Below are 144,179 nucleotides of genomic sequence, written 5' to 3' on the forward strand. Positions count from 1 at the left end.
TTTGGAAGATCCCCTGGAGAAGGAAATGGAAACCCACTCCAGTATTCTTGCCTGGAGAATTCCATGGACGGAGGAACCTGACAGGCTACAGTCCATACAGTCCATGGGGTCACAAAGAGTCAGACATGACTGAGCAACCAACACTAGCTCTAGCAATGAGAGTTGGACCAGAAAGAAAGCTGAGCACCGAAGAACCGATGCTTTGGAATTGTGCTGCTGGAGAAGACTCTTGAGAGTCCCTTGGACAGCAAAGAGATCAAACCAGTCAATCCTAAATGAGATCAACCTTGGATATTCATTGGAAAGGCTGATGCTGTAGCTGAAGCTCCAATACTTTGGCCACCTGATGCTAAAAGCCAAGTAATTGGAAAAGACCCTAATGCTGGGAAAGACTGAAGGCAGGAGGAGAAGGGGACACAGAGGATGAGATGGTTGAATGGCATCACCAACTCAACAGACATGAGTTTGAGCAAACTCCAGGAGATAATGAAGGACAGGGAAGCGTGGCATGCTGCAGTCCATGGGGTAGCAAAGAGTTGGACATGACTGAGTGACTGAAAAAATGACATTCAATAAAAAGTTACCAAAGACTTACTAGGTAACACACACTATCATAGACCCTGAAGGTACAAACACAAGACATTTGATTTGTTTCTATTTTCTTGAAGATTTTATGTTGATATTTGGGATTGTAGTTTGTTTGTTTGTTTTTCTTGCAACGTCTTTTGTTTCAGTATTGGGGCATTTATAGCCTCATAAAAATGAGTCAGCAAATGTTGCTTCCTCTTTTTAATTTTGGAAGAGATTGTGCAGAATTGGTATTATATCTATCTTTAAGTTGGCAGAATTCATCAGTGGAAACATCTGGGCCTAGAGTTTTCTTTGGGGGACATTTTTAATGAAAAATTCCATTTCTTTAATAGATACAGAACTGGTCAGGTTAACTATTTCTTTTTGACTAAGTAATTTGTGTCTTTCAAGGAACTGGTCAAATTTATGTAAGCTGTTCAGTTCAGTTCAGTCATTCAGTTGTGTCTGACTCTTTGCAACCCCAAGGACTGCAGCATGCCAGGCCTCCCTGTCCATCACCAACTCTTGGAGTTTACTCAAACTCATGTCCATTGAGTCGGTGATGCCATCCAACCATCTTATCTTCTGTCATCCCCTTCTCCTCTTGCCTTCAATCTTTCCCAGCATCAGGGTCTTTTCCAGTGAATCAGTTATTCCCATCAGGTGGCTAAAGTATTAGAGTTTTAGCTTCAGCATCAGTCCTTCCAATGAATATTCAGGACTGATTTCCTTCAGGATGAACTGGTTGGGTCTCCTTGCTGTCCAAGGGACTCTCAAGAGTTTCCTCCAATACCACAGTTCAAAAGCATCAATTCTTTGGTGCTCAGCTTTCTTTATGGTCCAACTCTCACATCCATACATGACTACTGGAAAAATCATAGCTTTGACTAGACAGACCTTCATTGGCAAAGTAATGTCTCTGCTTTTTAATATGCTATCTAGGTTGGTCATAACTTTTCTTCCAAGGAGCAAGCGTCTTTTAATTTCATGGCTGCAGTCACCATCTGCAGTGATTTTGGAGCCCCCCAAAATAAGGTCTGTCACTGTTTCCACTGTTTCCCCGTCTATTTCCCATGAAGTTATGGGACCAGATGCTATGATCCTAGTTTTCATAATGTTGAGTTTTAAGCCAGCTTTTTCACTTTCATCAAGAGGCTCTTCAGTTCTTCTTCGCTTTCTGCCATAAGGGTGGTGTCATCTGCATATCTTAGGTTATTGATATTTCTCCTGGCAAGCTTGATTCCAGCTTGTGCTTCATCCAGTCCAGCATTTCTCATGATATACTCTGCATATAAGTTAAATAAGCAGGGTGACAATATACAGCCTTGACGTACTCCTTTCCCAATTTGGAAACAGTCTATTGTTCCATGTCTGGTTCTGACTGTTTCTTCTTGACCTGCATACAGATTTCTCAGGACGCAGGTCAGGTGGTGTGGTATTCCCATCTCTTGAAGAATTTTCCATAGTTTGTTGTGATCCACACAGTCCAAGGCTTCGGCGTAGTCAATAAAGCATAAGTAAATGTTTTTCTGGAACTCTCTGACTTTTTCGATGATCCAACAGATGTTGGCAATTTGATCTCTGGTTCCTCTGCCTTTTCTAAATTCAGCTTGAACATTTGAAAGTTCGTGGTTCATGTATCACTGAGCCTGACTTGGAGAATTTTGAGCATTACTTTGCTAGAGGGTGAGATGATTGCAATTGTGCAGTAGTTTGAGCATTCTTTGGCATTGCCTTTCTTTGGGATTGGAACAAAAACTGACTTTTTCCAGTCCTGTGGCCACTGCTGAGTTTTCCAAATTTGCTGGTATATTGAGTGCAGCACTTTCACAGCATCATCTTTTAGAATTTGAAATAGCTCAACTGGAATTCCATCACCTCTACTAGCTTTATTTGTAGTTACTCTCTAAATTTTGTTTGAGTTGTGCCACTTTGAGCTATTAAGCAGAGACCATGATGGGTAGAAAATAACACCAAGAAAAAGACTGACTTTGAAAAGTGCCTGTCTTGATATGTGATGAGGATTCCAATGATGCTAAAATAATGGTTAGGCTTCTAGCAGTTCAATATGTATGTACTGAGGGGAAAAAAGGATGGGTGTACATTGTTTCATGCACTGTTTTAGGCATTAAGGATATAGATTTTTTTTTAAAAATTCTATACCTGTATAAGCTTGTATTTTAATGAAATATCCAGGCTATAACAAATAAGCAATGGCACCCCACTCCAGTACTCTTGCCTGGAAAATCCCATGGACAGAGGAGCCTGGTAGGCTGCAGTCCATGGGGTCGCTAGGAGTCGGGCACGACTGAGAAACTTCATTTTCACTTTTCACTTTCATGCATTGGAGAAAGAACTGGCAACCCACTCCAGTGTTCTTGCCTGGAGAATCCCAGGGACGGGGGAGCCTGGTGGGCTGCTGTCTATGGGGTCACACAGAGTCGGACACGACTGAAGTGACTTAGCAGCAGCAGCAGCAACAACAAGTAAGCAAAATAAATATTACCAAAATTTAAAGGATGATTTTTAAAAAGAAAAATGACTTGAAAAGGCATAGCTTAGATGGTTTGGTTTTGGATGGTCTCTCTGAGGAGAGGAGATCAATCTGAGCAGAGACATTCCTGAAGTGAGGCAGTGACCCCTGAACAGGGTAGAGCATTTCAGGTTGACAGGTCCTAAGTGAGAACCAGATTGTCGATGTTCTGACAGTGTGCCTCTAATGTGTTCTTACCCAGGTTAATTTATCTGACCTCTCAATCTTGATGTATCTTCCTGTGTTCTTCTTTAACTTTCTTTAGGAAGACCAAAAAATACTAGTACAGCTTGCTTTAACATTTCTACATTATTGCTATGCTGGAAGAAATGTGACCTTTTTCTTCAACAAAGACACTAACTACAAAGATACTTCTTTTCTGAAGAGAGGATATAAACATCTCTCTGCCTTTCCTCATCCATGCTCCCCTCTTATCCACACTTCTCTTTGCTCCAGAAGGCTGAGATCTATGACTGCATCAACAGGGCTCCAAGCTCTCTTTCTCAGGTTGGGTTTGGCTGGTTGAAACTCTTGGAGGAAAGTGGAGGGAGGTGAGGAGAGCAATATTGAGGTGGCTATTCCCCAGCTCCCTCCCTGATGGAGGCTGCAAGGCTTCAGCTTTCTGTGTCCCTCAGTGACCCCACTGTTCCTCTCAAAGCAGCTAATTCCCTCTCTCAGTCTGTCTGTCTCTCTCACACACACATGGTCTCTGGGGAGAACTCCAACCCCTCAGCTCTTGGGACTCAGGATGGTAACAGTTTGGCTGTTACTTTCTTGACATGCTTTTGAAAAAGGAGACCAACATCTCAGAGGAATGGATGGGTTGGAATGGATCTATGATGGGTGACCTGTTCAGCCATCTCTTGTCACACCCTCCTCAGAGGACGTGAGGGTCCTCAGTGCAGTAACTGAGTCCTCCTGAGGCGCACCTGCACCCTTGAAGCACTCGGTGGTGACTGTACTCTGGGAAGGAAAATGACCATGCAGTACGATGCCATGGAATTGCTTTCCTGGCTTCAAAATAGAAATGGCTGTGGAAGAGACCAGGAGACAGCACTTAATAAAAGCCGTGTGCGAGCATGTGTGCTAAGTGCTTTCAGTCATGTTGACTCTTTGAGACCCTATGGACCGTGGCCTGCCAGGCTCCTCTGTCCATGGAGATTTTCTAGGCAAGAATCCTGGAGTAGCTTGCCATTTCCTCCTCCAGGGGATCTTCATGACCCAGGGTTTCCTGGAGATTCTTGGGAATCTAAGAACGGTCCAATTTTGATGTTTGTCTTCTCTCTCCTATTCTTGGAAGGCTGTTTTCTTCCATGTTTCATAATGTTGGACTGTGAATTCACGTTTGGCTGATTTAAATGTATGTAATCCCGTGGAGTCTGTGTTGAAGATGGTATCTCTTAAGCGGTTTAGAATTTGATTTTGGTGAGAATATTACATAGGACCACATGTATATTAGGGGCTTCCCAGGTGGTGCTAGTGGTAAAGAACTTGCCTGCCAATACAGGAGATATAAGAGACATAATTCGATCCATGGTTCAGGAAGATCCCCTGGAGGAGGGCATGGTAACCCACTTCAGTGCTCTTGCCTGGAGAATCCCATAGACAGGGAAGCCTGACAGGTTACAGTCCATAGGGTTGCAAAGAGTCAGACATGATTGAGGCAACTTAGCATGCACGCACATGTATATTAACATCTTGACTTGTTGGATCCAGACCTTGCAAAGGGTGGAAATTTATTTCCCAAACTTGTGCGATGACAGAAGTCTGGTTGTAAATTGTCAGGGAAGATATCTTTTCCACTCAGATCTCAGGACAAATAGATAATTTGCCTGATAATTTACTGTTATTCTCCCATTGGTGATAGCAAGATTTTATCTAATAATTTGACTAGGGGTGGAGTCCTTCAAGGAATCTGAACTTAATTCTAAATATATATCTCCCAAAGGCCTGATTTGGAGCAAATTTGAAAAACTCAGCAGTGGCCACAGGACTGGAAAAGGTCAGTTTTTATTCCAATCCCAAAGAAAGGCAATGCCAAAGAATGCTCAAACTACCACACAATTGCACTCATCTCACATGCTAGTAAAGTAATGCTCAAAATTCTCCAAGCCAGGCTTCAGCAATATGTGAGTCGTGAACTTCTTGATGTTCAAGCTGGTTTTAGAAAAGGCAGAGGAACCAGAGATCAAATTGCCAATATCCGCTGGATCATGGAAAAAGCAAGAGAGTTCCAGAAAAACATCTATTTTTGCTTTATTGACTATATCAAAGCCTTTGACTGTGTGGATCACAATAAACTGTGGAAAATTCTTCAAGAGATGGGAATACCAGACCACCTGACCTGCCTCTTGAGAAATCAGGTCAGGAAGCAACAGTTAGAACTGGACATGGAACAACAGACTGGTTCCAAATAGGAAAAGAGTACGTCAAGGCTGTATATTGTCACCCTGTTATTTAACTTACATGCAGAGTACATCATGAGAAACACTGGACTGGAAGAAACACAAGCTGGAATCAAGATTGCCGGGAGAAATATCAATAACCTCAGATATGCAGATGACACTACCCTTATGGCAGAAAGTGAAGAGGAACTAAAAAGCCTCTTGATGAAAGTGAAAGAGGAGAGTGAAAAAGTTGGCTTAAAGCTCAACTTTCGAAAACAAAGATCATGGCATCCAGCCCCATCACTTCATGGGAAATAGATGGGGAAACAGTGTCAGACTTTATTTTTTTGGGCTCCAAAGTCACTGCAGATGGTGACTGCAGCCATGAAATTAAAAGATGCTTACTCCTTGGAAGGAAAGTTATGTCCAACCTAGATAGCATATTCAAGAGCAGAGACATTACTTTGCCAACAAAGGTCCGTCTAGTCAAGGCTATGGTTTTTCCTGTGGTCATGTATGGATGTAAGAGTTGGACTGTGAGGAAGACTGAGTGCTGAAGAATTGATGCTTTTGAACTATGGTGTTGGAGAAGACTCTTGAGAGTCCCTTGGACTGCAACGAGATCCAACCAGTTCATCCTATAGGAGATCAGCCCTGGGATTTCTTTGGAAGGAATGATACTGAAGCTGAAACTCCAGTACTTTGGCCACCTCATGTGAAGAGTTGACTCATTGGAAAAGACCCTGATGCTGGGAAAGATTGGGGGCAGGAGGAGAAGGGGACGACAGAGGATGAGATGGCTGGATGGCATCACTGACTCGATGGACTTGAGTCTAAGTGAACTCCGGGAGTTGGTGAATGACAGGGAGACCTGGCATGCTGAGATTCATGGTGTCGCAAAGAGTCAGATACGACTGAGTGACTGAACTGAACTGAACTGAACTGAAAGGCCTGATTGCTGGGAAAGATTGAAGGCGGGAAGAAAAGGGAACGACAGGATGAGATGGTTGGATGCCATCACCGACTCAATGGACATGAGTTTGGGCAAGCTCTGGGAGTTGGTGATGGAGAGGGAAGCCTGGCGTGCTGTAGTCCATGGGGTTGCTAAGAGTCAGACATGACTGACGACTGAACTGAACTGAATAGAAAGAAAGTGAAGTCGCTCAGTCGTGTCTGACTCTTTGTGATCCCATGGACTGTAGCCTACCAGGTTCCTCCATCCATGGGATTTTCCAGGCAAGAATACTGGAGTGGGTTGCCATTTCCTTCTCCAGGAGATCTTCCCGATGCAGGGGTTGAACCTAGGTCTCGTGCATTGTAGGCAGACACTTTACTGTCTGAACCACCAACTGAATAAAGGCCAGGTATCTCATTTGCCCCTAAGAAGGTACTGAAGCCCAAGCTCCTGTGTTACTTCGACCAGCAAATAGTACAGAGAATCAGCAACAGAAGTTTAGGGGCTTATGGCTCTGGTTTTCAGTTCCTATTTGTTTTAAGACTATGAAAATATGCTTTCATTTTTGTGGGATTAGTCATACACTTTAAAAGATATTTATCGTAGTTAATGAGCATTTCTAGTTTTCTTTTTTAATAAGAGAAACTTCCAACTTATTTCACCCACCCTAAAGATGAGGCAAGACCTCTTTCTGTATGATTTAGAAAATAATCTCTAATATTAACCCTCTAAGCTATGACTCTTTGAACATAGCACTTTATCCCAGCAACAGAGCATGACTCTTTTGGATGAAGTTTGGGCTTCCCAGACTCTGGTTTTGGCCAGTCTTTAAAAAAATGTTTTTTATTTAGAAAGTCAAAGCTGAAATATAACCTCTTTATCTGAGCAATATATATCTTTCTGATTCCCTGGACTAATGAACTTTAGACATAACTTAGTTTTAATAAGTAAATGGCTGTGGAATAAGGAATTCAGGAAATTACTGGGAAGAAAAGGTATGTTAGGTTCACAATATGCTGGCTAATAAAGTTATTAGCCAGCATCTTCTGGATTTAAAAAGCATCTTCTTTTTAAACTATGTTTCTCTTTCAACATTTTATTATAAAAGTTTCAAATAGAAAGTTAAAAGAATGATAAAATGCACACAAATCCACCACGGCTTCCCTGGTGGCTCAGCAGTAAAAATCTGCCTGCAGTGCAGTAAAAGCAGGTCTTTGGGTTCGATCCCTGGGTTGGGAAGATCCCCTGAAGAAGGAAATGGCAACCCATTAGAGTATTCTTGCCTGGGAAATTCCATGGACAAAGCCTGGCAGGCTACAATCCATGGGGTCACAAGAGTAGGACATGACTGAGCAACTAAACCACCACCACCACCACAAATCCACCACCTAGATTCAACAATTGTTTACATTTTTCTACATTTTAAATGATATTTATGCCTAAGGAGATTATATACATGTATTCATGGTTTTAGAAAAGGCAGAGGAACCAGAGATCAAATTGCCAACATCCGCTGAATCATGGAAAAAGCAAGAGAGTTCCAGAAAAACATCTATTTCTGCTTTACTGACTATGCCAAAGCCTTTGCCTGTGTGGATCACAAAAAACTGTGGAAAATTCTGAAAGAGATGGGGATACCAGACCACCTGACCTGCCTCTTGAGAAACCTGTATGCAGGTCAGGAAGCAACAGTTAGAACTGGACATGGCGGAGAAGGCAATGGCACCCCACTCCAGTACTCTTGCCTGGAAAATCCCATGGATGCAGGAGCCTGGTAGGCTGTAGTCCATGGGGTCTCACAGAGTCGGACTAGACTGAAGCAACTTAGCAGCAGCAACAGCAGATAGCATATTAAGAAGCAGAGACATTACTTTGCCAAAAAAGGTCCATCTAGTCAAGGCTATGGTTTTTCCAGTAGGCATTATGGATGTAAGAGTTGGACTATAAAGAAAGCTGAGCACAGAAGAATTGATGCTTTTGAACTGTGGTGTTGGAGAACTCTTGAGAGTCCCTTGGACTGCAAGGAGATCCAACCAGTCCATCCTAAAGGAGATCAGTCCTGAGTGTTCATTGGAAGACTGATGTTGAAGCTGAAACTCCAATGCTTTGGCCACCTGATTCGAAGAGTTCACTCATTTCAAAAGACCCTGATGCTGGGAAAGGTTGCGGACAGGAGGAGAAGGGGACAATAGAGGATGAGATGGTTGGATGTCATCACTGACTCAATGGACATGAGTTTGCATAAACTCTGGGAGTTGGTGATGGACAAGGAGGCCTGGCGTGTGGTGGTTCATGGGATCGCAAAGAGTCAGACACGACTGAGCGACTGAACTGAGCTGATCCCTTCTCCAGGGGATCTTCCTGACCCAGGAATTGAACAGGGATCTCCTGCATTGCAGGTGGACTCTTTACCAGCTGAGCTACCAGAGAAGCCTGGGACTTCCCTGGCAGTCCAGTGGTTAAGAATCTGCCTTCCATTAAAAATAAAATAAAATTAAAAAAAAAAAAAAAAGAATCTGCCTTCCAATGCAGAGGACATGGTTTAGATCCCTGGTTGAGGAACTAAGATTCTGCGAGCCAGGAGGCAACTGAGCCCACACATCACAACTGCTGAGCCCTCACACATTCTAGAGCTCATGCTCCACAACAAGAGAAGCCCACACTGCAACTAGGGAGAAGCCCTTTCATGACACAACTAGAAAAGGCCCAGGTACCACAATGAAAAGCCTGCATACCACAACAAAGACTCAGCACAACCAAAATAAAAATAAAATTTAAAGGAACAATATTAAGTACTGTTAAGTGCTGGAGATACAATGTACAACATGGTGGCTATAGTTAACACTTCTGCATGGTATTTTTAAAAGTTGCTGGAAGAATAGATCCTAAATGTTCTATATGAGATTATGAATGTTAACACATATGGTAATCAATTTGGAATGTATAAATCAAGTCCTTATATTGCACACAAACTTATATAGTGCTATATGTCAATTATATCTCAATAAAACTGAAACACAATTTTAAATAAAAGGTAAAAACATGTTAAAAAAAACAAAAGAACTGGACATGGAACAACAGACTGGTTCCAAATAGGAAAAGGAGTACGTCAAGGCTGTATATTGTCACCCTGCTTATTCAATTTATACGCAGAGTACATCATGAGAAACTCTGGGCTGAAAGAAGCACAAGCTGGAATCAAGATTGGCGGGAGAAATATCAATAACCTCAGATAGGCAGATGACACCACCCTTATGGCAGAGAGTGAAGAGGAACTAAAAAGCCTCTTGATGAAAGTGAAAAAGGAGAGTGAAAAAGTTGGCTTAAAACTCAACATTCAGAAAACTAAGATCATGGCATCCAGTGCCATCACTTCATGGCAAATAGATGGGGAAACAGTGGAAACAGTGGCTGACTTTATTTTTCTGTGTTCCAAAATCACAAAATCAGATGGTGACTGCAGCCATGAAATTAAAAGACGCTTACTCCTTGGATGCAAAGTTATGACCAACCTAGATAGCATATTGAAAAGCAGAGACATTACTTTGCCAACAAAGGTCCGTCTAGTCAAGGCTATGGTTTTTCCTGTGGTCATGTATAGATGTGAGAGTTGGACTGTGAAGAAAGCTGAGCACCGAAGAATTGATGCTTTTGAACAGTGGTGTTGGAGAAGACTCTTGAGAGTCTCTTGGACTGCAAGGAGATCCAACCAGTCCATCCTAAAGGAGATCAGTCCTGGGTGTCAGGACTGATGCTAAAGCTGAAACTCCAGTACTTTGGCCACCTCATGTGAAGAGTTGACTCATTGGAAAAGACCCTGATGCTGGGAGGGATTGGGGGCAGGAGGAAAAGGGGACGACAGAGGATGAGATGGCTGTATGGCATCACCAACTCGATGGACATGAGTTTGAGTGAACTTCAGGAGTTGGTGATGGGCAGGGAGGCCTGGTGTGCTGTGATTCACGGGGTCGCAAAGAGTTGGACATGACTGAGCAACTGAACTGAACTTAACTGATACATATATATACAATCATTTGAAAGTAAGTTGTAGTCATTTTGACATTTCATCCTTAAACTGTCAATATACCTCTTCTGAGAGTGAAGACATTTTCCTACATAACCTAAGAACACTGAACAATAATTCCCAGATATCATCTAATTTCCAGTCCATTTGTAAATGTCCAGGTTTGTATTATAACTTTATCTCCACCTTTAACAGTTCTAAGTAGAGAGAACACCCTTGGTTGATATTGGATGTTTTTAGTATAGCAAAGCTTTGGAAGAAAGGAATGGCTACATCATTATTTGACTACAAAAAACCCTTGGAAAAAAGGATTTCATCTAAGTATTTTGCATTTTTCAATATTCTGAGAATATTAAAGCTGCAAGAGTCACTTTATCAACCTCAGTTTTTCAAATCTAATACAAAGCTCCCAAGCTCGACAAATTTGTATAAGCTATAATCTTTCCTACTTAGAATTTTAACTCGTCCCAACTGTATGTAGATTTTTTAATCTTTGCAGAATTGGTGTTATTATACAAAATGAATAGTTATACTTTCCATTTAGGATTTAAAAACTACCTGCACTAGTCACTTTAGACAGAGGGCATGGACACTGAATCGGCCTCTCTGTTTCCCAGCCATGAGTCATAATACTCACCTAGTTAGCCAGCTCCTAAGGTAGACACAAGAGGTACAAGTGAGTTGTCTAGAAAGCTGATGCATACCCCAGCTGGAATAAAGCAGACAACACGAACCTACAAAAACACCATCTCAGCCTTATTCACATGAAGTCATTCAGAGCTACATTGTAGCTCCAGCTAACATTTTGCCATTACTATAAAGCTAAAGGCTCCATTTTTCAATGTGCAAATTCCTTGGCATATGCCTCCTGGTGGTTAAGAAGAAAGCCTTTTGCTGGGTAAGATTTCAAAAGTAATGATCATAATACATAATTCAATGATATATAATACATTAGCTATTTGAAATAAGATTAACATTACATGTCTGTAGGGAATTTTTATTTTTAGAAAACTAATTTTCTCCTATGGAATTTTTTGGAATCATATATTTTTCCAGGTTTAAGTGTGCATATTTCTGATGAAGTTAAGGGTAAAATGGCTGACCTGCATTTCTATACTTTCAGGTACAACACAGCATCAATGTCTTCCTTCCAGGCCTGATTATCCTCTCTAAATATTCTCTCCCTTCTGCTATTCTATACTCCCTATAACACCTCTGCTAATGCCCTTATTCTCCAGCAGGCCTGGCCTACACACCTGATGGAGCTGTTCAATCCAGCTGTACATCTCAGCTGGGAGCAGTCTCTCTGCTCAGTTTTCATGACCAGAGCATGCAGGGCAGAAAGCCTTGTACCAGACAGTGCTGAGCACATGTTGTTGAAGTTACTGAAAGGAGACTATTTAGGGAATTTGAGGCAGTCAATTTGCTGCAAGTACTCTAAGGGGCCAGTTGCCCTGGAGAAATTAATGGACAGTTGCCCTGGAGAAACTAACGAACATTTCTCACTTCAAGTGCCCTAGACTGCAGACCCACACCTCCCAACTTAGAAAGAATAACTGCCTGCTGTGCACCTCTCTTCCACTTCACCAAGCTTTCATTTCCTTTCAGCACTTTCTTATTTAAATAACCTCATTTGTTAGATACAGTCATCCTTTCACTTGACGTTTCAATGATATTAGGAAGTGTAAAAGGTGTAATAATGTTATGCATAAGTGGGTAGAGAGCTTTAGTGTGCACAGCATTCAAAGTGACCTTCTACTTTTAAGCCTTGTCCCATCCCTGCCCCAGGGAAGAAACAACAGGTAATTCTTTTCACACTGATACCCAATGATTGTATCAGTGGTGGGCACATAACTAAATGCAACACGCATACAAGCACAAAGGACTGCCTAATAGGACTGCTGGAAACTAGTAAACCAGTCAAACTGTCACTCTGTTATTCAGACAGTGGAATACAGAGAAGAGCGTATTCATAAAAAGAGGCATCTGAAAGACAACCTGCTCCATTGTTGGGACAAAGATCATGAAATAAGCATCCCCTGGAGCTGCCTTGTCTCTGACAGGCTTCCAGCTCCAGTGCCAGCACCAATCTCAAGCAGAAGTAATTGACTAGATAGGTGGTTGCTCATGGATCATCAGTGGGAAATAAAAAGAGGCAGGCTTAGAGGCCAGGGACTCAGTCCTCAGGTTACTAAGAGTGTAATTTTTCAAAATTAAATCTAACGTATCTCCATTCATTCAAACAACACCAATTTTGCAAAGATGAAAGATTTTACATTCAGTTGGAGCAAACTAAAGAAGTAAGTAGGAAAGATTCTTTCTTTTTTAAATTGGAGAATAATTGCTCTATGATGTTGTGTTAGTTTCTGCTGTACAACAACATGAATCTGCTATATGTGTGAATTTATCTCCTCCCTCATGAGCCTCCGTCCCACCGCCCCCATCCTGCCTTTCTAGGTCATCACATAACTCCAAGCTGAGCTCCCTGTGCTATACAGCAACTTCCCATTACCTATCTATTTTATATACGCTAGTGTATATGTCAGTGCTACTCTGTGAATTCATCCCACCTTCTCCTTCCCCTCACCCCATGTCCACAACTCTTCTATGTCTGCATCTCTATTTCTGCCCTGAAAATAGGTTCATCAGTACCATTTTTCTAGATTCCATATATATGCACTAACATAAAATATTTGTTTTTCTCTTTCTGACTTACTTCACTCTGTATGATGGACTCTAGGTTCATCCACCTCACTACAAATGACTCAGAAAGATTCTTACATATAAAAACTTCTTGAGTATGGGAGATTTACATTAGGTCTGAAATAGTAAGGTTTATAAAGTGATTCTTTTGCAGTTCCATTATCCCAGAATAATTGGAAAACATGCCATAGAAGATCTATCTGGCTAAGGTTATTTCCTTTTAAAATGAATACTTGTCTCCTTAAATTCACATAACTATTCTTTGAAATCAAAAAGCTTTTCCCACTCAGATATAAAACACTTTAAAGTAATCAGATGGAGTCCAAAACCACATCAAGTATTATATAAAGTGGAAGTGGGGATTCTGTTTTGAACAGGAGGGTAGACTAGAGAGTCTCGAACAAATAGACACTCCCCCACACACAAGACATCTAATGCTGGACAAAAATTAATGAATCTTCAAGGTATGAAAGGGTTTCCCAGGTGGCACTAGTGGTTAAAAAAACCTGCCTGCCACTGCAGGAGACATATGTACATACATGGGCTTCCCTGGTGGCTCAACTAGTAATAAACACACTTGCCAATGCAGGAGACACAAGAGACACAAGTTTGATCCCTGGATCAGGAAGATCCACTGGAGAAGGAAATGGCAATCCACTCCAGTATTCTTGCCTGGAAAATTCCATGGACATAGGAGCCTAGTGGACTTCAGTCCATGGGGTCACAAAGAGTCAGACACAATTGAGCACACACGTGCGCATCATGCACACACATACACACACATCCCAACTCTTACATTGAAAAAGCTCAATGAATACCAACCTGGACAAGTAAAAAAGAAAGCACATCTAAACCTATAATAGTCAAACTTCTAAAAACAAAAGATAAAGAGAACAATCTTAAAAGCAAGCAAGCAAACAAAAAGACATATTTATGAGAAATAACAATTTAAATGATGGCTAACTTCTCAGCAACACCCATGCATACCAGAAGACAGCAAAATGACAACTTACACAGATGGAAAATACTGCCAACTTGGAATTCAATAGTCAGAAAAAATATCTATTAGAATTGAAGATAAAATATAGACCTTCCCAAACAATGCCTTGTCACAATTGATCCACAGTACAATAAAGTTCTTTAGGATGAAGGAAAATTATGCCAGATGGAAACAGAAAGAAGAAAGAAGTCATAAACAAACACTGCTGCTGTTGCTGCTGCTGCTGCTGCTAAGTCGCTTCAGTCGTGCCCGATTCTGTGCGACCCCATAGATGGCAGCCCACCAGGCTCCCCCGTCCCTGGGATTTTCCAGGCAAGAACACTGGAGTGAGTTGCCATTTCCTTCTCCAATGCATGAAAGTGAAAAGTGAAAGTGAAGTCGTTCAGTCATGTCCGACCCTCAGCAACCCCATGGGCTGCAGCCCACCAGGCTCCTCCGTCCATGGGAGTTTCCAGGCAGGAGCACTGGAGTGGGTGCCAGTTGGTGTATGAAGCACCAGAAGAGCAACGTAAATTTTTCCAACCATTATTCGGCAGCGTGTTATCTATTTGACTCAGGCATTTACTCAGGGGAAAATGTGTGAAAATTCATTCAGCTCACAGTGAAGATGTGTATTTTACAGTACATAAATCATATTTCAATCATGAAAATTTAGATCACACGTATGAAAAAATGATTAGAAAGCAATAAAATTACAACAATAGAAAATTAGGCAATGAACAGGAAGGTAGAGAAAAACAAATGGCTTATAAACATGAAAATATGCTCAATTTCATTCATCAAGTTAAAATTAAAATAGCAAAAAGGTACTTCAGACATTTACAGCTGGTTTCTTACACTTGTAACCAAGAGTCTTAACAGTATATTTGAAAAAGTATGCCAAGATATAGTTATGTATAAGAATGCTCACTTCAGGGACTTCGCTGGTGGTCCAGTGATTGAGAGTCTGCCTTGTAATGCAGGGATGCAGGTTCAAGCCTTGGTTGGGGAACTAAGATCTCACATGCCATGGAGCAACTAACACCCCACACAGACAAATGAATAAATCTTTTTTTTTTTTTAAAGAATGTTCACTTCAATGTTGCCCCCAAAAGTAAAAGAAACAACCTAAATGTTCACCAGTTTTGAACTGTTTACTTAAATAACTATATTTTGATATAATGGAATACTACACAAACATTAAAATAATGAAGTATGTTTGAGCTTATATGGAAATATCACCAAGAAATAGTAAGGAAAAGGGTAATTTTATAACAGCAAGCAGAATATGATCCCAATTATATAAAATTTTAGAAGGATGTGGTATAATAATAACAGGTTACTTTGAGGAATAGAAAATAAAGATTGAGAGTGGAAGGAGACAACACTTTTTATTTTATATTTCTCAGTACTGTTTGAAATTTTTTGTATGTGTTTGTTTTATTTACATTTTAAAATTAAGCAAGAAAGAGAACATATATGAATAGTAGCCCAAATACTAGCCCCAAAACTCAAATTGCAAGAAAGCTAAGTGATGAAACTAATGTTACAGATCACTGTACATTAAGATTTCTTAAGGAAATAAAGAGTCAAAGTAAAGAGCTCTTGCTGTTTAAAATGAGTAATTTTTCATGTAAGTGGCTATAACGCCAGCAAGAATTTGGTGTCGGGGATATATCGAGAATACAGAGAGAATAACCATAAAGAGAGATGCTTGGATCTGAAATGTTTTCAAATCCCTAAAGGCAAAGCATGTTTGTAAGAATTTTAAAAACACAAATGCTAACAATGAATAAAAATAATATATTACCTATTCACATAAACTACAAGGATTATTTCTTCATGTTTTCCAAATTTTGCTGAAAGTAGTAATCATGTAATAGACAAAATAATCCTAAAATAACTTAAATCATAAGAATTCTATTTTCACTTTCCATTTTTCGTATTTGATCTCACATCAATGTCAACACTATGATTCACAGTGATGAAAAATTCACAGTCATAATTTACACATCTTTTTTTATGAATTTAGGGACGAAAAGGTGAAATAGGACAATTAAATTGTATAGAACAACTGGTGATGCATATCTCAGCACTTATGTTTATAACATTTATTAACATACCAACTGTGAATAAAGAGAAAGTGTTAACTGCATGCCAAATACACAATGACAAATTTTACAAGTACAATATCTACAATATAAGTATTGCACTATAAAATTAAATATCTCCCAAATTATTTCTCAGTTCAGACATTTTGAATGGACATGTTATTTAAAATATCTTATCAAAGATCCTGAAAAAATTGAATTTAATGCCATACATCTTAAGTATATTTAATTTTGAAAAACAGACATCAGCATCTTTCCATAATAAATATTGATTAACTTTGTATAAAAATAATTCCTTCAATATAAAAACCCATGGAAACCATTTCTTGATGTTCATACAAATGTATGCAACAATATTTCAGTTTTAATTCTGTCTTTTGTGTTCTAAGCTGCTTGCCCAACATCATAATGAGGTGTAGGAACACTTATTTGTTCTAAACAATTGTTCAAGGAGGTGTAAAACTACTGACTTACCTAGTTTCCTTTTACAAACAGTTCTTCATATTTTTGGTGACTATGTTTAATTTTTTTTCTCCAATGTGCTTCTTTTCATCATAATAGAGTGGACAATTTTAATCTTGTGTTTTAAAATTTGAGAATGTTTTTTCTCAATAGTAAATACTTTAAGAGTCTGTAACTATCAAGATGACCCTTGAAAGATGACAAGTAGAGCATGTATCTTTTAAAAACTACAGGAGATGATCTGGAGAGGTCTTTTTTTTCAGCCATGTCTACGTGACATATGGTTGCAATATGTCTCAATTCATTTAGCGTGTTGCCAAATCCCACATGAGCCCTGTGGACACAACTCTTACTGCCTCATCTCTATACTGTGCAACCAAAGTAACTTTGGATCTGGTATCAATTTATGGAGGAAATTTACCTTCCCATTCAACTTTTGAAAAGTTAAAATGAATATTCCTAAGAGAATATGACCGTATGTTTGATATTTGGAAAGAGGGAGTTGATTTTATTGGAAATGAATAATAGGAGGTATAAGAATGTCATGCTTACTGCCATAAAAACATTATTCTCAGTCCAGGATCACTCACTGGTTTAGGAATTTCATCAAGTCTTTTTACTACTGGAGACTAGGTTTAAAAATAAAAGACCTCTGTTCCTATTCCTCTTGCCACCATGTAACCTCTAAATGGGAACAGAGGGCTCCAATAGGAGGCCTGGATGTGAGAGTTGGACTGTGAAGAAAGCTGAGTGCTGAAGAATTGATGCTTTTGAACTGTGGTGTTGGAGAAGACTCTTGAGAGTCCCTTGGACTGCAAGGAGATCCAACCAGTCCATTCTGAAGGAGATCAACCTTGGGATTTCTTTGGAAGGACTGATGCTAAAGCTGAAACTCCAGTTCTTTGGCCACCTCATGCGAAGAGTTGACTCACTGGAAAAGACTGATGCTGGGAGGGATTGGGGGCAGGAGGAGAAGGGGACGACAGAGGATGAGATGGCTGGATGGCATCACCAACTCGATGGACATAAATCTGAGTGAACTCTGGGAGTTGGTGATGGACAGGGAGGCCTGGCGTGCTGCGATTCATGGTGTTGCAAAGAGTCAGACACGACTGAGCAGCTGAACTGAACTGAACTCATACCAGTTGGGGCTTCCCAGGTGGTGACAGTGGTAAAGAACCCGCCTGCCAGTGCAGGAGACATAAGAGACACAGGGTTGGGAAGATCCCCTGGAGAAGGAAATGGCAACCTACTCCAGTATTCTTGCCTGGATAATCGCATGGAGAGAGGAACCTGGCAGGCTACAGTCCATGGGGTCACACAGAGTCGGAGACGACTGAAGTGACTTAGCACTCACTCATAGTCATTGGGCTTCCCAGGTGGCGCTAGTGATAAAGAACCTGCCTGTCAATGCTGGAGACTCAGGTTTGATCCCCGGGTCAGAAAGAGCTGCTGGAGAAAGAAATGGCAACCTGCTCCAGGATTCTTGCCTAGAGAATTCCATGGATAGAGGAGCTTGGTGGACTACAGTCCATGGGGTCGCAGAGAGTCAGACATGACAGCAACGGAGCACAAGCACGATTCACACTTGTAAATATACCTCATCTTTCTTCTCTTCTTTGTTTTCAGGGGTTTTAATCTAGGAGATCTATAATCTCATTAACCCTGACAAATGATTTACCTTCAAACAAAACTACTTAATCTCTTAGCTCGAATTATTAATTTCTGAGTTTATTTTCCTGAAGTTCAGATTTAGAGACGGATTCACAGCTTGTGTTGAAATTTTAGGCCTTTAAATGAAATACTCAAAATTCGAGATCTATCCTAAGTTTAAAAGTCCAAACCTGTACTTCAGCTTTTCTCTCCCTTAAAAATTCTTTTTACAGAATGTTTGCAAAGAAACAGAGAATATCTAATCAAACAAATACAAAACATTAAAAATTTTCATCTGAGTGGTAATTTTCATAAAGACCCAATAATATACAGTAATATGTAGATTGAAATGAACTTTTGAAAATGAAAATTGAGCCTTGACAATAAATATGATCTAATGTATAATTTGGGCTTCCCACGTGGTGGTAAAGCGACTAAAGTGGTACAGCACAACCTACGCTCTACATATATATAACATGTTATATATAGCATATATAACATGCTGAGCTTGAGTCATGTCTGACTTTTTGCAACCCCATGGACTGTAACCTGCCAGGCTCCTCTGTGCATGGAGTTCTCCAGGCAAGAATACTGGAGTGGGTTGCCAGTTCCTTCTCCAGGGAATCTACCTGACCTGGACCGTATCCTCATTACTTGCAACTCCTGCGTTGGTAGGCAGATTCTTTCCCATATGTAAATATGATCTAATCTAAATCTATATATAACAATAGGCCAAACTGCACCCGTTTGACACTCTCTATTAAGGAGGCTCCCTGGGAATTTCAGTTTCTAAAGTGTTTTTGTTTGGGGCACTGAAGCTGCATCAGAATGGAATCAGTGATTTCAGGTTAATGTGCTGTTACCAAGTTCCTTTAACTCAGACCTACAGCACTACGGTGGTCCTGGGACTTTTGAATTCACTACAGCGTACATACACAAGTGGCAAAACCTCAGGCTGAGAACATTTATCAGTTTCTCTTTCTTGTTGTTCTGGAGAGAATGAGAGGACGTCATGTCTCAGTAGACTTGATTGGTATTTAATCTCTACTTACATGTAGAATGGGGCAAAATGTAATTTTTTATACATGTATATTCTATGAGAATTATTAAAAATAATGGTTAATTTTACCAAAATTTCCATACATGTAATAATTCTGTTTCTGAAACCGTAAACCAATTAAAAATCATTGAAAAAATTTTTCTCTTTATCTTTGTACCAAATTACTCATTCAGTGAGTTGATACAGACCCTCTACCTTTCTTTCATAAGAGTCATTGGTTGAATATGTGAGATCCTGAGATATCTCAACAGTACTTATGACATGAAACAGTTTGATTGATTACAGGTTGGCAAATGATCATAAAATGTGTGAAAAAAATATCAACTGAGGACTGAGATCTTTGTCACTCTTTAGAACCACTCATTTCATATGGCCACACCCGGAATAGAGAAGGGGGTAGAATTTTATTTTCAGTAATAGTAAATCAGCAGAATCCTCTCTCAGTTTAAGTATGAACTAGTGATGTTTGAAAGTGAAAGTTGCTCAGTTGTGTCTGACTCTTTGTGACCCCATGGACTATACATGGACTACCAGTGCTTCCCTGGTAGCTCAGCTGGTAAAGAATCCACCTGCAATGCAGGAGACCCCAGTTCAATTCCTGGGTTGGGAAGATCCACTGGAAAAGGGATAGACTACCCACTCCAGTATTCTGGACTGGAGAATTCCATGGACTGTATAGTTTACAGGATTGCAGAGTCAGACATGACTGAGTGACTTTCACTTATAGTGATGTTTAACAGCCCATGGGGATATTTTTGAGGACTGAAGTATTTATTTTGATGATACTGATAATCTGGAAATTCTTACTGCCATTGAACAACTGTCTCTGCAGGTTTCTTAGTTTATTGCTCGATATGTTTTCTTTGAGATTTTCTTTTTTTGCTATACCAAGAACTGGAATAAAAAATAAATATTAAAGTCTTTAAAGGCAAAGACAACATCTGTGTAATTCTCACTTAATTTTTATCCAGTATTAACAGTTCAGTTCAGTTCAGTAGCTCAGCCATGTCTGACTCTGCAATCCCATGGACAGCACCACGCCAGGCTTCCCTGTCCATCACCAACTCCTGGAGCTTGCTCAGACACATATCCATCAAGTCAGTGAAGCCATCCAACCATCTCATCCTCTGTCGTCCCCTTCTCCTCCTGCCTTCAATCTTCCCCAGTATCAGGGTCTTTTCCAGTGAGTCAGTTCTTTGCATCAGGTGGCCAAATAATTGGAGTTTCAGCTTCAACATCAGTCCTTCCAATGAATATTCAGGACTCATTTCCTTTAGGATTGACTGGTTGGATTTCCTTGCAGTCCAAGGGACTCTCAAGAGTCTTCTCCAACACCACAGTTCAAAAGCAGCAATTCTTTGGCACTCAGCTTTCTTTACAGTCCAACTCTCACATCCATACACGACTACTGGAAAAACCATAGCTTTGACTAGATGGAACTTTAATGGCAAAGTAATGTCTCTGCTTTTTAATATATTGTCTAGGTTAGTCATAGTTTTTTTTCCAAGAAGCAAGCATCTTTTAATTTCATGGCTGCAGTCACCATCTGCAGTGATTTTGGAGCCCAAGAAAATAAAGTTTGTCACTGTTTCCATTGTTTCCCCATCTATTTGCCATGGAGTGATGGGACCAGATGCCATGATCTTAGTTTTTTGAATATTGAGTTTTAAGCCAGCTTTTTTACTCTCTTTTTTCACTTTCATCAAGAGGCTCTTTAGTTCCTCTTCACTTTCTGCCTCACCCTTTCTGATAAGGGTGGTATCATCTGCATATCTGAGGTTATAGATATTTTTTTGGGCAATCTTGATCCCAGATTGTGATTCATTCAGCCTGGCATTTCACATGATGTACTCTGCATATAAGTTAAATTAACAGGGTGACAATATACAGCCTTAACATATTCCTTTCCCAATTTGGAACCAGTCTTTTGTCCCATGTCCAGTTCTAACTGTTGCTTCTTGACCTGCATACAGATTTCTCAGGAGGCAGGTCAGGTAGTCTGGTATTCTCATCTTTTGAAGAATTTTCCACAGTTTGTTGTGATCTACACAGTTAAAGGCTTTGGTGTAATCAATAAAACAGAAGTAGATGTTTTTCTGGAACTCTCTTGCTTTTTCAATGATCCAGCGGATGGTGGCAATTTGATCTCTGGTTCCTCTGCCTTTTCTAAATTCAGCTTGAACATCTGGAAGTTCACAGTTCACATACTGGTGAAGCCTGGCTTGGAGAATTTTGAGCATTACTTTGCTAGCATGGAAGATAAGTGCAATTGTGGGATAGTTTAAACATTCTTTGGCATTGCCCTTCTTTGGGATTGGTTGAAAACTGACCTTTTCCAGTCCTGCAGCCACTGCTGAGTTTTTCAAATTTGCTGGCATATTAAATGCAGCACTTTCACAGCATCATCTTTCAGGATTTAAAATAGCTCAACTGGAATTCCATCACCTCCACTAGCTTTGTCTGATGCTTCCAAAGGCCCACCTGATTTCGCATTCAAGGATGTCTGGCTCTAGGTGAGTGATCACACCATTGTGGTTATCTGGGTCATGATGATCTCTTTTGTATAGTTCTGTGTATTCTTGCCACCTCTTTTTAATATCTTCTGCTTCTGTTAGGTCCACACCATTTCTGTCCTTTATTGTGCCCATCTTTGCATGAAATTTTCCCTTGGTATTTCTAATTTTCTTGACGAGATCGCTAGTCCATTCTATTGTTTCCCTCTACTTCTTTGCATTGATCACTGAGGAAGGCTTTCTTATCTCTCCTGTTCATTGAAATGGGTATATCTTTCCTTTTCTCCTTTGCCTTTTGCATCTCTTCTTTTCACAGCTATTTGTAAGGTCTTCTCAGAAACCATTTTGCCTTTTTGCATTTGTTTTTCCTTGGATGGTCTTGATCACTGCCTCTTGTACAATGTCGTGAACCTCCATCCATAGTTCTTCAGGCACTCTATCATATCTAATCCCTTGAATCTATTTGTCACTTCCATTGTATAATCAACCTCAAGGGATTTGATTTAGGTCATACCTGAATGGTCTAGAGGTCTTCCCTACTTTCTTCAATTTAAGTCTGAATTCTACTTAAATTTTATTAGATTACAGGTCAGATCTTTTTTTTTAATGGATGACAATGTAAGGTATGGGTTAAAAGCATAATCACTAGCTTAAAAAGTTCTGGGTTTATAACTGAATTCCACTACCTATGATCTTGGGGAAAATTATTTAATCTTCTAATTTTTAAAAGGAATGTAATAGTAGAACATGTTTCATACAATTATTTCAATAATTAATTTACCTAAAGTAAGGAAAGTATTGGGGCTACCCTGTTAGCTCAGCTGGTAAAGAATCCGCAGGCAATGTGGGAGACCTGGGTTTGACCCCTGGGTTGCGAAGATCCCCTGGTGGAAGGTATGGTAACCTACTCCAGTATTCTTGCCTGGAGAATCCCCATGGACAGAAGAGCCTGGTAGGATGCATTCCATGGGATCGCAAAGAGTCGGACACGACTGAGTGACTAAGCACAGCACAGCAGCAAGGAAAGTATTAGCATAGTGGTTCATTTATATATAGGGAGAATGCTCAGTAAATGAGAAAAAAACTAGTGTATATGCAAGAGAGAATGAGGAAGACAAGGACTCCAGAGTCACATACAGTAATATTTAACTATCTAATTGTATCAGAAAGTGAGCATGTCACCATCTTTATAAAGAAGAGTTAGTGAAGTGAAAGTCACTCAGTCGTGTCCAACTCTTTGCAACCCCATGGACTATACAGTCCATGAATTCTCCAGGCCAGAACACTGGAGTGGGTAGCCTTTCCCTTCTCCAGGGGATCTTCCCAACCCAGGGATCGAACCCAGGTCTCCCACATTGCAGGTGGATTCTTTACCAGCTGAGCCACAAGGGAAGCCCAAAAATACTGGAGTGGGTATCCTATCCCTTCTCAGAGGATCTTTCCAACCCAGGAATTGAACTGGGGTCTCCTGCACTGCAGGCAGATTCTTTACCAACCAACCTATCAGGGAAGCCAAAGAAAAGTTAAGGCAGACAGTATATTTTCATAAATATGTGTTGCTACCAAAATACTTGTGGGTATCATCACTCTAATAGGTAGTTTCATTCTATGGTACAGATCTTAGATTTAATACATAAAGACTGATTTCTTATGTATCTTCACAAGTATATCCCCTTGCTGTTGCTAAGTCACTTCAATCGTGTCCGACTCTGTGCGACCCCATAGATGGCAGCCCACCAGGCTCCCCGATCCCTGGGATTCTCCAGGCAAGAACACTGGAGTGGGTTGCCATTTCCTTCTCCAATGCATGAAAGTGAAAAGTGAAAGGGAAGTCGCTCAGTCATGTCCAACTCTTCGCCACCCCATGGACTGCAGCCTACCAGGCTCCTCCATCCGTGGGATTTTCCAGGCAAGAGTACTGGAGTGGAGTGCCATCGCCTTTTCCGAGTATATCCCCTAGCCCAGGGCAATATCCTCTATTTATCTACACATTTAACTGAGTGTGGATCACAGAGTAAGCGCTCAAGGTAAGTCTGTTAAATAAAAACACTTTCAAATCACACAGTCTAACATCACAAAATACAAATACATCATGTACATTTAAAATGCACAAGGATGCCTATTGGGTATGATTGTGTGTGTGTGTGTGTGTGTGTGTGTGTGTGTGTAAATGAGCGCACAGTAAAGACAACTCAAGGTAAAATAACCACACCCTTGAAAATAGTTACATTTTCACAAGTGTTAGTGTGAAGTCTTTCAGATGTGAATGTAATTCAGATGATTAGCTCCTTCTATATAGGTTCGATGTCCCCAAATATACTACTGTTGAGTTTATGGCTAGCTAGACAAAAGTCTCTGGAGACTGTCCCACTGTGACTGATTAGCAAAATCATTAGAAGAGTCAGTCTACATTGTTAGGCTCTTGAAGGCTTTCTCACACCCTTTGTCTGTATTACTTGACTGAGTATGGCTACCATTAGTTCTGGAACAATCATTTTCAAATTTGACTCTGTTTTCTTTTCTACTCTCCTAACCAATGATGAAATATATTAACCTTCATATGACTCATTTACATCATAAATCTTAGATATTTCCAGAATGAAATTAAACAGTTAGGTCACACATCTTGTTTTCCATTATTTTCTGAGTCTGCGTGGAACAAGTCTGAAATTGAGGCATGTAAGATACAAAAGTCTTCTGACCAGAAGTTCCTAAGTTGAAGTTATTTTCTACAAGGTGTGAGCAACTGTCCTGGAGGATTCTGATGTCAGTGAATAAACAGTGGGCTGGGAATGGGGACAACACTCTTGACTCATTGGTCAAAAACACATCACTCTCTCTCTTTTTGATTGAAGTGACTCCTAAATAATAGACAGGCCTTTCATTATTATTTTCCTCAGGGAAATTTCCCTCAAGTTTCAAAAGTTCATCCAGGCCTTCTGAGAACGGAAGGTGTGGTGAAATTATATTGGGATGCTGATCTGACAATATAAAAAATGCCTGGGTTTCTATTTCCCATGATCTCTTAGAGGAAGAATCCTTTGGTGGAGAATTGTTGCTCAAGAAGCATTTGCTGACTGAGCTATTTATAAGCCCTTGCTCCTCCTCAGTTTCACCTGATTTAGAGTTGCTGAGCAGGGTGGCATATTTAACAGAGGGCTGTCTCCTGCTCTCATCCTCACAGGTTATGTCTGTGCTTTCAACCTCAGAGAATTGAGCACTGCTGCATTGGTCACTAATACCAATAGAACCCTTTTCAAGATCTGGAGTCGTCAAAAGTAGAGCATCTGTAGTTGCTGGCACCATCTCATCTTTATTTTTCCATGATGTATCAACACTGATATCTTCTGAAATAGTTTCAGGCTCCAAAAGAAGAGGACCAAAGGTCGCTGATTCTGTATGCTTGATAAAAAGATGCTCAAATGTTTCTGGCTAAAAGAAAAGACACATTTTAATCCTCAATTGTATTGATTTCTGTTTTGTTTTGTTTTGCTTCACTATGATATCATGGAAGAAATGGAAGTGTGAAAGTTAATATGAAAGGACACAAATCAACCATAAACTAATTGATTTTGGACTGAAATAAATAGATCAAAAATCATAAGGGACAGGTAGTATAAGATACTGTTTAAAAGAGGGATGAGAAAGACTTAAATTTGAGTTCTTCCGTTTCTATGATCATGGACAAGTACATTAACCTCTCTGCCTTTCAGTTTCCTCATCTGTAAAATTGTGTTCAATATGTACCTCGTAGCTTTGTACAAGGAATACATTAGATAGTATCTGAAAGTGCATAGCTCTCAATGGCTTCCCAGGTGGTGCTTGTGGTAAAGAATATGCCTGCCAATGCAGGAGACACAATAGACGTGGGTTCGAATCCTGGGTCAGGAAGATCCCCTGGAGAAGGGGATCCAGTGTTCTTGCCTGGAAAATCCCATGGACATAGGAGCCTGACAGGCTATAGTCCATGAGATTTCAAAGAGTCAGATGTGACTGAGAACACTGAAATTAGAAAGTATTATCTCTAGAAGAATTTCTAATATTGTATAGCAAATTACACTTCCACAAACTAAAATCTCTTACATCAAGTTTAAAAGGTACATTGATACAAAATCGAATGAGCAGGGCTTCCTTGGTGGTGCAGTGGTAAAGAATCCACGTGCCAATTCAGGAGACACAGGTTCCATCCCTGATCCTGACAGATCCCACGTGCCATGGAGCAGCTAAGCCCTTGGGCCACAACTATTGAGCCTGCACTCTAGAGCCCAGGAGCTACAACACCTGCAGCTACTGAAGCCCGCTCACCCTAGAGCCCGTGCTCTGCAATAAGAGAAGCCACCGCAACGAGAAACCCTGGCACCACAACTAGAGAGTAGCCGCTGCTCACCACAACTAGAGAAAAGCCCGCACGACAGTGAAGACACAGCATAGACAGAAATGAATAAATAAATTTTTTCAAAAATCAAAGGAGCAATACAACTTGGCTACAGATAGCTAAAATAACTACTCCATGACCTAATATATGATATGAAGGTAAACTATATGTGATCTAATCTACCTAACATCATACTAAAAATCTATTTATAACTATCAGAAAATAAGAACTAAGAATATCTATTTGTTGAAAACAATTAAGGTGAAAGAGATGATCACAGCCTTTTAAATAACCATTCCTTATAAATAACTTCACATAAAAATATAAACTATAGGACATGTGGAATGAAGACAAAGATGCAAAACAAATGTACATCATAGTTTTATAAGAACAGTGGTTACATTACAACAAACCCTGCTAAGCAGCTACAAGCAAGCATCTATGTGCAAAAAAGCTCAACTCATACAATGTAAACATATTGTAAAAATAAATGCAAAATAAACAAAACTGTAGACACAGCAGATTGAAAAATTAACACAACTAAATGAAGTACTATAGAAAATGTATTCAATTTTATGCTATACATATAATTAAAATTTTGAATTTTATAATTCTTAAACTAATAGAATGAATTCAGATATATTGCTTGAAATAATGATATAATCAACATTCATAATGGCAAATATATTCCATACAAAAAGACAATTCATTTAACATAATGTTGAACTCAATGAAATATATGGGTGATAATAACCATAAAGGAATAAATATACCAAATATAATGAAATAGATTTATACAGAGATTAAAATACTATATAATAGCAAATACTGTATTAACACAAAGTTTTCTATTATTCTATGAACATAATGTGTAAAGAGAAAACTATTCCTCTTCCTGTTTTCTTTCTGAGAGAAATATATAATTAAATTTATATAATTTCCTTCAAAAATTTTTTGCTCATTTTATTTTTTCTTAAGGTTACTAATATATATGTATTGATTTTCTTAAAATTTAAATGAACCAAGAAATTAAGATCTACAAATAAAGGAACTACGTACTATTAACATTGAAAACAAAAATAAGAATAGCACATAATATGCAAACTCACAGATGTTCTTCAAATGACATGTTTGACATATTTCATGCCCTCTAAAACTTCATAATCGGTAATTAATCTGTTATACCAAATAATTTACTTCTTCAAATGCATTTGATGAAAGAGTTCACTAATAATGGAAGACAACAACAACAAACACATATTCATATATTATTAAAGTATATTTTATCAATGGGTCACAAACATTTATTAAGAGTATGTTTAAAAAATCATTTCAATTACCATATGCATCTAATATTTCAAGATTTTAGAACAGTCTGAGAGCATATTAAATATGTACTCAGGTAGAAGGAATTAATATCCTTTCATATTTTCACACTTCAATTACATTCCAGTGACATCTCTTAAAAGTCAATGAAGTGGGGAAAGGACTCTTTCTTTCTGATTTTTAGGGTTTTGTTTTTTTTTAACATTCAAATCAAACTGTAAATGAAATCTAAAAGTAAGTGATGCATATGTATCCTAAATTTAAATATTATTTGGGTTAATCAAGCAGAGGCTTTGGTTTATTTTGAATGTGAGCAGCATAGCACACAAGGTAATTCATAGCATTAGTGGTGGTCTTTTTTTCAGGGAAGAAAGTCCTGGGTTTGCTTTGAGCTATTACTAAAAGCTCTAGAGTCTCCCTTTTTGCATCACCACCCACTTCCTTGCCTGCTAGAAGCTTTGGGTGGTTCAGTGTAAATAAATTAAATTTATTCAAGAATTTCACAAAGATGCCGAATTGGAAGCTGATGTGTTTTCTTATCTGGTCAGTCTGACCTGGATATGTCAGGTCATCCCAAAATGAACTGTAACTTCTACTAACCTTTGACCAGAACAAACTGTCTTTGAACTGAAATGGAAGTTAGCATTTAGGCCATTTTCAAGGCTAAAATGAAAATTCCCATATGGATCAGAGTTAGATATATATAAGATCTCCAAGACATTATAAAGAATACCGAAATGGTTCAATTTATAGGCTGAAGTGTCTATAAAAGGATATAAAATGGAAATTTTTGGACATAAAATGTAAACTAAAAACTTTTGCTACATTTTATATTTAGAGTCATTGTATTTGCAGTTACAGCATTATCTACTATAAATATGATGATATCTAATAGATATGTGTTGAGAGCAAGAGTCATATTTTTTAATGTTTTATGACCAGACAAAGGACAAATCAAAAGCCAGATATCATAAATACTACTTTTGAGATGACCTGAGAAGTAATCATACATCCAAACTGAACTGGACTGAGATCAATGTCTTGAATTCCAAATTTACCCATCTATTTTAAGTTCTAAATCAACATAATTCACCATATTTTAGTTCTCAATAGTTTCACCAATTTTTTTTTAGATTGTCCCCCCTTCTTCAAAATGTAAAAATCTTCTAATACTCTATAGAATGTTGGGAAGCTGGCAGATTGGGTTCATCGGTAGTGATCGTGATTAGACTTCAAAGAATGTCCGTTCTCTGTTCAGATAAAATAAAACAAAATAAGGAAGCAAAATAAAAAACCACTCAGAAAGCAAAAGATAAAAGAAATCAAAAAGATGTTCTGTCAGGGATGGGTAGTGGATCATAAATTCTTGTGTTAAACTACAGTAATGCATGTTTTTAAGAAAAGACAACATTTTGAACTAAGGTGGTCTCTATCATTTTCTTAATGCAGACCTTAATATCACACTCTAAGGATAGCCTTAGTGATACCAGAAAAGAAAATCTATAGAGGAATAATAGAATAAGTAAAAGCAAAGAAGAACAAAGAGCTGAGAAAATTAAAAGCAAGTGGAGGAAAAACAGCAAATATTAGAGAATTTGAAACAAGAAAGAGTAAAGTAGTAGATCTCTGAAAATAATTTTTTTCAATTAAAATAGAGAAGACTTGAAATAGTAAAGAAGAATAAAATTATCATGGTTTTTTTAATCTAGAAAAAAGTTCAAAGAAATCATCTGGTCCACATTTCTCCCTTTATTATAGACAAAGCAATCAAGGCTTAAAGTTGTACAGCTAACCAAAGTAGAGTGAGGACTCTGAATGTTTTTCTAACCAAACAATGTCTATAATACAGTGGAAGATGAAAGATATTTTAAACACAAATAGGGAGGAGAACATGTTCTTTCTTTTGCTTTTTCTATTTGCTGTGATAGATTTGAGCTGATTAATTTACCGTCTCTTCTGGTTCATTATGACCCAAGGGCACATATATAGATATTAAGAAGGACAAGAAAATAGAGAAAATGGAAATCATATTTTGGGGGACTACATTAGCTCTTTCACACTTCTGCAAGGCTGTTCTAGTAATTTCAGGGACAATCTGCCTCAGGTCCATGAGAATGGTATTAGGAGTTTATGGGTTGCTGCTACTGCTGCTGCTGCTGCTAAGTCACTTCAGTCATGTCCGACTCTGTGTGACCCCATAGACGGCAGCCCACCAGGCTCCCCCATCCTTGGGATTCTCCAGGCAAGAATACTGGAGAGGGTTGCCATTTCCTTCTCCAATGCATGAAAGTGAAAAGTGAGAGTTGAAGTCATTCAGTCATGTCCGACTCTTAGCGACCCCATGGACTGCAGCCTACCAGGCTCCTCCGTCCACGGGATTTTCCAGGCAAGAGTACTGGAGTGGGGTGCCATTGCCTTCTCCATTATGGGTTGCTAAGCTTTTTCTTTTGAGAACTAGAACAGGTGGTGTAATCTCGGATAGTCTTTGACTCAAAAGAAAAAAAATCCATTTGGTTTTAAACACTCCAAAGTATTTAGGTTGTTAAGTGGGAGTACACTTCGTGGAAATAGACATAAATGTAGACAACAAAGGAGCAGGGTTAGATCACACGCAGACACCTCAAATGTAGATGGTTTGGATTTAGAGGAAGAAACTAACAGATTAGACAAAATGCTAAACAAAGAGGTTTAAAAAAGTTTTGAATTAGAAGCAAAACAAGGCTATTGACTTACTGCAATACGTTTTCCTACAACAAGAATTTTAAAATTTGTTTAAAATGTAAACAAATTTGTTTAAAATTTTTATTTTTAACCTATTTCAGAACTTAAAAAAAGATTTAGATTTGTTTCACTTATTTTATTGAAGTATAATTGATTGCAATGCTGTTTAAAGATTCTGGTTTTTAAAGTATTGTGAGAAATGGTGTAGGAAAGTATTGTGGTTCAAGATGGCAGTTTGAGCCTGCATGTTTCTTTCTTATCTCTGTAGAGGCTCTGTTAGAATGAAAGTGCATGAATAAATCAAATGAGATTATCTGAGAAGGTTAAGAGGGAACGAGATTTCAAATTCCTAATAGATGGAAAACAAGTGGAGGAGTGTAGTAGACCAAAGGAGATGAGCTGCAGACTGGAATACCTCCAGGGTGGGCTATAGCTGAAGAGAAAGACAGTTTGCCCTGTTGCATATACTGGAGATGGGGGGAAAGTGAAAAGTGAAAGTGAAAGTCATTCAGTCGTGTCCGACTCTTTGCGACCTCGGGGACTATACAGTCCATGGAATTCTCCAGGCCAGGATACTGTAGTGGCTAGCCTTTCCCTTCTCCAGGAGATCTTCCCAACCCAGGGATTGAACCCAGGTCTCCCACATTGCAAGCGGATTTTTTACCAGCTGAGCCACCAAGGAAGCCCTAGATGAAGAGAAAGACAGTTTGCCCTGTTGCATATAGTGGAGATCATATAGCAATAACCTCAGATATGCAGATGACACCACTATTATGGCAGAAAGCAAAGAAGAACTAACAAGCCTCTTGATGAAAGTGAAAGAGGAGAGTGAAAAAGCTGGCTTAAAACACAACATTCAAAAAACCGAAGATCATGGCATCCGGTTCCATTACTTCATGGCAAATAGATGGGGAAACCATGGAAACAGTGACAGACTTCATTTTCTTGGGCTCCAAAATCACTGCAGATAGTGACTGCAGCCATGAAATTAAGACACTTGCTCCTTGGAAGAAAAGTTATGCCCAACCTAGATAGCATATTAAAAAGCAAAGACGTTACTTTGCCAACAAAGGTCCGTCTAGTCAAAGCTATGGTTTTTCCAGTAGTCACGTACAGATGTGAGAGTTGGACCATAAAGAAAGCTGAGTGCTGAAGAATTGATGCTTTTGAATTGTGGTGTTGGAGAAGACTCTTGAGAGTCCTTTGGACTGCAAGGAGATCCAACCAGTCAATCCTAAAGGAAATGAGTCCTGAATATTCATTGGAAGAACTGATGTTGAAGCTGAAGCTCCAATACTTTGGCCACCTGATGCAAAGAACTGACTCATTGGAAAAGATCCTGATGTTGGGAAGGATTGAAGGCAGGAGGAGAAGGGGGTGACAGAGGATGAGATGGCTGGATGGCATCACTGACTCGATGGACATGAGTTTGTGCAAGCTCTGGGAGTTGGTGACGGACAGGGAAGCCTGGAGTGCTGCAGTCCATGGGGTCGCAAAGAGTTGGACACGACTGAGCAACAGAACCGACTGAACTGATATAGTGGAGATGGGGGGAGGGGTGAAGAAAAGGCAGGTAAAAAGACAGGAAGAAATGAGGCCTTTATCTGAAAACAAGAAATTGTTTATATGGAATGGGGCTCTTCTACTCCCTCTACTACACATGGAAAAGGCTTCATACTCCCCACACTCAAATTGAAGATTTGTTCTTAAAAGTAATTGGAAAATTATCTGGGGAGGAATCTAGCAGCTGAGGAGTATTGGTGTCTATGAGCATGTCTTTCCTTTTCTAGCAGAGCTCTTTCTAACCCATTCAGGGAAGCAATCCCTTTCTTAAATATGAAAGAAAAACAAAGGATTACCACATATGTGTGTAAAGTGTGAGATTTTTAAAAAAAGCCAAGATAAACAGGAGGAGAATATGATCCTAGCAGAAACAGAGTTCAAGGAATAAAAGAAAACAGAATTTTTAAAACAAAGAATGATCCTCTGAATTGGCATTTTTAGTAGGAAAATATTGCATGCATAAAGTCAGAACAGGATACACTGAAAATGAATAGTTTGAAATTTACAACCATAAAGAGCAAATGTTCAATAGAAGCACTGAAGGAACAGGGTATGGCAAGGTCTCAAACATAAATTTAAAAAAAGACAAAGAAACAGAACATATTAGAGAAGAGATAAGAAGTATATATCTATGCAGAGGGTCCAACATCCACCTAATATATATTCTAGAATGAGATCCAAAGAAATAAGAGGAGAGGAAGTTATTGAAGAAATAATATAATTTCTTAGAATTGACAGGGGATTGGAATCAAAAGTGTTTTCAAACAAGAACAAAGTTAAATGAAAAAGAATCTTCCTAAATAGGTTTAGACCTATCACTAAAATTTTAGAACATCAATAACAGGGATAGTATATTAAAAGCAAGAAAACTGCATGATACCAGTGAGGAGTAAAAATCAGTGTGGCACTAGACTTCTCAGAAGTGATACCAGATGCTAGAAGATAAGGCAGGAATTGTCTCAAAGTTTTATTGGAAAGGCTTGTCAACCTAGAACTTGCTATTCCAGCAAAATATCAACAAAGGAAGGCACAATAAAAAGAATTTCAGGCTTGGAGAGACTTCAACTTACACAATATTTCCTGGTAGGTTATGTAAGGAAGTAGTTAATCAAAAAAGAGGAAGAAAAAAAGTCTAGAGAACAGTTTTCCACTAGAAACCAGCTTTCCCTTCTCCAGGGGATCTTCCTGACACCAGAATCAAACCAGGGTCTCCTGCATTGCATCCCCCCATTAGAAACCAGTTAAGGGAAAATTCAGAGGGATGGCTTGTAGTGTTAGAAAAGGCCTAATCCAGATCACAGTAGGAGGATAGAGGATTTCCTGGACAGAGTGCCTAGGGAGCAGGTCTCCAGTGAAGATGCATATACAATAACAGCACACAGAAGGTTTAAAAAAAAAAATTAAGAAGCGATTAAAAGCTCTAGAAAAAGCAAAACAAACACAAAACAAAGCATAAAAATTAAAAATGAGGCCAACTAAAATTTGACAAAATTCAGATCAACAGGGTGGAGTGTTTCTAAAATATTTTTTTTTAACTATTTTGTGTCATTGGAACCACAAAGTGTGGTAATATAATCACATTATATTACTTGGTTCTGCAAGGAACAATATTTATAAACTCATAACAATGAAAATACAGTTTATTGGGTTTTCATTTTTTTAAATTAACTCCAGACAAATTATGGCATAGAACATGCTATCGACCCTGACTTAAGTGAAAATGTAAAGTTACAGTTGACAAAGATTGGGAAGTGGGGAGAGACATGGAGGGGAAGGTAAGAGTACTCATGTCTTTATTTTATTTTAATAAAGGGGGGGGGGATTCTAAGAAACAGTCTCTATTTCATGGAACAACAAATGGAGTTTTAGAAGACTATTCTGAGATTATAGACTGATTACTGAAGGAACTGAAAAAAAAAGTGACTAACAATATGATATGGAAATAGCATGGGGAAAGAAGGGGCAAAAAAGTATGTGCAGAAGTAAGTCCTCATTACAGCCAGAAATCGCTAAATATTTACATCTCATAATGGCATAAGTATCTTATTTTTAGAAATACACAGGTGACCTGCCAGAAAAATTCAGAGCAAATGGCTGCACCATTTTAACGTTCATGTTGGCAGTACAGGAAAGTTCCAATTTCTCCACATTCTCACCAACACTTATTACCTGTTGTTTTCATTATACCATCCTAGCTAGCATAGAGTGCTATCTTGTCCTTTTGGTTTACATTTCCCTAATCTTTTCCTAATCACATTGAACATATATTCATTTTTCCTTACTGGCTATTTGTACATCTTCTTTGCAGAAATGTCTATTCGGATTCTTTGCCAATTTTTTTGTGTTAAGATATACATAAAATTTATTATTTCAACTATTTTTAAGTGCACAATTTAGTGGCATTAAGTATATTTAGCAACCCATTGTTAACATGGACTTGATGGGAAGGGTATCAATGTGAGTACAATGAACCTGAGTTTAACCAAGGTTTTCACACCTACAGGCTATCTGATCAAGACAAGCTGCTGAACCAATCTGTGCCTCAGTTTATATCATCGTAATCATTTTATGATGTATGTAAGTTAAATCATTAGGCTGTACACCTTAAATTTACACACTGTTGTATGTCAATTATATCTCAAAACTGGAGGGAAAAGATCTAAAAAAGATCTATTTCTCCATTTTCTTTTAAACCTTAATAAAATTTAAAACTATTTAGAAAATAAAAAAAAAGAAAATATAAAGCTATTAGATCTATGACCAAATTAAATAAAATAATATGAATATGAAAGTTTGGAGCAGATATTAAATTATCTTGTCCTCTTTAGAAATATAATGTGAATTATACTGTATTATTTGTCCCCAAAAAAGTACTTTTAGTTAGGAGATTAAAGTAGAAGGTGAGATTTTAAGAAGTTATTGAGTTTTAGAAGATTCGATTTTTATCATCAGTAAAACCTTTGAAATTACATTCTTCCTTACTCTTCAAATATTCCTGATACATTCCAATAACTGATTTATTCCTAACTGAGTACCTGTGAAGCCAAGTAATAAACTGAGTACCTCAAGGGCTAGTTATGCTTAAAGAATATCTTATAAGATTTTAAAGTCTAATATTTGCAAAAGTAAAAAAAAAAAATCAGTCTTACAAATAATGTCATTCACCTACCCTACTTAGAAATTCTTTACTCTTTCTCAGTTTACCAGAACCTGGGGACATGGGGTGATATTTCTGTCTATTGCACATGTCTGCAAGGCGATCTGCTCTGGCATGATGCTCCTCCTCAGGGTGCTACATGACACAGCGGGGTAGCCTGTAGGCTAGAGTCACTGACTCAGTCTACATTCTTTTGTATCCAGCATTTTCTGGAAAATGGAAAAACTTGATGCAGGGTCAAACTACATTTTGCTGAGGTGAGCCTGACCATTTCCCTGCCCTGGCAAATACTTAGAAGCCATTATTCCTGGTGGTTCATAGAGATTTCAGAGCTTACCATTTTGAAAACTGAGTGTTTAAGCTTCTCTGAGACAGTAGGATTGTTATTTCCAGAATGTATATATACTGACATGGTGAAGTATTTACATTTTTAGTTAGATAAGTACTTTGATTTCTTTTTACAAAATTCCTCTCATATTCAAAGAAGAAAAAAACCTCAATATTTAAGAAAATAGTCTCCTTTTTACTCTTTTGTCTTTTAACCTCCCTATTTTCAGTTTGTGAATGTGTTAAGGTCCTTCCTACCACAGGGCTTTGTTTTCACAGGTGGACTTGCCTGGGCTCTCACCCTCCACCACAAATCCTGCTTGATCACCATTCATCTCCCAGATCTTAGCTCAACTGTCACTTTCTTACCTTCACTCACTCACCACCCCCGATCCCACACAATACACTCAGCACACTGGGTCCCTTTATTTCACAACACGTTTATCATTATTAGTGTTTGTAATAGTATCATAATATATATTATATATAACACATATAGTTATTTCAGCTATAAATTGATTAATCTTATCTTTCCCATAGACCGTACACTCCAAGAGTTTTTATTTTCCCACCATTTTAACCCCAAGGCCTAGATGAGTGACTGGCATTAGGATAACTATTCAATATATATCCCTTGAATAAATGCATGGGATGAATTAATGATTGAACTATAAATGAATAAACAATTTTAGAGAGAGAAAAGAAGACAAGCTCATTCTATAGTGCTTTTAACCAGTCATTCCTCTGTGACCTCCCTGTCACTGCCTAGATGGTAAGAACGATATCTTAAAAATTGTTATCCCAGAGCCTAGCAACATCCTAGACTTACACGTAAATACTCATTCTCATTATGTGCTTGTTGAACAAAGGAATGAATGAAAGACAAATAAATATACATGGCTGAAATGTCACTATCACTTCAATAACTGTCACTGCAAGAATTCATAATGGAAGAGAAAGAAGAGGAATAAATATTTTACTAATTGAAAAAATCATCAGGTCTGTTTTCATGATGGCTTATAGTAAGGGCATAGCTGAGAAGTGTACGGGTGTGGGGCTGGTTAGATTCAGGCAAAGTGAAGTTTCTGTAAAGATAATGTATGCATGTAAGTATGTGAAACTATAGTGCTACCGTGTCTGAAGATAAAACACTGTCTCTTCTGCTGAAAGATTATAATTTAGTTGCTTGCATTGTTTTGCCCACAATATTACTTGTTTTGTTCACTCACTTGTTCATTGGTAAACTGTAGAGCAGTGATTTTGTTATTGCAAATCATATTCATTAGTATGTGAACGAAGTTAGAGGGTTGTAACCAGTATTTTTTAAATGAAATAAAATTTTGAAGAGAGAGGACACTGCAAATGCATATTATTTATATCTATACATTTACTAGGTTGCAAGGTAAAGCATATTTCTCACCAAGGGTCATGGTCAAAAAAAAGGAAAGCCAGAGAGAACAATTACTAATAGAATAGGCTTAAAAATTAGACAAATTAGTAAACTAAGTCAGACTCTAAAACAAGTTACCTAACCAGTATAAGATGGGTTTTTCCTTCTATAAATGGAGATGCTAATACTTATTCCATGGGGTAACTGAAAGAATAACAATGCAAAACATGTAAATATGCAATATAATGATAATTTATTGAGAAACTACTATTTGGAAGTACCATCTTCTTTACTCCCTGAAACAACTCAATGAGCTAAGTTCTATTAGACCTCATTTTACAGGAAAGGAAACTAAGCTACCAAGAACTGAAATAAAAATCCTAATGAATGTAAGGATATGTATCTCAATGATCTGCACATAAATAAATGGACATATTATATCAGCATTTTGTTAATTCTTTTGTGAATCTTGACTTTAGTATTTTGCATTTAGCAGGAGGAGCTCAATAATATATGTGGTCTTAAAATACAGCCGTAGAACTCAGAACACTCTTCACAACAAATAATGAAATGCTCTGGAAACTTAAAGGGGGCAGAATTTCTTCTGAACTACATTGTTCACAGAAGGTTTGGGGAAAGAAGAGCTTAGAACAAACTCTTCACTGACATAGAGGGGTCTGTAGAGGCGAGAGAAATAGTGTCAGCATGACTAAGGCCCATGGACAGGAAAAATGGAATATATAAGTTGATAACAGATTGTAGACAGAAGTCACTGAGAACCAACTTAAAAGGATTATACTTGATCTTGTAACTAAACAGAAACCACTGAAGATGTGAAACCATGACTACGATGACACAATTATTGAGACTGAATAACCCCATATGATTATTGTTCAAAACATTGTTTAGATATTTTGCCATGAAAGCTGAATTCTATTTTCCCAGTTTTATAGGTAGAAAGCCAACCCTGCTTCAAGGAAAACTTGGGAAATTAATGATATATTTGTTAAATTCTCGAGTTTTCTGAGAAAATCTATTATAGACATAAGTGCAAATTATTAAAGTTGACTAATTGTCTCATAAGTAGCTTGAAAGGAACTATCTTCATAAATGTAAGCTTTACTATGATAATTGCATTTTCAGATTGCAGTGTTTTAGGAAAGGATTATGTAGTGTTTAATTGATCTAAGTAATTACGAAGATAATTACAAGGGTTAAAAATATTGATTCCAGCCTTTTCCAAAGGACAATCAATTTATACCCAAAAAGTATATATAAATATTTGTGCTCCATCAGATTTGACCCTAACATTCTAATATTTGTTTTATGATATACTATGACACAGAAGAAAGGTATGTATATTGTTAATTCAGATGATAAACTTTCTATTGAATTTTGTTTTGTCTGGTTTCAAATCCCTACATCTTCCTATCCATGAAAATAAATAACAAATTAGACAGATTCATATTAAGATGAATAAAATAAAATTTAAACCTTATCCTTAAAAAAAAAGTTTTGAACCTCAAAAATGTTTGAAGTTCTAAAAGGTATACAGCATCTAAAATGAAATATTATATACTTGGGGTTTAAAAAAATTGAAAAAAGGACCTTCTGAAAATTAAGTCCTTGTGCCCAGGAACAGTTCTTGGGGTTTGGAACATCTTCCCAAAACAACTTTTTCATTCTACAAAGGATAAACAAGGCATTAGAATTAGAGAACATTCACATTGAAAATGTTAACAGTTAATAAGCGACCAACTAGAAACTAAGTCTACCAGACTGGTTATGCCACACTAAGATCAAATTTCCTTTCATACGCTATCACAGAAGATTTCTACCAACTTTATGTCTAGACCAAAGTTAATGATCACTATAATAATAATTTAAAAATAGCTAACATTTATTGAAAACTGTATGCCTAGCCCTGTGCTAAATACTTTGCACAGGCCCCATCAGCTCACTTGATTGGAAGATGAATTCAGATTCTAAAATCACTTTTCCCTCTTCACTGCTAGAAGACAAAACTTTCTGTAGAGATTTGCCACATGTGAAATAACCTCAGTGGTCTGGACGTCTCAGCACAGAGTGATGGGGCACATAAAGAACCATTCAAGCAGGTCAAATGAGACAGAAAGGAGCCACACAGTGCTAAAATTTAAAAAGCAGAATGCCTACTAACCATAAGTGAATTGACTGTTCCAAATAAATTTTCGCAACTAAAAGTCCTCAACCTAAATTTACAATTCTGAAAGCCATTCCTGTCACCTCTATGAATATACTGCCTAGGCTTTTCTGTTATAAGCTTGTTATTTCATGAATGTATATACATTTGTTGAAAATCTAATTTCTTCCCTGAGGCTTATGTGTGCTAGCAAAATGCAGTGTGGATTCCTGAAATAAGGAATCCTTTTTCTTCTTATGCCATCTTATTGTATACTGAATACATATAAAATATTTAGCATATTTTAGTGTTTCTGATTTAAAATGGTTTAAATATGCTTGAGATTTTTAACACCACATACAATACCTTTGATGTGATACTGACAATGTTCCAAGCAATAAGATTGAGGAGGAAATTATTATTGGCACAATTACATATAGATCTGCATCATGCTGGTGTTTTTCATCATCTGAAAAAGAAAAAATTCACACAACTCAGAATCTTGAGGAAGTAATATCTTTCTGTATCAAAAATCATAACAGACCTTTTTCTGATTTTACCATAAATCTGAATGACCTTTAAAGATACCAAAATCAGAAAGACATAAGCATAGCTTTGATCATAAAATAATTACTATTTTGTTCAGAATTATGCTTCTCGTAATGTAGCAAAACATCTCAAAAGTATTTATTTGCCAGCTCTCTCCATCTGATCATTTTTCAATTATATGAGTCAAAGTGTCAGTTAAAGTTGTTATGATGACTCTCTGAGTCAGTCATCTGTTTCTGGAGAAGGCATTCTACAAGACCCATCAACTTCTATCTTGTTCACTTCAGACACATTGACTTCTTTGTTGCTTCTTGGACCACCAAGCATGCTCACTCTTCAGGGTCTTTGCACTTGCCATCCCCTTGCTCAAATGCCCCCTTTGTCCTTGCAGGACTTGTCACCTTCTTAGAGAAAAAGACCATCATTTTTGGCTACCATTACTGCTCAGACAGTAAAGAATATGCCTGCAGTGTGGATAGACCTGGATTCAATTCCTGAATTGGGAAGATCCCTTGAAGAAGGAAACAAACGACAACCCACTCCAGTATTCTTGCCTGGAAAATTCCATGGGGGGTCACAAAGAGTAGGACATGATTGAACGACTAACACACACACTAAAGCACCACATTTTAACTCTATCCCTTCATTTTACTTTTATTTTAATTTCATATACTTATTTCTATATGACACTATATTATTTGTTTATTGTCTGTCATTTGAGTACTGGAGTTTAAGCTCCATTTAGGGCACAGACTGATGTTCAATATTCAATCCCCAATGCTTAGAACAGTGTTCAATATATATTTGCTGAACAGTACATGAATGAAGTTATATATAATTATTTTACTTCTAAAACCAAGTAAAATATTTCTCTCTTAAAACTTCATTATTGGGTCACTTAGATTTTAAAACAACTTGAAAAATAATAGTAAAATCAAAATCTTCACGCTCCAAGTACAGTAAGATGAGTCAGAAATATGATACCCAGTGAAATTTTTTCTATACCTGTATCTCCAGTTTTATTTTCAGAAAAATTTTCCTTTAGAAGATGATGAAAATTTAAAGACTCCATAAGTATGTCAAAGCTTACTGTTTGGGGTAGGTGTGTTTATATTAATTGTGCAGCAAATTAATATTTTTTCAATTAACCTTTATGATGATATATTTTGTGGCATAGCTGGGTATTTCCATTTTTGTTTCCATCAACTTTCTGATGTGAAGAGCAGACTCATTAGAAAAGACTCTGACGCTGGGAAAGATTGACAGCAAGAGGAGAAGGGGGTAACAGGATGAGATGGTTGGATGGCATCACTGACTCAATGGACATGAATTTGAGCAAACTTTGGGAGATAGTGAAGGACAGGGAAGTCTGGCGTGATGCAGTCCATCGGGTTGCAAAGAGCTGGAGACAACTTAGCGACCAAACAGCAATCAACTTTCTACCCAATTTGAGACTGAAAGTGTTACTTACCAATACAGGAACACAATATCATGCCTGATTATTCTTAATGACACCATGGAACCATATTCCCTTAACACAGTCACCCATGACACATCTACAGAAGACTCTGGGCTCCTCCATGATTCCATCAGAAACAGAATAATCAGATGGCAGCATTATTGCTAACTAAGGAAGAAACCACATATCTGTGTAAAAGGAAACTAAAAGTAAAAATTTTTACCTTGAGCAAAACTATTAATTATCTTCGGTTTCCCTACTCCTTCCATAAATATTGGGTAAAGACTGAACTGATACTTCTCAATGGGGATAAAATGATCTGAGGAGAAAAAATATTTTAAAGAGTCATCCCTACTGAATTAATATTAATGAGTGAAATCTATATAAAAGTTTTAAGTGGCTTATATTTTCATGCATATAAAACTGATGATTTATGGATTGAAACTGGATTGAAAACTGATGACTGTTATCTATGGACTGAAATATAATTGGGGAGTTTCAAAGACAATCTGAGCACTCTAAATTCTCCTAGTAACACCAATAATTTTCCAAATAATGTTTTAAAAATCTTACCCAGAGATGGAAAATCACAATTTTTCAAAGGCATGTTCCAGCGACAGTCAGTTTGTTCAAGTTCGGGCTGTATGAGCTGTTCCATTTCCCTTTCCTGGACAATCTGCTCTACCTCTTTTTCCACCAGATCAAAGCCAGCAATATTCCCTTTCCATAGGAATTCAGTTTACTCAGCTTCCCTATTCAAGGGAGTTGGGAGATTAAAGTCTTAGGAGATCCTATGTAAAGAGCTTGGGAATGGGACCAGGAATCTTTGTACATATCCAGGTGTCTAGATCTATGGAAGATGACCATCGCCATAGCAAAGCTCAAAATGGATCTATCGGTGATCTATCATTTTCACAAATGCTAATGACACGCAAATATTACTCCACGAGAGATAAATCCCTTTGAAGCACAGAGTAACCACCTGGACAACAGTAATAATGAACTTAATTTAGTTCTCCATCAGTCATTTGTTTCTCTTTACTCTGAAGCTAAATTCTAGGGTTTTTGGAATGAAAAGTATGAGCCATGACATTGTAAATAGTACTACGGCAATCCTTAGCTTCCCTGATTAACGCTTACTCAGGCTTGGAGATTCTGTACTGCGCACTTACATTTTTGTACTTTATTCACCTTACAGGGTAACTGGTCTACTTTTGGGAAATTATGAATCAGACCTTCAGCCTGGCCCTCCAACTCATTGCTAGTGGCAACATAAGTTGGTATACAATTTGGGAAAACAATTTGGCAGTAGATATCAAAAGCTGTTAAAACTCATTTTTTTTAAAAAAAAGGTTAAACTGGAAGCAACATAAATGTTCTCAAATAAATAAATGGTTTAAGTATATTTTGTAGTAAAATGCTATATAATCATTAATGATGGTTAAAGGATTGGGGATAAAATAGAAACGTGTTTGTGATATATCAAAGGAACCAACCAGAAGAAAAGTTATAAATGATACAATATGATTATAACTATAAATATTTAAGTGAAAAACAAATGAAATAGAATTAATTGCTGGTGACAAGGTGACAGAATTAAAGGTAATAAGATGGATTATCTATATTTTTGAAGTTTCCATTAACTGTGTTATTTGAATTAATAATCTGTAGGGTCATATTAACCCATAGGAAAAACTTATCAAAATACAGTAAGCTTACCATGGACATAATACTTCTTAACAGAGGAAGGGATTCTAAGCCATTTAATTTCACTGTCTTCATTAAGAATTTTCCACTCAAGAATAAAATACATCAGATTGTAATCGCTGGGTGACAGCATCCAGGAAAGAATTACACAACTGCTGTTTAAAGGGTAAGCACTGAGTGACTGCACGATATTCACTGAGGGGAAAAGAAGGAAATTTATTTTTAACTTCAAAATGAATGAAAATCTCCAAATTGTCCTTAGGAACATAAAACTTAGTGAAAAAGGAAGAAGGAAGAGAAAGCAGATATTTACACAAATAAATATAAAACATGGCAACTATTTTTGTATCACAGAAGTCATATAAGCAGAGAGATGTGAAAATATATGCTATTGATAAATAAGATTCTACCTAAAATCCAAATTGGATATGGTCAAAAGATGTTCTCTTCTGTAGTAATATACAAGCCTACTAATCATCCTAATTCCCCCCAACTCTTCTCTCCCACTGATGGAATCATGCTTTCAAAGCATAAAACTAATCATTTTAACACCCTCTGCACAGAGTTCCACTTCAAAACCTCCAGACTTCCACAAGTGAGGACAAAATTCTCATCACGCCTACAATGCCCTAAGGGCCGTGTCTCAGCACATCTGTCGGCTTTGCTGCACACACACACACACACACACACACACACACACACGCATGCCCCTGGTGATCCTCCTTCATGTCCTCTCCTGGACCGCAGGATTTTTGGTCAGACTGTTCCTCTCTCAGGGGAGCTCTTCTTCCCACCTTTCATGGAAGTTCAATTCCTATACCGCATCCTCAAGAAAACTTCTCTGACCCTCAATACTGGTTTAGGCTCCTATATTTTTTCTTTTATAAAATTATATTCCTTTCCTAGGAACATGCATCTCAGTTTGTAAATAGGCATTAACTTATATGATTATTTGATTAAAGTCTGTCTCATCTATTGAACTCAGTGAGACCATTATAATTTTACCCACATTGGAATTTCTACCGCCTAGCATAGTGCAGCATTAAACAAATATTTCTATTAATAGAATATATTGATTGAGAATATTTTTAGTGTAAAATACAGTGCAAATGCTTTGAAACTTACATAAAGTTTATACTATATGTACACAAGTAATCACAATACAAGGCAGGATATAAAATACCATAGAAAAGTTAGAAAGTATTCTGAGAACTAAAAAAAAGGATAGGACACATCTAAGTAAAGCAATAAGCAAATATTTCAGGAAGGTACATGATTAGTAGAGGGAAGTGAAATTTGAATTTTTCATTAAAAATTGTACTTTGAATATACTATACAAGCTACAAGTTCCTATATAAAGTGGTTCTTAATTTCCTTGATTAATCAAATATATCAAAATTAATACTAGGGTTCATCACATATTAAATGAAATACAAGTTATTTTCAAATCTAAGCAATTACTTGTACCTATCTAATGTTATACTATCACATATATACATGTAGTATATATGACACACATGTGTGTATTTTACCTATTAATATATGTGTGTGTATATATATGGACTCATTATATACATATGTATATACGTATATAAAGAGAGAGAGAGATTCATTCACCTACAACCCGCACTGGCCCAGAAGTTTAAAGTTTTAGATTTATCAGAACATTCACATTTATTACAGTACTATTTCAACAATGTTCTACCATGTGAAAACCCATGGACAACATCACATAATCAGGATATACACTTACATTATTTTTTAGACAAAACAGAGATAAAAGGTTAAAAAGAGACTGATTCAGGGAATTGTAAGCTTCTTGGAAGATCATTTAGAATGGGAGGGGTTTGAAAAGATTAAATATTAAAAGGAGCACAGGTTTAATACCCTATACCTTTTCTTACCTTTGCTGATAGACCGCGAGAATGTTAAATTAAAATTTGCAGAAGAAGCACCAATTGAATTGATGGCCAGCACCGTAACAGAATGTGCTTGTTCTGTCCAAAGGAAAGTGAGTTTAGTGTGGTTTCCCACATCTTCCAACCACGTTCCATTGTGGGAAGTATGATGTTTTACCACGTATCTTCTTACACTGCACAATGAGTCATTTTTCATCAGGGGCTACGGTAAACACAAAAGTTGATTAGCCGAAGGGCTACAGTGCTTTTTATACAAGCCGAGCTCCTGGAACTCTTCTTAAACATTTCCCATGGGTAGGCAGGGGCCAGACCAGAGCAAGCCCTGATGAATTCAAGGCTGAAGTGTGGGCTGCCCTGACAGCCTCCCTGAAGCTGTCTGGGTGACTATGGAACATGGGAAGCTTGTTTTCTCCTTACGGATTTTTTTTTTTTTCTTTAAGACTCAGAGAATAAATCACTTGAAGATAATGAAGTATGGATATAAATGGGATACTTTTCTACCAGGAAGTTTCACTCTAATTTTAGAGAAAAGAAAGACTAATAGGGAGTTGAGAGTTTCTTCATCTAAAAAGCAAAAAAAAAGGAGTAGCCCTTTGTTTCTGTAAAGCAGAAATGAGAAAGAGCTGAAAAGAAATTAATCACCACTTCTATTAATCTTAGTAAGACTGGTCATTTTTTTTCTTCCCATGACATGCTGACACTACAAATCACAGAGAGCATCAGGACAGTGTACAAGGCACCCCAGAACATCTGTCCTGTAGTTAAAAAAATCATACCAGGGCACCGAGATGCCAGTGTAAAATACATTCTTAGTACAATTCTATCCTTCCATCCTACAGAGCATCAACAATACATCCCACTTTTGCTGTCTCCTTCACCTGTTTCAGGTAAGAATTAAGTGCTACTAATACCTTGTCAGCCTTTAGAAAGCTTGGCACTATACAACAGACTAAAGCAGTGCTTCTCATTTTTTTGTCATTGAGATTCTTCTTCGAAGTCAGAAATTGGGAAACATAAATACAAACACACATAACTACATCCCTGCAGGTCTTGGAAGAACCTGGGTAGGTGGTGAGAAGATATTAGCAGCCACTGCAAGAAATAAGGGCTTCCTTGGTGGCTCAGACGGTAAAGTATCCGCCTACAACATGGGAGACCTGGGTTCAATCTCTGGGTTGGGAAAGTCCCCTGGAGGAAGGCATGGCAACCCACTCCTTGCCTGGAGAATCCCCATGGATAGAGGCCCCTGGCAGGCTACAGTCCATGGGGTCACAAAGAGTTGGACACCACTGAGCAACTAAGCACAGCACAGCAAGAAATAAATGAAAAATCATACATATGTTGCATTTTGTTTTTAAACAATCTGTCAGTTTTCATATACAAAGGTTCACTTTTGTAACCCTCAAGTAAAATTGATGGTAAACTTCCTTACTTTCTAGTCCTGCAAGTTACTCTAGGCTCATCTTGTGTATTTCCTGCCCCAGACCTATTACCAAGCATTTTTTCACAGAGCCTTAGTTTCTTTATTGGAGAATAGTACTAGAAACAAATCTGAGAATGTTGCTTACTACCAGAATATGGCTTTCTCGGTTGACAGATTAAGGAAATGCATGTGTGTGTATTATATCTATATACACACATATCTATGAAAATTTCTCAATCAATAGCCAGACAAAAGATAAAAGAGAACTATAATTACAAGCTATAATGGAAACATAATTAACCTAACAATATAAAATAATTACATACAATTTAGGGGGCTAAGTAGAGTGATATGGTAAGTGGAAGTGCATGCATGCACATATTTTCATCCGCCCAGCCAGTTTGTCTTTTGGTTGGTGCATTTAACCCATTTACATTAAGGTAATTATTGATATGTATTATCTATTACCATTTTCTTAATTGTTTAGGGTTTATTTTGTGTAGGTCTTTTCCTTCACTTGTGATTCCTGCCTAGAGAACCTCTTTTATCATTTGTTATAAAGCTGACTTGATATTGCTGAATTCTCTTAACTTTTGCTTGCCTGGAAAGCTTTTGATTTCTCCATCAAATCTGAATAAGAGTCTTGCTGGGTAGAGTATTCTTGGTTGGAGGTTCTTCCCACTGAAAATTTCTATGTGAATCTATCTGTATCCACATTAAGCTAAACATGAGTTCATACCCTAGCCCATTACCACATGGATCATTCTTTGCTTATCTATAATCAGTTAAACGGTAACAAACTTGAGTCCTTCTTACCACCCATCATCCAATACTTAATTGTTCAATTCCAATTTATATATCTAAGGAATGATGCTAAAGCTGAAACTCCAGTACTTTGGCCACCTCATGCGAAGAGTTGACTCATTGGAAAAGACCCTGATGCTGGGAGGGATTGGGGGCAGGAGGAGAAGGGGGCGACAGAGGATGAGATGGCTGGATGGCATCACTAACTCGATGGACGTGAGTCTGAGTGAACTCCGGGAGTTGGTGATGGACAGGGAGGCCTGGCGTGCTGCGATTCATGGGGTCACAAAGAGTCGGACACGACTGAGCGACTGATCTGAACTGAACTGAATGATACCAAAACTGTTAACCCATACCTTGTGAGAAAAATGACTTTACCAACTAGAATACAGTGGTTATGTACAGTTCCTTTTGACTTTATTCTTAAAAATCTACTCATTAAAAAGGTTGCCTAGGCCTAGACCTTTTTTGCCCAGCTCTTTCAGCGAGGTTATTTCATATACTTGTAGTACAGTTAGATTCTCTTGTTGCAGCCTAAACTCCATTCTAGGATTCTCCAACCTCCTAATGATTTCTCTTTAATTTGTATACATTAAGGTTTTCTCTTTATGCTATAAGGTTTTATGAATTTTTAGAAATACATAAGGCTATGCAGCATGTAGTAGTGTTGGCATTATACTGTACATAGCCATTTCATATTGTCTTTTTGAATTTAGTCATACTAAATTTGAGGTTCCTTCATGCCTTTTTATGACTTTGATAGCGCATTTCTTTTTAGTGCTGAATAATCTTCCATTTGGAGAAGGCAATGGCACCCCACTCCAGTACTCTTGCCTGGAAAATCCCATGGATGGAGGAGCTTGGTAGGCTGCAGTCCATGGGGTCGCGAAGAGTCGGACACGACTGAGCGACTTCACTTTCACTTTTCACTTTCATGCATTGGAGAAGGAAATGGCAACCCACTCCAGTGTTCTTGCCTGGAGAATCCCAGGGATGGGGGAGCCTGGTAGGCTGCCGTCCATGGGGTCACACAGAGTCGGACATGACTGAAGTGACTTAGCAGCAGCAGCATGTACTCACTAGGACAATATTATACCAAATAGTTTCACCATCATAAAAAATCCCCTGTTCTTCATCCATTCAAACCTTTCCCCATCAACCAAACACCTGGAAACCATTGATCTTTTTGCTGTCTCTATAGTTGCATCACTTCATGGGAAATAGATGGGGAAACAGTGGAAACAGTGTCAGACTTTATTTTTCTGGGCTCCAAAATCACTGCAGATGGTGACTGCAGCCATGAAATTAAAAGACGCTTACTCCTTGGAAGGAAAGTTATGACCAACCTAGACAGCATATTCAAAAGCAGAGAAATTACCTTGCCAACAAAGGTTCGTCTAGTCAAGGCTATGGTTTTTCCTGTGGTCATGTATGGATGTGAGAGTTGGACTGTGAAGAAGGCTGAGCATCGAAGAATTGATGCTTTTGAACTGTGGTGTTGGAGAAGACTCTTGAGGGTCCCTTGGACTGCAAGGAGATCCAACCAGTCCATTCTAAAGTAGATCAGCCCTGGGATTTCTTTGGAAGGAATGATGCTAAAGCTGAAACTCCAGTACTTTGGCTACCTCATGTGAAGAGTTGACTCATTGGAAAAGACTCTGATGCTGGGAAAGATTGGGGGCAGGAGGAGAAGGGGACGACAGAGGATGAGATGGCTGGATGGCATCACTGACTCGATGGACATGAGTCTGAGTGAACTCCAGGAGTTTGTGATGGACAGGGAGGCCTGGCGTGCTGTGATTCATGGGGTCGCAAAGAGTCGGACACGACTGAGCAACTGATCTGATAGTTACATCTGTCTTTTCTTGAATGTCATCTAAGTGGAATCATAATGTATCCCTTTACACAGGCTTCTAGCACTTAGCAACATTCATTTAAGACTCATCCATATCTTTTGTGGCTTTATATTCTTTTTATCACTGAAAATCATTCCCAGGCAGCACTAGTGGTAAAGATCCCACCTGCCAATGCTAAGAAATGCAGGTTTGATCCCTGGGTCAGGAAGATCCCCTGGAGGAGGGCATGGCAACCCACTCAACTCATTCTTTTCCAGAGAATCCCATGAACAGAGGCGCCTGGTGGGCTACAGTCCATAGCGTTACAAAGAGTCAGACAGGACTGTAGAGACTTAGCACACACACACATTATTCCATTATATGAAAGTACCAAAGTTTTTTTATAAGAATCTATCAAACTATATTCCAAAGTGGTTGTGCAATTTTGCATTACCACCGGCAAAGAATAAAAGTTCCTGTTGCTTCACATTCTAGTCAGCAATTTATTGTGAGTTTTTTGGATTTTAACCACCCTAAAAAGTATGTATTGTATCTCATTGTTGTTCTAGTATGGATTTCCCTAATGACAAATGATGTTTGTAAGGACTGAATGTTTGTATCCCTTGAAGATTCTAACAAAAAAAATACATTCACTTGGGACAGAAATCAATTCATTTAGGAGAAAGAATGCTTTCAAAATTGTTAAGTTCTATACTCATTGTTTTTAGAAATATCTGTTGTATATTTGCCATCATACAGAAAGAACAATCTCAATGTCCTTGAGGTATGTAGGGAAGGCCATGTTTACTCTGGTTAGGATTAAACACTAATGGAATTTTTTGGACTTGAAGGAACACTAGATATTACCCAGTCCAATCTTATGTTGATAGAGATGAGGGAACTGCGGGTGAAAGGTCTAAGTGACTGTCAACATAACACTGATTAACTACACCATGTCAAGCCAAAAACAGAATTAAAGTCTCCAAACTCCAGACCAGTGCTTCCTCCACTCTACATCTCGGCTCTCTGTAATCAACATCTTCAAACGGAAGTAAATTTGGGATTGCAGAGTTTACAAAAGATGGTATTATTGAGTAAATCTTTTTACAATGAAACAAATCTTTCAGGATACAGAAGTAAAATTTTAAAAACATAAAAATCAGGAATACCTTCCAAAGCAAAGTGACATTTCTCTCTTTTTTAGTGGTGTCTTCACTAATTATTCTCCAAAATTCAGGTCCTCTGATAGGAACTGCAAAATGACAAGGAGCCCAAGTTGTACATATGATCTTAGAAGGATTATCTTTCAGTCATATTTGAAGCACATACTTAGGCATTTTTAAGACACATTCACAAAATCTCTACAGACCTTTCACATCCATGACAACTGTGTGGGCTGGAGTACTCCAATTACTCCAATATCCCAGTCCATCTAGCCTCTTACAGCGCACCTGGACAGTATAGACTGCACAGAGGTCTGGCACTGGGAGACTGGCAGATTTTAATTTTGCATCATATACCTCAAACATCTGTAAAATAAGTCAAATCATTAGACACATATGTAGCTAAAAGACCCTGAGGTGCATTTTATTTTAAACTCTTAACACTATTCCAAAACTAAGAGAGAACTGACTTTGTGTTTTCTGACTTTAGAAATTTACTAGGCTTGCAATGTGAGTCCCTCCAAGTTAAGGATTGCCTTGGCATCTTGTTGTTTCCATCTCATGACAAGACTCGGACAAGAGTTCTTTTGCAACCTCACTTCCCAATCACCCTCTTACCCTAGTGCTAACCTCTGTCCACAGACTTTTAATAATTTTAACCTAGTGGTTAGATACGGCCTACTCTACAGGGCCTGTCTGATATTCAGTCTCTTCAATAAGTAGGTAAACTGTCACATTCAGCTGAAATCACTGTGATCTAGACATAATGGGAGCTCCTGCTATTTCTAGGTTTTGCAGGCTGCTGTCAGAAAGCCGAAACACAAAAGGTATCATATATTCACTTGCCACTGTGGGTGTCATTCTGGTTGTTTGATAAAAGCAGCTTCCAAACTGTGTCCTATTGAATATGTGTGTTAGAGGAAAAGAGATTCCTTGGTAAAATGAGTTTGAGAAACAGGAGGAAATGAAGTCGCAAATGTTTCTTAAATTCAGGACTTCGCCAAACCTTTAACATGCAAAGTATCGTGATGCTACACTAGTGATGCAAGGCTTCCTAGACTTTATTTAATGTGATCTTTGCTCGAGAAACATTTTATGGGATCAGTGTTCTATAAAACACACCTTGGGAAATGATCAGTCACAGGACATTGCATTCCTTGAAAGGGTTAGCAGCTCAATGGATAGAACTTAGGCAAACTCCGGGAGATAGTGGAAGACAGGGAAGCCTGTTGTGCTGCAGTCAGTGGGACTGCAAAGAGTTGGACATGACTGAGCGACTGAACAACAACAAAAATTTAACAAAAAGAACTACAGAATACAGGAGGATGTATTTTTATGCCAGTAAAATAAATCTTATGCAATAAAATTCTTAAACAGTTATAAGAAATAATATTTAGTGAGGCAAGCTGAAGAAATTTCCAGGTAAAAAATACCTTCCATTGTACTTGTTTTCCACTTAAACCATAGCGAATTTGGAACTGAAGATTATTCTCTGGAAAGACCGGCTTTTCCCAAGATATTTTCAATAATCCAATTTTTACAGTAATTTCTGCTTTCACACTGGATGGAGGCAGTGGTTTCACTAGAAAAAAATTTAAAGTATTATGTAACAGTAATTTAAACAGTAACAATGTTTTTAAATGTTATTATGGTTTTATAATCTTCCATTGTGCTTCCCAGGAGGCTCAGTGGTAAAGAATCCACCTGCCAAGCAGGAGATGCAAGTTCAATCCCTGGGTCAGGAAGATACTCTGGAGAAGGAAATGGCAACCCATTTCAGTATTCTTGCCTGGGAAATGCCATGGACAGAGAAGCCTGGCAGGTTATAGTCCATATGGTTATAACGAGTCAGATACAACTTAACAACAATAACCTTCCATACCTTCTATTTATAAAGCAACATCTCTTTCTTAGAATTTTCTCATTCATTGTCTCATTTTATTCCCTACAACTGTATGTGATACATAAGAAAAAGATTGTCTATTTTGCAAATAGAGCTATTGATTGAAAAAAGGTCAATTCATTGTCCATGTCACTCTCCAAATTAATAGTAAGACCTGATTAGAAATGGAGCTATTGTCTCCGCATGCAAAAGATACCATACTGAACACATAAGAAATTTAATAGCAAATTCTGTTCTATATAGAACTTTAATTAAAAGCAAAAAACTATACAGTGCATCCATTTCCACACATGTGGTTTCAAACTTTTCTGCTGTTTGTTAAAAGGTATTTTTAGGTTAAGGTCAGAGGTAGTCTTGCAGAGTAAAGCCTTGGTTCTCTACAGTCTGAGGAAAATAAGTTTTTTAAAGGTAGAAACAAAGGCAAAGAGAACCAGATGGCAAGAGCTTTTTTAAAAAATAGTAAAAGACATTACTCAAACTCAATGTATTTGGGAACTAATATCTCAAAGCAGAATCACTATAGTGTGAACATTTGAAGCTCCAGATTTCATCCACAATACTTCTTCAGACTGTGGATAACCAAAACTCCTAAACTTGTCTTATTATTACTCAGTATCTCATGCTTATTCAGTTCCTCATATGCCAAGAAGACATTCTTCACCAACCAGTATGATGACATATTTTTCCCCTTTTGAAAAGGTATTAATAATTCCTCCTCAAGAAAAGAAGTATGAGCTTCCAAAAGATCCTAAGGCATTAAATCTGTGATTGCACTTGACTGAATCATGTGGACATCACATCTATAAATTCCATGAATGCCTAGTTTGTACAAGGAATGATTTGAAGTACAATAGTTCATGTGATTCCCAGAATACTGACCTTAGGGAAGAAGAAGGAGTTTTCTACATTTTATACACGATTAAATAGTCTCGGAGCATTTAAGCAACTAGCCCAAGTTAACAAAGCTAGTAAAATGAGGAGCTGTCATTCCCAAAGTTGAATTTTCACAGTGTCTTCTAGTATATAGTAGGCAATGTAAGTCCAACTTAAATGCCTTATATTAGTACTAAAAAGAGTAACATCAAAAATTGTTTGGATATCAAACTGAATCCATGCTGCCGTTGCCACATAATAGATGCGCGGGTGTATCTGTGCATGTTTGTGGGGAGGGGTGTAGAAGAACTCTTTGCTACCCTAGGATATTTAGTATCAGAGAAGTACTCCTTACAATTAAATCACTTAAAATGGAACAAAACTAGTGAGGGTAGATCAATTAATTGGGACTTCATATTGAAAGAAAACTTTTTTGATTATGACAATTTCATCCTATATCTAATAAAATTTAGATTTGAAGTCAGATATGTATTAATTATCTGAAAATACAATGGACCAATATTAATTTTTGGTATAATTTCCCAACAAAATAGTATACAGCATCAAAAGATACTCTTCTGTCTTTGCCAGACAATCATAAATGGGCCATTTTTCAAAGATTTCACAGTGATACTTGGAGCAATATACCAAAATTTCCAAGGGTTCTCTTTGTCCTTTGAAATCAAAATATCTTTTTAAAATACTATGATGGATGTCGTCGTCTTGATTATTTTCTCTTTATTTCACTTGAGTTATTTTGAATCCTTCTGCTTCCTACCCAGCTTTACAAATTTAAGCTTTGAGTTATGACTACTCAGATTTCAAAAATCATCAGAATATCCAAATTAAACTTTTAAATTAAAAACATCAGATGTTGCCATATGTATATTGAGAAAAAACATAAAGTAGTGTATTATTTAGAATAATATTAGTACCAAATTTCAAACCCAGTAACCAATATAACTCAGCAAATTATGTGCTAAACATATTCCTATTGTTAAAAAATTGTGCTATAAGTAAAATAAAAATTGTAAAATTGTCTAAGGCTGATTGTCTTTTCAATCTCACTGCAAATAGGAAAATAATTTTTTAATCTAGTGTGATCAGAAAATAGCAAAATTCAACTGTTACCCTGAATCAGTCTGAATCCAAATCTGCTAATAAAAATGAAGACATACATATAGTTTTTGACGTACCCACAGAATCAGGAATGACACAAGCTGGTGGAGAGTCCAGTGAGCCCAACGTGTGATTAATTCTAATCCACATTGTATAGCCAGATAATAGAAAGATTGGCTGAAATATGCATTCATAAAAACCATCTCTCTGCAAGTGGCAATCTTTGGGTTCAGATACAGAATGAATAGACGGAACATCAGAACAGTACAGGCTGCTCCTTAAAAGATACAAAAACAATCAATAAGTATACAACAATGATGAAAGCAATAAGATATCTGAGACTTCTTTGTTGTTTAAAATACACAGTTTTTGCTCCATCTAAAGGTAGTTGTTCTTATTGAAAAGGCATTTTTGAATTCCCAGCTATATTACAATCTTTCCATAAAAATAGAAAACATTTATTAAATATTTCACTTGACAGTAAGTGGGTATGCAATTGAAGTAAAGGACAATTTTCTAATAAGGACAGAAGGATCCAATTAGAGACAGGACTTACACCACTTTGGAAGCTATGCTAATATAGCTCAGTGATTGAATTTTTAAAACAAAGATCGTAAGTGGTAATGGGACATTCCTGAGATGGAAAAAAGATAAATTCCTTGCACTTTAAATTCTACCACAAATTGAAAACATAATTGATAGTAAATTATATCTTAATTGACATTTCCCTAATATATTCTAGTTCAAAGCAATATAATTAAAATAATACCAATTCTTGACTTTTATATATGGATCATATAGTCAGGTGAGCTTCCCAAGTGACCCAGTGGTAAAGAATTCACCTGCCAGTGCAGAGGAGACATGGGTTCAACCTCTGAGTTGGGAAGATACTCTGGAGAAGGAAATGGCACCCACTCCAGTATTCTTGCCTGAAGAATCCCATGGGTAGAGGAGCCTGATGGGCTACAGTCCATGAGGTTGCAAAGAGTTGGACACGACTGGGCATGCAGGCATATAGTCAGACATATCACTTATTTTCTCAGAGAAGAAAACTAAGAAAATATTTTTATAACCACATCCCAATCAACACTATACCTTAGAGAATATAAAGCATTTCACCTCTTCTTTGAAATAACTCTTCTGCCATTATTTGCTTTAAATATAGTAGTTAAGTGCTAAAAGTAGCAGTTACTATTTCCTTAGGAATGGGAGTAAGGAGGTTACATGAAAATGGAAAATCTATATTCTTCTGTCCCTTATTTTCCATTTTTTGTGACACCTTTTTCTTCCTATTTCCTCAAAATTACAACCATGTGTGAGTTTGTGTATGTGTGTGTGAAAGCCTGTGATGGGTGAGGTTAGACGAGAGAGTGGGATGAGGAGTCATCATCTTGTACAAAAGCACATTAGCAGTCCACTTGGAATTCAAAGATTAGCATCATTATCATTATGATAGATACAAACATTTATTGAATGTTTACCAGAAGAAATCATATCACTTAATTATAATTAAATAAGATATTATTAATTCTCACAGAAACCCTTCAAGTCCTATTATTTGTTCCATTGTACAGATAAGGAAAATGAAGCTTAGAGAGGTTAAAAATCTCGACCAAGCATATGCAGCTAGTTTCATGGTTCTTCTGAAAATACTAGGAAGATAAATGACTCAAACGCTTAGAGAACAGTCATCCACAAACACCACTGAAAATGTCATGGAAAGAAAGTAAAGAGATTACAAAAGTAATGTGGTATACAGTGAACATTCTATTGATTTTAAAGTACTCATATCAGGCAAGATGAAGACAGCTATTGTTCCCACATGAGAGATGAAGAAATTGCCCCGTTTTTTCTAATACTACGTAAGAATAGATTGGTAGCAGTAGGAATAGATCAGAACACATTATTTGAGAAAATGGATTTGTTTTTCAAGTAGAAACTTTAGATTTTAAGAATAAATGAGCACAGGATATAAAACTAAAAGTCCTGATACAAATGGAGACAGGGTGTTTAAGAGTATACATGTTCTTGAAAATTACTAAAGAGTATAATAAAAATTAAAATATGTCTATCTTGTCCTAATCAACACATTTTAGATAAAAGCATTTATACAGAGAAGGAGAATACTATAGGAAGACAATAAACTTAAATTCTTTTTAAAACAGAGAAGGGTAAAAAACAAATGAAATTATTCTTTACTAGAATAGTTTAATCATTATGAAATAAACAAAGTTATGGTTACCAAAGGGGAAATGAGGGAAGAAATAAATAATTTTGGAGTTTGGGATTAACAGATACATACTACTATTTATAAAATAGATAAACAACAAGGATTTACTATATAGCACAGAGAACTATATTCAGTATCTTATAATAACCTATAATGAAAAGAATCTGAGAAAGAATAGATACACACACACACACACACACACACACACAGAATCACTTTGCAGCACACCTGAAACTAGTACAAGATAGTCAATCAACTATAGTTCAATTAAAAAAATAATCTTTCCTATTTATAAAAACCATTCATATTGTCTCTCACAATCTCTGTGCCACTACCTCCATTTTTTTCTAAAACCTTAATCTTCAGCAAATGATATGAGGCTTCTATAATCCTTCATATTTTCCTCTAGTCAATTCTCCAAGTCAAATTAAAAATGTATAGACATTAGTTTTGGGGATTTCATTCATTAACTACATACTAATTATTTCTCCACATTAAATGCAATTGTGGAGAGTTAACTGATATCAGAAAAAAATAATCTGACACAAAAACAAAATTACAACTTTTTGTGTGTGAATTTTTTCAAGAATCCCCAATTTATTTAACTCCTCAAAAATTTCCTAATTAAGTATATTCTACTTTCCTCTTTCAGGAGGAAAGAGGATACTACAAGAGTATCACTATCATGACATTTTTATAAGAAATGTTTATCTCACCATATCCACAGAAAAAAGAATAACAAAAATAATACATACCTATGATACCTCAGCTGCAAATTGCTTCCTGCAAGTGATTGGATTGCATTGGGTGACCATCTGCAAGTCATTTTAGTTAAGTACCCATCAGTTTCACATGATATATTGATATTGACATCTATTTAAAACACATTAAAATATTACTATAAAGCAAAAACACCAAAACATTTTTTAATGAAAATCACATTTCCTTAGCATCTCCAATGGGACTCTAAGACAGAGTCCATAATAAAAATGTACCTCATGGAAAACAAGAAGACAAGCCTGGGGTTCTTACCAATGACATACAGCTCAGCATAGCGGTGGTGGCACTCGCGCTCGCTGCAGCAGTACACTGCGTCATAGGTGAACTTGCCTCGGGGTTTGGTTGCATTCAAGTTGGGAAAAGTAACTTTGCTAATATGGTCATCCACAACATCATACTGGCTTTGAGGAATTCTCTCAGCTAAATTCAACCACCAAACAATCTTGTTTGAGGAAACGATCTTCTTTTCATTTTTATAGATACAGTGAAAAGAAATGTTAGACCCAACCGCTGTCAGAATTTTAGGTGGAAAATATATGACATCTGTAATGGGGGAAGAAAGATATGATATGAGATCAAGAAAGAAAGCATCACGTAAGTAATTGATAGCACGCAAAAAGGATTCACCAGGCATTCAGGATTATACTGCCCCAAATAAAATGAGTGTGCTGAGAGACTGCAGAACTGTAGCTGTCCATTCATGAAGAGTTAGTAAGCATCCCAAGCATTCTCATTTTCAAATGACTTGAGTGCCCATAAATGTCTTCGGAATTTTCTAAGAACAGAGATTTACTCATTATAAAATATGTTTTAGTGAAAAACTGTCACTTTCTGATAGGCAGAAAATTAGTGAAAATGAAATATAGTCTAATTCTACCATGGCATGTCTTCCATCAGACTCTGCTTTCAGAATCAGCGAACCTTAGGCAGGTTCTCAATTCAAATCCCTACAAAGCAAAATCCTGAAGAATAAATGGTGATAGCCCTTCTCTTATTTGAATACATGAAAATTTCAAGTAAGCGAGTAGAGAAATAAGCTTTAAATAAGAAAACTTGTTAGGAAACGTAAAATCAATGATGCACCAGTAAACAAGGCAGGCAAAACTGCAAATACTGTTCTGTAACATCATTTTAAGTATTTAGTGCCAGTGTCCTGTGGCTGAGGAAAAGCGGAACCAATATTTCTCTAAAATATTATTCTTAACACCCATGCACTATTGCATAGTACTGTTTCAGTCTCCTATCACTGGAAACATTTTCTTTTTCTTTGTGTGCTCAGTCGTCTCCGACTCTGTGACCCAATGGACTGTTGCAGGCTCCTTTGTCCATGGAATTCTCCAGGCAAGAGTACTGGAGTGGGTTTCCACTTATATTCCCGATCCAGGAATCAAACCCATGTCTCCTGCACTGGCAGGTGGATTCTTTACCATTGCGCCACCTGAAGCCATAGTTAAGTCTCTATTTTTTTAATTAGAAACAGAATAAAAGTAAATGAATGTTTACACAGGAACAAATTATTTCTGCCATAATGCATTACGAAAACAGGATATTTCAGTTGTAAAATTTAAGGTAAGCTATTTTCTGCTGATGGGATATGAATACCTTTTTCCTTATATATCCTTTGAATTACCCTCAAAACAAATCCAAAAACTTTTATTAGTTCTTATTATTTTTCTCTTTTATGTAATAGCACGCTAAACTCCAATGTCTTAATATTTATGATCCATAGAGGATATTTGCATTTGCTATGTCTACAGTCAAGTACAAACAGGAAAAAAACTTCATAGCATGAAATTACTGGACAGAAGTTAGCCCTTATATTTATGAATATCACCTAGGGCAGCACTCGGGTAATTACTTACCACACACCTCATTACCAACTGCCTCAAGTCTCAATTCAGTTTTTTTAAAAAAGAATACAAATAAAATTTCCAAAATTAAATTGAAGCTTTAATTTGAAAGATAATAAAAAGCTCAAAGCATTTCACTTTGAAATTGAAGCCTAAGACTTAATTGAAAAACAGGATTAAAGTCACAGCATTTTCATGTAATTAAATGCTAAAATAGCTTTAAAAAGAAGTTATTAAAAACCTGATGATCTATAAAATTTACATTGAACAAATGTGAAATTGATATGTGCTGACTGTTTAATTTTTAAAATAATATAAATATATCTATCTTTTATTCTCATGTGAGATACTACTACACTACAGTTTGTAAATTAAAACAACAATAATGATTTTCTTCCCATGACCAAATATCAATACCTTTACAGGATCTGCATTAATGAATTCTATTTAAAAAGGAAATTCTATTGACAAATATTAGTAAATTACTCAAAAGAACATAAATCATGAATCAAACATTTTAGATAAATTATTTTAAAATGTGTGTCTTTATCATAGCTCCATAAAATAGATTTTTTAATTCTTGGAGCAGATTACCTATTTTTCTTTAAGAAAAAAGTATTTTCTCTAACCTGGTATAAGAGCTGCACAAGAAATGTAGATATTATCTAACATGTGTTTCTCCTCTTCTTTCACAGCAACAAGAATGCAGTTAATAAAGTTAGTACAGGAATTCAGCACTTCTAAAATTGTTTTTAGTATGTAAATTGCAATATTCATAAGTTCTGGGAAGGTCCTGGGTTTTCCTTGAAAAGCATCTCCCAGCAGCTATAGAGAAAGAACCTATTAAATTCACTCTAAAAGAATCCATAAGAATTCCTTGACTAGGAATAGTCAATGCTTCATTAACTATGCACTTGGTAGGTACAGCTTAAATGCATTAATGAATAAAATGTAGCAGTTACAAAGGTCCTGAGAATTAGTATTCTGTCTGCAGCAATATTTACATCAAGTAACCTTTAAGTGTTTGGAAATAATAAAACAGGTGTGATAACACATTCTAAACAAATTAATGCCTCAATCTCATGGAATGTTTCTGTTTGCTGGACAGTGAACAATGGTAGTGAACCTAATCATATTAAGTAACTAGACTTAAGGGAGAAGGATTCGAATCTCTTTACACAGGAATAGGAAGTCCCCAGGTTTGGAGACATACTTTGCTGTTGCACAGCTTTCAGGAAATAAGTCTCAAGTATGGTCAGGACTATAAAGTACAGACATTGCAGCCAGCATAACTCAGCAAACCTAAACCAAAAAAACTAAGCAATGCTAAAACCTCATTTACCAAGAATCATGAAGGAAATGAGGTATTCCAATAAAATGCTCTATATAATTAAATTTACTGCTTACTAGCTTTGAGGGTCAATTTTTAGGGCTACCAGAAATCTTGCATAATTATACATTATGCACTTAATTGCCTTACTAGTGGTTATAAACATGAACTTTGGAGTTAGGCTATTTTGTAATTGTATCAACTGTTACAAGTACTTAACCCTATCTAATTCTCAACTTCGTTTATAAAAGAGGGATAACAGTACTTATCCCACAGGTCATTGAAAGGATAAAATGTTAGTACGTGCAAAGCACATAGTGCCTGAAACACAGGAAGCACCCTATAATTGTCAATATTATTATTCAAGAAGGAGTTCTCAATATACTTCTACCTTTTATTTGTGATTTAATACATATTACATCATTACAGCAGATAATACTGGAATAGGAAAATGTGCTTGGGAGATGCTAAAGTGTATAAGCTCTCCTCCCCTCTACCGGTGTCCTGCTGCTGCTGCTGCTAAGTCGCTTCAGTTGTGTCCGACTCTGTGCGACCCCACAGACGGCAGCCCACCAGGCTCCCCCGTCCCTGGGATTCTCCAGGCAAGAACACTGGAGTGGGTTGCCATTTCCTTCTCCGATGCATGAGAGTGAAAAGTGAAAGTGAAGTTGCTCAGTCATGTCCAACTCTTAGCAACCCCATGGACTGCAGCCTACCAGGCTCCTCCGTCCATGGGATTTTCCAGGCATGCCTGGAAAGGGGTGCCATTACCTTCTCCACCGGTGTCCTAATCTACTTTCTATTTGACAAGTTTCTGTCTTTCCCTTGATAATCAAATGGTATCACTCATGGCATCTGAACTATCCAAGTTGGTTACATTAGTAAGCTTAACCTCACACTCTCTGCTACATCAACAAATTCTGGCCTTTGAGGTAGCTGTTTACTCACTGTCTGCATTCATTCCTCATTTTCAGGTTTTTCTGTTTGGAATGTCAACAGTCACTAAAGGGACACATCTGTGTTGAATAAGTAAAAGGCTAGCTATTAATGGTAATACTGTTTCTTGGTCTCCAAAATCACTGCAGATGGTGACTGCAACCAAGAAATTAAAAGATGCTTGCTCCTTGGAAGGTAAACTATGACAAACCTAGACGGCATATTAAAAAGCAAAGACATCACTTTGCCGACAAAGGTCCATATAGTCAAAGCTATAATTTTTCCATAGTCATCTACGGATGTGAGACTTGGACCATCAAGAAGGCTGAGCGCCAAAGAATTAATGTTTTTGAACTGTGGTGCTGGAGAAGACTCTTGAGAGTCCCTTGGACAGGAAGAAGATAAAACCAGTAAATCCTAAAGGAAATCATTTAACTCTGAATATGCATTGGAAAGACTGATGTTGAAGTTGAAGCCCGAATACTTTGGCCACCTGATGAGAATAGCTGATTCACTGGAAAAGATGCTGGGAAAGAATGAAAGCAAAAGGAGAAGCGGGTGGCAGAGGATGAGAGGATGGGATAGTATCACTAACTCAATGAACACGAATTTGAGCAAACTCTGGGAGACAGTGAAGGACAGGGAAGCCTAGAGTGCTGCAGTCCCTGGAGTCACAAAGAGTCGGACATTACTTAGTGACTCAAAGTGAGTTATGCAGCACCAAGTGATTTTGCTCAGTCATGTCCAACTCTGTGATCCCATGGACTGTAGTCTACCAGCCTCCTCTGTCCATGGAATTTTCCAGGCAAAAGTACTGGAGTGGGTTGCCATTTCCTTCTCCAGAGGATCTTCCCGACCCAGGGATCAAACCCAGGTCTCCCACATTGCAGGCAGACACTTTACCATCTGAGCCACCAGGGAATTTCTTCAGTGACTGAAGAACAACAATTATTGGATACTGCACAAGCAAATAAATTAGCAATGCTTCTTTTCAATAAAACATACCTTTATTACCTTCATGTAAACAAAACACATAATATTTGCCTATGAAAGACCATATACATGTGTACATATGTGTTTTATAGTATATATTAAAATATCTGGTTTATTATGAAAGCATAAAAATATGATACAAAATATTAGTAAACCTAGCAAATTTAATCCTACAGATACTGATATGAACTAGGAAAGAAATAGAAGTATAAAAGGGTTTTGCATAAAGCAAAATAGAACTAGAAATATGTCCATCAGAAGGTCTAAGAACCTAAGTTGAACAACCCAAAATAAAATTTTATATGAAATGTAATACAAGTAGTTATTATTCTGGATCAAAGATTTCATTTAATCCAACTGAATACATAACATTGCTAAGAATCATTACAGTAGGAAGGTATAAACGTATAACTTGAACATCAGAAAACTTTAAAACAATCATGATTCTTTTAGAATTTCCCTTTTCTTCAGCGAGGGTAGGTTCTCAGGTCTTATTAAGAAGAATAACAGCAAAGAATGAAGCCATTTTCTTGTGGAAGAGAAACATTTCACCAGACAGCAAAATACAGGTACAACTTACAGGCCATTCAGAATGGGAGCAGGGGCTGCTGCCTCCACCTCCCTTATCAACTTCCCTACCCCACCACCCACTTCACCCAATCCCACTGTATAAAAACCTCCACGGGACATTCATTGAAATTCGATGCTGTTAATTCATTCCACTCTATGTATTTCACAGCTGGTCACTAAGACCTATTAATCAGTGATATATAATTCAAGATAGAACAAAAGTTGAATTTTCAGCATCCTATGACACACATTGTGATAATAGTGATGTGAGGAATAGAGATGAGAAATCCCTGCCTTCTAAGTCTGTTCACTCAAGGTTCCTGACTTTTCAAGTGAGAATTAATCCCTTCTAATGCTTAGCACTTACTCTAGCTCTTCTCACAGTGTTATTTGTGCTAAGCAATTAGATAAGTATCATGTCAGCCTCTAAATTTCATTAGACTTTGACATTCTGAATATTGTTTGTCAATTTACAAGCTTGATATTTATAAACTATGATCCACTATTTCACAAGTGCTTACTAAGAGTCAGGCACCGCAGTAAGCACTTTATGTGCATCATTTCATTCTATCCATATAAAAATTCCTTCTTCTACAGATGAGGAAATTGAGGTATAGGGAGGTTAAGAAACTTTCCAAATAAGGGGGGTGGGCAGGACTCCTACAAAATTCTGTCAGACTCCAAAGTCAGTGCTTTTAAACTACTACTGATACTTACTTTTTAACAATCAATGCTTTTTAAATAATAAGCAATTAATAAATAGGCCTGTTTAGTGTTTTACATGTTTTACACGTTTACATGGTTTAGTGTTTTACATGGTACTTGCTTTCTCTGTGTATCTACTATCAACCTGAACGAGTTTGAGTGGGAATAATTTTGCACATTTGATAGATTGAAAACTAGTCAAAGAACTATGAACTGCCTTCCTGCATTCACAGCCTGGCTTGTGCCAGGGCTACCACCATTAGACTCCTGGGCCTCTATGTAAAACAATGCACCTCAACTCCATGAGGAAGCTGTGAATAAACTGCAGTTTTTCTGACGTTAAAGATTATTTTAAAAACATGAAAACTGAAAGTAAAAGCTTTGCAAAGCAAGCATCTGGAGTGAAAAGAATTGCTTAATTATATAATATATATAATATTCAAATAAAACTTTAATATTTAAAACTTATACCAAATAAGTATATCTGATTTTCAAGTGTAAATTCAGGAAACATCAGTACAAGCAGTGTTCTGAATTTATAAATTTGGAACTTTTATACCAACTCTGTCTTTTGAGTAAGAAAGAGTAATTCAGCAAGATACTGCTATGAATCCATATAAATGAGGAAGCTCTTGTACAACTTTTCACTAAAGGATGACCTTATTTGAAGTTTAAATTAGAAGTTAATATGGTGTTCCTCCTTTTGATTTACCACCACAAAATTTAAGACAAGTATAATATGCCAAAGGCAATTCCGGAATCACACTCCCCTGTGAACAGAAGTGACTCTTACCAAACCTACCTTGTGTAGTAAAGGTAAGAAGGGCGCTCCAATCACTCCAGATTCCTAGGCCATCCAACCTCTTGCTCCTCACCTGTGCGCCATACGAAGACCCAGGAAGCACACTGTCTACTAGCAGAGACGTAGCTGAGACAATCTCATCAGCCTGTTAAATATCATTTGAAAACATCAGAGCATTAGGTTGATGTGAAACCTTTACCAAAATCGATTACAAGCAGGTCTCTACAAATTTCAAAGAATTAAAATCTTACAGAGGAGTTAGCTGGCCACAGTGGAATTTAACAGAGATCAATAACCCAGTAACACATGTTTGACTGACATTAGTCAATAGTATTTTTAAAAGCCTGTAAGTTCAAGGGAAAAAAAATCACAGTGATAATCAGCATATATTTTTAACTGAATGATAATGAATATTGACTTTTCAAACTTTGAGAGGAACAGCTAAACTCAATGGGAAGCTTCAAGCCTTTGCTGACATCGATAACATACAAGATATTAATAGACAACAATGCACAGAGGGACATCCTTGATCATCCAGTGGTTAAGAACCTGCCTGCAACGCAGCGGACACAGGTCTGATCCTTGGTTGGGGAAATAAGATCCCACATCCCATGGAGCAACTAAACCCACACAGCACAATGAAAGATCCCACGTGACACAGTGAAGATCCTGCATGCAATAGTTAAGACCTGACGCAGCCAAATAAATAAGTAAATATTTTTTTAAAAGGTGATGCACAGGGTAGGCATAGAGCTATAAACCTTCCTAGAGCAATGGGTCACAGAAGGAGGGCATGAATAATTTTAAGAACCCTGGTCTGATGATCAGCTGTGTGGGTTAATTGCTCAGTCATGTCTGACTCTTTGCAACTCCATGGACTGGAGCCTGCCAGGCTCCTCTGTCGATGGAATTCTCTAGGCAAGAATACTGGAGTGGGTTGCCATTTCGTTCTCCATGATGATCAGCTACAGTCAATCAAAATACAGTTTAAAAACCAGAGTGAAAACATCTAAGAGACATAACTTCATAAAACAACCAATGAGGTATTCCGAAATTATTGAACTTCCTGGCCCATTCGACTGTGGGGCAACACAGACTAAAAATGGCAAAAAGCCTCAGTAATACATTAAACAATATCAGATCGCCTATATTTAAAATCCTGAAGTCAAGTGGCATTACGAAGCATCATTATGAATAAACCTAGTAGAGGTGATGGAATTCTAGTTGAGCTGTTTCAAATCCTAAAAGATGCTGCTGTTAAAGTGCTACCTTCAATATGCCAGCAAATTTGGAAAACTCAGCAGTGGCCACTGCTGGAAAAGGACTGGAAAAGGTCAATTTTCATTCCAATCCTAAAGAAGGGCAATGCCAAGAATGTTCAAACTATTGCACAATTGCACTCATCTCACACGCTAGCAAAGTAATGCTCAAAATTCTCCAAGCCAGGCTTCAACAGTATGTGAACCGTGAACTCCCAGATGTTCAAGCTGGATTCAGAAAGGGCAGAGGACCAATGATCAAATTGCCAACATCTGTTGGATCATTGAAAAAGCAAGAGAGTTCCAAAAAAAAAAAAAATCTACTTCTGCTTTATTGACTATGCCAAAGCCTTTGACTGTGTGGATCACAAAAAACTGTGGAAAATTCTGAAAGAGATGGGTATACCAGACCACCCTACCTGCCTCCTGAGAAATCTGTATGCAGGTCAAGAAGCAACAGTTAGAACTGGACATGGAACAAAAGACTGGTTCCAAATAGGGGAAAGAGTATGTCAGGGCCGTATACTGTCACCCTGCTTATTTAACTTATGTGCAGAGTATATCATGCAAAATGCAGTGCTGGAAGAAACACAAGCTGGAATCAAGATTGCCAGGAGAAATATCAATAACCTCAGATATGCAGAGGACACCACCCTTATGGCAGAAGGTGAAGAAGAACTAACAAGCCTCTTGATGAGAGTGAAAGAGAAGAGTGAAAAAGTTGGCTTAAAGCTCAACATTCAGAAAACTAAGATCATGGCATCTGGTCCCATCACTTCATGGCAAATAGATGGGGGAACAATGGAAACAGTAAGAGACTTTATTTTGGGGCGCTCCAGATCACTGCAGATGGTGACTGCAGCCATGAAATTAAAAGACACTTGCTCCCTGGAAGAAAAGCTATGACCAACCTAGACAGCATATTGAAAAGGAGAGACATTACGTTGCAGACAAATGTCCATCTAGTCAAACCTGTGGTTTTTCCAGTAGTTATATATGGATGTGAGAGTTGGACTATAAAGAAAGCTAAGTGCCAAGGAATTGATGCTTTTGAACTGTGGTGTTGGAGGAGACTCTTGAGAGTCCCTTGGACTGCAAGGAAATCAAACCAGTCAATCCTAAAGAAAATCAGTCCTGAATATTCATTGGAAGGACTGATGCTGAAGCTGAAACTTCAATACTTTGGCCACCTGATGCAAAGAACTGACTCACTGGAAAAGACCCTGATGCTGGGAAAGATTGAAGGCAGGAAGAGACAAGGATGACAGAGGATGAGATGGTTGGATGGCACCACCGACTTGATAGACACATATTTGATCAAGCTCCAGGAGTTGATGATGGACAGGGAAGCCTGGCATGCTGTAGTCCATGGGGTCGCAAAGAGTCGGACACAACTGAGCGACTAAATTGCAAGTCTTAGAAAATTAGCCCAGATATAAAAAGACAAGTTTTCACCTCTAAGTTATATAACAATTAGTTTTACAAATTAAAATGCCAAAGTTATGACCAATGAGGCTCTTGACGACTCCTCCTTCTCTCCTACCCCTCCACTACTGCTCTTAACCTCACTCACTGCCCTGACCTCCAACTTCCCATCCCTAAGGTCCTCTAAATCGCTATTTCCTCTATTTAGACCCTAATTTCCCTGCATCACCACCTCCTTCAAATCCCTACTCAAATATCACTTTCTTAAAGAGATCTTCCCCTCCCTCTAATTAATAATACAACCCATCCTCTACCACTTGCGATTGCAAGCTCCCCTATCCTGTTCTTCTAGTGTATCCTGAGTTCTTGGCACCTAGTGGGTGCACAACACTTTCTGAAAAAAAGATTTGACAGACTATACTGTATAAATCCTGGAGAAGGCAATGGCAACCCACTCCAGTACTTTTGCCTGGAGAATCCCATGGACGGAGGAGCCCAGTAGGCTATAATCCATGGGGTCGCTAAGAGTCGGACACGACTGAGCGACTTCACTTTCACTTTTCACTTTCATGCCTTGGAGAAGGAAATGGCAACCCACTCCAGTGTTCTTGCCTGGAGAGTCCCAGGCACAGAGGAGCCTGGTGGGCTGCCGTCTATGGGGTCGCACAGAGTCGGACACGACTGACGTGACTTAGCAGCAGCAGCAGCAGCAACTGTATAAATGCATGCACTGCATGTAAACAAATATATTGAGTAATAAGAAAAAATAAGGATGGCATGTAAAATCAAAAGCCAGAGAAGGTCTTTAAGTGAAAATACTATGATTACGAATTCAGTAGTTCTGTATCTGGACTTCTTGTAGTCATTAGTCGTGTGTGTGTGTATGTGTGTCTGTGTTAACGAGACAGAGAAGGAGAGTGAGGGGGAGAAAAAAGACAATCTAATATACTAAGCTTTTGGAAAAGGAACTTTTTCTGGCAGTAAATTCTAAGAGAAATTTGCCATGCTTATCAAAATATAACACAGATCCACATGTAAGAGATATTTAGTAACACTGAACAACTTTTCTAAAATCATTTTATAGAAGATGCAGAAATTTTGCGTACATGCTCATTTCTTTTGCTGATCTTGAATGAAAGCTTGAATGTACGATATTGAAGTATGACTGAATCTCCTCAAAAACAGTATACACATTTGATAGGCAGAGGCATTCTCTATGGGACTTGGAGGGCATCTCACCTTTTCTTTAATTGCTTCTCAACTTTTCATTTTATTTACTAAAATATACTTACTTTTCTCATATTTTTTGTAGAATTCTCTGAATATTGCACTTGATATTGAAGTTGAAATGGTACCAATGTTGGGCTGGACCACGAAATCTTTAAACTACCAGTGTCTGTGATTTCCATACGCAAACCTAATGGTGGATCAGGCTTCACTTAAGAAAAAAAGAGAACACTTTTAAGTCAAGTTATTTTCATGATAATCATAAAATGAAGTCAAAATGAATTTTAGCATATCCTATTCTTTAAACTAAGGAGTCCTTATCCAAAGGCTAATTACAGAACCAAAATATTCTACTACTGTAACTTACCATAGCAATCCATGTATTTTTGTTTCCTTCTCCCTACTTGGTAAAAACTATAAATCAGAAAATGATGTTATTTTGACAAATATGATTCCTGCTATAAAAAAAAAAACGCTGCTTAACTTTATTGAACCTAGATTTTCCCACACTTATTTGAAGCCTCCCTTGATGAAACCCACTGTTTTAGTGAATTGCAAGGAGAAAAAGCATTTTGCAGAGCACTACTTGGAAAATACATATAAATTTTGTATGCAAAAATCAATGCATATAAGCATGCAGATTCATGTAAATCTGTATGTAAAACAGTAAACATTAATTTTCGAATTCAACATATATTATTCAACATACCCACTCGAATAACCCATAGCATACACAATTTACATGCAGTAAACACAACATTAGCAGGACTTGGCTTGTCACCAGAAATGGAGATAGAGTTCTTATCCTAAGGGTGTATTTAACTCAGCATCTAATTTCTGAGTTTATTTGTCTATGTGTTTTATGTATGCACATGCATTTGTGTATATATATATGTGGAGATTTATGTCTGTGGAGTTTAAAGCATACAACAAACTTTAAATCATCTGTAGAAACAACGCAAACATCTTACAATAAAGAACTGATTGAACAAATAATAGTTCATACCCTTAAAAGTAATTTATAGTCATTAAAACCATATTAGAGAAGAATGTTGAAAAAGTTTAATATTGCTAGTTTTGAAAGTTTATTAAGCAATGTGAAAGTGAAAGTGTTAGTCGCTCAGTCGTGTCCGACTCTTTGTTACCCCATGGACTATACAGTCCATGGAATTCTCCAGGCCAGAATACTGGAGTGGGTAGTCATTCCCTTCTCCAGGGGATCTTCCCAACCCAGGGATCGAACCAGGTCTCCTACACTACAGATTCTTTACCATCTGAGCCATCTTAATGGGCTTAAAGGGAAGCCCATTAGGCAATGTATTTACTTGAATTCATTAAAATTTGAACAAATAAAAGAATATGTGTAAATATGCATTAAAATAGAAAAAAATGCCAAAATAGTAGAAAATAAATGATGCATTTTTCTTCTGTGTGCATCTCTATGCTTTCAAGATTTTTACGATTAACAAGAGTTACTCATAAACATAGAAATCATCATTACATTGAAATATATACTGACATGTATTTTATTTAAAAAAAATAATGGCACATTAATATTTTACACATTCCATAATTTCAAGAATTCAGTCATAGTTTTTTCCTTTTCTTCAAGTCAAAATTAATGAAGTTTTACGCTCTGTGACATATTACAAATTTTAGTTACTTTAAAGCAGGAATGGCTAAACTCTAAAGTCTAGAAGTAACAGGTGAAATTCATGACCAAAAAGATAGAAAACAAAATAGACACCAAACAGAAGTGAAATCATAAAATTATAAACTATTTTACATTTCTTATATGCATACACATATGCCTTTATATTAGAAATCTAACAATAAATCTTTTCCTGGATCCCCTAGGTACTCAGTCAGAGACCACACATACTGGCTTCTTTCAGGGGAAAATTCCTCCAAAGAGCTGGCATTACTTACTCTCCATTTTGCATCCCATTTTCCTAACCAACCTATTCTGATCAGGTCTTCCTTCTTGCTAGTCACTGAAACTACTCTTACCAAGGTTACTACTCTTTGCTGAATCCAATGTCAATTGTCTGATTCATTTTGCTCCATCTCTCAGCAGTGTCCCAACTGCTTATTCTGTGAGTAGCAGACAAGTAGAAATACTTTGTCCACCTGGTTTCCAGCCGTCACATTCCTTTACTCCTCTTCTCTCTGATTGACTCAGTCTTTCTCTCACTGGACTCTAAATATGTGATCTCATACAATCCCATAAACATCTGATGCTAGAGACTCCCAAATATATATCTCCTGGAACTCTAGAATCATATATCTAACTACCTACTCAACGTCTCTTTGATTTCTAATAAGCATCTCAAATATAATTCGTCACACACCTAATTATCTCCAATATCCCCATTTGGTAATGCTATTCTGCTACTAACCAGGTCCAAGCCTAAGTATCATCCTTGACTCCTCTCTGTCCTTCACACTCCATACCCAATCCACTTCAGTCTGCACCATCTCCTGAAAAGTGAAAGTGAAAGTCACTCAGTCGTGTACGACTCTTTGCAACCTCATGGATTATACAGTCCATGGAATTCTCCAGGCCACAATACTGGAGTGGCTAGCCTTTCCCTTCTCCAGGGGATCTTCCCAACCCAGGGATTGAACCTAGGTCTCCCACATTGCAGGCAGATTCTTTACCAGCTGAGCCACAAGGGAAGACCAAGAATACTGGACTGGGTAGCCTACCCCTTCTCCAGTGGATCTTCCCAATCCAGTAATTGTACTGGGGTCTCCTGCATTGCAGGTAGATTCTTTACCAACTGAGTATGAGGGAAACACCATCTCCTAATAGATCCCAAGCCTGAACATTTCTTTACTTCACTACAGCAACCCCAAGCCAACTGGACAACTCTAGCAGCTGCCTATCTGACTCCTCTGCTTCCATTCTTGCAAGTATCCTTTTTCCCTTCCCCATCAATTTATTTCTTCAATAGAGCATACATTTTAAACATGTGCATGAGCACACATGTGTGCTTGTGTGTGCCCACACACACACACATACACACACGTCTGATCACATCACTCTCCTGGTACAAAAGCTTACACTGCAATTAGAATAAAATCCAAACTTTGTAACCATAGCCTGTGGTATGATCTGAATGCAGATGACTCTCTAACCACATCTCTGAATGTTCTCCTACCTTAATTACTCCAAGCAAAAGGTTCTTGTCTTTGGTTCTTCCAAATTCTGAGCTCATTCTATCCCAGGAATTTTGTGAGTGCTGTTCTTCCTGCTTAGAGCACCTTTTGTTCTGGATTTTTCCATAGTTATCTCTTTTTCTTTAAGTTTAAAATACTATTTCCTAAAAGAGGACTTCCATAGCTGAAATAATAGACACCTACACCTGATAGTCTCTATCGTACAATTTGTCTTATTTTTCCATAGTTATCTCTTTTTCTTTAAGTTGAAAATGCTATTTCCTAAAAGAGCACTTCCATAGCTGAAATAATAGACCCTTACACCTGATAGTCTCTATCGTACAATTTGTCTTATTTTATTTCTTTCAATTTTGGGATCTTAATCACATATACCCAAATACAAAAAAAAGATTTTTTTTCCCCAAAATTATCTGAAATAAGACAAATTTTTTAAAGTTTCTTATAAAGTTTATGACAACACCTTGTCTTAACTACTTTATTTTTAAAAACAATTTAATTCAATGTTGGCTCTAAATACTTCTTAAAAATCACTTGATAGAACTGGTTTTAAAAAGAGAAGATAATGACATTTTATAGATTTTTTTTTTCCTCTAGGGTATAACATCATGACTGAATTGCTTGGATATCATAGTAATCACATGGAAATCACAAATATATCCCTAAAAGACAAGTTATTTAAAAGTCCTAATGTTTTTTTTGTTTTGTTTTTGTTTTTTGTTTTTATTTTTATTTTTAAAAGTCCTAATGTTAAATATGACATCATACATAGATTCAAAAAATACTATACCCTTAGTACTTAAAAAGAAGTGAGGATGAAGTTGTAAGGAATATGGTGTCAGATGTCTGAAAAAGTGGTTCCAGTGATGGCAAAAACAATGATGCAGAGAAGCACATAAAAAATTTGCAATAATTATTTCAGGAAATGTAAAACAGTAACACTATTAAATTATGTATCATATGTAACATAATTTAACACATACACACAAAACTGAGTTAATAAATTAATAATTTAACATTCATCTATATTATTCACGTTGAATAATGTAATTGAATACACTGAATATTTATAATTATATATTCAAGCTGATGAAAGAAATCTGGGGAATCTTTGCACTAATAATGTGGGCACTTGTCTATTATATAAGTTTTTCTTCTAATCAGATTTGTACAGCCAATTAGTTTGCTTATGTTTATATTGTTTTTCTCTGCCCAGTATTGTCTACCCCTGCTCTGTGAGGAAGGAACTTTGTCTCACTCACCATTGTTTCCCCCAGCCCCTAGATCAGTGACTGATACCCACGAGTCTCTAAAAAATATTTATTGAAGGCATAAAGTCAGGTAAAAAAGAGCTTTTAATTATTTTCAGAAATAGTTATCTGAGATGTGAAAAAGTCATAACCAAACAAAACATATCCATTAGACTGACCTAGGATTTAAAGAAATCAAACTGTTTTCAAAATGAATTTGTTACAATTGCAGAAATATCTATACTGTTGTTAAATCATTCTAGAAGCTGCTTTTAATACCCCTTAGGACTACATTTATCATCATTACAGTGTCAGTCAAAGTGAGATAAGCTAATGAAACATCTTGTAAACAATTTTCAGCCTGTTTGAATGACTGATGTTTAAAGATATTATCTTTCTTAGGCACAACTTACCAACATTAATGGGCTGAGCTGACATTGGAGGTGAGTGAAAAACTGCTCCACCAGATGTGATTTTCAAATACATAAGAAGGGTGTTATTGAGCTTGGCTGTTGGCACAGGTACACGACATTCACAGCATTCAGGAACACTGCAGTTGCACTGAGCAACCTGAAAACTGTCTTTCTGGGGGAGCAGAGGTGACTCTCCTAACACGTCAAGCCTATATGAGAAAAGAAGAGCTCCGTATTAACATACATGTGAAAGCACTAGATATGTTTAAAATGGAGGACACAAAATCCAAATTGAGGTAAACTGTTCTGCACACCCAGCTTATAGAGCTTCTGGGGGGGGAAGCTACATTATAGCAGAGACACAAAGATAAGGGTTAAAGCAAGTTAGCAATCAGTGTAAGTTAGAATCAATAAAGCAAGTTAGAAATAATATAAGCAAGAAGACAATGAGGCAACAGTGAAGTACTGAAAGAAAAATCATGATTTTTAAATCCTATATTCAATAAAAATAGCTTTCAAAATAAACATGTAATAAAGGCTTTTTACAGACACACCAAAATGGAAAGAATTTATCATCAATCAAACTTGCAAAAACTTCCTTTAGAAAAAAAAATGCTGAAGGAAGTCCTTCAGACAAAAAGAAAATGATAGCAAATAGAAGTCTGGTTCCACACAAAGAAATGAAATTTAACTTAAAGGATAAATATTTATTGACTAATTAAAGCAAACTTAATAACCATAAAGTGTGCGGTTTATAACATAGGTAGAAATAAAATGTATGACATTAGTACCAAACTTGGGTAAAGGGGAGACGTGTATATATACAGCTATAAATTTCTCCCACTACACATGTAGTGGTGAAATGCTAGTTGGAGGTATAACATCAGTTCGGCTATATTAAGTTAAAGACCTATATTCTAAATCCTAAAGCCACCACTAAAATAATAAAACAAGAAGTCAGAGCTAATAAGCTACAATAATCAAGCCAAAGGAGTATGAACATAAAGAGAAAAAAATAGATTAATGGAACAGAAGAAACCAACACCTATATGGACAATCAATTTTCTACAAAGGTGCAAAAGCAATTCTGTGGAGACAGAGTAATCTTTTCAATAAATTGTGCTGAAACAGTGGGATATCTATACGCCCCCCTCCACACAAAAATTCAACTTTAATCCACACCTCACATAAGATTCAAATATTAATTCAAAACAGATCATTAATCTAAATGCAGAATTTAAAGCTATGAATCAGAAGAAAATTTGGGAAAAAAACTTGTGACCTTGTTTTAAATAATAATTTCTTAGATGCAACACAAAAGCACGAGTCACAAAATTACAAATTGATAATTTGATTTTTATCAATATTAAAAACTTCTGTTCTTCAAAAGATACTATGAAAGATAAAAAGATAACAAAAGGGTCAATCAAAAAATGGGCAGACATTTCTCCAATGAAGACATACACATGGCCAAAAAACATATGAAAAGGTGTTCAACATCATTAATTATTAGAGAAATGCAATGTATTTGATTAAGATATTGGTTACATAGGTGAACATACTTCTCAAAATTCATCAACCTTATATTTAAGGTGCATTTTATTATATGCAAACTTTACCTTAAAATAAAAATACTGTGCCAAAAAAGTGTTTTTGAAAATTTCAAAATGCTATACATTCATAAAATTCCATTTTGAATTGAAGGTAGAATGACTTAGCACTTTCAACTTCACCTAAACCTTTAAACAATTCCAATAAAATGTGATTTTTAAAAATATCGCACCATGGTTTTTATGTGTTTTTAAAATATTAAAAGTTTTTATCAAAAGAGTATGCAACAAATTAAATAAATTGCAGTATTTTATGTCAGATATATGCTTGTAGCTTGTATTATGCTTTGACTGAAAAACTTCCAAATTTTAAGGCAAAAAAGAACTGAACAGAAAACATATTCCCCACCAATATTTTTAAGAGGAAATTCTGATGATTTTTTTCTTTTGTAAAATAAGAAGAAAAGTTAGAATTATACTCTTACTTTAGATGGTCTCACCAATGCCATTTTTTTCTAAATACAGTGGATATTTATAGAATAGGGCTGATTCCTAAAGAGATTAACTCTGTGGTTTCTCTACCACTTCACTGCTGTGTTCTATTTAATAAATCTCATTTTCATTTACTTTATAATTTCAGTATACACAAAAATATGCATAGTATATATTTATAATGAGGATATATAATGATTATGTATTATAGAATACATGTACTATACAATATATATCATAGTATTTCATAATTTGTAGGGTTTTTAGGAAAAATCTCCACACAGTAATTTCCCAAATCATTCCAACAGATAATCCCATCATGAAACTCAGGGGTGAGGAAACTGTATCCCACAAGCCAAATACAATTGCTTTTGTACAGCCTATGAGCTAAGAAGCATTTCTTACATTATCTACTGGCTTAAAAAAAGAAGGAAGAATATTCCACAATCATGGAAATTATATAAAATTCACATTTAAGTGTCGATAAACACAGTCATGCTCATTCATTTACTAATTCATTCATTAGTAACTATGACCACAAGGTTGTGATACAGAGAGAACGGAGAGTAAAGCCTAAAATATTTATTATCTTCACCTTTAAAAAAAAAGATTTTCTATCCCAGCTATAGGCCAAAAACATTTCGTACTCCCTACTGCTAACTACCAGTATACCAGACCACCTGAGCTGCCTCTTGAGAAATCTGTATGCAGGTCAGGAAGCAACAGTTAGAGCTGGACATGGAACAATAGACTGGTTCCAAATAGGGAAAGGAGTACATCAAGGCTGTATATTGTCACACTGTTTATTTAACTTCTATGCAGAGTACATCATGAGACATGCGGGGCTGGATGAAGCACAAGCTGGAATCAAGATTGTCAGGAGAAATATCAGTAACCTCAGATATGCAGATGACACCACCCTTATGGCAGAAAGTGAAGAGGAACTGAAGAGCCTCTTGATGAAAGTGAAAGAGGAGAGTGAATAAGTTGGCTTAAAGGTCAACATTCAGAAAATGAAGATCATGGTATCTGGTCCCATCACTTCATGGGAAATAGATGGGAAAACAGTAGAAATAGTGATAGACTTTATTTTGGGGGACTCCAAAATCACTGCAGATGGTGATTGCAGCCATGAAGTTAAAAGAGGCTTACTCCTTGGAAAAAAAGTTTTGACCTACCTAGACATCATATTAAAAATCAGAGACATTACTTTGCTAACAAAGGTCTGTCTAGTCAAGGCTATGGTTCTTCCAGTGGTTATGTATGGATGTGAGAGTTGGACTATAAAGAAACCTGAGCACTGAAGAACTGATGCTTTTGAACTGTGGTGTTGGAGAAGACTCTTGAGAATCCCTTGGACTGTAAGGAGATCCAACAGTCCATCCTAAAGGAAATCAGTCCTGAATATTCATTGGAAGGACTGATGTTGAAGCTGAATTCCAATACTTTGACCACCTGATTCATTTGAAAAGACCCTGATGCTGGGAAAGATTGAAGGCGGGAGGAGAAGGGGACGGCAGAGAATGAGATGATTGAATGGCATCACTGACTCAATGGACATTAGTTTGAGTAAACTCCGGGAGCTGGTGATGGACAGGAAAGCCTGGCGTGCTGCAGTCCATGGAGTCACAAAGAGTCAGACTCGACTTGGGCGACTGAACTGAACTGGTGACTACTTGATGAAAAAAGAACACAACAATATAGAAACCACATTAAATATACCATCAAATCTCACTATTTAGCACATCTATAATGCACACAAAACATCTTGAGGATCACTATCTACTTCAATTTTTCAAACCACTTTGCAGCTGCTGCTGCTGCTAAGTCACTTCAGTTGTGTCTGACCCCATAGACGGCAGCCCACCAGGCTCCCCCATCCATGGGATTCTCCAGGCAAGAACACTGGAGTGGGTTGCCATTTCCTTCTCCAATGAAAGTGAAAAGTGAAAGTGAAGTCGCTCAGTCGTGTCTGACTCTTAGCGACCCCATGGACTGCAGCCCACCAGGCTCCTCCGTCCATGGGATTTTCCAAGCAAGAGTACTGGAGTGGGGTGCCATTGCCTTCTCCGTCAAACCACTTTATGAGGGAACTAATATTACCTATTTTACAAGTAAAAAACTGAGGCTCAGGGAGAACATGGACTGGAATTCATCTTAAGTCTCATGCTTCCATGTTCAGTACTCAATTCATTACACCCAAGATGCCTTATAATCACAAGATAAGTTCACTGTTACCATTATCATTTTACTTAAGGGATTAGTAAAGATTTTAATGGCCACAACCAAAGAATAATTATAATCTGAATTGTTAATATTTCAAAAATTCAGAAAATTAGAAAATTATAGAATTATTTTGAATTATTTTTTCCTTGAGGAAAACACTAGATATTTCTCACATTTATTAGAGCAGTTTTTCCAAGTTTGTGTGAAACCTGGACTATACAGCCTTGTTACTTGTCAAAGTAAGCATAAGAACTTCTTTTATCTTCCAAAAGATTTTTTAAAGTTTTAAGTATTTACATACATCAAATGATACTTCAAGGACTTCCCTGGTGGTCCAGTGGTTAAGAATACACCTGCCAATGTACGGGTCATGGGTTCAATCCCTGATCTGGGAAGATTCTACATCCCATGGGGCAACTAAGCTTGTGTGCCCCAGCTACTAAAGCCCTCATGCTCTGGAGACCATGATCTACAACAAGAGAAGCCTCCACTCACCACAACTAGAGAAAGCCCACACGTAGCAGCAAAGACCCAGTACAGCCAAAAATAAAATAAATAAATCAAATTATTTCAAAGAAGAAAACAGAGTTTTAAAAGGTACTTTAAAATTTTGATAATATCAAAGTAGTGTAAATTATCAAAATTTCAAAGTAGTGTAAATCAAAATGGTGATCAAATTTTTAAAATAAGAAAGCAATACATTGGCTTAAAATAATCAAAACTTAAGAATTTCTGACATTCTTGAAAAATGTTTATTCAGCAAAATATTTTATGCATTGCCAGTACTCACACACATAAATTTAGTGCCACTATTTATTTAATCCCTCTATATATGAGGACCGCAAGGAGATCCAACCAGTCCATTCTGAAGGAGATCAGCCCTGGGTGATCTTTGGAAGGACTGATGCTAAAGCTGAAACTCCAGTACTTTGGCCACCTCGTGCGAAGAGTGGACTCATTGGAAAAGACTCTGTTGCTGGGAGGGATTGGGGGCAGGAGGAGAAGGGGACAACAGAGGATGAGATGGCTGGATGGCATCACTGACTTGATGGGCGTGAGTCTGAGTGAACTCCGGGAGTTGGTGATGGACAGAGAGGCCTTGCGTGCTGTGATTCATGGGGTTGCAAAGAGTCGGACACGCCTGAGCGACTAAACTGAACTGATACTTGCAAGTGAAAATAATGAAAAGGTTGTCAAATAATTTTAAATTTGGTTCCTTTGCAAATTTCACAATTCAAGCAATATTTCTACTCAGAAGCTAGGTATATAATTAGTACTGAAATTTCATCTTTTAGTCGCAGTGGTTTATAGAAAGCACATTCTATCCTCTAACCTTTGGTCATGTTACTTATTTCCCCCCAAAATTTTCTATCAATATTTTAAAACTTCTCTAAGAAAGATCTACACTAAATTATTATAGGAGTAACACCAAATGAGTGTTCTTTACTGTGACATAAACTGAGAGCAAAACATAGTTGGTGAACCATTAAATAACTGGAAAATTTAGCATAGTTTTGTGAATAATTTAATCAAGTCACATTTTAAATTTCAGACTGGTAACCTATACAAATGTTACTCCCAAAAGTCTACTTTACCCATCAAAAGGAATTTCAAAAGACAGGTTAGCATCTCAGACTAGTTTCATCATAAAAATCACCTGGTGCCTTTTAAAACTAGATTCCTGGACCCTCCATGGAATTCAATATATCTGGGGCCAAGGAATCTGTTTTTAGTAAGTGTCATAGATCAGAGGTTCTCATAGTATGGTTCCCAAGCCAATAATATTAGCATCATCTGGAACTTGATAGAAATGCAAACTCAGCCCAGACCTCATGAATTAGGTCCAGGTGAGAAGCTGACAAATTTCATCAAGGAGACAAATTTAAGAAGCATTCTGTATAACACAAAGTACTTGTCAGTTGTATGATATTACCAAACAAATGGAAAATCATCAAGGAGGAGATGAAGGAAGAAAAAAAGAAAAAAGGAATACAAACAAAAGCAAAGGGACCTAAATATATATCAAGTTAACAACATAACCATGTGAAGTGGAAGGGGAGGGGATACCCTAGTTAACTGCACAGTATCTCAATCATGCAACCTTCAGCATTGGCAAAGGCAAGGTGAGTCAACACAGACACTGTACTCTAGTTACTGTACACTGTACTCTTTGTTTCCTACAGCAGTATGGCTTAGCTATTCCAAAATTACTTTGTGTGTATTTTAGGACTAAGCAACTAGGTAACATATTGTTGGAAAGGGAAGCATGATTTCTCACTTCTAGAAAAAGGTGTTTGTTGTTGCTCAGTCACTAAGTCATGTCCACTCTTTGTGACCCCATGGACTGCAGCACACCAGGCTCCTCTGTCCTTCACTATCTCCTGGAGTTTGTTCAAACTCATGTCTATTAAGTCGGTGATGCCATCTAACCATCTCATCTTCTGTTGCCCACCTTCTAGGCCTGCCCTCAATCTTTTCCAGCCTAAGAGTCTTTTCCAATGAGTTGGCTCTTCACATCAGATGGCCAAAGTATTGCCAGTTTCAGCATCAGTCCTTCCAGTGAGTATTCAGGGTTGATTTCCTTTAGGATTGACTGGTTTGATCTCCTTGCTGTCCAAGGGACTCTCAAGAGCGTCTCCAGCAACACAATTCAAAGGCATCAAATCTTCAGCACTCAGCCTTGTTTATGATCCAACTCTCACATCCATCCATGATGACTGGAAAAATCATAGCTATGACTATCTGGACCTTTGTTGGCAAAGTGATGTCTTTGTCTTTTAATATGCTGTTTAGGTTTGTCATGGCTTTCCTTCCAAGGAGCAAGTGTCTTTAATTTCATGACTGAAGTCACTATTGTTACAAGAAAAGAAAAGCACTGCTAGAATAGATCCTGCAGTTTTGAACTAGAACAAGAGATATCAGTATGAACACACGCTTTTTTGTTATGTATATACAGAGAGATACAAAAATACAGATTTCTGAGTATTATGTGTATTATGCACATTGTGTGTGTACTGTGTGTATGCATACATATAACAAACTCTGTAACTAAGGGGGCCTAGAAACAATGCCACTCAAGGAATAGTGAGCATTTAGCCCCCAGACACCACTTTGTGAACATCATTCTCCAACAAAATGGAATCAGGGCTCCTTGGAGAAATGGCCGATTCCAGTGTCAGAGCAGGAAAAGCATAAAATCAAACTGAAATTTCTTGTAGTGTTAGAAAGTAAGGAGTCCTATTTAAAAAAAAAAAAAAAGATAGATGGAAAACATCAAAAGGACACAGAAGCCAGTTTAAATAAGCCCCACCTCAGCAAATGTTGGACAGTGTGATCAAAAAAATAAATAATAATAGTAACTGAATAGCTCATCAAACAAAATAATAATTTGTATAGCTCATCAAATAAAATAATAATCTGTGAGTCCATCTTGATGGGAAAGAAGGAAGGAAAAGGAGAAGGGGAAGGAAAGAAAAAAAGGTAAGAGCAAAAGAATAGAAAGTACTTCTCACAGAGCCTAGCATTGTGGCTTGCATACAGCTTCTTGATTAAATAACACTATGTCTAAAGAAACACTATGCCCAAAGAAAGGCAATGCCAAAGAATGCTCAAACTACCGCACAATTGCACTCATCTCACACGCTAGTAAAGTAATGCTCAAAATTCTTCAAGCCAGGCTTCAACAATAAGTGAACTATGAACTTCCAGATGTTCAAGTTGGTTTTAGAAAAGGCAGAGGAACCAGAGATCAAATTGCCAACACCCATTGGATTATCGAAAAAGCAAGAGAGTTCCAGAAAAACATCTATTTCTGCTTTATTGACTATGCCAAAGCCACTGACTGTGTGGATCACCACAAACTGTGGAAAATTCTGAAAGAGATGAGCATACCAGATCACCTGACCTGCCTCTTGAGAAATCTGTATACAGGTCAGGAAGCAACAGTTAGAACTGGACATGGAACAGACTGGTTCCAAACAGGGAAAGGAGTACATCAAGTCTGTATATTGTCACCCTGCTTAATTAACTTATATGCAGAGTACATCATGAGAAACGCTGGGCTGGATGAAGCACAAGCTGGAATCAAGATTGCCAGAAGAAATATCAATAACGTCAGATATGCAGATGACACCACCCTTATGGCAGAAAGTGAAGAAAAACTAAAGAGCCTCTTGATGTAAGTGAAAGAGGAGAGTGAAAAAGTTGGCTTAAAGCTCAACATTCAGAAAATGAAGATCATGGCATCTGGTCCCATCACTTCATGGCAAATAGATGGGGAAACAGTAAGAGACTTTATTTTTTTAGGTTCCAAAATCACTGCAGATGGTGACTACAGCCATGAAGTTAAAAGACACTTACTCCTTGGAAGAAAGGTTATGAGCAACCTAGACAGCATAGTAAAAAGCAGAGACATTACTTTGCCAACAGAGGTCTGTCTAGTCAAGGCTGTGGTTTTTCCAGTGGTCATGTATGGATGTGAGAGTTGAACTATAAAGAAAGCTGAGTGATGAAGAATTGATGCTTTTGAACTGTGGTGTTGGAGAAGACTCTTGAGAGTCCCTTGGACCGCAAGGAGATCCAACAGTCCATCCTAAAGGAAATCAGTCCTGAATGTTCATTGGAAGGACTGATATTGAACCTGAAACTCCAATACTTAGGCCACCGAATGAGAAGAACTGACTCATTTTAAAAGACTCTGATGCTGGGAAAGATTGAAGGCAGGAGGAGAAGGGGACGACAGAGGATGAGATGGTTGGATGGCATCACCGACTCAATGGACATGAGTTTGAGTAAACTCTCGGAGCTGGTGATGGACAGGGAGGCCCGGCGTGCTGCAGTCCATGGGGTTGCAAAGAGTCAGAATTGACTGAGCGACTGAACTGAACTATATGCTAATTTCTCTGTACCTCTCTACTTTGAGTATTCTGCTCCATTAATCAAGCCCCATTTTACTCTGAACTCTTCTCTCTTGTCTCCTCAGTTCAGCAATATTGTAGGGTTCTGTTTGAGTTCCCCCTCCTTGTATCATGACCTGGAAGTTGCCTCCAGCCCAGAAAACATTAATAATATAGAACTTGCTTTGTTTCCTTCTCTCAGGAATCACTGTTCTGTTTTGACTTTGTCCATTATCTGAAAATAGATGTTTCTTCTTTTATCAGGCTTTCTAATTGTTTATAATAGAGGAGTAATTCCAGAATATACTATTCCCTTATGGCCAGAAGACAGTTTTGTTGACCTTTTTATATTAACTTCTGAAGACTGTATTCACATAGTTCAAAACTTGGTTTTCTTTAAAGGCAGTAGTGAAACTGGGTAATTACTTGGTGGAAATTTGTGACCAAGGAAATCCATATTTTAAATGGGAGTTATTGATTTGGTGTGTGTGTGTGTATATATATATATGTAATTAAATGTTGCTCAGCCATAAAAATCTGGAATGAAATTGAGCAGCAGGAATGAAAGTGAGTCATTTGTAATGATTTAGATGAAGCTAGAGTCTGTCATACAGAGTGAATTATGTCAGAAACAGAAAAATAAATATTGTATATTAATGCACATACATGGAATCTAGAAAAATGGTACTGATGAACTTATTTGTAGGGCAGGAATAGAGACAGACATAGAGAATGGACTTGTCGACACAGGAGGGGAAGGAGAGGGTGGGATGAATTGCGAGAGCAACATTGACATAAATACACTATCATGTGTAAAAGAGATAGCTAGTGTGAAGCTGCTATATAGCAGGGAGCTTAGCTCGTTATGACCTAAAGGGGTGAGATGGGGAGGTGGGAGGAAGGCTTAAGAGGGAGGAGGTATATTTATAATTAGAGCTTATTCACATTGCTGTACAGCAGAAACTAACAAAACATTGTAAAGTAATTATACTCCAATTAAAACATAAATTGAAAAGTAAATGAGAGTTATTGCAGCATATGTATTGGCTGACAGGAAAACTTGATGATGCAGGAACCAGAGGAAATAATTGCAAGAACAAATTCCTTGAGTGACAACACGGGATGGGACTCAAAACACAGAAGAAAGGGTTCATTTTATATTGGAACACATTAGCAGTTAAAGATGACAAGGAAAACTGCACAGGCACAGACATCAGCAAGCTGATAGATTTTGGTGAGAAAAGCGAAAACGAGAACTCACACCCCCACTCCCATTTTCCCAGTGGAAACCAAAAGCAAGATCATCAGTGAGTTTCTCAGGTTCCCTCTAAGGGAAGCCAGCTGCCATACTGTGATGTGCTCTATGGAGAATCCATGAGACAAAGAACTGGGGGAGGCCTCCTGTCAAAGCCAGGGAGAGACAAAGGCGCTCTAACCAGCGGTCCCTGAGGAACTTGGAAGCCGAGGGAGTGAGCTCGCAAACAGATCCTCCTAAAATTGAACCTTAAAATAACTGCAGTCCCAGCTGACATCTGCATGGAAGCCTTGTGAAAGACATTGAGGCAGATGTCTCCAGATGTTGCAGTTGGGTTCTGGACCCACAGAAGCTATGAAATGATGAATGATTTTTGTTTTAGGCCACTAAATTTGGGGTAATTTATTATATGGCATAGATAGCCAAGGAAGATACCAGTACCTGGAAGTGGGGTGCTGCTATAATACCTAAAAAAGTGGGTGTGGCTTTCAAACTAGGTGATGGAGAGAGGCTGGAAGTATTTGGAGAAGCATGTGGAGAAAGCCTGAAATACCTTGAATAGACTGTTGGCAGAAGTCTACATTTTAAGGACACTGCCAGTGAGGACATGAAAGGAAGTGGGAAATATGTGATTGGAGACTGGAGGAAATGGGGTCTTCCTTATGTTGTGGCCGAAAGCTATGTAACACATCTGCGGTTCTGTGGACAGAATAGAAGGTGCCTACTGAACTGGTGATCTCTCTCCAGGCAATTTCCAAACAAGTGTTGAAAGTGCCTCTTGTTCCTTCTTGCTGCAAGAGGAGAGAGATTCCTTGAGAAAGGGCTGTTAGACAAAAGAATTTTTAATAGTACTTGAGAGTTGTAACATTCTCAGCCTCTCCAGTTGGCAAACAAATGTTAGAACTAAGAAATGGCTTCTGAGCAAAAATCAAAGGGAAGGCAGGGAAGAGCTTATTTCTAAGAGCTCTATGGGCTTTTATCTAATGGAGTGAACCCTAGTAAGATTCCCAGGCTGCTGTGTGATCTTGTGAGAGAAACACTTTGGCTTAGACTGCAGGAGGCTGAGGTAATAAAGGGAGTAGGCCTAATATAAGGGGCTGGGGGAGAGGTGGTCAAAGAGTAGATCCTTGAAACTGAAATTATAAAAAAGATCCAGCTTATCAGCAGTGGCAAGATCCATGAGAATTGGTGAACTAGATGTGATGAAAATAAGAGTCAAAATAAAGCTTTGAAGAAATTGAAGACCATTCAGGTGGGTGCTGAAATCACTGAGAATGCTGACAGAGTGATTCTGAAGAGACAAATAAACTGGGTGTTAGCAGTTACAAAAGTCCAAACTCCATCACCCTTGCCTATTTATCCACCTTGCTTTCTCATCATTCCCCAGCTTCCCAACCACACATTTGGGAATTTCAAGTTCTCAAATGTCTTTATTTGACTGTGTTTTATTGCAAATGCTCTTCATTCTCCCTGGTTCATTCTTCTCTCCCCACTTAGAATCTAAACAGATACTTCTAGCATATGTTTCTGCAAGTCCCCATATGTATTATATCACAGCATTTTCAAACTTTATGTTCTTTATCTTTACTATTAGGTCCAAGAGGGCAGGGTTGAGTCTGAATTGCTTAACGCTGTTCCCTATACTCAGTTCAGTGTCTGATGTACTCACAGGCACTTCACAAAGGAAGAAGAGGATTTCCTTCCTAGGTTTAAGAGAAAATTTCAAAATAGCAAATATCTGTCATGCTGTACTTTGGATTCTCTGACAAACATTAATATCTGAGTTCAAACAATGCAAGATTTTAGTTCCCTTTAAATATATACTTATTTACACACAGAAGAATTTGAAAGAGTTCTCTTGTGAATTCTCTAATGCATTAGGGAGGTGCTTTTGATGAAAAACTTTTCTATAGTAATCATCATTATAGATTTCCTATTCCATAGAGGTTTCATCTGTTATATTGGTCAGTTCTTTCTCCTGAGCTGAAGAGTCTTATTTAAATTATTTGGAGATGTATTGCCCAAAGATGTACACAAAAATACCATTCAAGACAGAAACAGCATGTGAGAGTTGGTAAAATGGACATATTAACCAAATCATACAGTGAAGAGTACAAATAAAGTGGCAAATGGGAATTCCCTGGCAATCCAGGGGTAAGACTCCACACGTCCACTTCAGGGGGTCAGGGTTCAATCCTCAGCTGGCAAATAAAGATCCCACACACCACATGGTATGGCCAAAAATAATAAAAATTATTTCATTTAATAAGTGGAAAGAAAAAAAAACCAAGACATTTCTCAAATGGTATGCAATAGGACAGGTTTTCCTATATTGATATTTTTAGAAACCTGAGTTCAAAATAAAAGAAGGTTGAAAGAATCTACTAAATTCATCATATGAGCAAGTTGAAAAATCTGTTTAATATCATAATTTTCTCATTTTTCTGGGTCCATCTAGATGAACAGACCAATGACCACTTAGCTGACTAAAGTTTAAATTCTCAGCTATTCCTAATTTACTATGCAATTTTGAAATGCTCTGATATATTCACACATAATATTCTTCTCATAGAATGCAGACCTCCAGACATAACTATGGCCCACACATTATAAAATATAAATCCTTACACATGGTCATAGAGCTATCAAACTGGGCGCATTACCCTACTTCACTGATAATATTTGAAATTCTCTCAAATGCCACCTAGTGAGATTTTGATCACCACCAAAGTATTCAGATCATCACAAAAATGTACTTCATTGTAAAGGAATTAGTTTCTCTGAGCTAAAATGTGTTTTGGTTAAATAAAGCAGGAAACTTTACGCCCCAGAGGTTGAATATATCCTCATCAACCACAGGGCTTCCTTTCTCCGCTCAAGACCCAGAAGTTGTGGTGAGTCTCCTTTGCTCTAAGACCAGCCCTTCATCTGTGCTCTTTTTCTGGAATTTGCCTATTCAACTATTCATTCTCTGTCACAAATATTCAATGTGTCCCCTTCTACCATACCTTCAATTTTTCTTTCTCTGCTGGGTCATTTTCTATAAACTAGAAGCAAGCTCATTCTTTCCCATCCTTTAGATGCTCTCCTTTGGCTGTGCATTGCCTATTACTCCTCCACCTTCCCTATTTCACTACTCAGCTAAGCTTCTTGGGCCTCTTGAGATTTGCAGCTCAGTCATTTCTGTTGTGGACATTTATCTACTAGCTGCCCCCAGCATCTGCCTGGAAAAACTACTCTTCTGTTAGACTGAAACACTGGCAGATAGACATAGCACATTCTCACCAATCAGATACGCCCATTCAAGACACTGGCCCTAATGAGACCTGCACTTGTTAAAGCAGCAGGGGTTTGCAGGGACTTCTAGACTTATCCAGTGATCAGCATCAGAGGTGAAAACTATCACACTCAATGTCCAGATGAGACAGCAGGGGGTGTCTTATCTGTTCTACTCCTAGGGTGACTTTAAAAATTAGTTCAGGGAATCCCCTGGCGGTCCAGTGGTTAGAGACTAGCACTTCCACTGCAGAGGCCACTAGTCTGATCCCTGGGCAGGGAACTAAGATCCTGCAAGCCACGTGGCAGGGCCAAAAGAAAAAATCAGTCCAGCCATTTAACGTAAGTTGTAAATATTAACTACAGTCTGATAATCAGTAGAAAAATAAGGATGATAGTAGTTTGCTTCTTCTAAAATTTGTCTTATTTACCTTTATACAAGAAATTTTTCATATTTTGGTTATTAGCTCACTCACCTTGAAATCTCAAGTCAGCTGTCTCCTTCCTAGGGAAACCTTCACTCCTCTCTTTTCCCACTAGCACACTAGACTTCCCCACCTGAGGCTCTCACATCAGTCTTGTGCTCCCACATCAGTAATCACTAAAACTCAAACCCTATTTTGAGACATATTTGTACATATCTGTCCAAATCACTAATCTATGAATGGCTCAAGAGCAGAGACTATAACTATTCTTTTTAAAAATATAAGACAAAATACATTTTCAAAATTAAAAGCATGAGGCAAAACAAAGAATGATGTTGTGTAAGGTTAATGGGAAAGTATATCAAGAAGATGTAACAGTTACGAACATAGATCTATCCAACAATAGAGTCTAAAAATACATAGGACAACATATGGCAAAATAGTGAGAAGAAATATATAAATCAACCATTCCAGTTATCTTAAAAAGTTGAAGTAAAACACACATTTAGCAAAGTGTCTGAATACATCCTTTTGTTGACATCTGTGTTCTTTAAATTTTTTTACTGTGGTAAAATGTACACAATATATACCATTTTAAGTGTACAAAATTCAGTGACAGTACATTCACACTGTTGGGTAACCATCCCTACCATTCAACTTCAGAACTTTTGTCATCTTACCAAACTGAAACTCTATACCCATTTAAACAAGAATTCTTCATTACCCCTCCTCTAGTCCCCGGCAGCCATCATTCTGCTTTCTGTCTCTATTCATCTTAATATGGACAGTTTCTAGCACAGCACAGCCAAACTATTTTATTTTAATTCAAATAGGAATAGTAGGTATTATCACTGGAATTATTAGAAAAATTTGAATGACCTATTTACTGTAAGAATTGTAAGTATGGCTGTTCGAAACCACTGTTGTGGCTTTCTACCGAGCACAAACATATATTAAGCACACACATTTTCAAGACAATAAAAAGATCAAATATGAGAGAAAAATCTGCCAGAAAAATAAATATAAACTTTCCCCCTTTCTTCAGTCAAATACCTAAGACTCCTGAATTGAGTTTACACTTCTTTGCAAATATATGCCCATCCACATCTACAATGTCTTGCTACCTGAACCAATATGAGGAGAAAAGAGAAAATCTAATGGGAGGAGAAAGTCATACAAAAAATACAGAAATGTACACTGATATAAAAGGAAATATAGGGATAGGAGAGCTTTTGTAATCTACTTCTGTATATGGAAGCTCTTGTATTTCAGAAAAAAAAAATTGTGTCATGGGAATGTCAAATTTTATTTATTTGGTACTTACAGAACATATAAAAGATGGACCTTAAGGTCATAATTCTTGAAAGGATTCTTAAATAATGACTCAATATTACAGATGAATAATTTCAAGTCCTCTTTCATCCAGCACTGTATGTTCCAGTTTGCACCTGAATTAAAAATAAACTAAATTAAATCTGAAAAAACCATTCTGAACAGCCCAATGAAAGGGAAGGGCTAAATTAAATTCACCAGTGTTCTGATACAACTACCACTGTCCATTCTGAGAGAAAAAGAACAAGCTCTAATTGGTCATATGCCTGTGCCCATTTAGTCCCTTTGGCCTTCAGTTTCCTTCTTCATAAAGCAAGAGAATTAAATTCAATTATTGTTTCTCAAATTTTTTAAAATCTTGAACCACTTATGTAGGACAGAAGACCCCAAAACTCACCTAGTTCAGTTCATCCCCACTTTCCAAGAGACAAGAGACCATGAACTATCAAAGTACAACAAATTTAGTGTAGCATTTCTGTGTCTGCTTTAGCGGTAAAGCATGGTGATTCACACTGGAATCACCAATAAGATGCATATCTTAAATTTTTGTTATTATAATATTATAGGCCCCACATACAAATAAGGAGAGTATATTTCACTGTATACTGAAAAATTCACCTGATAAACTATTGGTGATTTGTAATTTAGAAAGCAGGCACAGCAACAGCTAAAAATTATGAGTAATTTAATACAACACCAAAAGTATCTTAAGCAATACTAACATATTTCCCCATTTGGAGAATTTCTAGCTAGTAGTGACTTTGCATCAGTTGAGCCTTATGAAGTAAATAGCCCATGTGGCAGAAAATTACATGGAAATCCTCAGTAACCACCACTTAACCTCGTAACTTTAGTTACACAAAGTTAAACTCAATAAACTAACTAGTTAATAGCCCTTGCTGCTAAGTCACTTCGTGTCCGACTCTGTGCGACCCCATAGACGGCAGCCCACCAGGCTCCCCCGTCCCTGGGATTCTCCAGGCAAGAACATTGGAGTGGTTTGCCATTTCCTTCTCCAATGCATGAAAGTGAAAAGTGAAAGTGAAGTTGCTCAGTCGTGTCCGACTCTTCGCGACCCCATGGACTGCAGCCTTCCAGGCTCCTCCATCCATGGGATTTTCCAGGCAAGAGTACTGGAGTGGGGTGCTACTGCCTTCTCTATACATAAATTAAAATCTGCAGCATCATAATCATTTCACTTGGTAACTGAAAAAAGTGCTAACATTTTTTGATCATTTCAAGGCTAGTCACAAGGACCTTCATATTTTAAGTCCATTCTTAATATATCCAACAATCACTGGAATGGTGAAGTTAAGCTCCCTTACAAATTAAAAAAAGTGCTTCATTTAAAATTAAATGCCTAAAGACAGAGACACTAGGAAGTATTTGAAGAGAAGTTGCTCAGTCGTGTCCGACTTTTTGCGACCCCATGGACTGTAGCCTACCAGGTTCCACCATCCATGGGATTTTCCAGACAAGAATACTGGAGTGGGTTGCCATTTCCTTCTCCAGGAGATCTTCCCAACCCAGGGATTGAATCCGGGTCTCCTACATGGTAGGTATTGTAGGCAGACGCTTTTACCGTCTGAGCCACCAGGGAAGATCAGTATTACCTCTAACTTGTTTTAAAACTCTGATCTTACTGAACAGTTATGCTTTATCCTTACTCCTAACCTGATCTCAACAAACTATTTCTTCCATCTAATCAGTGGTGCTTTGGCACTACAAGGGACGTGTGGCAAAGTCTGGAGATCCATTTTGATTGTCACAACTGCTGAGTGAGTGTTACAGGCATCAGCTGGGTAGAAGCCAGGGATGCTTCTAAACATCCCGTGCTTGAGCTTAGCAGCTCAGTTATGTCCGACTCTTTGTGACTCTATGGACTGTAACCTGCCAGGCTCCTCTGTCCATGGGATTCTCCAGGCAAGAATACTGGAGTGGGTTGCCATTTCCTTCTCCAGGGAATCTTCCCAACCCAGGGATCAAGTCCATGGCTCCTGTGTCTCCTGCATTGCAGGTGGATTCTTTACCACTGAGTCACTGGTATAACGCACAAACCAGTCCCCCATAACCAAGAATCACCTGGCCCACAATGTCAAAAATTTTGAGGTTGAGAAATTCTGATGAACCCTACACAGGAATACTATATTGATATATGCCTTTATTTTCATATTATAGATGTTTATGGTGCTAAGTCAATTGTCTCTGTTCTATTTAGCTCTTCCAGAAGGCTTGGAGATAATTTTGTTGTTTATATTTCCAGATGCAAAATTATTAATTACACTAGCTACATTCAGTATGCATTACACTTAAACAACAGGAAAAAAGTGATTTAAAATATATGCATTGGCTACTGAGATTCCTTACTTGCTTCAGAATTTAATTCAACAGGATTATCTGCCATTTGATATTTTATCTATTTAAAAAGAATAAGATACACTTTTTTATTTTAAAGCAAATTTAGAAGACTATAAAAATATATTTTAAGGTTAAAAAATTCCCTCATTTACATTTTTATTTCCATGGGACATAAAATAACTGGGGACTTATTAGTTTGGTCACATGATAATCCTAATTTTATCACTAATATAAAATGGTAATATTTACTCAGAATCACATCCAGAGACATCTATTTCACACAAGTTTCAGGGAATGAAAATATTTTATCCAATATAGTTAAGTAACAACTAATGCTTGGAACATTAAAATACTTACCTGTTTGCTGAAAAACTAAAGAATTTACTGTTGTAACAAATGCCTTCCCTTCAATGTCGTCTGTATATACAGAGCAGTTTTTATCTTCCTCGCTCCAAAAGCAACAGTGGAAAGTTGTTCTGGATGATAAGTTAGATAAGTAGGTACCACTTGAATTAAGCTTAGTTTCAACAACTGCCTCATAACGTCCATTCAAATTTGAAGTGTTCTTTGAGATTCCAGGAGGAAAGAGGAAGTCATATGTTGTATTTGATGGCATGCAAGACAACTTAAATTTCCAGGGAGTAATTGGATATGCCAAGTTAAATGCAGTTATTACATAAATAAATTCTGTTAGGACATTTAAAAGACACAGAGAAAAGCAATTAATCATTTTGATTAAGATATCAATAGGAAGTATCTAAGAGTAAATGATGTAGTTCTCAATAGTTATTATTAAACTTTCTAAGTGCTCAATCAATGCCTAATGCATAACTCGGTGCTTCCATTGAACACTGTGTTATACTTAAGAGGGTACCTTTACTTATGGAGATAACTTGACTCTTTAGCAACCCTTTTTGGAAATTCACACTTCATTTACCCCATTAATCTAACAATTCATATTTATATTTTAATGAAAGTAAATTACAGCTAAATTCAATTTCCTTTACCAAAAAAATAAATAAATTACTCTAATGGACTTCCAGCCTAATGGCATCTGGATGTGCAATTATATAAGCAAATATTAAAGTGCTGTTTTAATATTTCTTAAGGAGAATAATGCCAAAATGTTAACACTACTTTCAATGAGTGATTTTAGAAAGGGTCTGTCTTCAACATCAGAACAGCTGGATGATTTCCTGAATATGCCCATGATTCTCCAGATATACAATATCATGTAAGATATGTCCTTAGTATCCTCCAATAATTGATGAACAATGACAGACTTCTTACAGGAAACATTCACTGCTGATTAAAGATAATGTATTACTCACCCATAAAATTAAGAACAATTTTATAAACCTGTACCCTTCCAGAAAACCTTAAAAGTGATACTTGAAAAAAAAAAAAGTGATACTTGTTTTTTAAATAATTGTTTGAAAATAAAATAATTAATTCTCCATAATTCTTTCTTTTACAAGTTACTCTAATCACCCAACAATTGTGCTGCCTCATATACAAAGCAATGCAGAATGAGAATTCTAAGAATTTTGCATGGCGTCTATAGAGTGAGACCTTTGAAGGATTATGGTAAATGTTAAAATGTAAGAAAACAGAAATTTTTAAAATCAGTTCACAAAAGTGCTATTCTAAATTATAAAAGTAATACATGTAAAAATATTCAAATACACAAGTAATGACTCTTAACTTTGGTTTCTAGAGCATTCTATAAATATTAATAGAAATATGTATCAGATATAAAAATTAAGGCAAAAAGGACTATCATGAACTAATTTTATTTTTCCTACACTGAACAATTAGGTATCATAACATCATCAAAAGTGAATCGTCACTGCAATTGTGGTCCTTTGGACTCAATCCTTCTAACATGTGTTTTTGAAATTAGAACTTCTCACTAAAAAGAAATTAGGGTGTTTCTTTCATTTTACAAAACAATAAATACTAATTAAAAACATTATATTCTCTAGCTGCACATGGAAGATTCAGTTGACTAAACTGAAATTAGCCTAAAATCCTCAAAGTATTTGAAAATTAAAATGTAATACTGAATGTCACATGGTAACTACTGAATCAGCCTAATTAAAAGATGATTCTATTTTGTTTACATGCTTCCTTTGCAAATGATATTTCTTTCCCCCAAAATGAACCCTAAATGGCAAGGAGTCCAGAATATTCATCTGAAGGCATAAGTTTATGTTATCATATGATATGTTTTGTCATATGTTATACATTAAGGCCCCAGACATCTTCTGATTCACAAAACTTGACCAAACCACAAACCTTTTGAAAAACCAATGTAAAACATTACCATGGAACCTAATAAAAATTAGAAAATATAAAAGAGAGTGTTATCTTTCTTTGATAGTCCCTTGTGGTCCAGTTTTTCTGAATTCTGTAACAGTGGAATTATTCTGGATATTTTCTGTAGCTACATAGCTGGCTACAATGACAAACAATAGTATGTGTAATTTGGCAAAACTAATACAATTATGTAAAGGTTAAAAATAAAATAAAATTTAAAAAAATAAATTAAAAAAAAAAAAAAAAGAAGAGTCATAGGAAAGCTTCTCAGGGCACCTTTAAAGACTAGTGGAACCAAAGAGATGCTCAGAACCAGTTGATACACAGGTAATGGTTGCTAGGGGGAAAAAAAAGGGTTTTCCTAAAGACAGCCTGACTTTAATTTCAAAGACTTGGAACACAATCTAAATCAGATGATTTGAGTTCAAAGAAAATAAAAATATTTATAGAATGTTGTAAGAAACCATTGAGAATAGTACAATGCACGGGTTCAGGCCATTGACCCTCTAAGCAGTGGAAAATTTGCATATAACTTGTAGTTGGCCCTCCCTATACACAGTTCCTCTGTATGCACAACTTCTCTGCATCTGCAGATTCCACTAACCTTGGACCATGCAGTACCGTGGTATTCACTATTTTTAAAAAATCCAAGTGGACCTGAGAAAACCATATCTATATACTCAAAAGTTACTGGCATTGTATGATTACTTTCAAACAGAAGCCTGTCATGCTTCACAGAAAGTTAAAACACAAGATTTTAAAAGAATGCTTTCTCTCCAGGATATTCCTGCAATAAGTAGGAGGAAGACTAGTATACATTTAATTTTTGAACATAATCTTCTGGTGGTAGTCAAGGTGGGAATTCCCAAGGCATACACAATCCCTTGATAATATCCCCTTATAACATTATCTTGTCATTGTTTACCAGAATCATAATGGGGAATACCTTTAAATGACATTTCTTTTCCATTTTAGAATAAATCTGTTATTCTATATGATAGCCATTTATTTTAAATATTATCGCCAAGTAAACCAGTCCTAGATAAACAGAATTAAAGTTTTGATGATCATCTGATATATACATATTTTTAATTTAATAATGCTACATTTGCTAAATAAAATCAAAATATTTAAATGTCATTATACCTTATTTCCAAGTAAAGGAATGATAACGCGTATCTTTGGCAGAAATGCAATCAAATGTGTGTTAATCAGTCATGTCCGACTCTTTGTGACCCCATGGACTGTAGCCCACCAGGCTCCTCTGTCCATGGAATTCTCCAGGCAAGAATATTGGAGTGGGTAGCCATTCCCTTCTCCAGGGATCTTCATGACCCAGGGATTGAACCTGGGTCTTCTGCATTGCAGGCAGATTCTTTATTGTCTGAGCTACCACTTACATACTCATGTTGGACTGCAAAAGGCAAAGAGCTTGGAGGAGATTTCACAGTACCTATCAAATTCAAACATATTTACTATTCAACATAGAAATTCCTCTTCAGAAATTAATCTATAGAAATACTCTCCCAAATACACAAAGATGTATGTATATGAATTTCAATGTAGCATAATTTATTACAGAAAAAGAAATGTCTAATAATGGGAATTGTTCAAATAAGTTTATAATGTAAGGTACATTCATAAAGTTCATTGTTATGCAATCCTTAAATAAATAAGTATATTAATGAACACTAACAAGAAAAGTTATGAGGATAAACTGGAAAATCGTTAAGCAGGAAAAAGAAAAATACAGAATAGACAGACCAATTCTATTTTTGTAACTGGAGACATGAGTGTGTGTGTGTGTGTGTGTGTGTGTGGCTGGGGGGAGGGTATGCTTCTGGAAGGATACCCATCATATTGTTTCCAGGAGGTTGGGAAGAGTTTTCATTTTCACACTTCCATTTTTGTTTCGTTTGCATCTTTAAACAAGGGCAAGAGAATTCATAACTGGAAATGGGAAATTTAGTCAGCCAATAAACGAAACAACAGCTCTAAGAGTAAAATCTCTACCTCATATATGGACATTTTAAAAGCAAATAACTTACCCCAGTGTAACAAAGCCACACAGAATTTTTGACAAATCATCTTCAGAGAAGTACACCTAAAAAACAGTAAATCTAAAACCAGTACACACACAAATTTAAAAAATGACATATACACAAGCCATCTATGGGAAAATATAAAAGGAAAAGGATTAAAATTAAGAATTCTTTAATAATACTCTGAATCAGTATCAGCATTTAACATGAATGTAAAACTGTAAGTTTTAGGTTCATTCCTATGCACATGCTATTTTACAGAGTTAAAACATAAGCAATACATTCATATATGGCTTAATCAAAAAAATGGCAATGTTCCTTTATGACATGACAAACCAGACAGGTATCATAGATGAGACTGAATTTTTCACTAAACAAAAAAAGCTCACAATGCCAAATAAATATGTACAGCTGACCTAATATCATAAATATCACACTCTTCATTTTTGTGTGTATGTGTGCTCAATTTTTAAATTCCTTTTATTTCCTAAAGTATTTATCTTTATTATGATACCACAAAGTTGAATGATTATAGCATAGGTAATGAACTGCATATTTATTTCCAATGAAGAGAAATTTTTGCAATATAGTTTTGGAAACCCCTGTCGCAGAGTTGGGCATGACTGAAGTGACTTAGCTCACACACAATATTCACATTAGCAACTTATCGGTAATTCAAGGAGAGTTTGATGGCTTCATATATGCAGATGATAGGGATGACTTCAGAGACAAACTTTCCCATGAATTCTATCCAATTTGAAATATACCACGAATAAGATTATTTTTACTACTATGTCATGAAATCGAATGAGAGTGTAATTTAAACATATTTACCTTAGATTTATAAGGAAACATTAAAGGCTTTTGGTGTTCCAGTCTTTTTTATTATCTCATATTTGGGATTCAGTTCACTATATGAAAATTAATCTGAGGTAAAAAGCCCTGAATTAGGTATCAGAAGTCTTGGATGCCAATTGAGGCTCTTTTGATTAATCAGGTGTAAGACCTGGGATATCACTATTCTTGATCTCAGCTTCCTTATCAGACTGAAGGACCATCCCTACAATCCCTTTCAGAGCTGCTTATGATTCTGAGAGGCTTTAGTTTAAAACAGAAATCACAGCTTGATCACAAAGAATATTATAAAGTATTAAGTGAGAAACACGTCTTATAAGTTGTATCTGAAAACTGGTAGCATGTGACAAGCAAACAGAAAAACACGTTTGTTTAGTTCGCAACTTAAATGACTCTTAGGAAAAAGATGGGTGAGTATTACCATTTTGTAGTCTGGTAAATTTGTTTGTCAGACTCTGAGTTTTTCACCAGAATTTTGGTTCTTGACACACTTGATCCCACAATGTATCTTAAGGATTTCTAGAAACCAATTCAGTATGGCATCTTCATTATCTAATGGTATTAAATGTGTGCAAAGTCCTCCCAGCTTTTTTATGCTACCTCTTTCTGATACAACATTGTCTCATAGAATAAACCTAAAGGCAATTTCATAATCAGGGTATGTCACAAATACACATATCACTAGACTAAGTGTTTTGACTGAGCTGACTAGTGACTAAGTAATTCAGTCCAATAATTGATTTGACTCACTTTAATTCAACTGATTCACTGAGTTAAGTGACCAAATAGATCATATTGTTCTTCCTTACATAAGACAACCATTCTTTTATTTAAACACATTTGCATAATTAATTCCTCCCCAAGGTAGAGAGTGGGGAATCAGATCAGTGATTCATAACCAACCAATAGCATTTCCAGAAAAACAGACTAAAGAGAAAATAATCAGTGAAATAATATAAGAAAATTTCCCAGAACTGATGAGACTCAAGTCTTTAAACTGGAGAAAAAAAAAAAAAATCTAGCAACTTCCAAGGAAAAGGAATGGAAAACAAAACTCCATTCCTAAACATACCATTTAAAAATTGCAGAAGAGAAAAGAAGAGTTTCCAGAGAAGAAAAAAATAACCAAAGCAATGAGAACCTAATTAAAACAAATGTTTCATCTCAAAACACAGAATTACAGAAAGCTATCTAGAATGACAATGAAAAATTATTTGCAATTTAAAATTCTATTAGCCAATCAAGAAAGTATCTGAACAAAACAAATAAATTTAAACAACACAATGACTTAGAAAATTTACATCCTGTGAATCTCTTTCTCGGGAGTAACTTTATGATGTATTCCAACAAAATGAGGAGTAAACCAGGAAAGGACTGGGGATTTGGGATCCTGAAAAGCTTGACTACAAGCCAATTGATGGCTCTGCAGTCTTGAGAATGACCTGTCCAGATAGCAGGTGGAGTACAGGTGAGCCCTGAGAGGAAAAGGCCAGGATAAAGCAAGGCAGCTCAAAACATACTGCGATTCTGAAGCTGCAAAAATTTGAAAATAAAACAAGAAATCAGAATTACACAAGGGAAAAAAGAAAGTCATAGTCTAAAATTGAAGCCACTAGTCCAAATAAGAATGAGTTCAAAATAGACTTCAAAACAAAGAATGGAATGGATGCCAAAAAATAAAGAGAATGAGTAAAACACTGAAAATTAAGAATTAATAAATAAGACTCATAAATCTTCTAGAAGAAAAAAATAAGTTAGCTGGAAAAAAGCTTTAAAAAAGTCCTGATCTAAATATGAACTGAAATAAAATATGGCACAATTTTAAGCAAACGCTGGAATTAATCCATTTGAAAGAAGGAAGATCCCTTTAACCTTGATTCTAGGAATATTCTCCACTGGGTGGCTTAGAAGTCATATTGAGCAAAATACGATTCTAGGACTCTTCTTGGTTCTGTGATGAGTAATATTTACAAAGTTCTAAAAGCATTAATGCTGCTATTTATTGATTTTTCAACTTTTTGGCCTAATCAATAGACAAAAATGAAAGACTTAATTACAAATATTAAACATAAATATCATCAGTATTCTCACTGTACAGTTGTCAAAATTGGAGTAGTATAAAAAAATTGGGGTGGTATAATTATAAAAGGAGAGATGGTGAGAAGGCAAAGGGTGGAAATAGCCCAACCTCTTGAAGTAATGAGTCAAGAGAAACTATCTATAGTGAATGAAACAAAAAAAGGTTGTGGAATTTAAATGTAACCAATAAAAGATGTCAGAAAATTAATATAGTTATAATGGAGGAGAAAGAGAGAAAGGTGAAATTATTAAGATAAATTCCTTCCTACCATGGTATCTATTTAAAGGTTATAAATGAAAAGAAAAAAGTCAGTATAAGCATATTATTTAGCCTTACAGAGTTAGCCAAAGGAAAAGCTAAAACCAAAAATGGTTCAAGTCAGTTGTTCTCAAAACCAGGAATAACAAAGTGAAGGGAGTGGGGAAAGGGACTGCTGTGCTTTATTATAGTAAGTTTCTGTAACTGTGTGCATGGATTATTTTCATGCAAACTTATTATTTTGTCCTTTTAATTAAATTAAAAGGTGTTATTGGATTTCAAAGAAAACAGTATTAACAAAGTCCTAGGAGCTAATTAGAGGTTCACAGAAGTGGAATATTAGTTGAATTCCAAGAAATACAAAGGGAGAGAGTAGTGTCATATTTCTTCTAAGATTCACAATATTTTAACACCTCTGACAGCAGGATCTTTGCTAAAATCAATGTCATCTTATAACCACTTATGGCTTGGTAGCAGCTGTGATCTAGTTGTCACTGACTGCATATATACAAACTGGAGCACTTTCCTAATGACAGACTAGACAATTTTTAGCCATCAATATTTCAGTCAACAGACTATTTAAAAACCTTTTGAGGAAGGAAGGAAGATGAGCCTTGAGTATTGTCTGAAAACTTTTTGTGGACATCTTTTACTAAGATCAATATAGAGTCAGCATAAAATTTGCAAATAGACAAACAGAAAATCTCAGAAACCATGGTGAATCACTCTTTTATGAAGTTCAACATCACAAATAGTCTTGATAATCCAGGGAATGGTACCATTTAAGAAAACAGTGACATCAACAACACTGAGTTGAAAAGTGACTCAGAAAAACCAGATTCTGAATATGAAAAAGAATTCCTTAATGGATTTCTTTGACTTTTAGTTTCCTTATGAAAGTGGTATGATATAAACAAAAATCTTTATCTAAATAATTCTAGAAGAGTTCTTTCAGTAGGTATAAAACTAAAATTCTAAATTATAAGAAAGCATTGTAAAAATAAATAGGCAGAGTTTTTCCTTTCTTAGCTGTACAAAAATGGTGGTGTATCTTAAAAATCCACGATGTCTTAGATTTAAAGAATTACAACCAGAAAGAGTGCTAATTAGTAGAAACTGAAGATTACTCTTAATTTGGATAAATCATAACAGATTCCAGAGAGGACTGAGGATTTAATTGCCCTTTGAAGAATGAGGAGGAATATGATGCATATCATAAGTATCATTTTAAAAAAAGGTTTTCTATAGAACCTTTGAAATGTTAAAACAAAGGTCAGCCAAAGGTATGGGTAAAAGACAATATGAACTCTTGTGTAAGAGCTGATTTGCAAGTTCAGAATAGTATTAGTCAAAAGACCAAGAAACCATTTTCCCAGATGACTACTTTTTATAGAAGGAACATTTTTACATACTGTTTGTCCTGTGTGAAAAGCTTTTCTTCCCCAAAGCAGACTTCTAACCAACAGTGTTACTGTAAAATACCCAGGTCACTAGAGAAATACTCAACTACCTCCTGGGTAGTCATAATCCTAACAGATAACATCTTAACAATATAACCGGGCTTCCAAGGTGGTGCTAGTGGTAAAGAACCCGTCTGTCAACACAGGAGACTTAAGATGTGGGTTTGCTCCCTGGGTCGAGAAGATACCCTGGAGGAGGACACAGCAGCCCACTCCTAACAGCAACTATAATTATCAGGTGCTTATTATGTATGTGCCAGTATGTTTTCTCTATGTGTTTATGCATAAACACATAACACTCACATGTGTGTGTACTATTTTTTCTCTTTCATCTCCTTCATGCTGAAACCAGTTTGGTTCAAAAATATTGTTGGTGCATACAGAAATCCAATTGTTTGATTATCTTCTAGGTTGAGACACCCAAATAACAGCTGCTAGTTAAAGTAAAATGAGAAAATATAATTCTGAGAAAAACTAAGTTGTCCTATGCCTTCACTAAACAGCTATTTGGTAACAGCTGTTCTTAAACATGAGTTCACATTTTTAAAGCCTATTATAATACTATTATAGATGCTCCTGAGAATCTGTACTTGGCTCACATCTTTAGCTATTATCTAGCATAAACAGAGCACTTATATATTTCCATAAACTTTATAGAAATTATTAGCCCAAGAGTAGAGTCAGTCAGTTACTCTCTCTCTCCTCTTCATTCCCTCCCCTCCTCCTTTTCTCTGTATCTGTCTCACTCACTATTATACACACACACACACACACACACACACACACACATATATATATACAGATTTTTAAGTCTGTTCTATTTCTGGATTTTCTAATTGGCAAAGACTAAAATTAATATCAATGCCACAATGCCACTTTAGAGTGTCTCCAGCTGGGTCATTTTTATTTACTAGTCCATATAACCCTAGTTTGAATTAAAGAGGTCCATAGGTACCAGATACCATACTTGATCTTAGCCAAAAGGCCAAGAAGCAATCCAGTAGTCATGTATGGATGTTAAGAGTTGGACTATAAAGAAAGCTGAGCACCCAAGAATGGATACTTTTGAACTGTGGTATTGGAGGAGACTCTTGAGAGTCCCTTGGACTGCAAGGAGATCAAACCAGTCAATCCTAAAGGAAATCAGTCCTGAAAATTCATTGAAAGGACTGATGCTGAAGCTGAAAGTCCAATACTTTGGCCACCTGATGTGAAGAACTGACTCTTTGGAAAAGACCTTGATGCTGGGAAAGATTGAAGGCAGGAGGAGATGGGGATGACAGAGGATGAGATGGTTGGATGGCATTACCAACTCGATGGACATGAGTTTGGGCAAGCTCTGGGAGTTGGTGATGGACAGGGAAGCCTGATGTGCTGCAGTCCATGCTCCTTTCATGTCCGAAAGGAGTTGGACATGACTGAGCAACTGAACTGATAGGTGCCAGAAGGGGTTTCCCTGGTGGCTCAATGGTAAAGAATCTGCCTGCAATGCAGGAGATGTGGGTTTGATCCCTGGGTCAGGAAGATCCCCTGGAGAAGGAAACAGCAACCCATTCCAGTATGTTTGCCTGGGAAATCCCATGGACAGAGGAGACTGGTGGGCTACCACCAGCCTCCTACAGTTTGTGACCCCTACCGTTCATGGAGTATGAAAGAATCAGACATGACTTAGAGACTAAAACCATCAGCACCATAGGTACTAGGAATTTTCACTAAAATAGTTCTCAAATGTGTGACTCTCTCCTTAAAGACCATCCATGGCCCACAGACAATGGTTCCCATAACTCTATTCTCTCCTCAGCAAGGCTCCATGCTATGCTAAGCAGAGTCATAGCTTTAACCCAGTCAACTAGACCTCCCGAAGACACCAAAGCCAGGCAAATACTGTCCCACACTGACAGTGGTCTGTATTCACTTCAGAAGACATTTTATTGGCATCATAAAATTGTATAAGTGGGGTGAATCTAGCCTAGCAGTTCTATGAAATAACAAGTGACTTGCTGACTTTCATTCAGTGAGAATCAATATCCACAAAAATTTCACATAGCCTACCTTAGACATTGAATGTTTGCATTCTGGAAAAGATTTTAAACTTATGAGTTCACAGCACTTAAATTTGACATTGATGTTTTACTACAGATTCAGCATTTCTGTGTCTGATATTTCTTACAAACACAAAATCTCACTTTAAAATATTACAATGGCATTAATCACATGTTTAAGCTCAGAAATATGGATTTAAGAGTTACAGGAGTGGATATTTCTAGTTTTCATTTTAAAGCCAACAGGAAGCATGAGGATAATCATAAGTCAGAACAACCTTAAAAAGGTTGTTAAACACATAAATATGTATTTTAAAACATCTCCTTAATAATACCCTATATAAACAGAAATATAAGTGAAGAGAATCACTCCAAATTAATGACAGTTTCCATTCAGCAGGAATATATAATAATTTTAATGCATACATATAGTATAACTTCAAAATAACATATGCTTATTACAATGTAGCTTCAAAGTACATGGATATATGGTGAAAACTCAGAGTACCACAAGGAAAACAACAGATATCCACACATATGGTAGAAATTTTTAATACTTTCTCCTTAAAGAATGAATAGATGGGGAATGAAACGGCAATCCACTCCAGTATTCTTACCTGGGAAATCTTATGTACAGAGGAGTCTGGTGGGCTATAGTCCATGGGGTCCCAAAAGACTCAGACAAGACTTAGTGACTAAACAATAAAATGATTGTGTGCTAAAGTTACATTTTTAAGTGCATGCATTTGAACTGATAAAACAAATTTATATCAATTTATGTATAGAAACAAAAAAAAATAGAACAGCAAACAAAAATACATGAGGATATATGACTGAAATAGTATTAACAAATGACACTGGAACATAAACATTAACAAATTTGACATACATTGAACTCAGCTCCTCCAAACTGTAGATGGCACATTATTTTTAATCACCAGTGGGGTGTTTACAAAAACTGACCACATACAAAGACATAAGGCAAGTTACAAACAAATCCAAAGACTAAAATCATACAGATATAGACCACATTCTCTGTCCACAGTGTTTTTAAGGCAGGAAAAAAATAACAAAAATATAACTACACAAATGTCATATATTGGGACAATAAAAATTGTTTTTTGTAATCTACAGGGCAAAAAAAGATAGAATCAAAATCAAAATACATTTTAAACTTATGATAATGAAAAAAGCATCTCAAAACTTAATTTCACGCAGATAAAGCAGTATTGAGAGGAAAATTCAAAGTCAGAAAGAAACATCATTCTTAATGTGAAATGATTTATTCTGTGAGCACTTCAAAACAACATTATACCTGAGGTGCTAGGTAAGGCAGAGAGATAAGTGGGAAAAGATTAAGGATTATAAAGAAAGAAACAAAATTGCCATTATTCACTAATGACAATAAAAATGGACAATCCCAAAGTATCTATATGTAAGTTGTTAAACTTAGTTACAAAATTTAGCAAGATTGCTGGTGAAAAATATAAAACCAAGTATTTTAAATACTTCCCAACTTTTTATATGAGGCCAGTATTACTCTGACACCAAAACTAGACAAAGACATCACAATAAAAGAAACTACAGACCAATATCTCTCATGAATATAGATGCGAAAAATACTAGCAAACCAAACCCTCCAATGTATAAAAAGGATTATACACTGTAATCAAATATGATTTACCTCAGGAACACAAGTTTCATTTAAAATATGAAAATCAATGTTCGATCAATCATAATAATAGATTAAAAGACATGACAAGTCAACAGTAAAAGCATTTGACAAATTCCAATGCTATTTCATGACAAAAACATTCAACAGGACATAGAACTTCTCCAACTTGATAAAGCTGCATATGAATAACCCATCGTTTACATCATTATTGTTGCTGTTGCTTAGTCACTAAGTCATGTTCAACTCTTTGCGACCCATGGGCTGTAGCCTACCAGGCTCTTCTGTCCACGGAATTTCCCAGGCAAGAATACTGCAGCAGATTGCCATTTGTTTCTCTAAGGGATCTTCCTGACCCAGGGATAGAACCCACTTCTCCTGCTTGGCAGGCAGATTCTTTACCACTCAACCACCAAGGGATCCCCAGCTAACATCATACTTAACGGTAAAAGACTGGCTGCTTCCCTGATGAGTGAGCAGGATCAGATCAGATCAGATCAGATCAGTCGCTCAGTCGTGTCCGACTCTTTGTGACCCCATGAATCGCAGCAGGCCAGGCCTCCCTGTCCATCACCAACTCCCGGAGTTCACTCAGACTCACGTCCATCGAGTCAGTGATGCCATCCAGCCATCTCATCCTCTGTCGTCCCCTCCTCCTTCTGCCCCCAATCCCTCCCACCATCAGAGTCTTTTCCAATGAGTAAACTCTTCGCATGAGGTGGCCAAAGTACTGGAGTTTCAGCTTTAGCATCATTCCTTCCAAAGAAATCCCAGGGCTGATCTCCTTCAGAATGGACTGGTTGGATCTCCTTGCAGTCCAAGGGACTCTCAAGAGTCTTCTCCAACACCACAGTTCAAAAGCATCAATTCTTCAGCGCTCAGCCTTCTTCACAGTCCAACTCTCACATCCATACATGACCACAGGAAAAACCATAGCCTTGACTAGACAGACCTTTGTTGGCAAAGTAATGTCTCTGCTTTTGAATATGCTATCTAGGTTGGTCATAACTTTCTTTCCAAGGAGTAAGCGTCTTTTAATTTCATGGCTGCAGTCACCATCTGCAGTGATTTTGGAGCCCCCCAAAATAAAGTCTGACACTGTTTCCACTGTTTCCCCATCTATTTCCCATGAAATGGTGGGACGGGATGCCATGATCTTCGTTTTCTGAATGTTGAGCTTTAAGCCAACTTTTTCACTCTCCACTTTCACTTTCATCAAGAAGCTTTTTAGTTCCTCTTCACTTTCTGCCATAAGGGTGGTGTCATCTGCATATCTGAGGTTATTGATATTTCTCCTGCCAATCTTGATTCCAGCTTGTGTTTCTTCCAGTCCAGTGTTTCTCATGATGTACTCTGCATATAAGTTAAATAAACAGGGTGACAATATACATCCTTGACGAACTCCTTTTCCTATTTGGAACCAGTCTGTTGTTCCATGTCCAGTTCTAAATGTTGCTTCCTGACCTGCATACAGATTTCTCAAGAGGCAGGTCAGGTGGTCTGGTATTCCCATCTCTTTCAGAATTTTCCACAGTTTATTGTGATCCACACAGTCAAAGGCTTTGGCATAGTCAATAAAGCAGAAATAGATGTTTTTCTGGAACTCTCTTGCCTTTTCCATGATCCAGCGGATGTTGGCAATTTGATCTCTGGTTCCTCTGCCTTTTCTAAAACCAGCTTGAACATCAGGAAGTTCACGGTTCACATATTGCTGAAGCCTGGCTTGGAGAATTTTGAGCATGACTTTACTAGCATGTGAGATGAGTGCAATTGTGCGGTAGTTTGAGCATTCTTTGGCATTGCCTTTCTTTGGGATTGGAATGAAAACTGACCTTTTCCAGTCCCGTGGCCACTGCTAAGTTTTCCAAATTTGCTGGCATATTGAGTGAGGCACTTTCACAGCATCATCTTTCAGGATTTGGAATAGCTCAACTGGAATTCCATCACCTCCACTAGCTTTGTTCGTAGTGATGCTTTCTAAGGCCCACTTGACTTAACATTCCAGGATGTCTGGTTCTAGGTCAGTGATCACACCATCATGATTATCTGGGTCATGAAGATCTTTTTTGTACAGTTCTTCTGTGTATTCTTGCCATCTCTTCTTAATATCTTCTGCTTCTGTTAGGTCCATACCATTTCTGTCCTTTATCGAGCTCATCTTTGCATGAAATGTTTCTTTGGTATCTCTGATTTTCTTGAAGAGATCCCTAGTCTTTCCCATTCTGTTGTTTTCCTCTATTTCTTTGCATTGATTGCTGAAGAAGGCTTTCTTATCTCTTCTTGCTATTCTTTGGAACTCTGCATTCAGATGTTTATATCTTTCCTTTTCTCCTTTGCTTTTCACTTCTCTTCTTTTCACAGCTATTTGTAAAGCAGGATCAGATAACGTTATTCACCTGCACTTTCTATTCAATTAGATGTTTCAGCTAGGGCAATTAAGCAAGAAAAAGAAATAGAAAACATTTAGACTATAAAGAGAGAAGTAAAACTATCTTTATTCTCAAATGACATGATCTTGTACATAGAAAATATTAAGGAATTCACACACACAAAAATATTTCTGTTGTTCAGTCATTAAGTCATGTCTGACTATTTGCAACCCCAGGAATTACAGCATTCTAGGCTTCTTGTCCCTCACTATCTCCCAGAGTTTGTTCAAACTCATGTCCATTGAGTAATCAAACCAACTCATCCTTTGTCGCCCCTTCACCTCCTGCCCTCAATCTATCCCAGCACTGGGGTCTTTTCCAATGAGTTGGCTCTTGGCATCAGGTGGCCAATGTCCTGTAAACTTCAGCACCAGTCCTTCCAATGAATATTCAGGGTTGATTCCCTTTAGGATTGACTGGTTTGATCTATTTGCTGTCCAAGGAACTCTCAAGAGTCTTCTCCAGCACCATAATTCAAAACCATCAGTTCTTCAGCACTCAGTCTTCTTTATGGTCCAACTCTCACATCCGTACATGACTACTGGAAAAACCATAGCTTTGACTAGATGGATCTTTGTTGAAAAGTAATGTCTGTGCTTATAATATACTGTCTAGATTTGTCATACCTTTTCTTCCAAAGAGCAAATGTCTTTTAATTTCATAGCTGCAGTCACCATTCGCAGTGATCTGGAGCCCAAGAAAATAAAATCTGTCACTGCATCTCCTTTTTCACCATCTATTTGCTATGAAGTGATGGTACCAGATGCCACAATCCTAGTATTCTGAATGGAGAGTTTTAAACCAGCTTTTTCACTCTCCTCTTTCACCCTCATCAAGAGGATCTTTAGTTCTTCTTCACTTTCTGCCATTAGAATGGTATCATCTGCATATCTGAGACTGTCGATATTTCTCCTTGCAATCCTAATTTCAGTTTGTGATTCATCCAGCTCAGCATTTCACATGATGTACTCTGCATGTAAGTTAAATAAGCAGGGTGACAATATGCAGCCTTGACATACACCTTTCCCAATTTGAACCAGTCCATTTTTCCATGTCCAGTTCTGTTTCTTCTTGACCTGCATACAGATTTCTCAGGAGGCAGATCAGGTGGTCTGGTATTCCCATCCTTTTCAGAATTTTCCAGTTTGTTGTGATCCACACAGTCAAAGGCTATAAGGTAGTTCATGAAGTAGATGTAGATGTTTTCTGGAATTCCCTTGCTTTTTCTATAATCCAACAGATGTTGGCAATTTGATCTCTGGTTCCTTTGTCTTTTCTAAATGGAGCTTGTATATCTGTAAGTTCTTGGTTCATGTACTGCTGAAGCTTAGCCTGAAAGATTTTGAGCATTACTTTGCTAGCATGTGCACTTGTGCAACAGTATGAACATTCTTTGGCATTGCCCTTCTTTGGGACTAGAATGAAAACTGACTTTTTCCAGTTCTGTGGTCTCTGCTGAGTTTTCCAATTGTTAACATACTGAGTGTAGCATTTTAACAGCATCATCTTTTAGAATTTTAAATAGCTCATTTAGAATTCCATCACTTCCACTAGCTTGTTCACAGTAATGCTTCCTAATGCCCACTTGACTTCAGACTCCAGGATGTCTGGTTCCAGGTGAGTGACTACACCATCATGTTGTTCAGATCATTAAGACCTTTTCGGTATAGTTCTTCTGTGTATTCTTGCCACCTTTTCTTAACCTCTTCTGCTTCTGTTAGATCCTTGCTATTTCTGTATATGTTCAGCAAGGTTGCAGAATACAAAATCAATACACAAAAATCACTTCTATTTATGTGCATTAGCAATGAACAATCTGAGACAAAATTAAAAGACAATTTCATTTCCTATAGTATTAGAAAGAATTAACTACTTAAGAACATTTTCAACAAAAGAAGTGCAATTATTTATACAATGAATACTATAAAACATCACTGAAAGAAATTAAAGAATACCTAAATAAATGGAAAAACACCCCATGTTCATAGACTGAAAAAACTTTTATTAAGATGGTAATACTTCTGAATTTGATTCAGTATAATCCCTTCAAATTTATAGTGACATTTTGTATTGACATTGACAAGCTGATTCTAAAATCCATATGTATTCACAAGGAAATAGCTAAAACAATATTGAAAAAGAAGAACAAAGTTGGAGGATTCACTTCTGATTTCAAAATTTGCTTCAAAGCTACAGTAATCAAGACAATCAAACTAAGACCATGGCATCCAGTCCCATCACTTCATGGCAAGTAGATGGGGAAACCATGGAAACAGTGACAGACTTTATATTCCTGGGCTCCAAAATCACTGCAGATGGTGACTGCAGCCATGAAATTAAAAGACGCTTGCTCCTTGGAAGAAAAGCTATGACAAACCTAGACAGCATATTAAAAAGCAAAGACATTATTTTGCTGACAAAGATCTGTCTAGTCAAAGCTATGGTTTTTCCAGTAGTCATGTATAGATGTGAGAGTTGGACTATAAGGAAAGCTGAGCACCGAAGAATTGATGCTCTTGAATTGTGGTGTTGGAGAAGAGTCTTGAGAGTCCCTTGGACTGCAAGGAGATCCAACCAGTCCATCCTAAAGGAAATCAGTCCTGAATATTCATTGGAAGGACTGATTCTGAAGCTGAAACTCCAATTATTTGGCCACCTGATGTGAAGAACTGCCTCATTGGAAAAGACCCTGATACTGGCAAAGATTGAAGGCAGAAGGAGAAGGGGATGACAGAGGATGAGATGGTTGGATGGGATCACTGACTCAATGGACATGAGTTTTAACAAGCTCCAGGAGTTGATGATGAACAGGGAAGCCTGGCGTGTTGCAGTCCGTGGGGTCACAAAGAGTTAGACACAACTGAGAGACTAAACTGAACTGAACTCAACTGAATCAAGACAATGTGGTACCTCATAAAAGGACAGAAATAGAGCAATGGAATAAAGCTGAGAATCCAGAAATAAACCTTTAAAATGGTTTTTAACAAGACATCTAGACATGAGGAAAAAATGGTCTTTTCTATAAATGGTGCTGTGACAAGTAGATATCCAGATGCAAAAGAAATTGGTCCTTTCCTTCACTCTATATATTCAAAGTAATCAAAAACCAAAATATAAAAGCTAAAACTATAATATTCTTATAAGTAAAGCATAGAAGTAAAACTCTTCAACCCTGAATTAGGTAATGGCTTTTTAGATATGACACCAAAATTAAGTATAAAAATAGATTAACTAGATTTAATTAAAATTTTAAACTTAGGGGTTTCAAAGGATACCTTCAAGTAAGTGAAAAACCCACAGGATAGGAGAAACTATTTGAAGTTCTGTATCTTAAAAGATATCATACACTATATAAAGAACTCTCATAACAACCACAAAAATAGACAAGCAATCCAATTAATAAACAAGCAAAGAACATTTCTCAAAAAAGATATATAAATATCTTTTCATGGCCAACAAGCACATGAAAAAAAATGCTTAAGATCATCAGTCATCAGAAAATGCAAGTCAAAACCATGAGTATCACTTCACATTCACTATGATATCTTAAAGTTTTGGATGGTAACAAGTATTGACAAGGAGATGGAGAAATTAAAACCCCTATTAATACATTGCTGGTGGGAATATAAAATGTTGAAAACTTCTTTGGAAAACAGGCAGATTTTCAAATGTTAAACATAATGTTGCCATATGACTGAGCAATTCTACTCCTAGGTATATACCCAAGAGATGAAAACATATGTTCACATAAAAACTTGTATGCAAATATTAGTAACAGCTCTATTCATAGTAGTCAAAAAGTGGAAACTACCCAAATATTCATCAACTGATGAGTGAATGAACAAAATGTGGTGTATCCATATAATAAAATATTATTTGGCCATAAAAAGAATGAAGTATTTCCATGGAATCATGTTTTCAATGTAAACCCCAAGAAAATATTCTTTTATGATTAAAAAAAAGAATGAAGCACTGATCCATGATACAGCATGGATAAATCTTAAAAATAGCATGCTAAGTGAAAGAATCTGTTCACCAAAGCCCCTATGATTTTATTAATATAAAATGTCCAGAATAGGCAACCCATAGACACAGAAAGTAAATCAATAATTTCCAGGGATCAGAGAAGGGAACATAGGGAGTGACTGCAAAGGGGTATGGGGTTGCTTTTGGGAGTGATAATAATGCTTTAAAGTTAAATAATGGTGATGGTTACATAAGTGTGTTCATGTACTGAAAACCAGTGATTTGTACACTATAAAAGGAAAATTTTACGATATATGAATTATAGTCCAATAAAGCTATTGTTTTTAAAATACTTTTAGAGGTCAAGTTTATTTCTCTATGGCAGTAGCAAAAAGAAAATGAATTTTTGGAAAAGATATCATTTAAGATAACTTCAAAAATATGCAGTTTCTGTAAATAAATAGAACAAAATGTTCAAGGACTCCTAAGAGAAAAATTATACTATTATAATGGTTATAATATTGTCATGTCAGAGAAGATCTAAATATATTGAGAGACAGTCGTGTATTCTAAAACTGAATATTTACAAAGTATCAATTTCCTTTTAATTGTTTATAGACTCAAAATAATCTCAATGGAATCTCCATTAAATTCCTAACAAACTTTTTAGAACTAGATAAGCCGATTTGAAAAACATATATGGAAAGATAAAGGGCCAACGAATGCTATAGCACTCCTGAAAAAACTGGACCAAGAGGGAGGATTTACTCCCCTATTTACCAGATAGCAAGACAATTTAAACCTGCAGTAATTAGAGAAAGAGACATAAAGAACAAATACAAAGCTCAGAAACAGACCCACACATATGTCAACACTTGGTATTTGAAAATACCAATAATAAGTATTTCTTGTTTTGAGCCACTAAATTTGGGGGTATCTAATTAACACAAAAACGAATAACCAGTATTCACCTTTATTTTTCCTTTTAGCACAGAGGATTAACCTTCCCTGTCTCCTTGAAGTTAGGATTTCTTTTGCATCTAAAACATGAGTGCAAATCATTTATGTCACTTCCAGATGGAGGCATTTAAAGTTAGTTCACAATTATCCACAATTTTCTCCATACTACATCAACTGGGAAAGTCCTGTGTTCCAGATTGTACAGAATGATAGCAGTTTTCCTGATTTTAGACTTCTAAGTTTCTGAAAATAGTTGTGCTGGAGAGATTCCTAAACCAGAGGAAACTTTACTTGAATGACAAATAAATCTTTATCACATTAAGTCAATGAGATTTGGGGATAATTTGTTACCAAAGCATAACCTAGCCTATTTTTACAGATACTAGGCTCCATCTCACTAGTAATTAAAGAAACAAAAGGCAATGAGATAATACATACCCACCAAATGGGCAAAAATTAAAGTTTCTGATAATAGTAAATTTTGGCAGAGATGTAGAGGAATGAAAGTAGGAATATAAATGGGTAGAAACATGCTGGAAAAGCCTGGCATTGTCTAATAAAGCTGATATCTGCAAGCCCTGTGATCTAGTAATTTGACTAGGAGTTTTATACTCTAAAGACACAGAGAACAAGATGGTTGGGTGACATCACCAACTCAATGGACATGAGTTTGAGCAAACTCCAGGAGATAGTGAAGGGCAGGGAAGCCTGGCATGCTGCAGTCCATGAGGTCACGAAGGAGGGAAGGAGAGAGGAAGAAGAGAAAAGGAGGAAGGAGGAGAGAGGGGGAAGGGAGGAAGGACAAAGGGAGGGAGGAAGGGAGAAAGAAAGAAAAAGGAGAGAGGGAAAGAAAAAAGGGAGAGAGGGAAGGAGAGGGTAGAAATGATCCAAATATCCTTAATCACAATGAGTAAAAAATAAAAGTATTATTTTCATAAAACAAAATATATCCAATAATAAAAATGAACACAGTCACTGTCAGCAACAGCATTCAATCAACAACAACAAAAAAGTTACTAAGCTCCCCTTACATGCTTGGCTCTGTTTCAGGTACTAGGGATATAACAGTGAATAAAACAGGAAAAAAAAAAATCCACCCTCATGGAGTCTGCATTCTAATAAAAATAAGACAGGAAAAAAAATGATTAATAATAAGCCAGTAAGTATTTTTAAATGTGGTAAGAACATGAGGAAAAGCTAAGGAAGGGGAAAGTGTTTTGCAAGGTAAGATGTGCAATTTAAAATATGATGACCAGAGTAGACCTCATTGAAAAGGAGACAACTAAACAAAAATTTGAAAGAAGTGAAAGTAATAGATTAAGTCATGTGGATATCTGGGAGAAGAGCATCCCAATCAGAGCAAAGATGGCCTCTGATATACTCAAAGAATAGCAAGGAGACCAGTGTGGCTGGAACTGAGTGAATAAGAGAAACAGCAAAGAAAATGAGATCAGATAGATAAAAGGGAGAGGAAAAAATAGGTAGCACTTTGTAGGTAATTCTAAGGAATATTTGAGATTGGAGATTCTGGAGGAAAAAAGTGACAAGATCTGCCACATGTTGTAAGCAGAGCTCTGATTACAATTTGAGAGTGGATTATGGAGAGCAAAGGATGAAAGCAGGGAGACCAGTTAGGAGGTCCTTACAATAATCCATGTGGGATGGCAGCTCAGGTTTGGATGGCAGCCATGGAGGTGATAAGAGTAACTATATTCAGGAATTATTTCGAAGATAGACCAAAGAGGACCTCCTGGCATATTACATCTAAGATATGAGGGAATGGGAGATATCAAAGATGACTCCCAGGTTTTGGCCTGAGCAACATGAAGGATGAAGATAGGGAAGGCTGCAGAGAGGGCTTGGGTGAGATGAAGATCCCATTTGGAGCATGTTGAACTGGAGATCTCTGCTAGACATCCAAGTGGAAATGTTGAGCAGGCAGGTCTTTAGACATAGAAGTCTAACGTTCAGGGAGATAACTCAAAGTTCCACCTACCATTTTGGAGTCATCAGTGCACAAATATAGAGATTGCATGAAATCATCAAAGAGTGTAGACAGAAAAGAGCTCCCAAGAACTAGAGCTGAAGACAATCTAAGGTTAAAACCTCTGAGAGCAGAAGAGAGACCAGCAAAGGGGACAGAAAGTAATGGCTAGTGAAGAAGCAGGAAAAATCAAGAATACATGGTATCCTGGAGGCCAACAAGGAAATATCAGAGAGCAAAGGGTGATAACTGACAGTGCTACCAACAGGGGACATAAGATCAAAGGTGACAACTGACTACTGAATTTGGGAAAGGTGATGTCACCGGTGACAGTGGGCAGAGTACTGAAAATAAGAGTGACAGAAGTAGGTTTAAGAGAGAAATGAAAAGGAATCAAATGATAGGGAATATAGACATCTCTTTTTAAAAGTTAATGCTTTAAAAGGGAGAGGAAATGGCTTAGTCTCATCAACATAATGTTAAGCGAGAGAATCTATGAAAGGATGCCTCCTGTGTGCATATAATTTTTTAAATAAAAGGAAAACTGTGATTAGGAAGGAACAAGAAAAAGGTTTCTGGGTATTGGCATGTTCTTTTATTTGTATGGTGAATAATGAGTATTTGCCTTGAATTGTCTGTTACAAAACAGTTACAATTACAAACCAGTCAATCCTAAAGGAAATCAGTCCTGAATAGTCATTGGAAGGACTGATGTTCCACATGATGTGAAGAACTGACTCACTGGAAAAGACCCTCATGCTGGAGAAAATTGAAGGCAAGAAGAGAAGGGGACCACAGAGGATGAGATGGCTGGATGGCATCACCAACTCAATGGACATGAGTTTGAGCAGGCTCCAGGAGTTGGTGATGGACAGGGAAGCCTGGCATGCTGCAGTTCATGGGGTCACAAAGAGTCGGACACAACTGAGCAACTGAACTCATTGGCTACAGTGATTTGCTATATTATTTGTAAACCAGTACCAACATTTGTTTTATGTACTCTTCTCCCTGTATATGTCATAGTTCAAAATATTTACAGATTAATAAGATCATGTGTGTGAAAAGACAACAATATCACTATGGAGTTACAGAAGTTTTAAAAAATACTTGAGGACAAATTATAACCAGACCAAATTTGAATTGAAACACCAAAAGGTTATATGTACTAGGTCTGTCCAGGAGGTGAACATTTGTAATTTAATTAAAACTGGAATTTGTAAATCACATAAAAATCTTAAAAGAATTAGAGCAGACTGTAAGCCCTTTTCTTCATTTTTAACTCCACAGGACATATTTTTAGTATGCATTTGGCTCTCAGTTTGAAAAATGCGGTACAGTATCTGCCAAGGCAATTCTTTCCTTTCTCTGGATATTTTTTAAGTTCTATTTCTAAGACCCTCCTTGGGATACTGCCCTTCACAAACACAAACCTTTTAGTTACATAACAGTGATCTAACTGAAGACACGGCTGTTTTCTCTCAGTAATTTCATTACAAAAGAGAAGTAGAGCTTCTGCCAACGAGAATGGCCCTCCCAAACCATGAATGAGTTGGACTGTGAGCAGATCCATCCATTGTTTTCAGTTGTTTTCCAAGAGACTAGAAGCCAGGATATTTGAGTTCGACGACTCTCTGTTCATTCAACAACCAATTTCCTTAACTCTTTGGGTATTCTCTTTCGAAGGCGATGATCATTTACTTCACCAGAGACTATGATGGAAGACAAATGCCTGAATAATTGATGGCACTTCCAGTCCAAAGGTGAAAAGGCAAGGAAAATAAATTTAAATGTGTTTATAAAAGAGTAGGTACATACTAAATCACTTCAGTCAAACCCGACTCTTTATGAGTCTATGAACTATAGCCCACCAGGCTCCTCTGTCCACGGGATTTTTCAGGCAAGAATACTGGAGTAGGTTGCCGTGCCCTCCTTCAGGGGATCTTCCTGACCCAGGGAACTACCCATCATCTCATGTCTCTTGCATAGGCGAGCAGGTTCTTTACTGCTAGAGCCACCTGGGAAGCCCTCATAAAAGACTGCTTCAAATTTATTCCACTCTCCCAAACAGAATAAAGAGCATGTGCAGGGTGTGAGCACATTATTTTATTTTAGAGCAACACCACCAAAAAGAGCCACAGACATTTATAAACCTATCCTAACTACTGATGACTAAGTCTCAAATAATTTTGAATTAACAAGTAACAACAAAAGCTATCCTAACATTCTGTCTGCTAAAACAAGTCAACAGTTGGTTGTTGTCTGCTTTTTATCAAAAGGAAATAAAAATATCAGTCACACTTTATAGAACACACTTCCCGTACAACTTTGAGTGTGTGTGTCAATTCCTAATTTCAAGCTTATCTGTTTAGTTAACCTCTGCTATTTTTCTGGGATTCATTCCAAGACAACTAAAAGGCATTACTAAAATTGGCATCTATGCTATTGAGCTTAATTTCTGACAGGCTCTAAAGTGTTCTGAAACCAATTTTTAATATTCTGCACACAATATTATGCTAAAAAGTCACAAACACTTCAAGAACAGTAATTGACAGGAAAGGTGCAATTTTTGTTTTCCTCCAAAACAATTTTTATTTCCTCCAAATATACCATACTGAAAGTGAATAGGTACTATACTAAAACCACATGTTTTTGTTGAGTGTTGCAAATATTAACTTCCAGTTGAATGTGATTCTTTAAGCTAGACTGAAAGATGATCTAATTATTTACATATAAACTATATATTTCTAAGCTAAAAAAGTGTTTTTCTCTTCAAATTTTGGTTGAAAAGCCTTAAATGCATAAACCATAAGTGCATATTACAAAAAATGCCAACATCAATACAGATTTTTTTTAATTTCATGAAATTGTAAACCTAGTAATGTTTGTAAATGTTAAAAAGTCACAGAATTATAATGGTTAAGCTGGGAAACATCTTAGATATTATCAAGAGGCCCTCAGAATTGTAATGCAACCCTCTAACTGGACAGATGAGGAAACAGAGACCCAAAGAGGTTAAATGAATCACAGCTGTCAAGGTAAATACAAATTCTATCAAAAGCCAGATTTTCTGACTCCCAGTCCAGAGCTCTGAAAGAGCATTTGTCTCAACATACTTTAATACTTGAGGAAATGAAGGTTAACAGGGGACACTCAGGCAGCCCCTCAATATAATGAACCCCCTCTGGTTTAAAAGAGCCAGTCTCCTCTAGTCCTTGCAAACCCAAGTTCTAGAAATAGCACCCCAAATAACGACTTTCTCAAATGGCCTCATCCTATCTGGGGTTTCCAAAGTGATTCCTACCTGGGGTTTCCAAAGTGATTCCTCAGCTGGGTCTCTTTTTCTCATACCTACAATTTCCCTTAAATAAGTGCTTTGGTTGGGATTGGGTTTTGTTGTTTTGTTTTGCTCTATTAATATGCTTGGGGAGAGCTTAGATGGTGGAAACAGAAGCTCTGGGCTAAACCACCCCTACAGCACATTTGTTTTTCTTTTGTCATCCAAACCAACAAATCTTTCCTCCTCCGGGCCCCAGAGCTTACTGGTTTCCGTCGCAGTCCCTTCAGTTTCCAAAGTAGCGAGGAGACCTGGAAAAGAAGTTGGCCGGATGGCAAGTCCTTTCAGGGGCGCCCGGCAGGTTCGCGCCCAGGCTGGGCCGAACGCCCTCGGCCGCGCGCCCCGATGCTCCTCGCCCAGGGTTACCCCGGAGCGCTTGCCCCGGGAGAACCAGAGTCCCCGCCGACCCTCCGGTGACGCCGCCGGACCCGCCCCGGCCTCTTGGACCCCAGGTGGCTCGCGGGCTCCAGCCGCCCGTGCGCGCGCCCGAGCGCCTGGCTCCTCGCCTGGCCAGGTGCAGGAAGAGGGAGCAGTGGGGGTGGCGGAGAGAGAGTTGGATCCCACCTCGAGGCCCAGGTCCCACCCAGGCGGAGGCGAAGATGACGGCGGCGCGGGGGCTCGGACACCTGCGTCGCTCGCTCTCGGACGGCCGTGGGCTCTGCGGTGGGGCGGCTCCAAACTCGTCGCGGAAGGTGCTGGGAAGCTCTCCGGGAAGAGGAGGCAGCGGAGTGTGGAAGGAGGGGCTGAGGGGGAGCGGAGGGAGAGACGGGAGTCGGAAGAGAGAGGTCGGGGCAGAGCCGGGTGGCCGCCTGCGCGCCCAGCGCCCTCCGCCACCGCTTCCCGGGCCAGAGGAGCGGCCCCCGAGCCGTCAGGGCGGCTGCGTAGGTGACGGGGGTGGCAGCGGGGATGCGGCTGCCCCTGGTGGCGGGCACGAGGAGGAAAAGCGAGGGGTTTGGAAAGAAGGACCCTCTGCCCGCAGGGAAGCCTAGAGTCCAGGCAAACCCACGAGAAAGGTGGCACCGCTACTTTACCCAACAGTCAGCTACAGTGCCCACACTGAACCGCGGGTCTCAGACCCTGGGCTGGGCATTGGGATTCCCTCCGTCCCTCCTACTTCCAGACTTCCAAGCCTTTGTGCATCAGGTGTGCAATATGCTACAGTAAAGATCTCCATAACTGAAGGGTGTGGGAAAGAAAAGCGAAATGGAAAGATCAAAAGTGGTGAGGTAGTGAGTTTCCTGTCACCAAGAATGATTCAACCAAGCACTTTGGTCATGCTTGTCAGGAAGGCATGATTGATTCTTTTCAACCTTGAAATTCAATGGCGTATGACGTAGTAAGTTTAAAAAAATCCGTCCTTGACCAGTCTGATTCCAACCCCAAAGTAATAAGCACTTTTTTGTTCTCCACTCAAAGTGTTCACTCACTGATTTGTTTATTTATTAATGCATTTTTTGTTGAGACCCTACAGAGTGACGCACAACATGCTAAGTGCAGTTACTGTGTTCCTTGAACTTGAAGCTATGACAAGCAAATATTCATCTAATTACCAATTGTGATGAGTATATGAAGGAAACCAACAGAGTGTGGAAGAAAGAATAAAAGGGAGTAGACTACTCTAGATTGGGTGAATGGCTCATTTTCAAAGGTCTCTAGAAATGAACTTGCCTAACACCCTCACAGGGTAAGGCATCAGAGACACAGAGACAACTTAGCCCAGAGACCAGTAGAGCCAGGAGCAATGCCTCCCTGCTCCCGGACCCAGCCTCTTAATTGGCCAACGCCTGGAGCTTTGTAAATGGAACTTTCCCCAGAGGGGAATATCCTCCCAGGACCAGTGTCACTTTAATGGAGGCAAACATTTTCATTGGATGAAAACAAGAATTAGAGTAGAGATACTGACTTCCCCAAATTGTTGCAAAATAAACCAATACAACAGGATCCTAAATTATTTGATATGAACTAGCATTTTAGTTTTCTAGGATTGCCTTAACAAATGACCACAGACTCAATGCTTAATACACCAGAAATGTATTCATTCACTGTTCTGGAGGCCAGAAGTCCAAAGTCAGGGTGTTACCAGGTCCATACTCCTCCCAAAGCCTTAGGAGAGAATCCTTCCTTTGCTCATTCAGCTTCTGGTGGCTCCAGAACTCTATTGGCTTACAGCTAAATCTCTCCAGTCTCTATCTTCACATGGCCTTCTCCTCTGTATCTGTGTCTTCTTTTCTGTCTCCTATAAAGACATTTGTCTTTGGATATGGAAACCATCCAGATGATCAGGATGATCTCAACTCATCTTCACTTGGGACTTCCCTGGTAATTCAGTGATTAAGAAGCCACCTTCCAATGCAGGGGGTGTGAGTTCGATCCCTGGTCCAGGAACTAAGATCCCACATGTCTCAAAGCAACGAAGCCCTCTTGCAGCAACTAGAAGACCCAGCATAGTCATGCACACACACACACACACACACACACACACACACACAAAAGTGTTTACCTATTTGCTCAGCAAAGACCCTTTTCCAAATAAGGTCACATTCACAGGTACTGGAGTTTAGGATGTGGACATATGTTAGGGAGAAGCCACCACTCAACACACTAAAACTAGTTAACTAATAGGTTCCAAAATTGTCTACCATGGTATCACAGTGTCATTCCAGGACCACCATTTAAAATTGTATCAATACTAAGTATAATGAATTATTTTAAGTGAAATGCTAAAAATAAGTGTCATTAAACCTGGGTTCATGAGGAATAACTGTTGTAAGGGAAAGAAGTTCAAAGGCCCAAGCCTTTATTTCATGTTTGAGTCACAGGCAATATTTGAAGGCCAAGCATAGATTCCCAATTGTTAAATTAATATATAAATACATCCCACATCCATGTGTATGGATTTCTGATACTGTGATCCAATACTGAATGTCTACAAGGCAGCAAGCTCTGAGTCATGAGCTCCTATGGAGCTTACAGTCTACGTTAGGGGACACATTTGAATCTCATTTCCTCTGGCACCATGTCTGATGCATATCTGAAGCCTGATAAAGAGTTGTTGAATAAATAGATGAGTAAAAATAAATCACTACCCATCAACTAAGCAATTATCACCACAGTGAAAAACATCTCCATAATAAGAAGATAGGATTTACTATTGCAAAACAGATTAACACCCTGACTCATTCAGTATTTTCCTAAGTGAAGGAAAAAAATCCCTAAAAAGAAATATTTGATTTAAAAAAGAACATAATGAGCTCACCTATCTCATCTTAAAAAAAAAAAAAATCATTATGTGACTATTTACACAGATACAAATCCTGCTGGGAGCAATCATAACTGAAGTCATAGTTAAAATGAATAAAATATTTTGTCCAAGTATCTTGGTTGATAGTTTCAACTATTAATTTCATTATACTGATGAATCACTTCTTCTTTTTTTCTTTTTTGATAATATACATGTTTCAATGCCATTCTCCCGAATCATCACACCCTCGCCCTCTCCCACAGAGTCCAAAAGACTGTTCTATATATCTGTGTCTCTTTTGCTGTCACTTCTTGAAACTCTTTACAGTGATTTCAATGATGCCACTCTCTCCTGATTCACCTCTTCCCTCTTTAGGTTTCCTTCTTCTTCTTCCATTCTTACAATTATAAACCATCAATCAATGTATTAATATCTGCCAAACTGAGTCTCATTCATTGATTTATGTGGGTCACAAGCCCACATCTGAACCAGTCATGGTGGCCAATGACTTGGAATATGATGACCAGACAGGTGTGAGTCACTGGCGCACTCCTGGAAAACAGGAAATGGGAAAATAATTGATTTCACCCTAACCAAATAACTTAGAGTGTTCATGCTATTCCATACTGAATGTTCTTCCTCCATTCTACAGCACCTTTCCCTCAACCATTACCTACTGTCATCGTCTGCTGGTTGAAATCTTAACCATACACCAAGATCAACTGACCAATACACCAACTTAATGGACCCATCTTGAGTCAGTTAACTGACCCCCAAATTGGAACTCAACTATTTCTGGCCCATGATCATTTGGAAATTTATTTTGTCTCTTTTATAATGAAGCACTCTCTGATTTATCTAGTGGTTGGTTGTATATGTATCTATATAAAATGCCCTGAGAGCCAAAGTTGTGTCTTACAAATTTTTGATTCTGTTTTTAATCAGCCATGTCTTTATCACATTATCTTGGATATAGAAATTACCCAATTAATATGCATTAGCTGCTGCTGCTAAGTCACTTCAGTCGTGTCCGACTCTGTGCGACCCCATAGATGGCAGCCCACCAGGCTTCACTATCCCTGGGACTCTCCAGGCAAGAACACTGGAGTGGGTTGCCATTTCCTTCTCCAATGCATGAAAGTGAAAAGTGAAAGTGAAGTTGCTCAGTCGTGTCCAATTCTTTGCGACCCCATGGACTGCAGCCCATCAGGCTCCTCCACCCATGGGATTTTCCAGGCAAGGAGTGGGTCGCCATTGCCTTCTCCAGTATGCATTAGACTGAAGAATAGAAAGCAAATCTTGTAGTTTTCCATTTGCATAATTAAAAGAACAAAAACAAAAAAATGCTTGTTTATGATAAGTACTTCACAATGATTATGTACCTATTGAACTGTTTAAAATTCATATACCAAAGAGAATTTTATTCTAACTTTCCATGGCATACATATTATAGGAGTTAAATACATAACACAGTCTCAGTGGATTTTAAATGATAGAGGCACAGGAAAAAAAAAAGATGAGAAATATACCAAAATGTTTCCAGTAGCTATCTCTAGATTATCTGATTTAGGAGATTGTTTTGTTGGCTATTTGTCCCTTTCTATGGATGTGAGAGTTGGACTGTGAAGAAGGCTGAGCGCCAAAGAATTGATGCTTTTGAACTGTAGTGTTGGAGCGTCCCTTGGACTGCAAGGAGATCCAACCAGTCCATTCTGAAGGGGGTCAGCCCTGGGCTTTCTTTGGAAGGAATGATGCTAAAGCTGAAACTCCAGTACTTTGGCCACCTCATGCAAAGAGTTGACTCATTGGAAAAGACTCTGATGCTGGGAGGGATTGGGGGCAGGAGGAGAAGGGGACGATAAAGGATAAGATGGCTGGATGGCATCACCAACTCGATGGACATGAGTCTGAGTGAACTCCAGGAGTTGGTGATGGACAGGGAGGCCTGGTGTGCTGTGATTCATGGGGTCGCAAAGAGTCGGACACGACTGAGCAACTGAACTGAACTGAACTGAAGTTATCTAAAATGATCATATGTTACTTACGTAGAGGAAAAAGTTATTAGAAAATATCTATGTAAGATCATCCATTCTTTGAAATCTATTCCTGGGAACTAGAGTCATTCAGATACTCCTTAAGGCCTGGGGCAACCCAGGTCCAGTCAGGTGCTGTTCACTGGCCAGCAGGCCCTACCTATAACTCATCTAAATGAGCTCCTAATCTATGGGAACATCTTTTTTTTTCTCCCTCTCTCTTTAGAATGCTGCCAACATAAATAAGGGAAAATTACATTACTCCTGACTACCGAAAAAGGTATATAATACCAATGGAAATCATAGCAGCTATTTAGTCTTTTATTTTTTTTTACACACTTTTGAAAGGGTACTTTCCACTTACAGTTATTACACAGTACTGGCTATATTCTCCATGCTGTATAACACATTCTTGAGCCTATCTAAACACCCAGTATTTTCACAGCAGCCATTTTTGTTTGTTTGTTTTCTGGCCATGCCATGTGGCATGAAGGATCTTAGTGCAGTGGAAGCATGGTATCCTAACCCCTGGACCAGCAAGGAATTTCCTCTCAGTGGCTTTTGAACTGTGACCAAGAATCTAATTCTAGTTGAAAGGTAAATCGGTCAGATTATTTGCTTACAATTTACTACCAAGAATAAAACTTCTTTCATTCCAATCTTAAAATTTGTAGCAGAACCTGGACTAAAATATGACTTTTCCTCAAGGAATTTATCTTTTATTACATTAGTTCAGTATTTCATGCTATATCTTCATATTTATTAATTCTTTACCAAAAGTGGGCATCAAGGTGTAAGAAAAATTACAAAGTTCTTCAAATTTCATGCTTAATCCAAAGTAATTATTATTTCTTTGACCTGAAAGACTACAAGTAAATTAAGAGAATAAATGTCGGGAAATTACTGCCAGACAGTTGCCTGAAAATGCTGCTGTGAATGAACTAGAATCATTTCAGAATCATGCAGCTGAATGAAATTTTCATAGAAATGCTTTTCAGATTTAAGTTCCTATGGATCGTAAGAGAAAGTGATCAATATCTCTGATAATCCTGATGATTGGTACAAGCATGTGCACTCGGTCGCTCGGTCGTATCTGACTCTTTGCTACCCTATAAACTGCAGCACACCAGGCTCCTATGTCCATGGGATTTTTTTCAGGTAAGAATACTGGAGTGGGTTGCCACTGCCTCCTTCCTGACCCACGATCAAATGCACATTCCCCTGTGTTCATTGGCAGCCAGAGGCTTTAACACTGAGCCACCTGGGAAGCCTGGTAATTGGTACACATGTGCTATAATTTTCACATAGCACAAAGCACTTTGTTCTCTGGATGAGGGTAATGGGATTTGAGAGCAAAAAGCACCAGGGAATGTTCACTGGCCTATAAACCAAGTCTCATAGTTAAACTGATGCAAAATTTACAAATTTTAAATGAAAAGACTAAGTGTTGTGGGAGGTTTTGTCTTTTTTTTTTTTTTTTCAGAGGCCTGGTTCTAACACTAAACTATTAGGCTGTAAATGATGAAGTATCCTGTTCATTATTTTACTTTCCTTGATCATACCAATGTGGCATTAAGGAAACCTTTATTAGCATCATCCTACCAGATTAATAGGGCTTTCCGGGTAGCTCAGTGGTAAAGAAGTCAATGCAGGTGACACAGAGGACATGGGTTCAATCCCTGGGTCGGGAAGATACCCCTGGAGGAGGAAATGGCAACCCACTCCAGTATTCTTACCTGGAAAACCCCATGGACAGAGAAGCCTAGCAGGCTGCAGACCATAGGGTTACAAAGAATCGGACACATCTAAGCACAGAGCACGCACAGATGCCAAACTGGTACCTAATACAGATTATAGAGGATATGCACTATTTCATCAGCCACCTCCCCTTCTCCTCTTCTTCTTGTCAAAGAGTCTCCTTTTGGCAGAGGAACTGCTCCTCCCTGATTCCAGGCACGTGGATCCTGTTGGGGCTGCCAGTTACAGCGAACTGGCTTCCAAGGCTACAGAAGCATGTCATCCAAGCCAGATCTATGGTAGAATCTTACACTCCTGGCTCTATAATTGGTCACTGAGGTAAGACCATGACTAGAGGAAGGCCAGTCAAAGTTGTCCTCCTGAGACTTTGCCAATAAAAGCTGGGATGGGTCCCTGGGGTGGGAGTTGAAGGGAAGATGAAGTGCTTTTTCCCCTCAGATATGACTCTGTGTGGTTGTGAGCTGCATTTGCCAGCAGCCAGACTCTCTACCATAGGAGTAAGCACAGTCTGCAGTAGAAGACAGAATTTGAACTTTAAGCCATATAAGCAGGTATTGAGAAAGTATGTCAATTTTTTTTTTATGCCAATGAGCTTAATTTTTTTCAGTGAAATCCTGTTTTACCAATTGATAGAAACTAAACCTCAGTGAATGCCAGGTCCTATTTCTTTTTCTTAACTTCTAAGCAGGGGACAGTGGAGGGGAAGGGAAAGCAGGGCCCAGGATGAACAAAGGTACTGATTCTTGTCATCTGTTGAATTTAGCATCTGACTCCATCTAGTCTGTTTTTCAGGTGCTGATCCTCATGGGTTCATGCCAAAGGTCACTTCAGGATTAATGACTCTCCTTATTTGCCCCTGAAGCCTTTCTGAAGTATGCTGAGGTGTTCACCAACACCTCTCTGGGCTATAGGTACCTTGGTGAGGCTTTCCAGGGCCCAGAACCATGTGTATGCTACTCTCAGGAATTATCCTACTGCTCCTATACTTTAAAGGAGTCAAGCTGGAACTTTGCTGTAGCTGCTGTAGGTTTGACTTCCTTCATCACACAGCCATTCCTATGTACTGTCCCATGCTGCCTCGAGTTGCCAATAGCTCTAGGGCCTTCTCTCCAACCTGATCTCTACCTAGGTGTTAAAGGGCAGTGGCTATTCCTACTCTGTGATTCTCTCAACTCTTGCAGTTCCCCTAGATTCATTGGGAGTGTCTGTTACTGCTCCCCCATAGGATTCAGTCCTCTGATACAAACTTCACAGGATACTTCAAAATTTTTGTTTCAATTATAGATTGGCTGTACTTGATAGGATGAAAAATATTCAATTAAAATACCAATAAACACAAATGGTCACTGTGTGCTGCTTAGTGATGGAATCATCTGTGGGTGCAGGGCCTCTTTCTCCGTGGTACACCAGCTTAGCTTTCCTTACTTCCCTCTTGGCATTCTTCTTCTCCCCCTAACTTGGGAATCAAGATTGCCGGGAGAAATGTCAATAATCTCAGATATGCAGATGACACCACCCTTATGGCAGAAAGGGGAGAACTAAAGAGACTCTTGATGAAAGTGAAAGAGGAGAGTGAAAAAGTTGGCTTAAAGCTCAACATTCAGAAAATTAAGATCATGGCAACCGGTCCCATCACTTCATGGCAAATAGATGGGGAAACAGTGGCTGACTTTATTTTTTGGGGCTCCAAAATCACTGCAGATGGTGATTGCAGTCATGAAATTAAAAGACACTTATTCCTTGGAAGGAAAGTTATGACCAACCTAGACAGCATCTTAAAAAGCAGAGATGTTACTTTGCCAACAAAAAGGTCTGTCTCATCAAGGCTATGGTTTTTCCAGTAGTTATGTATGGATGTGAGAGTTGGACTATAAAGAAAGCTGAGCAGCAAAGAATTGATGCTTTTGAACTGTGGTGTTGGAGAAGACTCTTGAGAGTCCCTTGGACTGCAAGGAGATCCAACCAGTCCATCCCAAAGGAGATCAGTCCTGGGTGTTCATTGGGAGGACTGATGCTGAAGCTAAAACTCCAATACTTTGGCCACCTGATGCAAAGAACTGACTTATTTGAAAAGACCCTGATGCTGGGAAAGATTGAGGGCAGGAGGAGAAGGGGACAACACAGGATGAAATGGTTGGATGGCATCACTCAATGGACATGAGTTTGGGTAGACTCTGGCAGTTTGTGATATTCAGGGAGGCCTGGCATGCTGCAGTTCGTGGGGTCGCAAAAAGTCAGACATGACTGAGCAACTGAGCTGAACTGAACTTGGGAAAACTTTCCTAGTGCTCAGAACTTGAATTGGCTCCTGGTGTCTGTTTCTGAGACTCAAACACAGTCTGCTATAACATCTCCTTCTATGTAAATGGACATAACAATGTCCGTGAATGGAAGAGGGTTAAGGGGTAAATACTGGGGAGAAAACATAGCAGGTAATATATCAAACGATTCCTCGACAGAGGCCACATGAGGGAAAAGTGAGTCTTGATGGTACCTAACTCCTGGTCCTAGGCTCTGGGTGCCTGCATGAGTGCCTGCTCTCATCTTCCTGAACCCCCACTGATCAATTTTCTAAGTCGGAGCTACCGTGGGATCTTTCCTTAAGTTCCTCTTTTTACTTGAGCTAATTCAGTTGTAATTAGCTAACCCAACATAATAGCCAACAGGAGGGATTTTTATTTCATGGAATCAGGTAAAATTGAATAGTCAAGTAACAGGAAGAGCAGACATGTTGCCAGTCTTCAAGAACCCTAAAACCATCAGTAAGTTCTCAGTCTCTTCTCTCTGCTTCCCAGCATGGGTGGGCTTCGTTCCCTCTTACCAGCTGAACCTCTCCACAAGGTAGAAAACATAGTTACTGACATAACCAGGCTTTCCATCAATCAGTCTTTATCACCAGATAAAGGAGAAAATATACCAAGGTTTAAAGTTTCTATATTAATTTGTTTCAGTAGTAGAAATGTAAAGAGAAAGAAAATCCTTGAGTTTACCAATTCTTGTTTCATGCTATGTAAACAATAGATTGTGTCTGGATTTTAGCTGTGTGAAAAAAAAAAAAATTCCTCTCTATGACAAAGCTATTTGACCTTTCTAAAACTCCATTTTCAAAGTATATAAAGGAAAGAATGAATTTTAAAAGATTGTTTTGTGTCTTTATTGTGTTAAATGCAAAAGAAAGTAATGAGTATAAAAACAAAACCTATGGCTAATTCATGCTGATGTTTGACAGAAAACAACAAAATTCTGTAAAGCAATTATCCTTCAATTAAAAAATAAATTAATTAAAATAAAATAAAATTTCTATTAAAAGAAAAAAAGAATGATTTTAAAAGATGAAAAGAAACAAACAAAAAAAAAACCCAAACACGTCAGTGCCTTCGCAGTCCAAATTAAATGTGATAAAACACAGCAGAGAAGGATATCTCATTCCCAACATAGAATAATTTTAAAGTCAAGGAGACTGAACTGTGATAAATATATACCCTATTTCCTCTACCAAGAACAGGGCACTTCAGAGATTTTGTTTCAGTTATAAATTGACTGTTCTTGACATTATGAAACATCAGTAAACACAAATGTCTAATGACAGTTATGTGTTGCTTAGCAATGGAGTCATCTATAAACGAGCCTCTGTAATTATTTATAATAAAAAAAAAGAATTTGAATAGTTCAAATCAGATGTTTCTGGATCTGTGAATTTAGAAGTTCTAGGTCACTGTCACCAAAACTCCACAAATGATGGAAGAGTCTTTTCAACTTCTTGCTAAAACTTCCAGATGCACCCATATCTTTTCCTCTAGCCCTTCCTCAATCAGATCTCCAATGACATGCAATACTGACAGATGCAGAAAATAACCACTTCAATTTTTATAGTTCCTTCTGTTTTCCCCTGATACTATTTCCCTCTTTTCCAGGAGTGAGACCATCAGTAGTTATACAAACAACTGAACCCCAGTAACTTGAGTGCCTGCCATGACAACTTTCACATTGGCGTCTTTCACTAGATTTGTAGGATTCTTGTGGTAAAATGAGTTACAGCTGAATTCTCTGAATGTTTCAAATACTCATCTAGATCAATGGTTCCCACACTCTAGATTTCAAAAGTGAAATTTCAAAAATGTGTGGTGAACCAGCATATGTTTGCCAACTTTTTCTTTGCCAAGTAAAGCTTTAGGGAAAATAATGTATTCTCCTAGCCACATCCCTTTACAAAATAGAGGACAGTTTAAGGCCAATGTAGTAGGCAGACCATTATCTCAACTTTTTTTTTTTAAGGGAGTGGTCATCATTTCCAAGTACCAAGAGTAGACAATGATATACTGATTGTTTCCATCATAATTCTGACAGGGCACAGATGGCACTTTCTAAGGGTGAAAGTAAAAATATTTCAGTGAAGAGACTATTTATAGAGGTGCAGGCAAATTTTTGAAAATCCAACAATAAAAATGGTCAGTTACCCAGAGACTAGCCACAGCAGGAAGCCATTACTTCCTTGGGGCTTGAAGGGCTTTAAGGAAAGGGAACAGTGTCTCCAGAGTTAAGTGAGAGCTGAAGATGACAGGAACTGGACTGACGACGAATGCAGCCACTGCTAGAAGTATGATGAGGAAGGGAAAGAATGGGGCATACAGTACCCTATCCATCTCCTCCATCCTGCATGAACCCAGCTGCAAGTCAGAGGGCATGGGACCCTGCATATTGCAATCCAGAGAGTCAGCCTCAGGGAGCATTGAATAGGTCAAAAAGGGGTGGAAAATGGATCCACTAGAACATCATGATATACTCTGGTGAGAGGGATTGAGACCAGATAGAGGAAAGAGTACACATGTGAATATTTTTAATTTCAATTTCAGGAAAATTACAAGAGAAATTTTATTTTAAGATATAATATTGTTTGTAATTATATGCTTGATATATTTGTCAATTAGTGGCTCCATGGTCAATGGTGTAGCATCAAGTGGTGCTCAAATGGGCAACTTGTTCCAGGACTTTATTTTTATCACATTCGTTATTAAAAACTCAACCTCACAAAGCTATAAAATAGAAGGAACACTTTAATTTAGTTTGGACCATTTTAAATGAATTGAGGAATGCCAAAATATAGCCTCCATGCCTCAGAAACATCTGCCCTAGAGGTTCCCAAACTATGCTACATATCGTTATCACTTGGGATCTTAAAAAAAAAAAATACCGATGCTTTGCTCACACCCCAGATATTCTGATTTAACACTGTAGGGTGAAACTTGGAATAGGAATTTTAAAATAAATGTTCGCTTTTGGCTTTAGGTTTAAAGAAAAGTTATAAAGATAGTAGAGTTCCAATATACCTCATACCCACTCTTCCCTATTGACATCTTACATTCGTATGATGCATTTGTCAGAGTGAATGAATGAATATTGATACACAATATTTTTAACTAACGTCCATACTTCATTCAGATTTCATTAGTGTTTAATTCATGTTCTTTTTTGTTCCAGGATTCCATCCAGGGTTTGTCATTACAATTAGTCACCATGTCTCTGTTAGCTCCTCTTGGCTGAGAAAATGTCTCAAAGTTTTCTTGTTTTTGATGTCTTTGACAGTAATGAGGAGTATTTGTCAGATATTTTGTATAATATCTCTCAATTCAGATCTGTCTAATATTCTCATGCTTAGACCATAGTTATAGGTTATGTGGGGAGGAAGATCACAAGTAAAAGGCTATTCTCATCACATCATACCAAGAGTATCTACTATCAACGTGACTTATCACCATCCTGAGCACCTGGTTGGTCAGATTTCTCCACTATAGAGTTTCCCTTTCGGTCCTTTCCATACTGCATTCTTAGGGAGAAAGTCAACATGCACAACCCACACTTAAGAATTAGAGAACTTTAGAATGGATACATGTATATGCATGGGTGTGTCCCTTTGCTGTCCACCTGAAACTATCAGAACATTGTTAATCAGCTATGCTCCAATGCAAAGTAAAAAGTTTTTTTTTTTTTTAAAAACTAGACATTTGTTCCACCACCTTAAGAACAGAGGATCTATGCAAAGTATTTGGAATTCTGCATGGGAGATTTTTCTATTCTCTCATAATTATTTACTTAATCATTTATATTGGCACAGGCTCATGGATATTTATTTCATATTCTAGATTATAATCCCAATACTACTTTATTTATTTTGTTGCTCAAATTGTTCCATCGGCTCTTGTCCCCCTTGGTAAGTCCCATTACTATGGGTATTCTTTTTTTAGCACTTCTATACTTCATAGCACTGTAAGATGCTCCCAATTCATCTTGTAAATTTCCTTATACTCAGCCATTTCTCCAAGGATTCCTGGTTCTTTTTACTGGAAAATTAGTCTTAGAATCAATTATATAGGTGATAGGTGTGACTTTGCTTCTGGGCCATTTCAGCTGACAAAAAAATAAAATAAACGTGTGTGTGTCTCTGTGTGTGTCCCCATATGTATATGTAAACATCTCTATGTTAAGGTAAGCATGAGTTAGTTCATACTTAAGTCTCCAAATCTAATCCATATCCATAGAGATGATTCCTGCCTCCTCGCATTCCTTGCCAATAAATTCTCACTCCAACAGTAAGAAACCTGGCTCCTACTACTGACATCCAGTTACTTAATTTTTTAATTCCATTATACAACTACAGTAGTTTCAGAATTGTCAACCCATTCACCCAGGGAAGACTTCATCAACTAGAGTACAGTGTTTATGCACAACTGCTTTTTTAAAACTCTTTTCCAAAGTTATTTAGGTTAGCCAACTTTTCCCCTAACCCTTACCCTGAGGTTTTATTCATACATTTATAACATATATTATTTTGCCATGATCTGTATTCCACCTTAGATTCTTCAAACTTGTAAATTTTTTTTAATCCACATACATTGAGGCTCACTCTTGGTGCTGTAGAGTTCTATGTGTTTTGACAAACGCATGGTGTCAGGAAACACAATTACAGTATCACACAGAATGATTTTGCCACCATTATTCTCTGTACTTTACCTATTCAAATTTCCTTCCTCCCAAAACTCCAGTAATGACTGATCTGTTTATTGTTTATATAGTTCTGCCCTTCCAGAATGTAAATAAAGTCATGGAGTATATAGCCCTTTCAGATTGGCTTCTTTCACTTAGAAATATGCAGTTAATTTTCATCCATATCTTGTATGACTTGATAGCTCATTCTTTTTTATTGCCAAATAGTACTTCATTGTATATTCGTACATAGTTTGTTTATCCATTTACCTATTGGAGGACATCTTGGTTATTTCAAGGATTTGTTGATTATGAGTAAAACTACTATAAAATTTCACATGCAGGTTTTTGTGAGGGAATGAATTTTCTTCCTTTACTGTGGACCATTTTTAAAGTCTTCATTGAATTTGTTACTATACTGCTTCTGTTTTAAGTTTTGATTATTTGGGCTCAAGGAATATGAGCTCCTAGCTCTCCGACTAGGAATCAAACCCACACCCTCCTCATTGGAAGATGAAGTCTTAACCACTGGACTGCCAGGGAAGTCCGTGGACTTGAATTTTCAGACTAACTAGGCAAATCCCTAGAAATCAATTTCTGGATCATATGGTAACATTATGTTTAGGTGTGTAAGAAACACCCCAATACATCCTATAGCTTATGTTTCAAATTTTGAATTCTTCAGACAACTTAGCTACATTTTTCAGTTTTGCACAACCCCTTCCAGAAAGAGAAGAACATTGTGAAAACACAGCCATTCTTTTTGGGAAATGTACTGTATTCTTGGATTGCAATTCATTTGCCATCTATTCCCTGCCTTACCTCCACCCCCTCCATTTATCCTATCTCCTGAAATACAATGTTTCATTATCACAAACATTTAATAGCTTTCATTTTCCCACTGGTACCAGAGGACATCAGGTGTGTTTTGACATAGCAAAGAAAAAGTACCGTTTTGAACTATCTATGGAGTGCAGCTACTCAATGCACATTGGTTTCCCTTTTAAATTATAGAATCACTTAGTGTTTCTCTGTCACACACTCACAGGTGACCATTTAACCGTGAGACCTATGTGAATGAATCAGGCAATTTTCTAATGATGTTGAATTGGGAAGAAAACGGCACATTGATTCCTGACTGCAAGTTTATTGTATCAAAATTAAGATATGAATCTTTTAAGAAGGCACTCTTCTGTGCCTGACAACATAGGAAACAAGCTATTGTTTGATGAGCTTTTAGAGAAATCCTTGATTTGTTTATTTTTAATAGTAATATATTAAAATCAAATGTATACCTGCACATCTTGGGTATTTAAGGAAATGATCAATGTTATTGCAAGTAACTGGCTGCCATTTTTAAGAATCTAAATTAAACCCCAAATCAGAGAACCACAGGATTAGGAAACAAAAGCACAGGGACTAAACAATTGCCTTTCCTCCTTCTGTTTATATAATAAATGCATTTAATGTTGCCATGGCAAAGGAGCCAGTCTGTTTCCCATTCCTCTGTTTTTCCCTTTATTATACCCAACACGAGAAAATGTCATATTTCACCTTCTTTTTTGGATCATTATGTTTACCCGTCTGCTCTACACTTACTACTCTCCCCAGTTTTTTTGATAGTTAATACTTAACGAAGAAGTAATTTCAGATGAAGGAAGTGGTTTCAGTAGAGTTAGAGGAATCTGGAAGCAAAGACTGATAGCAAGGAGATAAGGGGAAATACTCTACCGTTTATTTAGCCAGGAGAGCAACCCAAACCTTGAAAAGCCCCTCAGATTCCCAAGGGAAAACTTCAAAAACGCCCTTTAAAGCAAATTCCACCTTGTTGATACTGCTTCCCAGGTGGCGCAGTGGTAAAGAATCTGCCTGCCAATGTAGGAGATGCAAGAGATGCAGGTTCAAGTCCTTGGTCAGGAAGAGCTCCTGGAGCAGGAAATGGCAACACATGCCAGTATTCTTGCCTAGAAAATTCCAAGGACAAAGAAGTCTGGTGGGCTACCGTCCAGGGGGTCTCAAAGAGTCAGACATGACTCATGTGTGCACATACGCACCACCTCGATAAGGTAAATCAACTTTGTCAAGGTCTGTTAGGACTTTCTAAACATAGTTATTTTCTGTTGTCATTATTAGGCTGAGCTCATCAAAGCATTAAAGGAACCAGTAATACCACTACTTTAAAATAATCACACCATACATGGAGTATTCTGCCCAATGCATGATGCCACATCTTGTCACAAAGAATAACACACTCTCTGTGACAGGTAATGTGTTTTCAAAAGATGGCAACCAAAGCCTACAATCACATTCATTCTCCCATTCATTAATTAATTTTGTATATTAAAAATATTTATTAATAGCATATTATGTGTTGAGCACTGATCTAACTTAAAATTTTAAAATATATAAAGACATTATCCCTTCTCTCAAAAAGTTTCCATTCCATTCCTGTCATACAAAACATAGTTAAATAAACAGGGTGTGTTTAGTTTAGAGAAGAGAAGACTGAGCTTGAAGAACTATCCTTGAAAAGATAACAAATTTAGGAATATGCCACAATCTGTAGTAAACAATCAGTACTGATGAGAGAAGTGGTTTCATCCTGTTTATATGCCCTGAAGCTTAAGTGTGTAAATAATCAGCTCAAATGTCCTTTCTTGTTCATTGCATTCTTTCAGTCGAGGGCAAAGGGAAGAGGTAGCCTGCCATTCCTTTCATAAATGCTGCAGTTACAGACTAATATTAATTCTCATTCAAATAATCCTGCAGGACAAAGGTACTTTGAGATAGCTAAGGACAGGAAGAAGGGTCCCAGGTTTCACAATCTGAGAAGAGTCCAGTCAAAGAACAATTTGGATTCTGCCTTCAAATATTTGAACAGATGTCACGTGGAATAAAAAAGACTGAATTTATATAAAATTACAAGAAACAAAATTGAGACTAATGAGTGGTTACCATAAAGAATAAACTTTCAGATGGATACTGTAAACAAAAACTTTAGGGCAATAGTTTTCAAATTTTAATGTGCAGATGAATCACCAGGGGATTCTGTTAAATGTAGATTCTGATTCAGGCGTGGTGTGGGACCCAAGATTCTTCATTTCTAACTAGATTCCAAGTTGTCCTGATGCTCCTGGTCCTAAGACCACATCTCATGTATCACTGCTCTTGAGTTCTCTGACAGTGGAGCTCATTAAAACAGACTGGGTTGCCAGACACAGCAACTATTTAAGGAGAAGTTGAATAACTATTTGTCAGGAATACAACAGAAGAGATTGCTGTACCACATGCGAGAGTGGGCTAGGTATTTCCTTTTGAATCTAAATGGTTTGATTCAGGTTTTTTATAAAAGAATTAATTTTACATGCGATTATTTCTTCTAAATATTAAAACACTGCACATAGATAATGAAGAAATTAAAATAATTCTTTTCCTCCCACTTCAATAGATGTGGAAACAGAAGATCTTAGACATTAAATGACTTGCCTAAAATTCATTCTTTCATATAATGAATTTATCGACCACTTAGTGAATAGTGAAGTCGCTCAGTTGTGTCTGACTCTTTGTGACCACATGGACTGTAACCTACAAGGCTTCTCTGTCCATGAGATTTTCCAGGCAATAGTCCTGGAGTGGATTGCCATTTCCTTCTCCAGGGGATCTTCCCAACCCAGGGATCAAACCTGGGTTTCCCACATTGTAGACAGACGCTTTACCGTCTGAGCCACCAGATATGCGGGCTGCTCCTGGGATGGAGGCATAATCTTGGGTGAGTTGGCTTTCTGTCTACAACGTCTAGTCTTAGGGTTGGATTCAGCTGTGGGATATCAACACTCCTGGAACCTGGAGAGATGAGAGTCTTGTTTATCAAGGTGTAATCTGAGCAAAATCACTGCAGATGGTGACTGCAGCCATGAAATTAAAAGACGCTTACTCCTTGGAAGTAAAGTTATGTCCAACCTAGATAGCATATTCAAAAGCAGAGATATTACTTTGCCAACAAAGGTCCATCTAGTCAAGGCTATGGTTTTTCCAGTGGTCATGTATGGATGTGAGAGTTGGACTGTGAAGAAAGCTGAGCACCGAAGAATTGATGCTTTCGAACTGTGGTGTTGGAGAAGACTCTTGAGAGTCCCTTGGACTGCAAGGAGATCCAACCAGTCCATTCTGAAGGAGATCAGTGCTGGGTGTTCATTGGAAGGACTGATGCTGAAGCTGAAACTCCAGTACTTTGGCCACCTCATGTGAAGAGTTGACTCCTTGGAAAAGGCTCTGATGCTGGGAGAGATTGGGGGCAGGAGGAAAAGGGGACGCCAGAGGATGAGATGGCTGGATGGCATCACTGACTCGATGGACGTGAGTCTGAGTGAACTCCGGGAGTTGGTGAAGGACAGGGAGGCCTGGCATGCTGCGATTCGTGGGGTTGCAAAGAGTCGGACACGACTGAGCGACTGAACTGAACTGAATCTGAGCAATGTACCACAGTGTCTACTACAATCCACATCATGTGCTGCTTGAATCTATTTGCTTCATGTAATAAATTTACCTCACCTGGGAAGAGCTCTTCCAGGATTCTGGTTAGTCTTTTCTTTAGGAAAAACTTTCAAGAAGAAGGGTGGTGGGACAAACTATAGCTCTAACCATTGCAGCTGGTCTCTGGACCACAGCTGATTCTTATCATTACCGTCCTCTACTTATTCTCAATTCCTTTACTCAACTAGCATCTCTGCTAATCTATGTAGCTAAACTTATGGGTGACGCAGACTTGTATTCTTGATATGTATGAGCCCCTGGTTACCATGCCCTCCTTCTCAGGCCATGGATACTTTAGTTGACATTTACTGTGAACGTATGCAGGAGTGCATCAGGAGACAACTCAGTGGATTATCTGGGTGCTAAATTTATTTTTCCTATGTCAATATCAAAAGTCCCACCATTTCCAGGCATTAATCATCCCTACCAGGACAGTGTCTTGTTTTTGTTGCTTGTCTCCTGGTAGGAGGAACCTAAAGTAACCAGAGCTAACTGAAGCATAACATTTAGTGATATTTGCTGAAAAATTGCTCCACACATGACGTACAGGAACTCTAGCCCTGTAAAAGCATAAATTTACCAAATCGATTACTGGGAGCAACAGGAAACTGGAAAATCCCTGCTTCTATCTCTTGCTTCTCATGTCTTCTACCATTTGGGGACGCAGCGCTATATAACAATCATTAGAACAGTGGTGTGGTGGTTGGTGGTGATTTAGTCATCAAGTCGTGTCCAATTCTTGTCACCCCATGGACTGTAGCCCACCAGATTCTTCTGTCCATGGGATTTTCAAGGCAAGAATAGTGGAGTGGGTTGCCATTTCCTTCTCCAGGGGATCTTCCTGATCCAGGAATCAAACCCACATCTCCTGAACTGCAGGCAGATTCTTTACCAACTGAGCCACCAGGGAAGCCATTAGTGCAGGGGGTATATCAGTGACCACTGGAGGCTACCCAGGGTGTATCCCCGAGGATAGCACTCCATCCTTGCAAAGTGTCATCTCTAAGCTGTCACCACAGCTGCCCCTTGAAAGGCCACTGCATCACTTCCTCAGGCCAGCAGCTTCTGAATGGCACAGAATGTGAAAGAACTAAGGGCCCCATGCCCACCTCCACATCTTTTTTACTGTAAAGTGCGTCTATTAATCCAATGTAGTGTTTTATCAGCTGCTGTGTCAGTGTATGAAAAACTCTCTGAGCCCTCATAGAGGGCCTCACTATAGGCAGGAAAAGCAGACCAATACCTGCCTATAGTGTGTCAGCCAGTACCACTATATGTCAACTACAGTAAGTATGTAGTTGTTATCCTTCTAAGGTGAAAGAACTACGATATAATGAACTGACCTTCAAGTCTGTGGTTGGTCTCACAGAGGCATGGCTGCACAGCACACTCTTTATGAAAAGCAGTGGTTAGGGAAGCCCTAAATTGAGTGTGGAGACAAAAGTGAAAATACTAGAGGAATTTGAAGTTTCTGGTACATGTTGCTATGGAAAATATGAAAAACAGCCCAAATCTTAGCCAGATCAATATAAATTCTCACACTGAAGGTCTACTTATTATAGTTGCTATTGCCCAATATAACATAACCAGTGTTCAAGAAAAAAATTACATGACAAATAGCAAGACAAACACAGTCTAAAGAGAGAAAACAATTATCAGAACCAGACTCAGATATGACACAAATTTTAAAATTATTAGAGAAGAATTTAAAACAACTATGAATAATATATTAAGGGCAATAAGGGAAAAAGAAAAGCAGAGGTCACTAATATAAGTAGGGAGATGGAAACACTAAGAATGTTTTTAAAGGCTAGAAACCAAAAACACTGTAATAAAAATGAAGAATGCCTTCAAAGGGCACATCAACAGACTTAACCAGGCAAAGAATGAGCTTGAATACAGGTCAATAAAAACTCCCTAAACTGAAATTCAAAGAGATAAAAGAATGAAAAACTAGAATATTTGAGATCTTCTGTGGGACAATTTCAAAAGGGTAATAATTGTGAAGCTGTAACAAGGGATAGAGAAGAAAGAAATACTGGAACAGAAGACATTACTAAAGGGTAAAAATTTTCCAAAAGTAATGAAAGTCATCAGACCAAAACACAGGAAACTCAAGGAGAACATCAAAAAGAAAAGTTTTCTTAAAAAAAAAAAATAGGAAAATCATATTCAAACTACAGACAAGTGAAGACAAAACAAATTTTTTTAAAAAGCCAAAAGACAAAAAACAATCTACCTAGACAGGGAAACAAAAGTTAAGAATAACAAAGGACTTTTCACCAGAAGTCATGCAACCAAGAATGAAATGAAATATTTCAGTGTTGAAAATAAAAAACCAAAAGCCTAGAATTCTATATCCAGTGAAATTATACTTCAAAAGTGAAAAAGGAATAAAGACTTCAAACGAACAAAACTGAATGAATTCATCTCCAGTAGAACAGGAGATGCAAAATAATGTTGTAACACGTTCTTTAAGGGAACAGGAAAATGATATAGGTACCCCCATTCAGTAGAATACTATTCAACAGTAAAAATGAATGAGCTATAAAGTCACAAAAAGAACATAGATTAATGTTAAGTGTATATCGTTTAGTAAAAGGCAGTCTGAAAAATTTATATACTATATTCTAATTATATGACATCTGGAAAAAGCAAAAGTATAAAGATGGTTAAAAGATCAGTGGTTCCTAGGATTCAGAGGCAAAGGGGGAAGAAATGAATAGATGAAGCACAAGGACTTTTTTAGGACATTAAAATTATCCTTTACAATATTGTACTTGTGAATATCATTTGTGTTATAGATTTGTCAAAATCCAAAGAAATTTAAGCATGATAAATGAACCTTTATGTATGCAAATCTTAGAAAATCATTTAGGGAATCTCAGAAAGGAATTCAGAACAAAAATAATCTAACTATATTACAAACATATGAAACAACCTCACTGAAGGGAGTTAAGGAGAATGGTGCAGCCTTAAAGCATCTTTGCCAATGATACAAAAGGAGGCTTGTATACAAAAGGCTTAACATAAAAGGCAAAAGAAGTTGAGCATAAACATTGTGCTCTACCTGATAAAGCTGTATTCTGGGGGAACAGTTTAACAATTCTGAAACCACTCTACATGCTTGCATTATGAATTAGTTGCTCAGTTGTGTCCAACTCTTTGTGACCCCATGGACTGTAGCCTACCAGGCTCCTCCATACATGGAATTTTTCCAGGCAAGAATACTGGAGTGGATTGCCATTTCCTTCTCCAGGGGATCTTCCTGACCCAGGGATCAAACCTGGGTCTCCTGCATTGCAGGCAGACTCTACTATCTGAGCCACCAGAGAAGTCACTCTACATGCATACTGAAACTAAACAAGTAAATGTACAGCAGATGGTGAGAGCCAGGCTTCTCGATGTCTGAGTGGGAGGTAACAGACAATAAAGGGGAGAAGACTAGGATGATCATTTAGGGAATCTCAGAATGAGATGTCCTTGCTCTGTCAGAATCTCAGGATGATCCATGTGGTAATGGATTAGAGCTGGAGACATTCATACAAACTCATCTTTAGCTTAATACACATATAGGTGGATACAAACAGAAATATTTATAGATATAAGTATACTGGACTGATGCTGAAGCTGAAGTTCCAGTACGTTGGCCATCTGATATGAAGAGCCGACTCATTGGAAAAGATGCTGATGCTGCAAAAGACTGAAGGCAAGAGGAGAAGGGGGAGACAGAGGATGAGATGGTCAGACGCCATCACTGACTCAGGGGACGTGAGTTTGAGCTAACACTTGGAGATAGTGAAGGACAGGGAAGCCTGGCATGCTTCAGTTTATGGGATCACAGAGTTGGACATGACAGCGGCTGAACAACAACAATAATACACAATGTTGGCACACACACATATATTTCCTTGCTCTGTCAGCTGAAACGGCCTAGAAGCCATGACAACCCAGTAGCAATGAACACACCTAGCACCTAGATCTTGGTTTCTAATGCATGCGTGCATGCCCAGTTGCTCAGTCATGTCCAACTCTTTGTGACCCGATGGAGCTCACCAGGCTCCTCTGTCCATGGGATTTCCCAGGCAAGAATCCTGGAGTGGGTTGACATTTCCTCCTCCAAGGGATCTTCCCAACCCAAGGATTGAACCTGCATCTCCTGCATTGGCAGGGGGATTCTTTACCACTGCACCACCTATTCATCCTTGGAGAAATGAATAGTTCCAGAGCTGGAGTGGGAAATGTATAAGATAGACCAGAATATATTTATAGTGCCATAAAGTAAAGAAGTTCTGAAACAAATAAACCACAAATCCCACAATGATAGGAGCAAGTCAAAGAGAACCAGGAGCCCAGAAGTCAATGAAAAAAAGTTCCCAGTGGCCAAAAATGGAAAACTTTAAGCAACAAAATAAGTAAAGTAGTACTGGATTATGAATCAGAACACAAAATAAATATCCATGAGTCCATACTGATAAAAATAAATGATTGAACAAATAAATTAATGAGGGAGAAGAGACAAATCTACCCTGCAAAAGAACTCTAATAATTTATGTAGAAATGGGGCATAATTCCCCACTTCTCAAGTGTAGGCTGCACATAGTAACTTCCTTCCAAAGAGTACAATATGAAAAGGAGGAAAAAAGAGTAATTTTACTGTTGAGAAACCTAATAAACACTATCTCAGCCAAATGATCAGGGTCAACATCCACACTGATTACTCATGTGGAGGAAAATCACGCTTCACCTTTGTGATCTTCCCACAAAAAACACATACCTCCAGAGTAATCATGAGAAAAACATCACACAATCTCAACTGAGGGACATTCTACAAAATACTTATCCAGTACTTCTTATAACTGACAAGATGGTCAAAAATAGTCTTAGAAAGTATCACAGCTATGAAGTCTAAGGACATGTGACAATTAAATGTAACGTGGTATCCTGATGGTATTCTGTAACAGAAAAGGGACATTAGAAAAATATTAAGAAAATTTGAATAAAGTATGAACTTAATTATAATCACATATCACTATCAGTGCATCGATCGTGACAAAGGAACCATACTAATGTAAGATCTTAGTCGTAAAGGAAATGGGGTACAAGGTACATGGAAACTTTCTGTCCTATCTTTGTAATTTTTATTTACACCTAAAACTGTTCTAAAACAAAAAGTTTTTTAAAAAACTAAATTTCTTTCAGGAAGATAATTACCTTTTTAGTAAAAACAAACAAAAGCTATTTGCCATTATAATTATGGAATGATAGTCCCAAGGCATGATAGATAGAAATTTGGACAAGATAAACAGAGGACAAAATTTGGAGGGATTGTGATATGCCAAGAACCAACTTGCAGAAGCAGAGTAAGGGCCCAGAGATGAGCAATAAAGAAAGTAGAAAGAAATCAGTGATATTGCAGGAGACTGGAAACTGAAGTCAGTCCCCCAAATATTTCCAGTGGTGAAAAATGGTTAAGTACGTTTAAAGACAAGGTACATAATATCTGATTTTTTTTAATTTTGCACCATTATTATGTAAAGTAACCTCCACCTCTATGTTATCTCTTTCTCCATTCAAATATCTCTCCTGGACAGCTGTCTTACATAAGTGGTATTTTTGAGAAATTAAGGAAAATGGAATGCTTTGAGAAACATGTTGGATAGAAGATAGAAAACAACCACAAGAAGCAAAATGCAAATAAGAAAAAGAATTCCAGAAGCAGGAAATCAGAAATTAGAGCCATCTGTAAGAGACATAAGCCCTCTGAGTGCCTTCAGAGATATGGATGGGGAGCAGGGAGATAACTGCTGCTGCTGCTGCTAAGTCGCTTCAGTCATGTCCGACTCTGTGCGACCCCATAGACGGCAGCCCACCAGGCTCCCCCATCCCTGGGGTTCTCCAGGCTAGAACACTTGAGTGGGTTGCCATTTCCTTCTCCAATGCATGAAAGTGAAAAGTGAAAGTGAAGTCGCTCAGTCGTGTCCGACTCGAGCGACCCTATGGACTACAGCCTACCAGGCTCCTCCGTCCATGGGATTTTCCAGGCAAAAGTACTGGAGTGGGGTGCCATTGCCTTCTCCAGGGAGATAACAGGTTTCCCTAAATCTGGAGAACCTGAGTGACGTGTACAGTATAATTCTGTGAGGCTCTTATGGAAAGAAACACATTCCTAATACAGTGTAAATTCAGAGACTTTTTTTTAGAAAACAGGAATCATGAAAGAATTTGTCACTTGGCAAATTTATGAGTGAAAAATATTAAGCTCCAGTTCACATCAACCACTTCAAACAAAAGGAAGTTGCAATTTATGTGTTACCATCTTAGTTACAATAATAATATGCCAGCACAGAAACTTCCTTTCAATTATGTGTTTCTGGCTTCCTGCCTCCTTAAAATAAATAAAACAGCTCTCCCACCTCCCAGAACAAAAACAACAGTGCCCTGTAACAGTTAAGGCAAAAAGCAAAACCTCCTAAGCAGATGCAATACTGCTTAGTCCAACTTCAAACTGTTGATGTTCATCTCCCTGGCTTACATAAGAGGAAATGTTTTCAAGATGCACTCTATTTCGTTATGGTAGAATCCAGATCTGTTAGCAGGGTTTGTCAGAATTTCCTTGGAGAGCACATTAGATGAGAACATGGGGGAAACTTGGGTCAATTCAACTTCATGAAGCAATTGTTCATTGATTATAATAGACAGTTTGATAGAAAGTCAGTAACACAGCCTTGTTTTCATGAACTTTCGGTCTAATAGGCAAGGTAAGGCAAGCAAATAAATAGCCATACAAAAATATAAAGAAAGTCTGCAAGATGAGAGTTCTGGAGATTGGTTGCACAACAATATGAGTATACTTAACACTGCTGAACTGTACACTTAAAATGATAAAGATGGTAAATTTTATGTTACATCTTTTTCTCACAATTAATAAAAAGAAAAATGACTGTGAGAAAAAAGATAACTTATTGACCACTTCCTCACCTTGGAGAAATAGAGAGTGGAAGGTCGGTGTTGGTTTGTCTCCAGGCAAGATTGGATTTTGAAGTGATTAGAATAAAAGCAGAATCTTTACCATGAATAGGGTTTCCCTTGTGGCTCAGCAGTAAAGACCCTGCTTGCAATGCAGAAAATGCGGGTTCAATCCCTGGGTTGGGAAGATACCCTGGAGGAGGAAATGGCAATCCACTCCATTATTCTTGTCTGGAAAATTCCGTGGACAGAAGAGCCTGGTGGGCTACAGTCCATGGGGTCACAAGATTCAACTAAAGACACCATTTAGCGACTAAACCACTACTGCTACCTATGAATATCCACTTTAAGAAAAAAATAACACACAAACTAGTTCAAGTTCCACTAAGAAGAATCAATTATCAAATGCAAAAAGAACACATAGAAATACCTAAAAACCAGAATTGGTGTGGAGGTACAGAGAAATGAGGACAGAGACAGGCAGAGAACTGGCAGAGTCCAAGGAGAATTGGCAGAGAACAAGAGTGTACCAGAAATGAGAGAAAAAATGCTGGGGCAGTTGCTAACAACTGCTTAGGGCAGGTCTAGCTCCCTTTCTAGGTTGTTAGGTAAGCAATTCAGAATGTTTCAAGAGGGACTCTGGGTAACTAGATAATAAAAACAAATGCTGGAGAACAAATCCCAAAGATCAGCCAAAGAGGAAGGAGGAAGATCAGAAAAATCTTCCTGAAGAAAATGATCATTAAAGTGAGCTTTAAAAGTGAACGGAGTTTGTCATATGGGATGCAGGGGTAGAAGGGTAGGGGGAGAGTGGGTGAATTCATATGAAAAAAAAAAAAACAAAACAAAAAAACAATGTAACCGATGAAACCAGGAAAGGCCAGGGATCATGGTAGCATACCTAGCAGATGAATGGATTTATCCAAATGTAGGAAAATGAAGAAAATAATGTGAGATGACCCTGGAAAGAAGACTAGGGCCACACACTCAGTCCTGCAAGTCAGAATGAAGCATTAAACAAGATTAAACTGGCAGTAGTGTTTTTAATGTAATGTAGGAAGAGAGATAACATAAAAAAACCTATTTGAAGGATTTTGCAGTAACTCAGTTAAGAAGATTGTACCTGACATAAGGTTTCATCTTGATTATTGCTGGTATTTCCATTTGCTAATCCTCAATACATAGTATGTAAATAATAAATATTGTTGAATGCATAAATTAATGCAGAGTAAACTTTTTTTTTTTCAGAGTAAATTTAATCAGGGCTTCACAGGTGGCACAGTGGTAAAGAATCCCCCTGCCAATGCAGGAGACACAACAGATGCTGGTTCAATCCCTGGGATAGAAAGATTCCCTGGAGTAGGAAATGGCAACCCACTCCAATACTCTTGGCCGGAAAATTCCATGAACAGAGGAGCCTGGTGGGTTACAGTCCATAGGGTTGCAGAGTTGGACACAACTGAGAGACTGAGCACATCAGGGGCTCAGTACTAATTCAATGGCAAACACTGAATGAAGGAAGTAAGAGTGCTTGGGCTAAAATAACAATGGTAATGGAAAGTGGGGAACAAATAGAAAAAGTACTGACAAAATCAATATAACTTAATATTAGATTAGAAGTGGAGGAAAACTATATGAAATTAGGAGTTTGGATGCTTTGAGAAGGAAGGAAGAAGATACTGTCTTCTACCTCCACCTGTGAGTAGAAAAGATTTTACTGCCAGTCTTTCTCATTAGAGGTAGAAACTATTGTTGAGCTTGGTAAACACCCACAGCACAGAAAGGAGCATAAAAGTAGATAATAATTGACATGAAATTGAATTTGCAGATTGGCTAGTTGGACTTTGTTGGGTGCCCATAAACAGCGGTCTTAGCTTCCCTAAGAACCTATCCTTTTAACCTAAAAGGATTCTAAACAACCTGAATGCTTCATTGAATAGATAGCTTAGATCCCACTCCTTTTTTTCTCAACAGAAAATAGAAAAAGAAAAAAAAAAAGCTAATTAAATAGAAATGTGGCCTTATAGCTCATCTCACAATTTTAGAAGCAACTCATTTTGCTTTACTCCTAACAGATACCTTCTAAAAGGCAAAATACCAGTAAAAATTAAACTCCAAGTTCCCAGCTCACAACGTTTCCATCTCTGTCCTGATGGGTAGTAAAACAAGCAAGATGATCTACATACTCACTACTGTCATATCTGGATATTTACTAAAAAGTCTGCTTGTTCTTTTTACCAGAGATTCCCCTAAACAGTCAGTCAAAGAAGAAAGGAACTCTCTCCTAGCAGAGAAAATGTTAGAGAATGAGTCACATTGATAAATCTGGCAACAGTTCTCTTTGAAATCTTAAAGGACAGGTAAAGGATGATATTTGGTTATCTTAATAGTCTATTACTTATTAATAGCAAAAGTGAGTTGCTTAATGAGATATTCACCAAGGAATTGCATCTCTTGCTTCAGAGTAACATGAGAATTTGAGGTTTTTCTGAACTTTAACAATCTAAGCACAAACAGACCCAGGCCCATTAGCAGGAAATGGGACCTCTTCTAAACTCTTTGTTCTCCTTGATAAATTCTGTGTTAATTGGAAATTAATTGCTTGTACCATTTACCATAAAGAGATTTTTTTTTGGCTGCACCATGCTGGCGTGTGGGATTGTATTAATAGTTCTCCAACCAGGGATCAAACCCACATACCCTGCATCAAAGTGCGGAGTTTTAACAAGTGAACTGCCAGGGAAGTACCATAAAGATATTTTTAAGTACCTGGCAAACAT

At 37.6% G+C, this 144,179-nt stretch overlaps 1 protein-coding gene across 2 annotated transcripts; it reads right to left on the minus strand.

Annotated features, from left to right (window-relative positions):
• Window positions 1-24,100: 24,100 nt before the first annotated feature.
• LEPR (leptin receptor) lies at window positions 24,101-117,010 on the minus strand. Of its 2 annotated transcripts, none has more exons than XM_044944888.2 (20): window positions 116,449-117,010; window positions 116,091-116,135; window positions 94,851-94,906; window positions 90,841-91,170; window positions 88,118-88,241; window positions 72,675-72,883; window positions 67,897-68,042; window positions 63,921-64,065; window positions 56,987-57,277; window positions 56,710-56,827; window positions 53,802-54,001; window positions 51,263-51,411; window positions 50,036-50,195; window positions 49,836-49,918; window positions 44,590-44,806; window positions 42,698-42,880; window positions 41,202-41,297; window positions 39,337-39,439; window positions 38,418-38,493; window positions 24,101-25,382 (listed from the first exon to the last, which is right to left on the minus strand). In XM_044944888.2, the coding sequence occupies exons 3-20, from the start codon at window positions 94,888-94,890 to the stop codon at window positions 24,555-24,557; spliced, it is 3,498 nt and encodes a 1,165-aa protein (XP_044800823.1). In that variant the 5' UTR covers window positions 94,891-94,906; window positions 116,091-116,135; window positions 116,449-117,010; the 3' UTR covers window positions 24,101-24,554. The 2 variants fall into 2 exon arrangements, with proteins under 2 accessions (XP_044800823.1, XP_025144321.2); XM_025288536.3 differs by lacking the exon at window positions 24,101-25,382 and adding an exon at window positions 26,694-28,901 and having other exon boundaries at window positions 116,449-117,002.
• Between the last annotated feature and the right edge of the window lie 27,169 nt (window positions 117,011-144,179).

The sequence above is a fragment of the Bubalus bubalis genome, chromosome 6 (genome assembly GCF_019923935.1).
Source record: "Bubalus bubalis isolate 160015118507 breed Murrah chromosome 6, NDDB_SH_1, whole genome shotgun sequence".
NCBI lineage: Eukaryota > Metazoa > Chordata > Mammalia > Artiodactyla > Bovidae > Bubalus > Bubalus bubalis.

Coding starts and splice junctions, on each gene's coding strand:
- LEPR (XM_044944888.2), bottom strand. CDS start 94,890: ATGATTTGTCAAAAATTCTGTGTGGCTTTGTTACACTGGG. Junction 39,440..41,201: donor AATTAATAGTTTTGCTCAAG/GTAAAAATTTTT, acceptor TTTCTTTTTCAG/ATGATGAAAAACACCAGCAT. Junction 38,494..39,336: donor TTGTCAGTATCACATCAAAG/GTATTGTATGTG, acceptor TATCCTTTGTAG/AATGAAAAAGTTGTTTTGGG.